General features: G+C 36.3%; 1 protein-coding gene across 1 annotated transcript; it reads right to left on the bottom strand.

The window, feature by feature from the left end:
• Positions 1-2,655: 2,655 nt before the first annotated feature.
• Positions 2,656-70,695, bottom strand: LOC109103625 (homeodomain-interacting protein kinase 3-like). Its single transcript, XM_042774717.1, has 18 exons — positions 70,341-70,695; positions 54,893-56,156; positions 38,370-38,467; positions 37,609-37,627; positions 32,674-32,800; positions 32,058-32,144; positions 28,691-28,875; positions 28,422-28,584; positions 22,962-23,036; positions 15,585-15,702; positions 15,332-15,453; positions 13,853-13,984; positions 13,632-13,684; positions 9,141-9,443; positions 8,000-8,146; positions 7,292-7,521; positions 6,279-6,418; positions 2,656-5,826 (listed from the first exon to the last, which is right to left on the bottom strand). Exons 2-18 carry the CDS (start codon positions 56,152-56,154, stop codon positions 5,350-5,352), a joined length of 3,738 nt encoding a protein of 1,245 aa, XP_042630651.1. The 5' UTR covers positions 56,155-56,156; positions 70,341-70,695; the 3' UTR covers positions 2,656-5,349.
• Between the last annotated feature and the right edge of the window lie 53,509 nt (positions 70,696-124,204).

The following is a 124,204-nucleotide window of genomic DNA, read 5'->3' as shown; positions in this document are numbered from 1 at the left end:
TTTTTGAAAACTAATATTTATGTAATTCTCAAAACTTTTGGCCACGACTGTACACTGTCAAAAGTTTCAAAAGTTATATATATAATATATATATTAAACTTTTGACAATGTATTGTAACAGTTATGAAATTGTTTTATACAAGAGTTAAACAAATGTAGGTAATATTGAGTAACTCTGTGGATGATACTTGTAGCCACCTGCTGTAACAATGTAAACTACATAAAAGGGTCACTGAAAGATCACTACCAGTATTTGATTGATTTGTGTATTATTGTGAATATAGTCACGTTACAAAAGTGTACATAGAAGTTACAATATTAAGTCACATAATTTTTTTGTTTTAATTGTATTTTTTTATTTCCTATAGTGCAATGGGACACTTTGCTTAAATAAATAAAGTTATGCATTGGCTAAAAGAAGATAAAAAAAAAAAAATAATAATTAAACATCTAATGTTATGTACTGCAAAGAAGTTCTACAAAGAGACCTGCCATATTTTGGTTCTAAAAGTAGAAAGGGTTGCAACAATAGATTTTTTGCTCTGTTTTTACTTTATTTTTCTTTTGTATTCAAAGTGAATCTTGACAATAAAACACCATTATTTCATATTCACTCACCAAAAGTCACCTGGAAATTCTGTTTAATGTGACTAAGTAGAGAAGGCTTGGTCACATCTTTATTCACTGAGAACTAGAGATGAAACATCAATTACACTCTGTAAAGACATTATATCCAAAGGGTTACATTTCCCCAGTCCTCATACTGTTAAATATTTCACAGTGCAAGTGCTACATGACAGACTAGTGTAGCATCAAAAAAAGAAAAACCCCAATCAAAAAGCCACAAAAGTCTACAAATATCAAAACCATGAATACCAGTTTAATTTGATCAACTCTTAATTAACCAAGTAATTGAAACAGGAAATCCACATCTTGCAGTGTGAAATAACTTCTTTGACAGATTGTAAAATATGCTAGAAAGAAACTATGGAACTTGTATACACATAAAAAAACAAACAAACAAACAAACACAAAAAAAAAAAAACAGAGAAGTTATTTTCAGGTTGATTGGTAAATAATTTAGATAAAATAATTCAGAAAAAGACCCAGATATTATTTTGCCAATACATTACCTTTATAATAATAAAAATAAAATGCATAAAAACATTGAATGTCATTAAAACTGTGGCAATGTTTATTGAATGCTGTTACTATAAAAGAGTTCAACAGAAATCATCCATATCCTTTTGAATTTGTTTAAATATGAACATACAATAAATATTGAAAGTGTTGAGTACAGTTTTTTTCTATATTGTCATTGGATGTATTCAGGGTAAATGCTGGTGGATGCCATTTCACAGGGATCGAAACATGCACAGGGTGCAATACATTACATTCAAAGATTGAAATTAGAATATCAAAAACAAAACAAAAAAAGTTAAAATTAGCTGGTTAAGATTAACCAGAAATATATTAGTGATTAACAACTCAAATTAAGAACATCTATAATTTTTTTTAATTATTATTATTATTATTGTTTTTTTACGTGCATATAACCATTTCGATCCCTGGAATGGAAAGTTATACTGTTTGTTGTTTCTTATATTTGGTCTGGCCAGTGGGTGAGCTGAATACTTGTCTTTGCAAAGTGAATGTGTCATTACCAATATCATAATAAAGGCACACACAGTGTTGCTTACACTGCTCACAAAAAAAAAAAAAAAAAAAAAACAAAACTAACCAAATAAAAAAAAAAAAAACCTTACCAAACATGATTATAACACATCAGCTGACATCAGTGATAATTTGTTACAAACATGTTCTCAATTTTTAAATGACAAACATTAATAAAATCACAATTCATTTGGACACTAAATTCTTTTAATCACACCACTGTATATCAAAGCATGGCCATGTGGTTACTGCACACTACATTTTAATAAGTGCTCAGTGGTATGTAGTTATGGGGTTGATTATCATATTAACCGAGTGAGAGAGAGAGAGAATTTTTTTTTTTTTGTCATTGATCACTTAACCCCATGTCGTTCCAAACCCGTAAAAGCTCCGTTTGTCTTCGGAACACAATTCAAGACATTTTAGATGAAAACCGGGAGGCCTGTGACTGTCCAATAGACTGCCAAGTAAATAACAGTGTCAAGGTCCATAAAAGGTATGAATGTCATTGTCAGAATACTGCCATCACATGTGCAATTTGGGTTATATGAAGTGACGGGAACACTTTTTGTAAGCGAAGAAAACAAAAATAATGACTTTATTCAACAATTCCCTTGTCAACCATCTCCTCTGTGTCTCTCCATATCACTGTATGCTCTTCTGTATCATCCGCGCCACAAGGATGTGCTGTTTCTACATGTATTTAGTTTTGATTTGAAAGAAAACAGCGCATCCTTGTTACACAGAGAAGACTGTTGACAAGGGAATTATTGAATAAAGTCGTTATTTTAGTTTTCTTCGCTTACAAAAAGTGTTCCCATCGCTTCATATAACCCAGATTGCACGTCTGATGGCAGATGGAGTATTCTGACGACGACTTTCATACCTTTTATGGACCTTGACACTGTTATTTACTTAGCAGTCTATGGGACAGTCACAGGTCTCCCGGTTTTCATCCAAAATATCTTAAATTGTGTTCCGAAGATGAATGGAGCTTTTACGGGTTTGGAATGACATGGCAGTAAGTGAATAATGACAAAATTTTCATTTTGGGGTGGAGTATCCCTTTAACAAAAATACAGATGTTTGTATATCTGAAACACTGCAGAATAACTGTTCATTAGGATAAAGTTAAATCAATCCTGCAAGCTATTACAAGTCAAAAATAGATAAACAGGTAAACATACAAAAATTAAGTTAAATACATCCATTAATATGCAGTGATGAGTCAGAACGGTTATGAAGATACAATACTGATTTAAAAAAAAAAAAAAAAAAAAAAAAAAATTTTAAATGTCCAGTATCAGCAGTACAGTAGTTACAATGACACTCCAAACATTGAAGCAAAATATTTACTCAAAATCAAAATCCACTTCTAGTTTAGGCAATCAGAGAGACCCATACAAATAAACGAATGCAGATATGAACTAGTCTAATCTAATTTCACAGCTATCTGAAGTGGCAATCAATATATAGCAGCTTGTCTATGATACATTCAAGATAGATGATACGACTCAAAAAGCTAAACATAACCTCAGCCATTTTTTAAATACAATCTTTGAAATTTACCCCATGACTATAATTACTACAGTATACGTGAGGTCTATGCAGAAAGAGTAGCTACCTTGCTCAGAGAAATGGCTCTGTTCCAAAGCCTAACGAGCTGCTTTGTTGTCTACTGTCTTCATACTCAGCCAATATAGATCATTTTACATACGTAGTAAGCATAACTCGTAAGCATAATTTATATGACAGAAATACTGGGTAAAACAGTCCATTTTTATTCAAACTGAACTATTTTTAATGGATACGTTTTGGTTCTAAATGAATAATTGCATTTTAATCCGACATCTTGTTTTTTTCTGGGTGAGCTGAATACTTTACACTGCTCACAATTATTATTTTTTCTTTTTTACAGTTCACATTTTTATTATTTTTTTTAATTCCAATGTTAAAGTTGAGGAGAATGATATATATCCATTAAAATGAATCTCAGACAGCTTTTGCATCAGGAGTGTAACTACAATGCCTTGAAATTGCACCTGCTTAGGCAGATCACTAGGTTTGGAACAGAGCCTTCAAATTATAGTCTTTGGTGATGCACAAGCAACTTCATTTGAGAGACAAAAACACACTAACCAAGCCGAACAAACTGAAAACAAAAATGCACACACTATATATATATATATATATATATATATATATATATATATAAAAAATACACGCACAATATATTTATTTCTCCCTGACGGAATGTATAAAATGCAGTTGACAACAACAAGCTTTCAAAATATGATATAATGATAATTAAGAAAAAAAATCAATTCACACATGCATATATGATAATTGCACACCTTAAAAACACACCGTGTCAAGCTTCAGCACTAAATAAACTAGCTCTATTAGATATATACTAATATGTGTCTATACATCAAATACTGCATGGTCTGCTCAGGCTAAGATGAATCCATGACCCTGAATCAAAGACCGATATTTGCATTTGTGTCTTCATCTAGTCGAAGCCATGCCCACCACAGCAAACACAAACACACGCAAACCCAAGGAACTAAAAACACAGACAAAAAAAAACAACAAAAAACTATATAGATTGTATTGCAGTCCAACTAAACAGTACAAATACTGTTAGTTTTGTAGATTTTTCTGAATAGAAATTCATTGTATTCTCTACACATCTAGTGAATTTAAGATAACAAAACAAAATGAACAAATAAGAACAAATCCAACAGCAAGCATTTGCAGCAGCAAAAGCATGCCGTCTTTTGATGAAGTAACGCAAAAAGTAACTCACTACATCTCAAATATACAATGGATCCAAAAATAAGCACTGCGGTTTGTGCAATGCAGTACATTGATGTCTATCTATGCATGAAATAATACACCAGTGTGTAACACACACAAAGAATGCACAGACTGATTTGAATTGCAAGTGCTGCAGTCCAGGACACTTACGCACACAAACACATTGTATATACACACACAGAGAGATAGTAGAACACAAACGACTGCCGATATATAAGGCACTATGGCTGGAGACAACAATGCAGCGAGCCTCTAGACACGTCAAGAGCCCCTATAGGCTCCTCTCTGATCAACATCATGCAACACATGCAGCATGTGACGAACGACTCCTTTAGGAGACTCCATTCCAAACGACACCAAAGACGCAGTGAAAAGTACAAATACTGAAAACAGGACAAGTGGACACATTTTATGTTGTGAACAACATACAGGGCTGCCTTTACACACAAACGTGTGTTGTATACAAGGTAAAGGCAATGTATAAAAATAAGTTGACCATCACATGATTTTGGACACCTTCCGTTGTTGATATTCATTAGAGGAGCACTCAAATCTGAAGATCTGAAAATCTGATAAAGTGATGTATCAAATGTGCAAAAAAAGTTTTTCTTCATCCAATCGCTTGCTTCTCAACCGTGCACTTTCTTTACCTACTTGCTAAAGACTTTTCAAATGTTTCCTCTTTTAAAGCTCATTTTAATTGTACTCAGTCAAGTTTACGTGATTCAGAGAAACTGCTTCCTTTCTCTCTTGTGCCATGGCTTTGGGTGCGGGAACCAGTTGGTTTGTGGTTTCTACAATGAGCCTGGCGTTATGTCCGTGTTGGTGGCCCTCCAGAGGGCTGAGGAGCGAGTCTCAGACGTACGGGTACTGGTTTAGTTTGGTGGGACTGAGGGGGAAGCCTGCGTATGCAGGTGATGCGATGAAGGAGTGTGGGGGGAACAGAGGCTTGAACTGGCCTTGAGGGTGGAGGGTTGGAGAAGGCAAGAGGCGGTTGAGCCCCACAGTGACCTGGTGCACAAGGTGTCCCGCCGGATGAGTGAGGCCATAAGCTGGCTGAAAGACGTGATTCCTTGTGGACCCAGGTGAAGCCAAGAGGTGGGCCACTGGGGCATTTGTCACCAGGGGGCCTGGAGGGGGGTAGGACAGCAAAGTCGGCTGGGTGTGAGGGTGGACGCCCAAGTGCGATTGAGGAGGGTGGGCTGAGTGGGTGGGACTACCGTGAGGCAGCGTGAAGGTGTGGCCATGAACAGTGGGTGGGATGAACGCCTGAGGTCGGCAGTGGCTGTAGTTGCCGTTCCACTCCTGGTGGGATGAGCCATAATGTTGGACCTAGAGCACAAACCAATCAGTTTATTCCAAAACACACAAGTGGCTATCAGTCAATAATGGTTTTTAAATAGCCGAGAACCAAAAAATAGCCCACCATATTTTTGTTTTTTTTATAAATATTGAAATTCTTATTTGTCTAAATAAATGTAAAAATAACAACAACAAAAATAATAATATAAAAAAGGTATTAATTTCGAAATTACATTTAATAATTGTGTCATTTTATTATTTTTCTTTTCACATTGTTTACATTGCTTCTACTTAAATGTGGTGGTAAAATTTGTGGCAAAATTAAAAAAAAAAAAAAAAAAAAAAAAAAAAAAATTATCGCTGATTTGATTCACACCATCTCAGCTTCTTTATTTATTTACTTGTTAATATACTTATTTGCATTAGTAGTGTCTTAATATCTAGCTGTCTATACAACAACTGATCAAATGACATGAACTGACCTGTCCAAAGGGAATCTGTGGTTGAGAGGGCTGCAAGGGTGGGAAAGCCTGTGCTGTCTTCTGCTGGCGATTCACCAGTAACGTCGTGTAGGGTGGCTGTCTGTTGTAACCACTGCGGCCTTTGGGTGGGCATGATGCCTCTATAAGTACAATGGAGGAAAGAGCAGGCAAACTTAGGCAACACCCCTCGGAAGCTTCATAAAATTGTGATAGATTAGTGCATTTCAATTAGCTTGGAGTAAAACTGTCATTTGAAAATAGAAATTGAATTTGAAATGTAACATTCATTTTTAAATAAAAAGGTGCAATTTCAGCTTTGGACATGCAAATTCTCAATCCTGAAAATATGCATCAGTATTTCCCAAACACAGGGAATAAAAAAAAAAAAAAAAAAAAAAAAAAAAAAAGTTACTACTGTGTTAACTGTCACTATTTAAAAACTTGGGACCAATTATTTTTAAAGGGAAAATGTTTTAGCTGTTTACAGAAACAGCTTTTCTATAACCGGTTTGCTTAATATCAAAGCTGTTTTCAATGTATGAAATACTTTTTATTCTTTTTGCAATCCATTAACACAAATCATGCTCCATCTCCAGTTCAAAAAGAACTGACAAACATTGTGATCCAACAAATGTGCTCTGGTCCAAACGTTTCATTGCAAATGTCGACTGCTGTCCGTGATGATTCTTTATGTGTGTGTAGTGGAGGATTTCTGGAGGAGTAGTGAGATTTCAGCAATATCAGTCAAGTTTGACATCCCCTACCTTTATCAATGGTAAATGTCTCATTTTGTCACTTCCACTGTGAGTGTGCTATGGAAATGCTATGGATGCTTTTTCAAACTATAGCTGTTTGTATCCCTTGTGGTCATTTGAGCTTGACATTTTCAGTCAGGCTTTTTCACATTTGCCTTAGTCTTCAAATAATATAATTTTTTTTTTCTTTTCATACAACATGGATTTTAACTGGGATTGTCAGTGAAGTGTTTTGATAGGGTTGGTGAGATTTTTTACCTGTGCGGCCCATCGACTCATTATTCTGAACCCGCATGGGTGGCACCACCATGGTGCGCACGGGCAGTTTGGTAGACTCAGCCTCTGTAGTTCCATTGGTTTTGCAGTTCTGGTTGTTGTTATTAATATAGGTGGCCTCCAGGAAGGGGCTGTAAGCTCGGCTGGAGGACACCGACGCAGGCGAGCCGTCTACCGTATCACATCCGCTTTCACACTCATCATCTGACATGCTGAACAAAGACCAAATAAATCTTACTCAGATGCATATAGCACAAAAAAAAACATGCTCAGTTAAAAAGAGTGCTTGGAATGGAACACTATAATTCCGATTTGATTGGTGTTTATCAAACAACACCAAATACAACAGCACAGAGGAGAGCCGCTTCTGGATCGTTTCTCTGCTATTCACTTTTGCTTAGCAAATACTCTGTTCCTGAGCACCACCAAGTTGTAGTTTTAAGTAAAAGCAGCTGCTCTGGGCATGTGACCAAAAACACAAATCCTTCTGGTTGACCAGTTTTCTTTGCAGTATGATGGAAGAGAGATCGCACCTCCAGAACATCTCTTTAAAACAATTACATTGATGGCATGCAAATGTTTGTGTCTTTTTGAACAGCCATTCATATATCACACCGATATTGGTCATAGTGTGAACAGGCCTTAAGTCCTCAGACTACTAGTAAATAAGTGCATGTGTGAAGGTCAAACCTGTTGGGTCTCTTGCAGGGGGAGGTGCTTGACTGTTCTGAAGCAGATGAACTGGTGCTAAGGGTTGAATCGGGACTGCTCAGGGAACACACACGCTCCATATTCAGTGTGCTCTGACAGGCCTCACACTCCGGACTACCCTTACACCTGAAACACAGTGTGTATACTTTTTAACACTGCCTTTTAGAGGTGTGCAATATTTACTGTGATTTTGTTAATAACAATAATTAGTGTTTAGCTGAGTGTGTTTTTGTGCTGGTACACTGACTGGCTTAGGCCTCTCTTGGACAGCTGACTCCAGAAGCTTTTCATATTCTGTGTGCTGGATAGCTCACAGAAGTGACAGAAATTTACCTTTTAACTTCAAATTGAAATTTTTTTAACTTTAAAGGGCAATACTTCTCACCTTAAATTGGGCATTTTATCATAGATTATACATATCACACTCCCTACTGCCTTTACAAGCTATTTATCACATATACAATGCAACCATCTCAGCAATGATTTATAATGAGAACTAAAGCCCCAGTTTATCAAATTCAGCTCAGGTCTAATATTAGAGTGTGTGCAGTGCATTTTACGGAGGAAAGTTTCCTGAACCTGGTAAGGGGCGTAACATTTCGGTCACACGCTTGAGGTATTCGGCCAATCACAACGCACTGGATAGTTGGCCAATCAGAGCACACTGCGCTTTTCAGAACGATGTGCTTTGTAAAAATCGATGTGTTTCAGAAAGGCGGGTCATAGAGGACCAACAATAATGTACATCATGTGGAAAATAATGTGTTTTTTGAAACTTGATACTGCGTAAACACATTGCATTACACCAAATAATGTTCTTTTTAGCAACGCCATATCACCCCTTTGAAAATCTGTTATCTCTTCTTCACCCTGTCACCTGTAATGCAATTTTTATTTTCTTCCATGGTATGGTGAACGAGATATAACATGGCCAAATATACACCGAAACAATTTTTGTTCCAAAAAATCTTCAAATCAAAAATCCTAAAATCTTACTTCTATCTTTGGTTCCATTAAAGAAAACTTTAAATCTGAGAGCAACATAAGGGTGAATAAATGCTGACAGATTTTTTTTCCCCTTCATTAAAACTTCCAGACAAATATAAGTCAGTAAACTCACTCTAGTGAATGTTTCTGAGTGTCTGGCCCCTCATCTGTTCCACTGCTGATACTGATGACGCTGCCTGCAGGGCTCGGAGAGTCAGCGATCACAATGGTTTGTCTCTGCTCCTGAGAGACAGTTGAGTCCTCGTACTCTGGTTCTGCTTTACAGCACACAGGCTCATCCTCTGGCACAGTCTCAGACTCTGCCTCCACTACACAATCCGCTGCCGCCTCCTCTGTGTTTTTGGCATGGTCTACCACCTTTGGGGACTGGCATGATGAGTTTTGGGAATTGGTGCTGTGCATGAAGTTGTTAATTCTGGAGGGGATGATAATGATTAATTAGATGACCATAGCAAGGCAAGAAAATAATAAAAAAAACAACTTTCCTATAAAATAAACTATTCTAAGCGCATTACTTTAATTAATAAAATTAATTTGAAAAAAAAAAAGTAAACAAATAACTTCATTACCAGAGCAATAAACTGATTTATTGATTATTGTTACTAAAGTGTGTTTTGGGACTGAAATCTCCATAAACATTTACCAAAAGACAAAAGTGATCAACTTTCAAATGCTACTTGCAAAGTTGCTTGTAAAATGATTATGTCAAGGAATACTGGTTTATTTAATGATTGATGTATTTTTAATGAATATTTAGATATTTATTTAACATATTTCTATTTAAAAATGAACAGAATACATTTTCTTTCAAATGTATTCTATAAAAACCAAATCGAGTGTATTGATACTTATATATAGATATATATTATATACATGATGAAAAACTACTCAAAAAATCCATAAAAGTGGCGGTTATTGTATTTTTAAATGCTACGCTATTGAAAAAATAAAATTTTAAAATACTAATTTTATATGGAAAATCATAACTTCGGCAAAAGTACAACGTCCATTTGTTTTTACATGATGGAAAAAACTAAAATTACGGTTATTGTACCTTTTAAATGCTACGTTGAAAAAAAATTGAAATTAGAAAAACTTACACAACTTTGGCCAAATTTGGTGATGCTTCTCGACTTTTCAGCTTGTTAATTAATTTTTGCACTTTTAACATACTTTTAATATAGAAAAAAATCGATTTTAACAAGTTTTCTTTGGCCAAATTTGGTGATGCTTCTCCCGCACTTTCAGTTGAGAACTAGAGCCGTCTTTGGAACAATGCAGAGACTTAATACAAATATTATTTTTTAAAATAGACATTACAGAATCCTGGGAAATCTATCATCATTAAATTATATATTGGGATAATTTTGTCATAACTTTGTGTGCTATATGGGTACGTTATTGGAGAGGACCATGCATGGTCGCTCAATGCATGTATAGGCTACACATGCCTTATACATGTTGACATATTTTGCCCTGTTCACTGATAGTGGCATTCGCATAATGCCGCGTTTAGGCTATACATGGCTCTAGACTCATTCTTCCCACTGGTCGCTCTTTTGCGACCTTTTCAGTTGGTCTCACTAGCACATCAATTGCAGTTTTTTTTGCTACAACATGGCATTAATCAATGCATGCTGATTAACTTTTTCATAGTTTATAGTTATATGGTAACGAGCATTCAACATTCAACCCATTCTTTTTCATCAGTATCATTGTGATTTAAATTTAGTGAATGGGAATTCCTCTTTTGCTGTGTTATAAGCCGGACTTTGGACACTTTCACTTCGAATTCGCGATCTTGTTGTCACGTTTTACAAGAAAAGATAATTGTCTGTTTTGCTTATATACACTTTTCACTTTATAACACTAAAACAAAAGACTGATTCATTGTTGTAAACCTACTTAATTAAAAAGCACAACAACAATAAAACAGTGGGCTATAATGACAAACTAGATAACGTTTATTAACAAAAATGAATAAGATAAGGCATGGCTCCACATGCTATTATATACAGTGAATAATAAATTATAGAATGTTTAGCAAACAGTGAGGAATCAAATAAATAATTTAATTAAAAAAAGAAAATAAAGAAAGCCTCCATGGTGTAACGTGAGGCAAACAGCAAAGATAACAAGCTTTTTGAAAACAAGAAGAAAAGTGAAACTAAACTGGCTGTCGGTGACAGGACATGCATGTGTCAGAAAAATTGAAAAAAATGAGACCATTTTGGTCGCAGTCTATATGCGGATGTTTGCAGCGTGCAGCTGTCACTGGTCCAACAGCACAATGAAACAAAATTTATTCAAATTCTGAATAAATTGGCCAAGAAAGTGCGCTCTGCGCTCCCTATAATAATTATAAAGCTGTCATTCATTTCAGTTTATTGCGATCTCACAAAAATCCTTATAATCAATGAGACTCGACCATACGAGGGGTTTAGAGAGACTGAATCTTAGAACTAATAGTTTAAGAATCGTTGGAAAATGAGGTGGTATTAAATGCATATTTTGAAAAAAGGAAAGGGTTGTTTGACCTTGCATGCATGTAAACCTATTGTAGAAGACTCCCCACAACAATACTAGGAACCTTAGAAATAGCATAATAGGGGCACTTTAAGATCATAAAATATCAAAAGCTAAAAATTTTCATAAAGCAGTTATTGGAGTCATGCCAGTAGTGTGAAAGTGGGCTAACGTCTGTATAGAGACACTAAAAAAGGTAGAAATTAAATTTAGCATTTATATACACATTAAAAAACAAGTTTTATTTCATTTTTACGATTTTTATTTCAATTTTAATGAAAATTCCAAAAGTACACGGACCATACACCTGTAGTTAAATTTATACATCAACTACCATTTTTGCAAGATATACTGGTGCAAAATGAAAATTCAATAAAGAAAATTTGTTTTAAGTGTCTGCCTTTTTAAGATTCTAAATATTCAGTTCAGTATAGAATCATTTAATGCCAAACTTGGAGATTTCAGGCCTCCAGAATAAAAAAATTATCCCAATTTGTATGTTTTTATTGATTTATTTATTTTTTATTTATTTCAAGTTTATTAAACTATAGAAGGTTGAATAAATAAATAATTGCAATTGATAAGTAAATTCTATAGCGTTAAATAAAAAATTGACGAAAAACAAAATGGAATCTAAATTTTAAATATAGTGCCCAAATGGAAAATACATTATTGAATTTTCGGACCATAATCCAACCAACAAATACTCATTCAAAATTAAAATTCAATAAATTAAAAATCAATATCCACATATGCACTATAAATAAAAATTAACTTAACAATCCAAATAATTTAACTATACAAAAAACTAAGTTCAAACTATATTTAAATAAGCAGACACAAACTAGATTTCCATTTGTCTGATTTCAAAAAAATGCCAAAATTTACTTATCAATGTGCTAAATTTTATTTACCATTTTTTACTGTCAACCTAGCGCCCCTCTCGCTCTATAGCTACCATTGTTTTAATAAAACTTTAGAAATATTTTTTATGATCTTAAAACATAACACATAAAAAATCAATAAAAACATACAAAATTGAAAAACCGTATAATGCACTGATTGGATTAAATTGTAAAATGCATAAATGATGAAATGATTTAAAGTGCCCCTATTAAATCTGGAGGCCTTTCTACAATTTGGAAATAAACAATTTAAATGCATTACTTCTATAATGAACTGAAAAAATCAACAATTCTAAAAAAAACCCAATAAATTTACAATTACAAAAAAAAAAAAACAACACTTAAAAAATACAAAAACTTACACATTCTTAAAAAATAGGCGCATTTATTTTATTCAGAATGTTACATGATTTCAAAACTTTGCCAATTAATCTCATAGATAATTGGTATCTTTCAAATTTTTTGATTTTAAGGAGTTTAGATTTGAAGTGGTCGCATTGTGTGCTAGTGCCTGCCCTGCCCTCCAAAGTTCTCCAGGAGTAGATCATCACATGAAGACTTTCTGACTGGTATGGTTCTGGGCATCAGCACGAGCTAACCTGTTTTGCAAGATGATGGAAGACGGCGGATTTGGATTTACACTAAAATCTGCTTCATTAGCCAGCATGTTGGTATTCTGTGGCCAACCAACAACAAAAACACATGAGCGATCCACTATGCAAAAAAAGTGTTATCTTTGCTGTTTACCTAATTTATGGTGAGATTCCCAGACAAGGTCTATTTTAAAAATAATATCTGTATCAAGTCTTTGGTTCCAACAGGCTCTAGAGCTTCTGGTGGTGGTGGGGAAGAAGCATCACGAAGCATCACTGGCCCAAAGCTGTTAAATGGACCATGTTGCCAAGGGAATGTTCATTAAAAGTAAGCAAAAAAATTCATTTCAAAAAATCTGAAAAAGGGCAGCCTTGGTGCGCGAAATTTCAATTTTGGTTTTCAGCATAGCATTTCAATAGTGTTTTTTTCCGTCATGGTTAAAAAACCCAGTTCTCCATACATCAGCAGACTGTCTGGATATATTCATTAATAATTGGTAACTTCAAATTTTGATTTTATGTGGCACTCCCAGTTCTCCATACATCAGCAGACTGTCTGGATATGATCTGGGGACTAACCTGTTTGAAGATGGTTTAAATTGACACCACATGAGGCGATCCCTATGCTGAGGCTGGTGAGCTGACAAGGCCAATGGGCATTCACCAACCCCCAAACCTCTAACAACTCTAGAGAAATACAGAGACAAAAATATAGAAGAAAAAAAAAAAAGAGCGAGTAACAAATTAAAGAAACTCAAAACACAATACACCAAATCGAAAACCAAAGAGACTCATTTCACCAACCCCCAATTCGCTAGTCTCTGTGGACCTGCCACTGTTTCTGAGGCCATAGTTGTTGCTGAAGGCGCCGCAGGGGCCACCTGAGGCCAGGTGGGCACCAGGATCTGCTGGGCACGGTTTGACCACGCTTGCTGAAAAAAAAAAAAAAAAAAAAACACACAGCTGAAAAACAGCTTTAAGGTACTGTATGTAGGATTGACACCGAGTGGTTGAACTAGGTATTGCAGTCCAAATTCAAAATATTGAAGAGGGTTTTTTCACCCGGCCCCTCTTCCTCAGACTTGATGCACACCTAGGTTGCCAGATTGATGACACAAACAGGAACGAGTGCACTTGACGATGACTTAAAGGGATACTCCACCCCAAAATGAAAATTTTGTCATTAATCACTTACCCCCATGTCGTTCCAAACAAGTCAAAGCTCTGTTCGTCTTCGGAACACAAGTTAAGATATTTTGGATGAAAACCTGGAGGCTTGAGAATGTCCCATAGACTGCCAAGTAAATAGCACTGTAAAGGTCCATAAAAGGTATGAAAGTCGTCGTCAGAATACTCCATCTGCCATTAGACGTGCAATCTGGGTTATATGAAGTGACGGGAACACTTTCTGTAAGCGAAGAAAACAAAAATAATGACTTTATTCAATAATTCCTTTGTCACTCCATATCACCGTATGCTTCGTATGCTCTTCTGTATCATCTGTACCACAAGGATGCGCTGTTTCTACATGTATTTAGCTTTGATTTGAAATAAAACAGCGCATCCTTGTGGCGTGGATGACACAAAAGAGCATACACGGCATACTGTGAGACACAGAGGAGATCATTGACAAAGGAATTATTGAATAAAGTCGTTATTTTTGTTTTCTTCGCTTACAAAAAGTGTTCCCGTCACTTCATAGAACCCAAATTTCACGTCTGATGGCAGATGGAGTATTCTGACGACGACTTTCATACCTTTAACGGACCTTGACAATGCTATTTACTTGGCAGTCTATGGGACAGTCTCAAGCCTCCAGGTTTTCATCCAAAATATCTTAAATTGTGTTCTGAAGACGAACGGAGCATTTACGAGTTTGGAACGACACGGGGGTAAGTGATTAATAACAAAATTTTCATTTTGGGGTGGAGTATCCCTTTAAATGAAATACGCTGAGTTTTCCGCCAACTGGCAACCCAGGGTGCCGAAATACAATTGGGTAAACTGGTACTGGGCGGGTTTCACAAACCAAAACAAACACAGACATTCCAGGCCGAAAGGCACATTTTCAAAGGAGAATAACTGACTGTAGCATTGTTTTTCAGATAAAAAATTATGTTAACTTAGCATGTTTCTTAAATATCTGCAAATATATTATGGTATTTTTATGCTTTAGTAGAGTCAAAATCTTACATACAGCACCTTTAACTTAATGTTATGGATAAATAAACAAAAAGGTAACCATGTCTCCACCTTAAAAATCCCTTTTTTTAGTTTACCTGTGTAATGACCGCTGGTCTGATCTGTAGAGGCTGGATGGCAGAAGCTTGTGTCACCAGTGGTACTGTACTTTCCATACGCACAGAGTATCCGGCAGTTTTTTGGGGGTTGGGTGGGAGACCTGTGACATGAGGCAGGTTTATTATCTTTATAATAATACATATCAGTGTTAAGTTAATGTAAAAAAAAAAAAAAAAAAACATTGTAGTTGATCTAACACATGCTTGAATCAGTTAACTGAAGGTAAAGTACCTTGCAAGGTTGGGGGACAGAGAATAAGTGCCTGCTGGAAAGAGTCACCAAACTGAGCACTTCCTGTCTGGAGAGGTATCCCAGCATGGATCAATGAAGGGGCAGATGAGACTAAAGCCTACAGAAGGAAAAGAAAAGAAAAATCAGACCATAAAGTCTAAAAGACAACATTTAAAGTTTAAATGAGCGATATTCAGTTGCACATTCCAGTTCTGCATTTGCATACTATGTAATTACTGTGTAATAACTGTGTAATAACTAGGTACTAACCCTGAAGCGAACCCCAAAACTTACCTTAAACCATGTAGTCACTACACATTTTTAATATATTTTTGAGCAAGTACTGTGAACTGTAGGTGCAAACACTAAAATAAACTGCAACCTTATCATATACTTCGATAGCTTTTATCTTTTGTTCCTTACAATAAAGGTGCAACAAAGGTTATTTGTTAGGACACACATTAAATTGATCTGCATTCAAATGTCCAATAGGGGGAGACAAAACATTAATAGAGAGAACCTCAGTACTGCCCTGATGAAGCTAAATGCCACATGACCTGGGCCGCATAAAGTCCACACTGGGCCCTGGAGCTATGACTTACGGCAAGGCCCCTCCATCACAATAATGATTTTACATACATACATATATATATATATATATACATATATATATATATGTAGACTAAATATATATATATATAGTATCACCTATGAAGTTCACCTTAAAGTTCACCTTTAAGAACTTTAAAGGTGATTTTGTCAATATTTAGATTTTTTTGCACCCTCAGATTCCAGATATTCAAATAACTATCTCGGCCAAATATTGTCCGTTTATTAACAACAAAGAAAAATTTATTTATGAATTAATGGAATAATTAAATATCAAATTTAATAAAAAAAGCAGTCCAAGAGCACAGGGAGACAGGTTGCATCTGAAATCGCAATATATATATCATAAGGGTCAATTTTTCAAAACACATGAAATCTGAATAAATAAACTTTCCATTGATGTACGATTTGTTAGGATAGGACAATATTTGGCCGAGATACAGTTATTTGAATATCTGGAATCTGAGGGTGCAAAAAATCTAAATATTGAAAAAAATCACCTTTAAAGTTCTTAGTAATGCATATTACTAATCAAAAATGAAGTTTTGATATATGTACAGTAGGAATTTTACAAAATATCTTCATGGAACATGATCTTTACTTAATATCCTAATGATTTTTTGGCATAAAATAAAAATCAATAATTTTGACCAAAACAATATATTTTTGGCTATTGCTACAAATATACCCCACCGACTTAAGACTGGTTTTGTGGTCCAGGGTCACACACACACACACACACACTGGTTTTGTGGTCCAGGGTCACACACACACACTGGTTTTGTGGTCCAGGGACTCTCTCAAAGCATTAACTCAATTAAAGCATTTCAAATTAAATATACATTCATTCTTATTTATTTTATAAAAGTGATTCCGTCAAGGACAGTAAGCGATTTTCTTTCTGATGTTTGATTTACATTATTGACACAAATAGCAACAAAAGCTATATTGATGCTACATGATGACAGTATCTTCATTTTTGGGTAAACTATCATTTTAAGATCTCATCATATAATCCAGGATCTCATATAGCCTAACACTACACATGCTGTATCGAACTATTAAGACACAAATAACTGTGTTTACGAGGATACTCGCAAAGATGGGCATTTTGACACATAACAGTGTATTTGAACGTTTAAGCACAAGGAGCAAAAGTTTAGTCAGTTGCTATACGAGCAGGCACGTGCCCCGCGTATCAGGCAGAAACCGTTTTAACGCATGCATTTACCAGAATGAATTCTGCCCCGCAGCTTAATGTCCATGAACAGTATAAACCATTTGTTTTAAAACCTGCTTAGAATGTGTTTAAATGATAAGCTTAGCCTACATCATGACGCGCTGATCTCCCAAACCTTAAATGAATATAGGCTAGTTTGTTCAAACACAAAGACAAAATAAATCCAGTTAACAATCAAACCTAATAACACTGTTTTTAATCTGCTTCATGCGCCAGGTTCACTTGCTGTTCCAACAACTTCCACTCCATCAACAGCTTTAGTAATATAACCTGATAGCTGGGTAATTTACTAAGTCATGTTCTTTCTGTTGTTTGTATTTGAAGTTTTAAATTTTTTTGAACCCCTCTCTCTCAGAATTGCTGACATTTTTACTTATCGAATACTGTTCTTTGTGCGAAGAGAGGTGAATGCAGAGATACTGGCCAGCGATCACCTGATAGATATGTGCACATCGTTCAAAAGCCGAATACAGAATAAATGCATTTGATTGGTAAACCAAATTCAGACTTTATGTTTCAATCTCAAATGGTAATGAATGGAAATTACGGAAAAGCTCAACTAAATAACCGTGCGGTGGGAGGCGTGGTGGCGTTGGCGATCATCGCTCCAGTCATTCTACTCCACACCCAATCAAGCGCCCCCTCCTTCCTCGGGCCCCTGGGCTTCAGCCCAGCCTAGCCCAATGGTTAATATGGCCATGCACATGACCACATAATACGTAAATTAAAATAAATAAAAAGTTTTAGAATTGTGTCAAAAGTTTATTTGCTTGGTTCTTATTATCATGAGAGAATCATACATAATTTCAAATGGCTGCAAGAAGTCACTGATATATAAGGAAGCAACACAAGATTCACACTTCTGAACAAGATAATTTGTTGTTATCAAGCTTTATTATTATTATTATTTTAATTAATGCCTTTTTTATTGCACTTTATACTTAAATATATGTTGTGGAGGTGTATGTTAGCATACACTATGGAGAAAAGTACTGGGACACCTGACTATTATACCAACAGGAAAATGACATAGTATTCTAAATACATAAACATTATTATGGAGTAGGCCCCCCCTTTGAAGCTATAACAGCTTCCACTCTTCTGGAAAGGCTTTCCACAAGATTATGGAGTGCTTTGGTGGGAATTTTTGCCCGTTAATCCGGTAGAGCATTAGTGAGGTCAGGCACTGATTTTGGATGAGAAGGCCTGGCTTGCAAACTCTGCGGCAGTTCAACCCCAAGGCGATGGGGTTGAGCTCAGGGCTCTGTGCGACCCAGTCAAGTTCTTCCACAAGTTCTTATCCAACCATGTTTTTATGGACCTGGTTTGTGTACTGGGACTCAGTCATGCTGGAATAGAAAAGGCCCTTCCCAAAAGTGTTCCCACAAAGTTGGAATCATAGCATTGTCCAAAATGTCTTGGTATGCTAAAGCATTAAGATTTGCCTTCACTTGGAAGTAATGGGTCTAGCTCAACCCCTGAAAAACAGCCTCATACCTTTACAGTTGGCACAATGCAATCAGGCAGCAAAAAACCCACACCAATCCACCAAACCCAGACTCGACCATCATACTGCCAAATAGAGAAGCATGATTCATCACTCCACAGAACACATTTCCATTGCTCCAGAGGTCCAATGGTGGAATGCTTTATACCACTCTATCTGACACTTGGCATTGTACTTGACATTGTGTTGTGAGGCTTGCATGCAGCTGCTCAGCCATGGAAACCCATTCCATGAAGCTCCCGCTGCCTAGTGTTTGCATTGTTATCAATGCCAGAGGAAGTGTGGAACTCTTCAGATATGAAATCAGCAAAGCGGTGGCGACTTTTCTGTATCATGCACCTCAGCACTCAGTGACCCAGCTCTATGACTTTATGTGATCTTCCACTTTGTGACTGAGTTGCGGCTTTTCGGAAATGCTTCCACTTTCCAATAATACCACTGTGGAATATCTAGCAGGGATAAAATTTCACAAACTGACTTGGTGGCATCCTTTACTGAGCTCTTCAGAAGGACCCTTTTTACACAAATGTTTGTAAATGCAGACTGCATGGCTAGGTGTTTGATTTTATACACCTGTGGCAATGGGTCTGATTGAAACACCGAATTTAATAATTCTATCATAACTCTCTGAAAATTTTAGCATGGTAGTGTATATGACAATGTTAAAGTATTTTGGGGTTGCAGAATAGATAAGCTACGCTGCTGCTACTGAATTGCTGCTGAAACACGCTGATAAGGTGCTGTGAGTATTTAAGACATACAGCTAATTGGCTGAGTATTTATCATGAACCAATCAGCTTGTGCCAAGTAGTTTAACGCTGTGAATATCATCAGCCTGCGACATCTAGCGTTTCATGACAGAACTTGGCATATAAGTTATTCCATTCCATTATACTACATCATATATGGTTTTATATACATATTAACATGCTTTTCGATCAAATGTAACACTCACAAGCATCACAGCCATAACTCCAGGGTACTGAATAACACAAACAGTCTGTTAGCAGCATGACCGTGATCAAAATTGTGTAAACGTGACCAAGGAAACTCCTTCAGTAGTTCCACAGTCAGTGCTCTTCTATTCCAGCTAATTGCGAACAGCTGACCGGATTCACTTCTTTTAATACAATTTGCCAGTTCACAAAACTGAATGTTGCAAAAGAGAAGTCAAGGAGGCACACATTATGTTGAAAAAAAAAAAAAAAGGCTGCCATGCTTAAAAGGTCAAAGGCATTAAAACAATCTCTGTGTTATCTCAGGTTAGTTTAGTGTGGGTAGAAAATTTTTCTGCCGTGTCTCTCCTTGGAAACCAAATGCTCTCTCCACGTTGCCATGATGTCAGCAATGTTGCCATGACAACGGCAATGAGGGCTCCAATTTGTGAGATACAAGAAAGACCACAGTGCAGAAGTAAATAAAAACAAATAATAATAATAATAAGTCATTTACATGGACAGCTTAAAGAAATACGGCAACAAATATCATCCTACAAACTGCATCAAAAGCTCATTTCTGACAGGCCGTTTTTAGGAGGAAATATTATATTAAGGCTTATTTTAAATGTAGACCGAGGCAGCGTGTTTTGACAGCCTGTCATCACCTGCACTGAATGGTGCATGTCATGCGGAATGAGTCAACATGACCCTCCACACGTTAACAACATATAAGGCAAGAAGCAGAAGCTACAATAAAAGAACAAAGTGACAGGAGTGCAAGACAGAGCAAAAAAAATAAAATAAGATCACTAAAGGATAGATGATGTAATACTGTATCTGGCGGGCAAATGATGCAGGATATGAAAATTAAAGTGTGTGACAACCATTACAGCAAACATTGCTGGTGATGCATACAGAAAATTCTGATGTTATTCTGATGTTACACCCTGCAAGATCAAACATCATTTTGACAATTAAAATATTGTTGACAATTTCTTCAGTCCTAACTGCAACCAGCTTGTTATACTTGATAATGATACTGCTGAAGCCCACTAACTGTGAAATTAGAAAGACAACTAACTGTGAGAATAGGTAAATAATGCAGTACTTTTATATAAACGGTAACAATATAATCTAATCAGTTACTTGTAATAAGGTAACCCGTTTTATGCATTTGGAAGGCAGCTTTATCCAAAGAAAAGCTAATATTCTTGTAAATAATCCAGCAGCAGCAAACTATCTAGCAGATACTCACAGTAAGATATAAACATATGCGTATAAACATAGTAAGTGGCAGTACTGTGCCTTCATGAAACAGAAAAAGATGCAAGTTTACATGCATCCAAATAATCCATTTATAATGTGACTGATGGCTTAATCAGACTGAAAAGCATTTATGTAAACACCTCAATCGATCCTAATTAAATTTTTGGGTGTTGTAGACCTGAAATAGACCTGAAAAACACACATCTGTACAATAAACACATATTTATAATATAAAAAACATGCTTTGCTTATTCCATCTCACATCTTCTGAACTGGTCAGCTCTTCTGACATGTCAGTTTTCACTTTTTAGATATCATCAAGGGCGAAAATGACAATTATACTCATTACTGACATCGACATTACTAACTGCGCAGACTTTCTCCAGTTCTGAATGCAGCAAAATTAGTGCATGTAAAAACATACTGTGTAGCAATTTACTGTGATACACTCTTGTTTGATTTTCTACAGATACTTGTCGTTAATTCATTTGGGCACAATAATCGAGCAGTGAAAATATGTTTGGTTGATGTTTTAATGCCAGTCCAACTTCCTTTGCTATTTTCATGGTGAATAACAAGCTGAAATAGTACTAAAGACCAATTTTAAATCCCTCTATAAGGCTTTTTAAAGTTTGAAGATAAAAACTCTAAAATGGATTCAACTGTTGATTTAGAGTGTGTTTGTGGAGTATAATCATTTCCTACAGAAACTTAAACCAGCACAATTTAAATAAAATATGTTAAAGAGATACTGGACTCTGGCATGAAGAGCATATCGGTGGATCTTTATTTGATAGTAAGAGCTTGTGATTCTGGAATGTCCTTTTCAGCACTGTGTATATATGATCTGACCCAGGGATTATTTAAAAATAAAGATTTTTACCCACAATAGAGTTTGGTGAAAATCTGACATTGTGACAGCCCTACAGTCAAGGTATTCATTTATTCCTTCGTCCTATCAGTTAAATGCATTCCTGGGAACCAAATCCATGCTCTACAGTTTTTGAGCTACAGGAACATTAAACTTTGAGGCCTTCAATACATGCGTCATGCACTGCTTTGACCTTCACTTAAAAAAGTATTGCAGATAGCATCACAAGCGCTGTTTACAAGGTTGCTGGGGTAACAAGTAAACATGAAGTGTATATAGTAAACAGTGAAAACCGTGAAAGCAAACAAAGTTTGCAAAGACATTTCTGAGCAAAAATAAGAGCTGATTTTCATGTAGAAAAACAAAACAAAAAAATCTTAAGTGTTCACAAGCTTTTTAACAGTATTGTAATGTTCCTGACAGTAATGGGAAAATGCTTTCAATTACCTGAGTTGTGAATGCCGGTCACCGCAGAAGGGCAGGGTAATATATTATGGGAGTAGGCCCCCCCTTTGAAGCTATAACAGCTTCCACTCTTCTGAAAGGCTTCCACACAGATTATGGAGTGCTTTGGTGGCATTGTTTGACCGTTATATCCGGTAGAGCATTAGTGAGGTCAGGCACTGATTTGGATGGAGAAGGCCTGGCTTGCAAACCTCTGCCGACAGTTTCAACCCCCAAGGCGGATAGGGCTTGAGCTCAGGGCTCTGTGCGGCCCAGTCAAGGTTCTTCCACAAGTTTCTTATCCAACCATGTTTTTATGGACCTGTTGTGTGTACTGGGGACTCAGTCCATGCTGGAATAGAAAAGGCCCTTCCCAAAAGTGTTCCCCACAAAGTTGGAATCATAGCATTGTCCCCAAATGTCTTGGTATGCTAAAGCATTAAGATTTGCCTTCACTTGGAAGTAATGGGTCTAGCTCAACCCCTGAAAAACAGCCTCATACCTTTACAGTTGGCACAATGCAATCAGGCAGGTAACGTTCTCCTGGTATCCACCAAACCCAGACTCGACCATCATACTGCCAAATAGAGAAGCATGATTCATCACTCCACAGAACACATTTCCATTGCTCCAGAGGTCCCAATGGTGGAATGGCTTTATACCACTCTATCTGACACTTGGCTTGTACTTGACATTGTTGTTGTGAGGGCTTGCATGCAGCTGCTCAGTCCATGGAAAACGACCATTCCATGAAGCTCCCGCTGCCTAGTGTTTGCAATGTTATCAATGCCAGAGGAAGTGTGGAACTCTTCAGATATGAAATCAGCAAAGCGGTGGCGACTTTTCTGTATCATCAGCACCTCAAAGCACTCATCAGTGACCCGCAGCTTCTATGACTTTATGTGATCTTCCACTTTGTGACTGAGTTTCGGCTTTTCGGAAATGCTTCCACTTTCCAATAATACCACTGTGGAATATCTAGCAGGGATAAAATTTCACAAACTGACTTTGGTGGCATCCTTTACTGACTCTTCAGAACGACCCTTTTTTACACAAATGTTTGTAAATGCAGACTGCATGGCTAGGTGTTTGATTTTATACACCTGTGGCAATGGGTCTGATTGAAACACCGAATTTAATAATTCTATCATAACTCTCTGAAAATTTTAGCATGGTAGTGTATATGACATGTTTAATGTATTTTGGGGTTGCAGAATAGATAAGCTACGCTGCTGCTACTGAATTGCTGCTGAAACACGCTGATAAGGTGCTGTGAGTATTTAAGACATACAGCTAATTGGCTGAGTATTTATCATGAACCAATCAGCTTGTGCCAAGTAGTTTAACGCTGTGAATATCATCAGCCTGCGACATCTAGCGTTTCATGACAGAACTTGGCATACAAGTTATTCCATTCCATTATACTACATCATATATGGTTTATATACATATTAACATGCTTTTCGATCAAATGTAACACTCACAAGCATCACAGCCATAACTCCAGGGTACTGAAATAACACAAACAGTCTGTTAAGCAGCATGACCGTGATCAACAGCTGTGTAAACGTGACCAAGGAAACTCCTTCAGTAGTTCCACAGTCAGTGCTCTTCTATTCCAGCTAATTGCGAACAGCTGACCGGATTCACTTCTTTTAATACAATTTGCCAGTTCACAAAACTGAATGTTGCAAAAGAGAAGTCAAGGAGGCACACATTATGTTGAAAAAAAAAAAAGGCTGCCATGCTTAAAAGGTCAAAGGCATTAAAACAATCTCTGTGTTATCTCAGGTTAGTTTAGTGTGGGTAGAAAATTTTTCTGCCGTGTCTCTCTCTGGAAACCAAATGCTCTCTCCACGTTTGCCATGATGTCAGCAATGTTGCCATGACAACGGCAATGAGGGCTCCAATTTGTGAGATACAAGAAAGACCACAGTGCAGAAGTAAATAAAAACAAATAATAATAATAAGTCATTTACATGGACAGCTTAAAGAAATACGGCAACAAATATCATCCTACAAACTGCATCAAAAGCTCATTTCTGACAGGCCGTTTTTAGGGAGGAAATATTATATTAAGGCTTATTTTAAATGTAGACCGAGGCAGCGGTGTTTTGACAGCCTGTCATCACCTGCACTGAATGGTGCATGTCACGGCGGAATGAGTCAACATGACCCTCCACACGTAACAACATATAGAAGCAGAAGCAAAAACAAAAAAAAAAAAACAAAATGACAGCAATACAAAACAAAAAAAAAAAAAAAAAATAAGATCACTAAAGGATAGATGATGTAATACTGTATCTGGCGGGCAAATGATGCAGGATATGAAAATTAAAGTGTGTGACAACCATTACAGCAAACATTGCTGGTGAGCATACAGAAAATTCTGATGTTATTCTGATTTTGTACTTAGTCAGGCTGTTGTTCCACATGCTTCAAAGCTACCACCATCATTCCAGTCCCGAAGAAGCCATCTCCATCATGCTTCAATGACTACCGTCCTGTTGCACTTACCCCCATCCTCATGAAGTGCTTCGAACGGCTAGTCATGCACCACATCAAGTCTGCCCTCCCCCCCTCCCTGGGACCCATTCCAGTTTGCATATCGGTCCAACCGGATTAGTCGACCGATGATGCCATCTCAACTACCCTCCACTCAGCACTCACACATCTAGAGGAAAAAGACTCATACGTCAGAATGCTGTTCATAGACTTCAGTTCAGCATTCAACACAATCCTCGCATCCCTCAACAGCTCATTCACAAACTGGTCGAGCTGGGGCTCAACACTTCGCTGTGCAAACTGGTCTGTTGGGACTTTCTGACTGGAAGACCACAGGATATTGATTTCAGGACTAAACGCATGTGTGCTGAGCCCCCTCCTCTTCACTCTGCTGACCCACGACTGCACACCGTCACACAACATGTGTGCTGAGCCCCCTCCTCTTCACTCTGCTGACCCACGACTGCACACCGTCACACAAACTCCAACCTCTTCATTAAGTTTGCGGATGACACAACTGTGGTGGGTCTCATTAGCAACAGAGATGAGACAAACTACAGGAGGATGAGGTGAGGCCGCCTGGCCGGCGTGGTGCAGTGACAACAATCTCTCTCTGAACGTGGAGAAGACGAAGGAGATTGTTGTTGACTTCAGGAGAGCGCACACTCAGCATGTTTCTCTGACCATCAACGGTGCGACTGTGGAGAGAGTGAGCGAGCACCAAGTTCCTGGGTGTGCACATCACAGAGGACCTCTCCTGGACGCGACAACACCGCAGCACTGGCCAAGAAATCACAGCAGCGTCTCTACTTCCTCCGCAAACTGAGGAGAGCCAAATCCCAACACCCCAACAACTGTAACCTTCTACAGAGGCACCATCGAGAGCATTCTGACCAGCTGCATCACTGTGTGGTATGGCGCCTGCAAACGCGTCCTGCCGGAAGACTCTGCAACGCATAGTGAGAGCAGCTGAGAAGATCATTGGGGTCTCTTCTCTCCCCTCCCTCCAGGACATTTATGGAACCCGTCTCACTCGAAAGCCCTCTGCATTGCAGGTGATCCCCCTCACCCGTCACACAGCTTCTTCAGTCTGCTGCCATCAGGGAGGAGACCTGCGGAGTCTCCAGGCCAGGACCAGCAGACTGAAGGACAGCTTCATCCATCAGGATGTCAGGAAGCTGAACTCGCTCCCGAACTTAACCCCCCCGTCCCTCTTCTGCCTCAGGCACCACTGAACTATGAAACACCCCCCCCCCCCCCCCCAGGTCCCACATCCCCAGGTCCTTCCACCCCCCCCTCCCTCTAACATACGAATGTCATGCACCAGTCACTTTGTGCAGCAGGGTCTGCTCACTACCTCATTCACCATGGATCTGACATCATTCTACCTCCTCATCAGTCAGTTTAATAAAATAAACTGCTCTGAGCCCTTTGTCACTTTGTCACTTTTAATCAGACTGAATAAGCTATTTTTTTTATGCACTAAAAAAATCTTTTTATCTGCACTGTTTGTTCACTGGTTTGCACTCTATCTGCCATGTGCCTTGCGCTGCTTTTATTTAACCCTTATTTTTATTTTATTTTTTTCTATTATGTCTTTTTTTACATTCCCTTATTGTATAGTTTTATCTTATATTTATATTTGACCTAGATTTTTTTTTGTTAGGCTCTACTGTTAGTGTTATCTGTATGCACCGGGGGTCTGAGAGTAACGCAATTTCGATTCTCTGTATGTATGTACTGTACATGTGGAAGAATTGACAATAAAGCAGACTTGACTTGACTTGACTTTCAAGGCTGTTAAACCCTGCAAGATCAAACATCATTTTGACAATTAAAATATTGTTGACAATTTCTTCAGTCCTAACTGCAACCAGCTTGTTATACTTGATAATGATACTGCTGAAGCCCACTAACTGTGAAATTAGAAAGACAACTAACTGTGAGAATAGGTAAATAATGCAGTACTTTTATATAAACGGTAACAATATAATCTAATCAGTTACTTGTAATAAGGTAACCCATTTATGCATTTGGAAGGCAGCTTTATCCAAAGAAACCTAATATTCTTGAAAATAATCCAACAGCAGCAACTATCTAGCAGATACTCATAGTAAGATATAAACATATGTTTATTAACATAGTAAGTGGCAGTACTGTGCCTTCATGAAACAGAAAAAGATGCAAGTTTACATGCATCCAAATAATCCATTTATAATGTGACTGATGGCTTAATCAGACTGAAAAGCATTTATGTAAACACCTCAATCGATCGTAATTAAATTTTGTTGTAGACCTGAAATAATCCAATCAGCAGGAAAAAATTAAGCATGTTAACACTTATTTTCAGATTCACAGACATCTGTACAATAAACACATTTATAATATAAAAACATGCTTTGCTTATTTCCATCTCACATCTTCTGAACTGGTCAGCTCTTCTGACACGCCAGTTTACTTTTTAGATATCATCAAGGCAAAAATGACAATTATACTCATTACTGACGTCGACATTACTAACTGCGCAGACTTTCTCCAGTTCTGAATGCAGCAAAATTAGTGCATGTATACATACTGTGTAGCAATTACTGTGAAACACTTTTGTTTGATTTCTACAGATACTTGTCGTTAATTCATTTGGGCACAATAATTGTGCAGTGGAAATATGTTTGGTTGATGTTTTAATGCCAGTCCAACTTCCTTTGCTATTTTCATGGTGAATAACAAGCTGAAATAGTACTAAAGACCAATTTAAATCCCTCTATAAGGCTTTTAAAGTTTGAAGATAAAAACTCTAAAATGGATTCAACTGTTGATTTAGAGTGTGTTTGTGGAGTATAATCATTTCCTACAGAAACTTAAACCAGCACAATTTAAATAAAATATGTTAAAGAGATACTGGACTCTGGCATGAAGAGCATATCGGTGGATCTTTATTTGATAGTAAGAGCTTGTGATTCTGGAATGTCCTTTTCAGCACTGTGTATATATGATCTGACCCAGGGATTATTAAAAATAAAGATGTTTACCCACAGTAGAGTTTGGTGAAAATCTGACATTGTGACAGCCCTACATTCAAGGTATTCATTTATTCCTTCGTCATATCAGTTAATGCATTCCTGGGAACCAAATCCATGCTCTACAGTTTGAGCTACAGGAACATTAAACTTTGAGGCCTTCAATACATGCGTCATGCACTGCTTTGGCCTTCACTTAAAAAAGTATTGCAGATAGCATCACAAACGCTGTTTACAAGGTTGCTGGGTAACAAGTAAACAGGAAGTGTATATAGTAAACAGTGAAAACCGTGAAAGCAAACAAAGTTTGCAAAGACATTTCAGAGCAAAAATATGAGCTGATTTTCATGTAGAAAAACAAAACAAAAAATTCTTAAGTGTTCACAAGCTTTTTAACAGTATTGTAATGTTCCTGACAGTAATGGGAATGCTTTCAATACCTGAGTGTGAATGCCGGTCACCTTGCAGAAGGGCAGGGTAATGTTTGGTGCTGCACCAGTGCTCGGGACAGTCCTGACAAACGGAGCCTTGGTCCGACTAAGAGACTCAAAACTGCCTGGTCGTGAGCAGCACACGTCCATAATGTGAAAACACGATTTGACACTATAAAAAGAGAATTCAGAACACAAAACCTCTGTCAAACTGCTTTTCCTCAAAAGTCAGAAGGACTGAATCATAAAAAAGGGTTAAGGAATGAAAAGCCGCTCACTGGTTGCTGTGGGGGAAGTCTAGCAGGTGCTGCATGGTAACAAAAGGATGGCTCAGGGCATCACTCGGGGCGATTCTTTCCTCTGCATCTATGAACAACATCTTCTTCAGCAAACCCACAAACTCTGCTCGATCAACCTTCTCTGCCAACAAATCACAGCCTTCCAGATTCATCACTAGATTCACCTAAAAAAAAAACAGTTAAAACAAACAGTTAGTTAGGTTAGTCATACTGAGGCCTGCATAGTATCTGCATACACAGAAATCATAGCCCATTTCAACAGAATCCTACTGGGTATCATTTAGTAAGTTTCAAAGAAATTAATGGATTTATTTAGCAAGGAGATATTAAAATGTATCAAAACTCACAACGATTTAATATTTCAAATAAATGCTGTTATTCTGTACTTTCTATTCATCGAAGAGTCCTTAAAAATGCATCACGTTTTGCTAATAATAAATGTTTCTTGAGTACCAAATCAGCATATTAGAATGATTTCTGAAGGATCATGTGACACTGAAGATTGGAGAAATGGCAATAATCTACATTTTAAAAAATTTAAATACAAAAGTTATTTTAAATTGTATTATTTCACAATAATCCACACTCATCACCCCACCAAAATAATAAATATATATAAAATATATATATAAATAATATATATATATATATATATATATATATATATATTAAATACAAACATTTGTTTTACTTTTAAATATGTATCCATTCCACGGATCGGCCCTCACATACACCTTAGAACACTTGGGGGGGGGGGGGGGGGGGGGGGAAATAAATAATTCAGACTCAATGTGGACCTACTAAATAAAATAGAGGATTGACACACATTTGCCTAGACATGATTTATTCATGTGTAGCGTGTGGACCAATCAGACAATTATTTGTTATATAACAAATAATCCCTAACACCCCTCACCCCAACCAACAAGCCAACTATTAGGGTCAGACTAAAAAGGCAGAACAGGCCTCTAATTATCATGGCAAGTAATGACAAATCATCTGATAACACTCATTTTATTGCACAAAAGAATGCAGGCAAAGCAACTCCCACTCATTTTCCTCATAGGAAAAGCACATAATGCCCATAGAAATGGGCTATTCCGTATTAATTCATAGACAAACCTTTCTATGACTTTCCTTTCATGCATATCCCCAGGTCAATGTGTATATTACTGTCCTTGTATACAGTATTGTCTTTTGTATTGTATACTGTTTTATGCATGCTTATGATAGAATTCTTCGTTAATATAACCTTGCCTATACCATGTTTGGTCTCTATGAATTCGTATTTTGATTATCTAAATGAGAGGGTATATGTTGATACCTATGCAACATATTAGTGTTCTAAGAATCTTTTTTTGCATCAACACCCAATCCAGTTAATAAAACTTTTGTGCAGAAATTACATTAGTTTCTGATTCTCTCACTGCTTGTAAATACATGTCCCTTTAACGATTCCTGATCTTGTTACATGCTCTAATTTATTAGCACTGAAAGAAAGTTATTTTCTGTGGCCACGAAAATAAAATTTCTAAGAGTTGATATAATATTCAACCAATAGATTAGTTGATTGTAATATTAATCTATTAAACTAATTTGCTACATGTTACACTTTAAGTTACACAGCACAAAATTAGTTTTCTATTTCAGGTCCTTCTCAAAAAAATTAGCATATTGTGATAAAAGTTCATTATTTTCCATAATGTAATGATAAAAATTAAACTTTCATATATTTTTAGATTCATTGCACACCAACTGAAATATTACAGGTCTTTTATTGTTTTAATACTGATGATTTTTGGCATACAGCTCATGAAAACCCAAAATTCCTATCTCTAAAAATTAGCATATCATGAAAAGGTTCTCTAAACGAGCTATTAACCTAATCATCTGAATCAACTAATTAACTCTAAACACCTGCAAAAGATTCCTGAGGCTTTTAAAACTCCCAGCCTAGTTCATTACTCAAAAACCGCAATCATGGGTAAGACTGCCAACCTGACTGCTGTCCAGAAGGCCATCATTGACACCCTCAAGCGAGAGGGTAAGACACAGAAAGAAATTTCTGAACGAATAGGCTGTTTCCCAGAGTGCTGTATCAAGGCACCTCAGTGGGAAGTCTGTGGGAAGGAAAAAGTGTGGCAAAAAAACGGCTGCACAACGAGAAGAGGTGACTGGACCCTGAGGAAGATTTGTGGAGAAGGACCGATTCCAGACCTGGGGGACCTGCGGAAGCAGGTGGACTGATTCTGGAGTAGAAACATCCAGAGCCACCGTGCACAGGCGTGTGCAGGAAATGGGCTACAGAGAAGCAGCACTGGACTGTTGCTCAGTGGTCCAAAGTACTTTTTTTCGGATGAAAGCAAATTTTGCATGTCATTCGGAAATCAAGGTGCCAGAGTCTGGAGGAAAGACTGGGGAGAAGGAAATGCTAAAATGCCTGAAGTCCAGTGTCAAGTACCCACAGTCAGTGATGGTCTGGGGTGGTCCATGTCAGCTGCCTGGTGTTGGTTCACTGTGTTTTATCAAGGGCAGGGTCAATGCAGCTAGCCTATCAGGAGATTTTGGAGCACTTCATGCTTCCATCTGCTGAAAAGCTTTATGGAGATGAAGATTTCGTTTTTTGCAGCACGACCTGGCACCTGCTCACAGTGCCAAAAACCACTGGTAAATGGTTTACTGACCATGGTATTACTGTGCTCAATTGGCCTGCCAACTCTCCTGACCTCAACCCCATAGAGAATCTGTGGGATATTGTGAAGAGAAAGTTGAGAGACGCAAGACCCAACACTCTTAAGGCCGCTATCGAAGCATCCTGGGCCTCCATAACACCTCAGCAGTGCCACAGGCTGATTGCCTCCATGCCACGCCGCATTGAAGCAGTAATTTCTGCAAAAGGATTCCCGACCAAGTATTGAGTGCATAAACTGAACATAATTATTTGAAGGTTACTTTTTTTGTATTAAAAACACTTTTCTTTTTATTGGTCGGATGAAATATGCTAATTTTTTTGAGATAGGAATTTTGGGTTTTCATGAGCTGTATGCCAAAAATCATCAGTATTAAAACAATAAAAGACCTGAATATTTCAGTTGGTGTGGCAATGAATCTAAAATATATGAAAGTTTAATTTTTATTTGCTACATGTTACACTTTAAGTTACACAGCACAAAATTAGTTGTCTATTTGCATTTGTTATATACATTTCCCTTTTAAACTAATTTGCTACATGTTACACTTTAAGTTACACAGCACAAAATTAGTTTTCTATTTGCATTTGTAAGGTAACTCCATTTGCAGAGATTTTCCACTTTCTAACTTGTGTTCTTGATCCAAAGATACGCACATGCGCTATGTCATCCAAACAGCTGAAGATGTACTTTCTGGCTTCCTTTGATTTAAGCCCCGTCTCTGTCTCGTGCTCTTCTGTGGACTGAAAAATACACAAAATGTAAAGCTATTAAACTCAATTTCGATGTAATGCATATTTTATTATTGTGCACAATACATTATTTGTCTTTTTAATTAAAATGTAACAATGGATTCATTTCAGGAAGAAATGTCCAGCTCATATCCCACAACAAATATAAAAATTACACTACAATTTTTACACATTAAAGTAAAATGTCATGAAAACATTTTTTAAATGCATACAATATTTCGAAAAAATTCAAATACATCAACAGAATACATTTATCATTAGTGAAGATGATACGTGTGATCTGATGATATGAACTTCCACTGCTGTTTCCAGCTCTGAAACAAATTTTCTTTTCTGATGAAATAATCAAGGCTGTAGGTGGATAAAAAAATAATATCAACTAATAATGTAATTGTGATACGTGTGATCTGATGATATGAGTGATCTGTATGTGTGTGTGTGTGTGTCACAGATTTTGATCTCACTCTAAACATCCAACACACACACGTGTGTGTGTGTGTGTCACAGATTTTGATCTCACTTTAAGTCTCCAGGCCGCATACGGCGAGTCCGACTCCCGGCAAAAGAAGCGAGATGTCTTCGTCGCCACATTTAACAGATGCTCTCCTGGCAGACCCTGCGTCTGAGAAATGTAGCGAATCTGAGGAGAGACAGATGGGAAAGAGTGAAACAGAGCTTGGTGAACTCGATCATTGTTAATGTTTTAACACCGTCCAATGTAAATGGATACGTCAACAAAAGACTGTCAGGTGCCTGGAAACAGCATGTGTTCTCAATAGCACATTAAGAACGCAGCACGTGTTCTGAACGACACGCAGAAACGGGCGATTTATGGAGTCATGCTTGTGTGAAACCCACAGGAGGTGGCGTGTGGCCATTTTGTGTGCGTTCTTACGTCAACAGCACTATGGTGTGCATGAAAGATCTATTAGATGCTCAGTGTCACATGGGGACAGCAGAGGTGCAAGACCTGCAGTGGCACATCTTAAAATCAGATCACATGACCCTTTGACCTCTCAACCCAGACTGGGCCAGAATATTTGTGATAGCCTGATAAGAGAGAGAGAGAAAGAAGAAAAAAAAAATCCTTACCTTTTTGTTCTAAACAGCCTATCAAGCAGGAAAGCTTCAGAGAAAGATCAACTGATCCAAAGAAACTCAACACAAAGTCGAGAACATTTGCACCATATCAGCTTAACATTTTTAATGTTTTAGGAAAATATTTTTGAAAATATACTTTATTCATATAATTTCCTATATTCACATAAGTTATACTAAAAAATTGTTGGAATGTTGTTTTTTTATTTTGATCTGTTTGATTTCGCCAACTGCCCATTTTTCCAACAGTATTCCGATACCTTGGGTTGCCAAGTGGCAGAAAACACAGCGTATTGCAGCCATGGAAGCTAGCAAATGAACTTGGTCAGAGATTGCAGACTCTCCCTGATCTAAAAAGCTTCCGCATCTATCTAAATAGCGCTGTGACAAGAAGCATATTAAAACGTAGATAAATCAACAAATCAAATTACAGTTTAAGGCTTGTCGCCCTCCATTGTCAATTACACTCATTCCTGTTACATGTGCTCAATTTGGCAACCCGCATGACTGTCAAGTCTGGACGGGGGCAGGAGAAAACACTCTCTCCAGTATTTAGAACTTCAAATGCAGTATCCATTACAACCGCAAGCTGTCAATATTATGTACTGCATCTTTAAAGGGGTGTGAAGAATGGAAGGTTTTTTTCATAGATATGGATAGACATCAAAAAGCTGAAAATCCCCTCTGCAACAGATTATGTATGATTTGTAAAGTCAAAGGTTTGAGATTGAGTAGTGAAAGTTTTTCAGTAAAAAAAAATAATAAAAAAAAATCACTTAAATTTCAGTCTGTTGCTCACATGCATATTAGTATGGACTAATTTAAATATGCTTTGATCTATACTTTGATCTTTTGGCACTTAAGAGCCTGTGGCCACTATACGTGTTTGTTGTAACCAAAACCTTAAAAAAATAATAATAATAATAATAATAACACTGGATAGCCTGGTCATCAGGTTTCATCATTTCTGTCTGTCTTTATATCTGTATCTCTATATGTATTGTATTTGTGGGAAAACTGAACAGGGCAGAGGTAAAAACAATAAAAGCTGTAACTTTTAACTTCCTAGTAACAAATAAAATCTTAAACTTACTACCACAATAAAACTTATAAGAAGAAAGAACCAATAAACTCTGTTATTTATTGCCATTCAAATATTGTACAACTTAATTCATTAAAAGCTGTTATCAGCCAACTGGCCAGTGAGTCAGTTTTATTTTTACTCACATTTGGCACTTGTTGAGTGTTACTTCTGGACCCTGCATGTGTGTTTTAGCCTCTAAGAGTAACAGCTTTATTTTCAAACAGGGCTGTGTCACTTTAGTACTTTAAGAATATGCCTATATGTCCAAACCACACATTTTCTTCTACATTCAAGAGTCCTAATAGCCACTTGCTGTAACATTGTGGCAGTGTCCAACGCAGGTTCCACAATGCTGGTGAGATGAGGCCCTGCGATTGGTACCATAAGGGGGTGTTCACTTCTTCTATAAATAATTTTTGCTGTGTGAGATTGAATTGAACACCCCCGTGAAGAAGGTGTGTGGATTAGAAGTGCAATACCACAAGCCATTTTAGTCCCTAGACTAGAATCATATATCAATCAATCAATAGTGCCTCAGTTCAAGCGGCACGTGAACCCATCCTATCTTTCTAATACTACTAAAGTACGAAATAAACATTAATTGACACCAAAAGGTATATTATAAGATACAGTACATCTTCCCGAAATGCCTCATGTAATCAGTCATTCAGGGTTTTAAACTGCAGATAACATTTTAAGCTTATAAACAATGCCACTAAACAATACATTACATACACCCCAATACATTTTCCTCAAAATAACCATTAGGCATCCATTAGCTCATTAGTAAGCTAGAAAAAATAGCTATAAAGAAGAGCATTTTGCTAAATATATGCACTATATTGTATATTCATAGTTTTAATTAACCTGTTGTCTACATGATAAGAAAGAATGCAAGGAGCTAAAGATAAAATTTAACACCTCCTGTATAATAACATGTCACTAACAAAGAAAAACAGACTGGATGAATGCAAGACTTATGACAACATTTATAAGATGCATTGAGGAGGAGCCCAAACTTCACTCAATGGCCAAGTGATGCTGTCATTTACACAGATTATGTGTAATAAATAATTATTTGCCACTGTATATAGTTCTCAAGTTGGAAAAGATGTGTAGTTCCCACTTTAAGTGAAACGTAGTTCCCAGGACATCTACAAGATGGATTAAAAAGCTTATGCTGTAAAAGGAGGGGAGACATAAACATATGACAGTGTGACTGAAATTTTAAGGTGTTTAAAAAAAGAAAGAAAGAAAGAAAGAAAGAAAGAAAGAAAGAAAGAAAACAAAAAAGAAAGAAAGAAAAGAAAGAAAGAAAGAAAGAAAAAGAAGAAAGAAAGAAAAAGAAAAGAAAGAAAGAAAGAAAGAAAGAAAGAAAGAAAGAAAGAAAGAAAGAGAAAAAGAAAGAAAGAAAGAAAGAAAGAAAACATTTATTCTGTAACTTATTTTTGTTTCTTATAGGAGCTTTTGTCTGGAGCCCTGATGTTGAGTCCTTTTGTTCCATTATGAATCGCTTTCCAACATACTTCAGAAAAACCTGATTTCACAAATACATTTCTGAAGATCTGCCACCCCTGAAGGTAGGATTTTGGGGTAGGGTTAGGAGTGGCCCTACGTGGTGATGTTTTAATTACAAATTTTACATGAAAAAAAAAAAAAAAAAAAAAAAAAAAAAATATATATATATATATATATATATATATATATATATATATATATATATATATATATATATATATATATATATATATATATATATATATATATATAATAAAAAAAAAAGGCAACGCTTATGATGTTTACGAATTCTCACGAAATTAGGTTGCTAAAACAAATTAAAACTACGACAATGATAATAAAACAAAATAAAATAAAAACTCGCTTGAATAGTCAAAAGTTTTTTGAGACTTTCTAAAGATGTGCTTTAAATGTACTCTGCTTTTGGTTACAGTCAATTAAAATGTTGGTTATTTAAAATATCTGCTAGATAAACTCATGCCTCAATTGGATTTTATTATATAATTATATTATATTTAAATCATTTAATTATTTAAACTAATTAAAACAGTATTTATTCATTTTTGGGAAAAAAAAATCCAATAAAATGTTGAACATTTGGAACGTATTTCGTTCAATAAAGAAAACACAAAAAACGCCAAAGAAACACGTGTTCCATCGTCTAGTCTGAAGATCAGGGAAAAAAGTCATCCAAATGGATCTTGAGACATTGAGCAGTGGAATCTAACATCAGGAATGGGTACATTCTGATCCACTTTCCCTGGGGAAAAAAAGGCTCTTTCTTAGCAGATGGGCAAATTCTGACTTTTCTTCTCACAGGTGTTGTTGAGTTAAAGCTAGTGTGCTGTGATAGTGGAGATGAATTATTTCCAGCAGACCAAGTTCTCATGGGCTTAAGGGCGGGACACACCAAGCCGATGGTCGGCCTTTGGCCAATGTCGGGCCGATGGTGAGCGACGGTCGGGCTAGTTTGTTTGGTGTGTTCCACTCGTCGGGCTCACATCGGTGGCTGTTTGCATGATTCAACATGTTGAATCGACGTCGGCGGCCATCGGCAAGAGTGAGAGCTCTGATTGGATGGTTAGTTTAGCGAACGAGTCATTGGCCAAGAATTGAAGCAAAAGTGATGAAAACAAGCACGTAAATGAAGGCAGAAAAGACAGAAGGCTGTTTAAATGTGACATGATCTTTCCCAATCATTCTAATACGCGAGTGTTTTCATAACAACATGAGCTGCTTAAAATGATTAAAGTTATCAAGGTTACTGATATTCAAAATGGTTAGCAAACGCGGCTTTGTTTACATTTCGTATATCTGCGTTTATCTCGTATATATCTTTGTTTCGGTTTCTCCTTTTGAATGACGAATATATACTATTAATAGCTGCTTATATAGACGGTTAATTCTTCTCAGGCATGCGCAGAACGCACCTGTTAGTTTACCATCAGCTGTAGTCTGTGCAGTGTGTTCGAGCGCAGCTTTTTGGTCCAACACTGCCAAGGTGAGAACACCATCGGCTTTCGTCGCCGCTAGTTCTTTGAAGTCGGCTTGGGTTGTCCCGGCCTTTAGAGGTCTTGCTGGCACAATACAGGGTTATATATGAGCAATAAGAGGCATGTAGCTTTTAGACTGACAGTTCATGACACCCGCTGGCATCTTGAGATACATAACCTCCCCCCAGCTGTGTTAACAGCCTGGCCAAAAGGAAGAGGAAAACCCATCAAACCCCCTGCTACTGCTGCCAACTGCTATGTCAAGTCAATGGCTCCTGGGGCTCTGCTTTCCATCCCTTCCCAGAAACAGTGTTCTAATCTGGGCTTGTTCCTGCGCATCTATCACACATGCAGACACACAGATACTTGGTAATGCCCCCTCCTCTCAGTTTCACCCCCGAGGCATTCAGGGGCCCAGCAGCAGGCAGAGTATAGCCCGAAAACTAGAAAACGCTCAGATCATAAACCATGCGTACTCAGACAGACGCAGCAGCATGAGAGCGCACAACAAACACCCACACGCTGACACTTGTACACCAACACAACCGCTAAGAAGTGGCCGTGAAAATTCTTCTTGGGATTGTTTGGGCCTGACAGCACATACCACGGCCCTGTGCTAAACAGATTACGTCAAGAGGAGGAGAAATATGGAGAACTCGCGATCCAGAAGAGACATTTAGAGTGTGTGTGTGTGTGTGAGTGAGCTAGAGAGAGAGAGAGAGAGAGAGAGAGAGAGAGAGAGAAATTTGAAACACAGAAAGAGATATGGATAGGAATGGGTAAATCTCACAAAACCATTTCTAGGTCACATTTTAACCCAAAAAGCTTGTATTTTTACTAAACATATTGAATTACTTAATGAATGCATGAATCAATGCATGCATGCATATATATTCATATCATCATATCATAAATATGAGTCAGGTTCTGGTTCTGGGCAGGTTCCATAAGATTCGAAGGTGGGTGCAGGAGGAAAGCAGCGTTTTAGCCAGCATTCTTTGCCTCTCTCTCCATCCTCTTCACTCAGAGGCCAGCCCAAGAAGAGCTCAGCAATCACACATCCCAGCGACCACATGTCTATGGCTTCACAAAAAGGCAGGCCAAGAATGATCTCCGGAGCCCTGTTATGACAGAAACACCAATATAAGAAGCAGGGTCAGCATTAGAAAACAAAACCTCAAAACTGACCCTCAAATTTCACACTCAGACTAAAAACTCTGAGAACTATAGTGCTGTACTGAATGTACTTCTGGCACTGAACTCCTTATTTGATTCTATTCTTTTGATTGAACTTCTAAATCTGAATATTTTTGGCCATTGCAGATTATCACAAAAAAAAAGTAAAATGTTTTTTGTTTTGTTTTTTGTTGCAGTGGCCGGATTTAAAACCACTAGCCTTAATTATTGGAGAAATTCAGCATCCATCACCAAAGAGAAATCTGTCATTTTCACCAGATGATCTAGTTATGATATTTTGATAAAAAATAAATAAATAAACATGCAGATTATTCGTTCACAATAAGATCAACAGTATGCATTGGTTACACACATGCATTTAGAGAATATAGGCCAATTTATAAAACCAAACTGACTTGGAACTTTACTGTACAGCACTGAGCAGGGGGAAAAATGTGCACAGGACTGCCTGGAAAAGGTGACTCACATGGACAATTTAATTTCAGAGAGAGTGGCACACAGCCCAGAAATTAAGAACATTTTTTTTCCCATTTGTTTAGTGCAAACCTATAAAACTGATACAATGAGTAACAGAGGCAGTGGATATCTGTGTCTGTGTGCAGGGTGGCCAACCGGCACCAACTCTCTAACTCTGTGACATCAGCAGAACGGGAGATACACTACTACAAGAAGCACAACATATATTTTAGTAAAAACCAGTGCATAAAAAAAAAGATATATAATAATAATAATTATTATTATAATAATAATTAAATTAACAGATCAGTCTGATCAAATAATTCAAAATAAAGTTATATATTTTTAGCCAGCCCTAAAGCCCTAGGGGTCTACAATATAAAGGAAAAATATGTAAGTGATAATGCACATCCAGCCAGTTATCTCAGGGCTGGCATCACCCTGCACGTGTTTATTCTGCAATAACAACCGGCTGTACAGTATCCCTCTTTTTACATGACTACTTGCCACATAAGTAAATAATAAGACACAAAATATCAATATGAAAAACCATACCTGATTAATATCTTAAATCCATTACAATTTACAAAACAATCGTTCTGGCTACAAGACAAACTTCAAGTATTGCTGCGGGTCTACTATTAATACGGAAATCCTCTGGTTTCATTTTACAGTAAATACAGTCAATAACTGAGGTGCAAGATGATAGAAGTTGCATTTGAATGAAACTAGAGTGTGATATGAGAGATGTGAAAACAAATACCCAGATGAGTGGTATGTTATTCGGTGTTGTAATCGGGGGATAACGTTCCTAGGAATGTCGGGATTGACCAATCAGAATCAAGCTTTTTTTAGAGAGCTGTGTAATAATAAATATAATTAAAACTAGTATTTAAATTAAAGATTAATCTTCAACTCAATGGATCAAACTTTGCAGAGCTTAACAGGTACAAACAAAACATAAAACTTCATATTTAAAAACACCTTTTCAAAGGCCCAGGCAAAGAATTGGTTTTACGTGGGTTACCAGGTGAGTGAGCTCTACTTCAAGTGTAGCCATGGTGACACAGGAAGCCTTGTGACTGCTTAGCAACAAATCACCACAGTGAGCTCATTGAATGGCATTAAGGTCTCTCCATGTGAGACCCTGATGCTGCTCCAGTCAGTGTTCATCTGAGTAAGTCTGTCTGACAGATTATTGTCACTCAGACTACACAAGCACAAACACACTTTTATTATAATATAAGGAATATTGTGTAAATCACAATAATGTTAAAAGTATTACACCAACAAAGTATTAACATGATGTAAATAAAAGATTGTTATTGACCTCTTCAGTGATTACAAAGGGAACACTTTTTCCTGGCTTTGTTTAAAACCCAATCACAATTTGAATAACAGTTTTATTTCTCATGCTACTAGCTACACAGTGCAGCGGGACTGAATTGGAAAAGGTGATGACTGACAGCGAGAACCATGGCAATGGGCGGGACAATAGTAAGCATAGTTAACTTAAAAGTTGTTTCAAACCTGTATGAGTTTTTTCCTGTTGAGCACAAAAGACATTCTAATGAATGCTGGTAACCAAACAGTTAGCTATTGACTTACAATCAATCTTCAAAATATCTAAAAAAAAAAAAAAAACTCTCCTTCAAAACATAAGAAACAAAAATCCTACAAAACAGAAACAAGTGGAAGGGGAGTACATGATGATGGAATTGACATGAAAAGTCTTTGCATGAAAATACAACTACTTGTTGGACATTTTTTGGCTACTTTTAAACTGTCTTTGCATGAAAATACAACTACTTGTTATGTGTAGTGTGCACCATTTCTCAAAAGAAGTTATGAACAAATTTACTAATTTAAACTGAATTTGTAGGTATCTCTTTAAAAAGCTGAGACTTTGTTTTATATTAAAAGTGCCAAAAGCACAAAGCTTATTGCAATTATTGGGTGGATGGCGCAACATAAATAATGCATGCATTCAAAGATGTGAAATATTATTTCCAAGCACACTGTCCCTGCGAGTATATGACACATGGAATGATTTCAGCTAATAATCCCACATATTTCAAATCAGTTGGCAGGCCACCAGAATTTATCTCGGTGCTCCGGGCCATTTGCATGCGCAATATAGGCTATACTCTTAAAATATTATAAAAAAAGTGAAGTGAAGTAAAGTGACATACAGACAAGTATGGTGACCCATACTCAGAATTTGTGCTCTGCATTTAACCCATCCAAAGTGCACACACAGCAGTGAACACACACACACACCGTGAACACACACCCGGAGCAGTGGGCAGCCATTTTTGCTGCAGCGCCCGGGGAGCAGTTGAGGGTTCAGTGCCTTACTCAAGGGCACCTCAGACGTGGTATTGCCGGCCCGAGACTAGAACCCACAACCTTAGGGTTAGGAGTCTAACCACTAGGCCATGACCCCCCCCCCCCCTTTTTTTTTACTTTAATCTTTTAAATGCTATGACTTAATTCTCATAATTTTGACTTTATTCTCAAAATATTTCAACTTTTTTCTTATAATTTTGATTTTATTATTATATTGCTACAACCTTATTCTCAAAATTTTTTACTTTATTTTTGTATTGCTACAACCTTATTCTCGTAATTTTAACTTTTTTTTGCAAAATATTACGACTTTAATGTCCTAATCTATAATTTTTTAACATGCCACTAAAATACTGTTGTAGCGGAGCATATTAGTGCAATTAGAAAATTCTAACTGCGCACATACTATGTTGATGATGAAACTATGTATACCCTTGCATACACTTAAAAATCAAAGTATACTTTGGGCTTAACCTTAATTGAAAAGTGTTATTTGTGAGGTGTGCATGGGTGACAGTCATTTATGAGGTTCCATTTTCGATTTGGATGCTGCCTAGAAAGGTTGATGCCTAAGTAGACAGGGGAAACAAATGTTGGAGGTCCATTTAGGGCCTGGTGCATTAATGTGGGACATGCATAATATTCAGTTTAAAAAACTCTGCATTAAGCCTCCTCCTACAAGCTCCCTTAAATCAGATGAAGGAGTTCAGAGAGCTTCCTGATGTCTCCATGCATAAAGCAGCCCATTCTCAAGCAGCCGCTGGGTGATGATCCACTGCAGTTCTCGTATATATTATCTCCCTCATAAGCATATGAGAGCCAATCCATTAACGGCATCTCCGTCCATATATCTGATCTGTCTATGAGCGGCACTGAATAATCACGGCAATGAAAATATCTGCCCAGAGTGACTGCATACTGTAATGAAAACTGGAGGGTGGGTTGTTCCTCTGTGTAGATCAGTGGTTCCCAACCTTTTGTCTATGCAGGTCCCCATGCTTACATTTAAGAAGCCTTGGGTTTTTAAATTTGTAGATTCAGACAACATGAAGAGTTATCAGAAATCAAGAACCAGCTCGACACAGTGTTTGTACAGATCATAAGAATGAAATTCAAGCACTTTCACAGAACTTACAAGTAGTGTTAGTCTGTGTTTTTTAAGGGTTGTGAAGCTATTAATAATAAACTATAATAGTATAAATTAACTTGACAAAAAAAAAAAAAAAAAAAATCATTATTGGTCACACATTGCATTTTAAATTAACACAACTGACCCAACTAACTAATCAGGGTCCAAGGTATCAGCCAAAAAGTCATGGTAACAAATTATAAAATTAAACATGATATGCTTTATCATTTGAAAATTAAAAAAAAAAAAAAAAAAAAAAAAACAATCAACTGGTTATAATATAAGGTAATACACGCATCTGCCATATCATATCTATAAAACACTTTTGGGTCTGTTCCCAAAATATTTGAGTCTGAAATTCATTTAGTAATATAGTAATTTAGTCTGAAGTCTGGTTAAAATATTATATATATATAAAATAATAATAATAATCAGACTCAAACGACGCCTACGGTTGTGACTTTAGTGTACTTTTATTATTGAACATTTATTATCAAACATATTTATTCAATATAAACACAGAATAAACCACATGACTAACATTGTTCCTTCGGAACAAAGTTATATATCTTTGGAAAAACATGAGGGTGAAGAAATTACAGAATTTTCATTTGCATGAACTTATGCTTCATAAGTGAACAGCAAGTTAAACCCGGTTTAATAGCCTTCCCGTTACGCAGTCATTGGTTTGTTTGGTGAATTACAGGTCTCACTCCACTGCTGTTATTACGGTCCTCACTCACAATTGTGGATTAAGTGTGCAATCTGTGAAAGCAAATACCTATGTGTTACTTTAGCGTGTTCCCTGATAAGTAGCTGGGTGGCATGAACCTTGTGTAGGTCTGTAAACTTCAAGGAAATGTTCATGATCATGCTAATGTTAAGTTTTCTCTTGGTAAAAAAATAAATAAATAAATAAAAAATTTGCAATGTAACAAAGGATGACAGTGTCAAACAACCACAGAAGCCCTGTTGAACGTAGGATCTTAAATTAACAACTACATAACACCTAAACACTATCACAGAGCAAGGCTACCTTTCCACAAAGCTCAAGCTTTTGAAAGCAATAAAGGTTGTGATACTATATTTAGAGGAGAAAGGAATGGAGTGCTAATAGGAAATATCACCTGGAGGCTTATTACCTGAGGATACTAAAGAACATTAGATTTGATACCAAACTGCAGGATGGTTATGTATAAAAACCCCAAAAAATAAACCCAAAAACCATTATAATAGTAAGACAGACAAAACAATTCCTTGAAAGGCTGAAGATGTTTTGATGCAATCACACACACAAATGCATATGAAACCTATTGCTTGATAATACAGTCTCACAGATAGGTTGGAACTAGAACTATTGGAACTATTCTGCAGAGACCGAAGGAAATTCCCAGCTAATCTGAAAAGCCACTTTCAAGGTTTCTAGTGCAAGTGTACAGAAAGGACATTCCTAAACAAGACATCCTCAAGATAGTATCTTTTATGTTTCCAGAAAGCATGCAGAGATCTTCATATATCAAGATTAAGAAAACCAAACAAAGGCACTATCAAATCTAAAAACACCTGTAGATGAAGCGAAATCAAACCAAAGCCTACTGCATCTAAGCAGATACAGGCAAAACAGTACTCTTGTAGTAGACAAGGGCTTCAATATTTGAGCGAAGGTAAGTGACAAACACACCCTTCATGTCTCCGGCATGGCCTTCTGTCAGCAAACAGCTGAACATAGCACATAGTCCAACATGAACTCTATAAGAAAACTGAGGAAAACTTTTTAGAGCATGTGAACAGACAGAAATCCCCTTCATCACAGGACTGTAATCTGAGGATCCTTCCTTAAGATTGAACATTTTACAGAAATATTTACTTTCTGTAATCCATTGTTTTTTTAAATACCACACGAGATTGGAATATAAGGGACCTCAAATTTTATAAAACCTAAAATCAAGTAATTCACCAACTCTTTATTTCCTTATTCTAGTGTACAGCTACGATGATGGAGGAAGATAAGCCGGAAATTTCTGAGTCACATCATAGTTCTCTTTTGAGACCACTTCTGGGAAGTGCAACTAAACAAAGACCAATAAAGAATCTGATTCCAGAGTGAGGGAAGTGCATTCTTAACTCTGTGACCTTGTGGGAGGGATATCCATAAAGTCCTAAGTTCTGGTTTATTTACAGTATGTTTAATTAAAGGGCACTTGAAGCATTTAACAATATCAATCCACAAGGACAAATTTATGCCTTCTAACAGTGTTAATGTGAAACAAAACGTTTTAGTTCTGAAACAAACAAAAATGTTAGGTTAGGTATACTTTATTGTCCCAATGGGAAATTTGTTTTAGGCTCACGAATAAAAAAAAAAAAAAAAAAACAAAATATAATAATAATAATAATAATAATAATAATAATAATATAATATTTTTAGGCTCACGAATATATATATATATATATGTTAGGTTAGGTATACTTTATTGTCCCAATGGGAAATTTGTTTTAGGCTCACGAATACAACCACTGCATTGACAAAAAATATAAAACCAACACATAACATAATAACAGAGAAGAAAAATACACAATTTAAAAAAAAAAAAAAAAAAAAAAAAAAACCTTACACAAATATTAAACTTAGAATAATAATTTCTACTTGATATTATTTAATAACTTAACAGCTGAAGGAATGAATTGAGTTCTTGAAACGGTTTAGTCTACAGCTAGGCATTCGTAATCTTCTCCCCGATGGCAACAATTCAAACTCAGAATACAGGGTATGTGTTGTATCACACAGAATCTTATTTGCCTCCCTCAGTATAGATCTTTCATATAGGGTCTGGAGTAGGGCTGTGCGATTAATCGAAATCGTAATAAAATCAGCATTTGAGCGTGCGCGATTTCTAAATCGCTTTATAGCACGATTTTCTGCGGTCCCGACCTCCCGCAGTATGCTATCCGATCCAATCAGAATGCAACGCACCTAAGTGGAGCGCGAGAACAGAACAGACTGGGCATATGCCCAGGTTCACACACTCTGTCTGTGATGCGTATTTTTTCCGAGCCCATGTTAATGGATCAGAACGTTCACATTGCACGTGGTAAAAGATGAACAGAAAAGGTTAGAAATCGAAAGGTGCGAAAAGAATGAATATCTAGCGCATTAGCATAGAGAGAGTTGTGAGTGATTGAGTGAGTGAGAGGAGACATGTTTTAAGTGCGCGCATTCTCTCCGGACGAGAGCAGCTTGTATCTGAGCACGCGTGTCTGGTTTTGTGACAAAACAAAGGAAATCTGCGTGCGAGCGGACAGATTCGCGCTCGCGCATTATTTTAATGTGCTTTCACGTTACAATAACGCGCTCTCGCTGCTGCTTCTGCACCGCATACACATACTGTATGCACTGCAGACGGAGCACGTGTGAACCTTGGGCAATAAATATATTTCAGCACCTGAGGCACCGCTACAACGAGCTCTATGACCAATGCATGGCAAAAAAAAAAAAAAAAAGCCCTGGACACTGGATTTATTTTATTTTATTTCTTTTTTTGCCATATGTCTAGACATTTTGTTTGACATCTTTACTTAGTGATTATTTTGACTTATGTCTGTTCTAGAGGCATGTTACAACTGTTTGATAAAGCTCTCATTGGTTTTCTTTTGGAAATATGTTTCAAATTCATACTGAATGCATTTATGACTGTAAAGCATGTCTGTGTGTCTCAAAATCGTGATTAAAATCGAAATCGCAAAATTGATCAAAAAATCGTGATAGGTTTTTTTTGTCCATATCGCACAGCCCTAGTCTGGAGATAAAAAGGTTCTGTTCTGCCCATGATCTTCATGGCCGTTTTAATAAGACGTCCAAGCCTAGATTTCAGATGTACTGATAAATTACCATACCAAAGATGTATTCCGTATATGATCACATTCTCCAATACAGCCTGGTAAAACATCATCATAATCTTACTACTGACACCGTAAAGTCTGAGCCTTCTCAAAAAATACATTCACTGTTGTAGCCGAGTGCACAAAGTATCTATATGAACCTGCCATGTTAGAGAACAATCAATGTAAACACCAAGATATTTATATGAGGACACTTGTGTGACAGGAACATCATGAATATATATATATATATATATAGTGGAAATCCAGCAAGAGCAGCAGAATGTATAGCAGACTACGTTCACCAACAACTACAGTGCTCTCCAGAGGCTCCAGTATTCATTTTAGGTGATTTTAATCAGTGCAAGCTTGAACTGTTTTTACCTGGTTTTAAGTGCTATGGTAACATTAAAAAGGCTTATGAGGCCAGAGCGAAACCACCGCTGGCTAACTCCGACCACAACACTATCCATCTAATTCCTACATACAGGACTATGCTCAAGCGCAGTAAACCATGTATGAGGGAAGTAACTGTATGGTCGGACGACGCCACAGAGAGACTTAAAGGTTGTTTACTCTGTACAGATTGGAATGTTTTTATGATCCGGACATTGACACAACTACTGAGACAATAACGGATTATATTAATTTTTGTGTGGACAATGTACTTCCTAAAAAGAATGTTATTATATATCCAAAAAACAAACCCTATATAACTAAAGAAATTAAGAATTGCATTAACAGGAAAAAGGCTGCGTTTAAAAAACATGATCTTGCTGGGTTGAAAATAATACAAAAAGAGCTTAATCATCAGTTAAAAGAAGCAAGGGGGCGACAGAAAGACCTTATTGAGCGTCAGTTTTCCACTTCAAATTTGAAAAAAAGGTGGAACACAATGAAGGCCTGTTACTAATATGGAATCAAATAGACCATTTATTAGTATGAGTGATGATTTACAGAAAGCTAATGAACTTAATAAATTTTACCTGTGGTTTCAAACTCACGATTTTTCTGATAAATGCAGATCTGTTATTGGTTCTCTGACAGATATTATGGGCAGCAGATTACAGGTAGACAGTTCTAAGGTGCAACTGCTATTTCATCAGTTATGCACAAGGAAATCTAAGGGACCTGATGGGATCTCCGCCCAGCTTTTGAAAACCTGTGCTGCAGAACTTACTCCAGTGTGGTGTACACTCTTTCAGCGTTCATTGGACTCACATATAGTTCCTGCGCTCTGGAAAAAGCTGTGATCATTCCTATTCCGAAAAAGCCACACCCGTCCGAGAATAATGATTTTAGACCTGTAGCATTGACATCAATAATAATGAAATGTTTTGAGAAGTACATTGTGTCCATATTGAAAAGTGAAGTAATATCTAAACTAGATCTGTGGCAGTTTGCATACAGACAGGGCAGGAGTATGGATGATGCAGTAGGAAGGATCACCCATCTAGTATCTAAACATCTGGACCACTCAAAGGCATACGCACGCCTACTTTTTATTATTTTTAGTTCAGCTTTTAATACTTTGCAACCCTATTTATTATTGGAGAAATTAAAAGAGATGGATGTAAATCCTTTTATTATTAAATGGTATTTTTCTTTTCTAACGAATAGAACACAACAGGTTAAGGTTAACAAGAAGATTTCCAACCCTCAGGATATTAGTACAGGAGCCCCGCAAGGGTGTGTCAGCTCCCCAGTTCTCTTCACACTGTACACAAACAGTTGTGTGAGGAATAATAGTAACAACTATATTGTGAAATTTAGTGATGATACTGCGATTCTGAGCTTATTATATAAAGATCAAGACATTTCGTCTTACTGCTCTGAGATTAATCAGTTCATAGAGTGGTGTGATGCCAACCACCTGATTGTAAATGTGAAGAAAACTGAAGAGATGATATTTGATCCAAAGTCAAACGGAAACCATAGCCCTATATATATATATATATATATATATATATATATAATCTATGTAACTCTGTCAGATTACCTCATGTCTCATTCACCGCGTTTTTAAAGCTCAAAGTAGAAGGTGCCGGCTGTCGCCATCTTGGCAGCACGTCACTGCGCGTCACTCCCGGATCATCGAAAACGGGCAAAAAAGGTGGGAGCTGGTTGCTGGTCCACCTGTCCACCTGTCACTCAAATGGCCACACACTTAATTATGCAGAACTTTAAGGCTTAATATAATTTAAACGGATGAGTTACAAAAAAAAATACAAAATTTACCCCCCTCACAGTTGTCATGAAGGGCAAAATTAGCTATATAGACCAAAATTATTTTTTGTACGAGGCTGTAAACGTGTTTTTTTCTGCTGTAAAGTTGGGCATTTTAAAGGAGTCATATGATGCTGCTAAAAAGAACATTATTTGGTGTATTTGGTGTAATGAAATGTGTTTATGCCGTTTAAGGTAAAAAAATAAAAAATCTTTTCCACATATTGTACATTATTGTTTCTCCTCTATGCCCCACCTTCTGAAACGCGTCGATTTTCACGAGGCTCATCTCTCGGAAAAGCAAGGTGTGCTGTGATTGGCCAGCTATCCAGCACATTGTGATTGGCCAAATGCCTCAAACGTGAGACGGAAATGTTAGGCCTCTTAACATATTATGATGCCTTGTCCGGCCGGAGCGTCGAGACATAAACATAAAACCCATTATAAATGTGATATAAACATGATTTCTAGTCGTGTTTTCTTTTGGAAGGCAAAAACAAAGTAGTTTTGCTTTCTCAATGAAACAACGTCACACACCGCGACCTTGAGTGAGCTGAGGCTGGAGGCCTAGAGTGAGCCGCGGTCTAGAGTGAGCCCCAGCCGGCTTGAGTGAACAGAGGCAGGCGGCTTAAGAGAGGTGCGGCAGGCAGATTCTACGAAGGAGCGTACTTTGGTCTTCCAGCAACCACATGTGACGACCCCGGGCTGGACGCCGCCTCGTCCACGGTGAAAGCCAATTCAGCGATCCACAGTGCAAAGTTGATGTATTTCCACTATAATATATACCCCTATAAAATATTGTGATATGAATTTTAGCTCAAATTGCCCACCCCTAAATTATATTTAGACCACTTAACTTAGTGATTGCTATCAAGATGTGAAGAAACTTTCAACCAGCATAACAAAACATGTTTTTGAACCAAATCACCTACCCTGCCATTAATCAGAATCTCAATTTGCTTAGTGTAGTTATTAAATCACAAAAACTGGGTGTCTACAGATATGAACAAGTTAAATTTAAGAGTTTTTAAAACCTTTTTAATACCACCTGATATGAAATTTAAGACCAAAGCTATTATGGAAATCACACATTATTTTACGTACGTATAATGTAATATTTAATTTGTTAAATGACAGCAATTTGTTAAATTGTAATATGGACCGAGACACTAACACGATTGAAAAGAGGTTTTGATTCCACTTTGAAAATTATGGTACAAGTCAATGCAAAGACATTTTACTTTTTTCAGTCTTCTCACTGAAATGGGTTTGGATATCTTAAGGTTGCTTTCAAATCTTTCTACTGTCCTTGGTGAGAGCTGATCCTTGATACCACATCTCAAACAGGCCTTGACAACACTAAGAATCCTTGATGCACTAGATACACTACACTAGATTTGACAAGTTTGATTTTTTTTTCTCTCTCTCCCTTTTTTCCCCCCAATGTGACTTACACATGCACAATGCTACAACACTCATCATTTGTTGCACCTGATCAGGTATTAAGATGTATATAAAAACGAGGAGAGCAAATGATGTCAAGAGAAATGAAACCCTCTTTAAAAAATATAAATTAGTAGTGAATGAAGTATATAAAAAGACAATTTACTTTGTTCCTCGTATGGGGACACAATTTAATTGCCCTTGTTTGCCATATTGCCATTGCCAGCAGATAAATGATTGATCATTTAATTTGATTGTTTGTTATTTTCATAGAATTCTGGATGCATTTTAACAAAAGGTGTGGGGCTAAATTTCTGGGATTGCTGGAACACACCCTCTTTTTAAACTTCTGTCTATATATTCCTGCTTCTAAAAGCAACAAAACAGCTGACACTGGAAGACAGTGACCTTGACTGAGCGCTAAATTGATCTCTTGTATTTTGCTCTGCCTTTTTTCACTTTGACTGCCAGCACACTTCACCATCTATAGAAGTCAAACTGAGTTGGCTTTCCTCCCATCAGCTAATTTTAGGCAGCGGTCTCCAGCACACAGCCCCCACTGTGAGTTTAAGAGAACTCTCCCTAGAGAAGCAAAAATGGGGGTGAGCATGGATCACTTTCACGTGACATGGGCAGGTTTTGGTTTAAAGGTTACAGACAGGTGGAGAAAAAGTGTTAAACAAGTGTTTTCACATGTCTGGTCTATATTAAAAAATATTTATATTTAAACAGCAAGTGGTTCTTATTCATGCAGTTTTTAACATGAAAATTTGTAATATTTTTTTTTTTTTTTTAAATACTTTTTTAAACGCACATATACCAAAAAGCTCAGAAAGCTTCAAACATCTGTCAATCATAAACTTTCCTTAACATTACTGTATATCTAATATCTGGCCTAGTCTGATACCAATAAAAGTATAGTACCTTTAACACCATTTAATAGATTTCACAAATGTCAATTCCATGGAAAAGTCATAACGCCAAAGAAATCTGAACCAACTGTACAAATAACACCTACAAAAAGTAAACATGACTTATCACACAAACGTGTGAGAGCTTAATCATCTGAGATGGACATGATTTCCAGTAGTATGGGGGTGTTTACACTTTCTTAGAGACATGGTTGAAAATAAGATCCCAAAGATGACAACGCACAGAAAGACAGCAGAATGTGAGTGTATCACCAGCTACATTTCAATTAGTCATGCTGCTGTTAACTCATGTCAAATCAACCAAATTTCAGAAACCCCAGCTAAAATGTTGGATTTTGTTCATTTTTTATTTAATTTAATTTAATTCTGTGTACCCATACACATGAACTAGACAAAATGGCTAGCAATATGGTCACTATCTTCTCTTATACATTAGAAGCTGTTGCTGCCCTCAAATTAAAAAAAAGATTTGAGAAAAAATTTACTGTACCATGGTACAACAGTAATATCCATTCTCTCAAAAAAGAAACCCATGATCTTGAGCGCAAATGGAGAAAAACTCACTTAGAAGTTTTTAGAATTGCATGGAAAAACAGTATGTCCAGCTAGGCTCTAAAAGCTATCAGACTTTTCTTTTGAAAGTAGAAAATAACCAAAACAATCCAAGGTTTTAATTTAGCACAGTGGCAAGATTAACAAATAATCAGACATCACCCCAACTGAATATTCACTCACAGTTTAGTAGTAACGACTTACTGAATTTCTTCACTGCTAAAATAGATAGCACTAACCAAATGTAGAATCTAGAGTGTCTTGTAATTCAGCTTCATTAATCACACCTAAAAAAAAATTGCAGCGCTTTACAATAGGACAGGAAGAGCTAAATAAATGTATCACTGCATCTAAACCAACAACACGTTTATTAGATCCTGTAACTACTAAATTACTGAAAGCGTTGTTACTTGTGACAGAAGAACTGCTTCTCAATATTATTTAAAGAGGTCCTATTATGCTCTTTTACAAGGTCTTGATTTTGTTTTGGGGGTATACTAGGACAGGCTCTCTCATACTAGGTTGTTCGAAAAACACATTATTTTTCACATACTTTACATTGTTACAGTACCTCTCTCTCCAGTCTGGCATGAACGGCTCGAATAGTTCCTGTATCAAATGAAGGCCCACCTTCTGAAATACAAAATGTGCTGTGATTGGTTAGCTGGGCCAGTGTGTGTTGTGATTGGCAGCACCTGGTCGGAAAAAAAATGTCATGTCCCTTACCGCCACCTGCTGCAAGCTTCAGTGTAAATACTGCATCAAATAAATTTAAGCGTGATTTAAACCTGGAAGATTGTAACCACTCTAAGTTTGGCTGTCTTGGGAAAACTAGCTGTCTCCGACATTGTGATAACACTGGTTATATAAAAAAAAAATAATAATATAATAATTTTCACAAATGACTTGCTTCTTGATCAGACTGCATCTCATTACTAGATTTGCTTCATCTTGGAGCTGCGTTCAATGCTATAGATCATGAAATACTCATAGATTGATTACAAAACTATATGGGTATTCAAGGGCAGGCTTTAAGATGGTTTAGATCCTACCTGTCCAAATGTTACCACTTTGTTTATTTAAGCAGGGAATAATCTCAATTAACACCAGAAAAGGATGGAGTGCCACAAGGATCTGTCTTAGGCCCTCTGCTATTTTCTGCTAATGAAACTCAAATATATATTCAAACAAGACCCGATGAACTTCTAAATTATCTAAGCTAACAGAGTGTGTTGAAAATGTAAAAGATTGGATGACCAATAATTTTCTACTATTAAATTTTTGTATAAGACTTGAATATTACTTACGTATTGGACCAAAAAAAACAGTACACTCTCTTAGATTATAATTTGCATCTAGACAGATGCACTATTACTACCTCTACAGTCAAAAACTTAGGTGTTATATTAGATTAACTTTTCTTTTGAAAATCATATTTCACGCGTTACAAAAACAGCACTCTTCTATCTTAGAAACATCGCTAAGCTACAAAACGTTACCCGTTTCTGATGCAGAAAAGCTAGTTCATGCATTCATGACCTCTATACAAGACTATTGTAATGTACTGCTAGGTGGTTGTCCTGCATCTTCAATAAGTGCAATAAGTCAAGTAGTCCAAAATGAAGCTGCTAGCATCCTCACCAGGTCAAGAAAATCATATTACCCCAATTTTACAATCTCTACACTGTCTACCTATTAAGTTTCGTATCAGTTACAAAATATTACTACTTACTTATAGGGTAGTACCTAGTACTTTTTGGTAGTACCTAGGGCAGCTAAGTCTACAATAGGAGGTAGAGCTTTTTCGCATTTGGCTCCCAAACTCTGGAATAGCCTTCCTGATAACGTTCGGGGTTCAGACACACTCTCTCTGTTTAAATCTAGATTAAAGACACATCTCTTTGGCCAAGCATTCAAATAATGCATCCCAAAATCTTGTACTGCAGTTATATCTGATCAAATGCACATTATTATTCCTTAACTTGGGTTGAACAAATCATTTTTGCTTGGTTGGAACAGCAGCTACACTAATTATGTCTCTATTTGTTTCTCTGTTTCTTCTGAATTACACAAGCTTCAGTCTGGATCCAGCCCTTACAAAGACCTGAGATGACCGAACACCAGAGAAGAGATGACGCAAACCCCTCAGAGGACCTCAGATGATGCCAACCCTGAAACAACATACAGAACTACCAAATTTTGCAACAAGTTTGATTGCAACATATAATCATTGCTTATAGTGTTAATAGTGTTCATCGTCTTTTTGATTACATCATTAACTGAATTTTTCCGTAAATTTCTGCCATATGTACATCAATTTGACACAGTCACCACTGACAAGCTACTACTAAATATATTGTAGAAACTTAATTTCCCGTAAAGCTGCTTTGCAACGATTTGTATAAACCTGAATTATACAAAAATAAAAAATATCAAACATCCAACATTTACACAAAACATAAAACAAATTTATGAAATAAAGTAAAATAAACAAAGAAACAAATATGGAACACCAACAGTAAACCAAAGTTTATCCAAATTAGTAAAAGCAAAAGTGAATTTTTAAAGTACAGTTAATTTTTTTGTCTACGTTTTTACTCTTGGCAATCTATCAAGTTGAAATTCACGGCACTTCCTTTGACATATATTCAGTAAACAAAATGGAGCATTATAATACAATACTTAAAAAAATAATAATAAATACATTTATATTATATTAAATATATATACATAATTAAAAATATCAAACATTAAAAAATCAAAATATATATATATATTTATATATATTAAGCCAACATTTCAACATTCAAATTAAGGCCGACACAATATTTAAAAAGGTTACCTGCATTCAAAATGTATTTCATTATATACACAACAGTTTTCTAAAAACTCATCCATTTCCAGTTGTTTTTGGCCTACTGTACAAAAATCACTTCCTTTCCCATGGCAATGTGACAAAAATGGTTTAGCCCATGCCTGTTGCATTGTGGGGTCAAATAGTTCTACAGGGTCAGTGTGGCTTTAGAACACAAGGGAAATTGTTTTACATCAGTGGTGTTTCCTTACTGGTAATTCCAAAAGGATTTTAGTTGTATAACATTCACAGAAAGCATAAGATTTTAGAATGTTTTCAGTGATCTATTAGTGAGAAGGAATCGGATGCTTAAGAGTAATTTTTTGCACAAAATACTGATCAACAACAAAACAAAACAACTCTGCTGAACTCAAGAGTGCATCTATTCAACGTCAACATTCAGTACAGCAACCAAAACATAAGTAAGTGCAATTAACCAGCTACTGTGAGATCATTCTTGAGATCAATTCTGAAAGGTATCAAAACCAATTTCAGCTAACAACTAATTCGGTCTTTTGTTTGTACATACCTGTAGTACCGCGACTGGAGGTACGTCGAGCAGACGGCTTTGGAGACGTGACTGGCTGAGCCAAAATCTATGACTTTCACCCGGTAGGGCTGCCGTACAGGGTCCACCAGCATGATGTTCTCAGGCTTCAAGTCCGCGTGGATCAGTCCCATTGCCTTCAACTTTTTTAGCGCGGTAGCCACCTGCTGAAGAATGGGACGGATCACCTTCAGAGGAAGCGGGCTGAATTTGTTTTGCTTGAGGAAATCGTACAGGTTCTGCTCCAGCATCTCAAACACAAGACAGGTGTGGCTGCGGTGCTGGAAACACTCAAAAGCTCGCACTAGATTATGCTCTTCCGCATTCTCGCTGCTGAGGCGTGCCAGGATGCCTACTTCAATTTGGCCCTGTCGTGCATATGATGGATGGTTCTTCAGGATTTTCACTGCCACAATCTCACTGGTGCCTCGTTTCCAGCATTTCACTACCTGTCCGAAAGTACCACGGCCGAGGAAGTCTAATACCTCGTAGGTGTTCTTCAAAGAGCAAAGCAACTCATGCTGCACCAACTGGTAGTCTCCATCCCCGTTTCCGGCATTTCCACCTTGCTTTGCAGGCCCTCCACCAACTGCTGCTGGCACCGCAACTGGTGGGTTTCCCACATTTGATTGCAACATTGCAGGTAACACTGACAGATCCTCTACAATCTGCATGGCACTTCCCAAGATCTCCAGCTCCCCACTCTTACGTTTCAGCCCGCATCTGTGGGAGCTGTCTTGCAAGTTAAAACCTCCACAGTCTTCCTGGTCACCCTCGTCCTCTCCTCCACCACCTTCGTCACCTTCACACAGTCCTCCACCTCCTCCTTCTTGACTGTCACTTCCCTCTCCCCTACCCCTTCCAGCTGCCCCTGTAGCTCCACTGCTGCAACCCCTTCCTTTCTCCTGGTGCTCCGACTCCTTTTCCTGAGACGAGATGACCCCTTTTTGTGGCTGTGCCGATATGGTGGTATGCTGACGTCGCACACCGCGCACAGCAGCCGTCTGCAATGGAAATTCCTGCCGGGGGTGTCTGCCACTCACAGAATCTCGTGTCTTAAACGAAGCGGTGAGTTTCGATGGGTAAGCAATGCCAAGGGTTCTATCATTCAAGCAAGTCTGTGGGAAGGCCCTCTCATGGTAAACACAGTTACTGGGCTCAACTTTGAGTTTCTTCACACTACAAAAGGCACTTGTATGAGTTTGGAAAACATGTGGTGGGTAGACCAAGACTTGTGAGGCCATACCTGTGAACACAAGAAAACCAGATACAGATCATGTTCCACTTTCAACCAATACATTTACAAATTGAAGAATTTGAACATTTTCAAAGAAACATGGACATTATAAGACTGGCCAGCCTATGTCTTCCAAAATTCCTGAAAATTTGACATGCCTGTTCTCTATTCAATACTTACTTACAAAATGACTAATGTACATAGAGGTGTTTTCTAAGTTTGGTGTGAGACATCACAAGTGTCCACTAACTGTAAGTATAAACAACTTAAGAGGGACCTTGATCCTGCTGTGTGCAGTGGCTTGCATAATCAGGCTGACATCTTACTTGACCTTTGCCCCTATGCTACAGCAGCAAACAGCAAGCTGCCTTGAGCAGCCAATGACAAGCCAAGATAATAAAACACTGCAGCAGAAGGTTTAGTTCCTCCCCCCAATACCCACCAACCCTCCTTCCATAAATGCCGTAAAGGGAAACAACTAACTGCTCACAGGTTTAAATGACCTTTTCATTTCGGTTTCCATGAACCGGGGTCTCTAGGCAACGGCTGTTTCAAAATGAGCATTACTGTGTGGGAGAAAAAAGACACACCAAAGGCACAGTATCATCTGTGCATAGCTTCTCTATTCTCAATATATATCCAATTGAGGAAGGACACTGAGTTACATGAGTTTTTGAGTCACAAGTTATGGTACTACTGTAACTCAATTATTTACACTAAATTTTGCTCTAGGGACAAATCCACTTTGGACATGTACACCAGAACAAAAAAAAACAAACATGTTATGAATAGGGAACAAGATAGGAGTGTACTTTCTGCAACAGGTCAACACATGACCACAATTCTGAAAAGGCGCTGACAATTTCACATTAATATGGCTGACATCCTGTGCAAACGTTTTGACTTGTCCAACTCAAATTAAGGGCTGAAGCACACTTAAAAATCTCAGAAGCAACTTTTCTACAAAGTAAAAACAGCCAACTGAGGTGTAGTGAGTGAAGTGAGAAAGGGTATGATGTGAGGAATCACAACATAAGAAAAGACAGGCCAGTCCAAGCAGAGAAATTAAAAACGAATAAATATTATCCAAAACAAATCTTGCTGCCAACAAGAAGAATTTCACAGATGATCACTGGATAGTTGCATAAAGACAGCCATCAAAGACAGAATCAGTTTATAAACTTTTGTAGAGTAAAACAGACAGTTATAAATATGATGATTGTCAAATAAGAAATAGCCTGAAATTGTAATAGAGTTAGTGTGTGAATTAATGTTGAAATGTTTGTGTTCATATGGTAGTGAAGAGCACATGTTCAGTGTTGAGATGAGTGATTATGATTATATCTCAACACTGAACATGTGCTCTTCACTTCCATATGAACACAAACATTTCAACATTAATTCACACACTAACTCTGTCAAATAAGAAATAGCCTGAAATTGTAATAATCATCATATTTATAACTGTCTGTTTTATACTCTACAAAAGTTTATAAACTGATTCTGTCTGTCTTAATGCAACTATCCTTGTATAATTACTCACTGAATCAGTTGGCTGGTTAAGCTTTACTCGAATCATAAAACTAGGGTATTTTTAAGGAAGAAAACTGCATTTCATCACCAAAAAAGAAAAGGGGAAAAACAACAAAAAGTACCATGGAAATGCCAAGGTTTTTTGTTTTTTTGTCACGAAAAGTTAACACTGCAGGACTTGTGGGATTCCTACTCTTAGTGAACATTTCTGCTAAACAGGATGCAAATAAGTAGCTTTGCGTTCCTCATTAAAATAACCTGTTTTAGTCATCTACATTAAATAAATTAAATGAATTTAAGTTCAACCCTCTTTAAACTGCAACCTAAAGTATTTCATTGGTTTGTGACAAACCTCCTGAAACATATTTGAATTACCTAGACAAGAAAAACAAACCAAAACTTCCCTGTCACAAGCTAAAAGGTGAAAAGTAGTGAATGAAAAGCAACACTTCCAAAGTGCTAATGGCATTGAAAAGTACATATCCCAATCAAACCAGCTATCAATCAACTACAATGATCTATCTTAGTCTTATGCTCTGTAAAGCACAGTGGTCAACTCCAGGTGTGGTTATTTGTGCTATATAAATAAATGAAATAAAATTAAATGATATGAAACTAATAGTAACCAATAACCCCATCCTGAACCCCAAATTAAGCACAAACCCCACAATGCAGCTGACTTCATTGGTCATCTCAATCATGTAGATATATACTAAGTATAGCTTTAGCTGAACATTCTGATAGATAGCATTATCTCTTGATAATGATAATGATTTCTTATCCATCCATGAGATTACTTAATTCTAGTCTATGAGTCTATGAAGTCTGAACTTTTCTTGACAGGTGACTGTGTGATTAAGTTGACTGATAAAATTGGCTATAGTCAGCCAGGGTTTGGTCTTTACTGGTCTCAGAGAGGAACATGTGAACACCTGTAAAGTCAAGGTCTAATTATGGTGGTGACAGCATATAACATCTCATTTGCTGATGGCCTTTCAACATGTTCAATTGTAAGGGGGAAAAAATCTTGTTCCTCCTTGAAAGAAAAAAAACAACAAGGGAAAAGGGAAGAGGAAGTTACGGTAAACAAAGTTTTCAAGGAAAATGCAAATGCATATTTACAAAAGTCCACAGTCTAATTAAACAAAATTCTTTGGAAAAAACAAAACAAAAAACAAGTCAAACAGCAATGTATTTAGCATGGCTGGGTGACATAGACCAAAAACTATTTAAGCCTCAATTTAGTTTTTGACAAAGAATAATGCATTAAAACAAGCATTATGATTTTGATGTCAGTTCACTTTATAAATCAACAATAAAAAAGCACTGATAAATAAACCACTGGCTCTACACCCCTTTCTAGTGTCTAGTGTGTTCACTAAAATACCACAATTTTCCAAGATGCCAGGATTTAAACACTTACCACTTTGAAACTTTGGAAATTTGTGGGAAAACCCAATGAATCATCTGATTTCAAGACCAAAGAAAAATATATGGTACTACTTAGTTGGGTTGGAACAGCTCGACCAGAGCAGATTAATTCATAAATGAACTTTTATGATTTTGTCCTTTTTAATGATTAAGTCAGAAAGAATCAGATAGTGAGTTCATAAAATATTGGATTATTAAAATGGATTAAAAAATCAGTGTAACACCATGTCCTTACTAAAAGTACCTTCTGTGACAACCAATTTGTCTGTCAAATAGGTCTGTTGTTCTAGCTCGTTAATTGAATTAAATATTTGAAGGGGGGTGGGGGGCTGGGGGGACGTGATTAAAATATTTGAACGAAAGCACCCTCCCCACCCAAGACTTGTATGTCATCTTACATTTCATACAGTTCACTGTAGACAAACATGATGCAGGGCAATAACTCTAATATAATAATGTAGCCTATTTAAAAAACAGTTATATGGTCTTAAAATGTAAGATATTGGGGTAAAAAAAATTGTTGTATTAGTTTTTGTCTCGTATTTATAAATGTGATTTTATACAACAGTTCAGTAAATTAAGAAGTTAATATTGTGTTATATTTTAGATGGGCTACAATATTGTTGGTTTTTGCTCAGTTTTGCCAAGAAAATATTACCTATAAAGCCACAGCAGAGTTGTGCATCTCTAAGCAACACAGTGGTAATTTGTTTCTGAATTAATGCATTTTGAACAAATTGTGTGAACGAATGATTCAATGGCCCATTCATAAAGATGAATTTACTTTTTACTTCATTCCATTTACTTCATTCCTCAACCAGCAGTTTAAACAAATCACATGAATGAATGAATGAATTAATGGCTTACTCATTAAGACATTTACTGCCACCTACTGGCAGTTTCAGTTTCTTATTTAGAGTATATATTTTTAAAAATAAATAAATAATAAAGTAATAGTTCACTCAAAAATAAAAAATAAAATCTGTCATCATTTACTCACCCTCATGTTGTCTCAAACCTGTATCTCTTTCTTTTATGGAAAATAAAATAATTAAAATGTTGGTAAGGAAAAGAAGAAAAAAAAAAGTTGGTAACCAAACTGTTTTGTTTGCCAATAACATTTATTGTATGGACAAAAAAAATACTGAGATGTTTCTCAAATTATTTTCATATATATTATGTTAGTTTATGTTAGGCCGTGTATGGGTGGGCTGTCTCTGTAAGTGCACTGCATTTTGGCACTCTGCAACAAAAAGGAATGTGTCTACATAATCAATGATGTCACATTTGTGTGAAATGCATCATACTGTTTACGTTCATCCCCAATCCCCTGCCAGTTTCCCAAAAAACAAGAGCAGAAAAGGGATAGTTCACCCAAAAATCAAAATTATGTCATTTAACTCACTAGAGTGTGAAACTGAGAAAAATGACTTTGTTTTTTTTTTTTTTACTTGTCCAGCCAAATTAATTATAGGTAGGACACTGGGAATTTAACAATTAGATGTATTAGTAATGAAAATTATCTACATTAAAAAAAAAGTGAGCTCAAACTTGATTTTTACCCCTATTTTGAAGTTAATGTAGTCACACCAAGGCAAAAGGCAGTAACTTCCACATTATCAATATTTGGTTGCTGATCACCAATTAAAAAAATTGTATATAAACACCTGTATATAATCTAGGGATCATGGGCTCTTATAGGCTGCTGCATTTAGAAATGTGACCGTATTAATTTTTATTGTTTTTTTTTTTTTTTTACCTTAACATGCAGACTAAAAATTAAATATGTGAGTGGATACCGTGGATACCAATTTATTTGCTATGCTCATTAACATAAAAAAAAATGCTAGACATAGCATAATTGCTTTTAGATTGACTTGTATTAAATAGCCTAAACTAAAAGAATGACTTGTGGATTGATGTGAACGCCGGCAAGCAGGAATAATGCTCGGAATGCTTGTGGATTAAACTTCTCCGTTGACGTTCATCGCCATGGATTGATTTTATCAGGTTACAAGAAAAGGTGGGATATGGATTTAATTGTGAACTGTTAGTAGGCTACTGATTTTATGATTGATGATGCTAACACTGGCATTCGAGTCCACACGCATCCAACTAAGTGACAGGCTGGTGAATAATCTGCATTACAAAAATAATTAAAAATAAAAATAAAAAAAATCATAAATTCACGATTACGTATTGCTGCCAAGGTATCTAGTCTTTACAGTGTTTTGTTATATAGAGCTGTTTGGTAGATTGTGATCTATCTAATTTGTTTGTCTACAGCGTAATTAAAATGCGGCAGACTTTAATGGACAGTAAAAAAAAAAAAGGCAGAACACCGTATAACTCCAAACCGGCATCGTAACTTAATTTTGACGCGCAGTTAAACAAAGGCATAATGTCGTAACTCAATTTAAGCATTCCAAACAAAGTGAAAGAGCGGTCACTGGTGTTATATGGTGTTCTGCCTTGGTTTCTCCAGGGCTTTTCGAAGATATTGTTAAGATGAACCCACTCTTTTCTCAGAAAAACAACGAAATTGACTCAAGATACTTATGCACATGATAAAGGATGTCTTGAATGTCTCAAAAATATCAATAACTCATTTTCGAAAAAAAATGATGTTAGTCTTTTTGCCTTTGCACAGCATTTATTTTATAAAAACTAAAAAAAAAAAAAAAATTATTTATATATACCTAATATTGCACTGTTACTTGTGATAAAAAAAATGGTGTTATGGACATGGTCACCTGTGAGCAAATTCTGTTTTCAATCCCAAATAGTGACTGTGAACACAGCCATCATGGACATTTGTATTACCGATAGATGCATTTTAATTCTTGCCACTCTATTTTTTTATGTTGGAAATTTTTTATTTGTAATCTAAGTATTTTATGAGAAATGGTTTGAATGAATGAAACCTTGAAAGATAAATGGCAATAGATTAATACATAAAAAACAAATAAATCTAATATCAAAATAATAACCAGAAAAACATATAAGGGAACATAAATAATTGTTAGATTATTCGAAGAACCTGAAAAACATAAACAACAGATTAATCGATTATCAAAATAATTATTAGCAGCACCACTAATAGACAATATTTGTCATGGAATAAACTTTTTAAATAGAGTTCACAGTTTGAATGTTTTCATGTCAAATAATTTATAATAATAATAATACTAATAATAATAATAATAAATTTTTTTATTTGTAATGCACTTTACATTTGATTTATCCATTGTCGCTTACAATCATTTTACAATATTTGTCATGGAATAAACTTTTTAAATAGAGTTCACAGTTTGAATGTTTTCATGTCAAATAATTTATTTTTCAAAATCTGAAGAGTTTTATCCATTGTCGCTTACAATCATTTTAGCTATTAAAGTAATGCACATTGACATGTAAAGAAAAAATGACCCTTTTTAAAAAAAGAAAAAAAAGAGAGAAAATCAGGAGTTTTAATGTCAATCTAAAATATTTTTAGTACACAAATATTAACAAATATGAAGGAAGGAATTTTATTTCACTATTTACAGGGTATCTGCAGAATTTTTTGAAAATAAATTTAAGGCAACTTATGACCCATTTTAAGAGCTGCTCAAGTAAAATGAACATCATATGAGTGGTGTTGGGACAATGTCTATGGTAACATACAGTATTGAGCCATAAAATTACATGATTTACAGTTCAGATACAGGTTTTCACAAAAACAAAAATTTAATACAACAGCATTAGACCATTTTTATGAAAAGGGATAAATCAAGCATATAAATAATTACGTAAATTTTTTTAAAATCTATAAATATTATTGTCTTAATTGTTTTAACTATTAGAAGGCACATTAACTTCTTTCTCATTTACAGCTCTATGTATTTGCTTTGCATAAACATGAGTTGCTATTTGCATTGATCTGACCACAAACAGCAAGCAAGTCTTGTTAGAAATGCAAATTCATTCTCTGCCACGAGGTGGCACTTTAGGAGCGCTGAAATATATCGGTTTCCCCAGTAACGGCTGTACACAAAGCAGCTCATGCTCATAAACGCTGCTTTATCAGGAATTATAGGTAAAATGAAATAAAAATGCCAACAACATGGTTCTGAGGACAGTTGGTTCCCTTCAGATACATTAAAATAAACAAAAATAAAATAAATAAAATTAAAAAAATAAATAAAAATAAAAAAAAAAAATTTATAAAAATTAAAATAAAAATATAAAGAAAATTAAAAATAAAAATAAAATCTGCGCAGCATTTTCACTTGAAACGTGCAGCACTCATATCTATTCAATGACATCATTGCCTTTTGAAGTTTAATCCAGCCATATCGCGACTCTAGTCTTTCCGTCCCTAACTGTTTGTTTCACGCTCATCATTTTGCACACGGGATGCGCATAAGCGCTCTGTGCCATTCTGTTAGCAGCATGCAATGTTGTACTAACTTTTATATGTAGACTCGGAGGGCTGGGATAAGCGCTCTGTGCCATTCTGTTTTGTTTCACGCTCATCATTTTGCACACGGGATGCGCATAAGCGCTCTGTGCCATTCTGTTTTGGTGCCTTTAGTATAATAATGCTTTTCTGTGCAATCAGAGATTATTAATAGTCTTTCTTATTCTGTCCTATCTATCATATGTTGCTGCCTTTATTACTGTGCTATACATTTAAAAGAAACGTCTTTTATATTTCTATTTAAATGTACTTACTTGTTTTTCATGAATGTGTTTTACAATACAAACAGCAATGTGTAACATTTAACCAGATTTTAGACTTAAGTATTTGTATGAAAAACAGTAGTCTAAATACATTTAATATAAATGCACAAAATACCATAGCTTAATCACAAAAATAATTATATTCCATTACTCCTTTAATACATTTAATACATGTCTACATTAATAATATAATAAAATTTGATATGAATATATCACATATCTATCACCATACCATGGTGCAGTTAATGTTAATACAGTAAACCCACGGTAAATGATGGCGATTTGTAGATTGAAAAGATTTCTGACAGAATCGTTGCACGCATCTGGCTTTAAAACTAGTTTAAAATCATAAGATCACACAGCACTGTTTAGTGGTCGCGTGACCTTGACACATCTGCTGTAGTAAGCTCGCGCTGCGCTGCCGTTTGAACTTTGAGTAATTTCAAAGACCCATTCCAAGCACTTGCTAAACAAAGTAAATGGCTACAATTTAAATTTTAATTTAAACTTTAACTTGGTTAAAGAATACAGAATTTTCTATCAGAGCTGAGAGTGTGCCGAAAAACTTCGCACTTATAGAAACCAGGCCTTAAACTGAATCAGTACTGACAAGAGAGGTACCAGAATAGGTTCAATGGCCTGACAAACACAGGAGTCTCTGAAAAGACTGCGGATCATGTTCACGAGACAGCTGCACTGTGACATGTGAGCATGTTTACGTCATGTAAATGAGGCTACCCATAAAGCGCCTGACAATTAAGACGAAATGTGATGAATCTGTTAACCAAGACAGAAACAAACCAGACTGGTTGCATATTTACAGCAAAGTCTATAAGTGAGTATATGCAGTGTTGGGCAAGTTACTCTGAAAATGTAATAAAATTACTGATTACTCCTTTTAAAAGTAATCACGTTACTGTTCAGATTACTTTATTTCCAAAGTAATTAGTAATTTGTTACATTACTTTTTTTCTCCATGAAATTTATGAAATCGCACCATACATGCTCCCGATAAATATTTGTTATTAAAGCATCAAGTTCACAGAACAGTGTTATTTTTAACTAAAGCAAGCGGCTGCTGCGTGCATGGTTTGGTTTGGCAGACTGCCAGCAAAGAGCACTGCATTTACAATCTCTAAGACATCTCAGTTCATCGCAATCTCACAAATCTCTGTTATAACACAATAAATATATGCATAATGAATCTTTCATTCAAAAAAAAGATTTAAATTCGTGTGATATAATGAGCGGATTCGTGAGCACGCAAATTTCAGCACTGCATTGCTCAATGCTGCAAACACCTGTTATAGCCTAAATAGAAACTCTGAATACACTTGCACCGGTTATTTGTTTTTAGATTGTATTAGTTCATGTTGCTTTTGTGCAATAGATGAATATCTATTTATTTGTTTTTAGATATTTTATGTTCAGATATTTCTATTTTGAGTCCAGTGATTAATTTTAGTCTCCCGCATCCCGCACACACAAAAGTGTCTGTCCGCTCGCAGCAGCATCCTGTCTCGCACGTTGCATCGGGTCTCACGGGTGAAGGTCTCTAATCCACTGGCACTTGACTCGACAGTGCATGTGCTACATCCTTTTTCCAATCTCTAGATTATAAAACACTGCATTCTCTCAGAAATATAACGAGGCAGTAACGTATAGAGACCTCAGCTTGTAACTATATTCCAATTACTATTTTGAAAATTATAATGCGTTAGATTACTCCGTCACAAAAAAAAGTAATCAAATTACAGTAACGCGTTACTAAGTAATGCGTTACTGCCAACACTGGTGATACGATGCTGTCAAAGCAAGACAAAAGCACGGTAAAAACATTACCCCTAATATCCTTATTAGCATGCATATTACTAGCATATTGGCTGTTTATAAGCATCTATAAAGCACATATTTCTGTGTAAGCATATTCTATTCTGAAACTTAACTACCTCATTAACCATTAATAAGCAGCAAATTAGTATTTTATTGAGGCAAAAGTCATAGTTAATAGGTAGTTAATAGTGAGAATTGGTCCCCAAACTAAAGTATGACTAAAGGCTGGTTCACACGGCAGGATAATTAGGCCGATTTTAGCCCCGATTCACCCCTTCCGACAATCTTAGGATGCTCCGATTATCGTAAAATAATCTGATCAAATATTCCTGCGTGTGTGGTGTGTTAAGACTGCTCTCCTCTGCTCGGAAGGACGTCGGGACCGCTCCGATCTCAAATCGGGGATATCCAATATGTTGGATTTATTTGGCCCGATTTCTTCTCGTGTGTGGTGTCCCCCGAGGACAAACGATCACGCAGCCTGTGGACTGTGGCGTGTAGCCAATCAGAAAGCGAGGTGACGAGGCGGGGGAGGAAGTACCGGGAAACAAAAATCAAAACAGCCGGCGGCATGGTGCACCAGAAAGTCCGGTAACGTTACTTATTGTGTGGTTGACGGACTGTTTATCAGTTTGGACCAGTGCAGCGCGAACCGATCGTGATCATGCGACGCTGCTACTACACAGCGCTAATGAGATCCAGTAAAGAAAGCATTTGAATTCGCCACAGAGAGTAATAAAACATCGCTGCGAGATCTAGAGAGAAACATTCACATTTCTCCGTTATTCACGGATCAAACAGCGTGTGGAAACCAGGAATGAATGAACTAAACTTATCCAGTGTCTACAGATCAGCAACATTCGTCCGCCATGATTGTTTACTCTGAAGTCACGTTTGATCTCGAGGGATTTTGTGAGATTTCCCGTCTGACATGGGAATGCCCGGGAGTCAAATCGGTTTGTGTGTGATGTGTTGATTTTGCCGTGTGGCTGCACACCACACACTGTACGACCAAAACTGTTAGACCCGTGATTTTTTATCGCCGTGTGTGGGGTCTCTCAGGTTTGGAAAATCGGCCGACAATTTTAAAATCGTTCCGTGTGTACCAGGCCTAAATGTATATATCTCAGGACATGTAACTTCATAATTTCAAGAGATCGTTCACCCAAAAAGAAAAATGACATCATTTATTCTCACTCATGTTGTTCCAAACGTGTATGACTTACTTTCCTCTGTGAAATAAAAAAGGTTTTATTTTTCTTCATTTTAGGTGAACTATCATTCTAAGTTTTTCTGTTTTTTTTTCTTCTTTTCATTCTTAAATTACCTTTTACTCCACTAATTTTAAATGGTCCTCCAAATATTCATTTTATAATTTTCCAGGAGGAAAAACCTACATCCGATTGGTTTATAGCATGCCTATACTCTACATGCTTCATGATTTGTTGTACTGATGTCTGTACTGTAGTATACATTGTTTAACATAAAGTTCAATATTTGAGTCAGGGGTCTGTTCAAATCCTAAGCCCAAAGTAGTGCAACAATAATGGAGATACTTGACAAACACCAATAATAAAGCAACTCAAGAAACAGAAAGCTTTCAGGGACAGGGCTTAAAGTAAAATATAGTCCTGTTGAATACAATAAAAGATGTTGGAATTTGGAGAAGAAAAAAAAAGACTGAATATGAAAAATATTGGCCCTACAATGAAAGTCGATGGGGTTCAATGTTGTTATTGACCCCACTAAAATTCACTGTATGGGCAAAATCAGTTCTTCAAGATACCAAGTAAAGCAGATTTGGAATGACATGAGGGTAAGTAAATGATTTTTGTGTAAAGTATTCCTTTTATAAATAACAAAAGTAACCGACTCTGTTAACACCATGTTTGTGTTACTTTATAGTAGGAGGGGCTGGATCTCATATCAGGGGTCAAAAAGCAAGGCAATAAGTGATCTGAACTGAATGCATGCACAAGAACACAATGCCATAAAGCAAGAGAAATATTAAAAACTAGTTCAGATAGGCATGTTTTTCTATACTTCATATCAGAAACAATACAGTACTATAGACAAACAACAACAATAAGGGCATTCCTGATTAACCCACTAAAATGTAAATTCCATGGAGTCATAGCACATACTGTAGCCAGGTCTATTTTGGTTGCAATCCTCACCACAGTGAGCAACACAGGCCGGAGTGGGCCGTTTGTGTGGACATGTCTCTGTGCAGCAGAACTCAAATGGCAGACAGGCTACCGTGTGACTCCTCTACTGAACTTCCCCCGCCACTAAATGAGCTCATTCTTCAGAAAAAGCAAAGTCCTGCTGGTGAAACCAGCCTTACTCACCATACAACAAAGAACAAAAAACACTCTGTCTGTCTCTGGGGTCACCTTAAAATGAAAACTAGAAGATTCCAAAAACTCACATATTTCAACCCTAAAGTAAAAACTGTCATCATTTATTCATCATCATGCCATTTCAATGCCAATATTACTTTCACTCTTCTGTGGAACACATAAAATGATTTGTGAAGAATATCCTGGCCATGTGAATGAGGACTGAGGCTGTCTAGCTCCATAAACAAAGTTATTATTCACTGACAAGTGGGCTGTTAAACAGATAGTTCACACTAAAATTAAAATTCTGTCATCATTTACTCACCATCATGTCATTTCCAACCTGTATAACTTTTTTTTTTTTTTGTGGAACACAAAACTATATTTTTAGAAACTATTTTCTTTGTCCATACAGTGGAATTCAACTTTTTGGTTAACAGCCTTCTTCAAAATGTCTCCTTTTGTGTTTCACAGAAGTAAGTTTATAATAATATTTTAGGGTGAAACATCCCTTTTCTTTAACTTTTCGAGTCAGTTTGTTCAACTTGAGAACAGTTTGGGAATCCAGAGCACTGGATATACAGGTTCATTGAAAAAATCTGACTTCCAAATCTAATGTTCTGACTTCTCTGATTAACCCAAAATAATAGCTATTACAAATGTCTAATTAATAGGCCTATAGTACAATATAGTGAAGTTGTACTGACTACTATTAATAATTTTAACATCCCCAGGTCTTCACTTCAAATATAAAAAAAAATAAAAAAAGCATTTATTTTCGACGAAAATGAAGATTAAAATCAAAAATTTTTTTTCTCCCTTTTCAAATTTCAAATCTTATTAGAAAAGCATTTATTTTCGACGAAAATGAAGATTATAATCAAAAAGTTGAACATAAAGTATCGGGTAGGATTAGGACAGGTGTAGGGAGGGCTTTATTGTCCCAATAAGGTGGCATCCATTTATTAATTTGAATTAAAATTTTAATTTACGCTCAATAAGTTAATATTGCATAGTGTTTTACAATGTACTACAACACCGAGGTGCAGATAATTGCCACTATTTGCAATAAGTAGTAAAATTTTAACAGTCTAAATAGAATCTATAGCTATTTGCACTTAGTGTAAATAGCATATCACTAAAATATGCTGCTATTTGCACCTAGTGTAAATAGCATATATCGCTAAGAAAACATGTTATTTTCATTAAGTGTAAATAGCATCTAACTGCTATTTACTCTTAGTGCAAACAGCCGCTGCCAAATAAAGGCCTGGTCATTCTTCAAATATGCAATGTCCGTGTAGTAATTTGGGTTTGACATGAATTACATAAGCTTCCTCATTTTGTGATGAACTATTCCTTTAACTACTGTCAAAAAAAATGTTATTTTATTTCAAGACAAACAGCCCTCACTTTAATCAGATATTGAAAAATTATCTGGCAAAGCACTATGGGTAATGTTAACACCCCACATTATTATTATTTTTTTTTTCTCATGCATAATAAACAAGTCTATTTTTATTTAACACTTAACCTAGCAGATGCATGCTGCCTCTAAACAACCTCAATTATCACTTTTAAAAAAAAGTATCCCAATGCACTCTGTTGAGGACTAGGCTTTTCCTTGCGAACTCAATTATATTCTCTCATTACATACTTTCATTTATTCACTTATTTTTCCCTTCGTATGAATACATTTATATCCTAAGAAAGACACTTAGTCAACACCCTTAAGTGCTAATTTCAGTATTTACCTTATTCTAAACTCCGTGCAGACTTGTTTGGATTGATCTGGTCAAAATCAAATCAATACCTGGGTTACTAAAGGTTTCTTGGTTTTAAAACTGCTGGAACAGTAACACGCTACAGTAACTTTCATTACATAACAGCAATGGTGAACTCAATTATTAATGCATTACCACAGATGCAACTAAATGCACAATTTGACTAGCAAAATGACTAGCAACTGTTTATACACATACGCACTTCTATCTATTTGTGCTTCTGTCTATTTTACTGGTTACATACCAATGTTAGGCTGTATCTCAACTGATTGTGTGCCAAATCCGAGTAAATTGTCTACCTAAACATGAGTTACGAATGATACCCATACATCAAATCGAATAAAAAAAACGTTCGCTTTATCACAGATAATAAATCGCACTTTGCAACGCGTCTGTGATGCCCAAAATAAGTCTATGTAGGAAGCTCACTAGGATTGTGACAGAGCCGATGTGATCATCAGTTTTGGTTTGACTGTTCCATAAACAACCCGAGATAGTTAATGATCAACAATAAAACTAAAACGCTGCGATTAAAAAAGTCTCACCTTTCACACGGACTAACAGTAGATATAATCCAGGTCTTCTCCGATCATTTTACACATTTCAACTGAACTCACAGCATGTAGATGTGTGTATCTCATACTGCTGCCATCTTGTCCTGAGTCCACAGCACCATCACCCACATTTTACACCTCAAATAGCTCAACAATACACGCGACCCACGACACAGAACCGAGTCCGGGGCATTGCAGTGGAGCTGGAGCTCTGCTTTTGGTGGTATGGGCGGTGGAGCCCATGTTGTGTGCGCGGAAGAGCAGCACTGACAGTCGATATCATGTCCCTGTTCAACTCACTCACTCTCAGCTGCGCGAGGAATGTTTGCTGCTTATGAGACTGCGTCAGGCCGAACTAATCGAGCGAGGAGAAACTCAAAACACTCGATGCCGAGATGAGTGACTGCAACCCTTAAGAAAACAGTAACTATAGTTTCCGCAATACACAATACAATAGTTAGCTGCTCATGTAAAATATGTTTTTGAAACACCGTGATGCTTTTAGAATGTTTTTCGACATTCCTTTTATTTATACCCTTGTGAAAAAGTGTGCTTTACTGTATTGAATGTGCACTTGCAGCGTAGTCTACTTCAAATCATAAAAACATATATATATATATTTTGATAAAGATATATATATATAAGTGTACTATATATATATATATAGATAGATAAGACCAGTTAAGTGCACTTAACTGATAAAGTGTACTTGCAGATAATATAAAATCAAAGACCAGTTAAGTGCACTTAACTTAACTTAACTTAAAAAGTGCATGTTGTAATAATGTTAAATCAAACATTTTTTTTAAAAAAAAAGCATTGTTTTAATAATCTTTTGTCATGCTTTAAAGTACACTTATTTTTGATGTGTTGACATAATAAACTAAAGCATGTAAAGACTTGTGTTATTTGTTACATTTTAAAGTTAATATATTTTTATTGTAGCCAACTAAATTGCAACAGCATCATTACATATGTGTAATTGTAAATATATTTAAATACATGACATACAAGTTTCTATAGAAATTACAATAAAGTACATCTTAGTGTAACATCCTTGTCAGTATATTTGGCAGTACACTTTACCCATATTTCAAAGACAGAAGAATTATGAAAATGCATACAGATGTACTTAGTCCTACTTAAGTGGATTAAAAAGCACTATTAAGTTCAACCTACAGTATTGCATTTAACATAATAAAGTGTACTTCTTATTCAAAGACGTATTTATGAGAAGTATTTTCTGAAATATTTGTGATGGGTAATGTCAAGTTTCCGCAAATAGAAGTTTAGAAAATGTCTTTATGTTTATGAATGTATGTAAAACTGACATCTTAAAGACTTAAAGTCTATCAGATGTTTGTACACATCAGATGCTTTCCAGATAAAGCAGTCTTTAACGGACACCTCACATTTTAGTTGCAACACATTTCAGTTAAATTGTCTCTTTGAAGCTTTTTGAATTCAGATATTAAACTAATTCTTTATCTTATACTATGTTGAACTATGACATAAAAGGAAGCAGTGAATTCTGCAGTCTATAAGAGAATAAAAAAAATAAATAAAAAAAACTGCAACCTACCTTAGGCCATGCCGAATTAACCTCATGCTTTCCAGCTGTCTGCCTGAGTGCTTGTGTTTGTCATCTCAAAATGTCAGCCGCCCACTCCAGAGAATCTGTTTGTCTGATTGATAATGACCTAAGAGTGCAAACTAAACTGGATTATACTGGATAGTGTTTTAATGCTTTCACTAAAGATTCTATTTGGTGTAAACCTGTTGCTGACACAATAGTTGTAAGTTTAAAGCAGCTGTTAAGATACAGAATAACGAAAACCTCTTATCTAGTCTACGTTCCAGTGAGGTACTTCAGTTTGCTTTTAGTATCAGTTTGATGACATCAGCAGCTTCTTGTTTCTGTATGTGTATAAGAACACATCTCAAGACATTTGACCAGCTGGCTACCGGGTAATCTTTTTTTATTTTATTTTATTTTTTCTAGTGCCGGCTCTTTTCTGGTAACAGGATGTTACTTGGTGGTCTCTGAATCACTCAGTGGAAAAGGTGCAATGCTAACACATTCATTAAAAAGAACTGTTTATAGCATCATGATTAACAATCAATGTTTATAGCATCACAATTAGCAGTCATGTTTTATCTTTTGAAAAAGAATTACACTATAACATACTTAAAAAAGAGAATTTATCCTTTAACAACACTGATACTGTCATTTTATGTCACAGTGCTTACAAGGCAGCACTGTCTTGCTGTTCCTACATTCTGGTTGTGGTTTGTTCTAACCCCTACTGAACTTCTGCGACTAACAAAACAAACAATCGCAGGATTCTCATAGTACACCATTTAGCTTCATGCTGTTAACCTGGTTTCCTACGGCATCTGTTTACCCTGAATGTGGTGAGGCAGAGGTCTATCCAGCTGCTTTGACAACAGGTGTGACCGAGAGGCTTCACCATGCAGTATCCTGCTGGCTTGTCAGTCAATCTGGCAGTTTTGCAAATGGTAGAGGCATTTGTGAGAGGCATTTGCAAGTGAAAAAGCACATTAACACATGTGCAAGAGTGCTGTTCTCAATATCAGCACTGCTGTGAGTTGGCCGTGGCCTGTGGGTAGGAGATCTTGTCTATCTGGAGCATGGAGAACTTGTGTAACATGGCCAAATAATTTGAGGATATTTTAAGAATTGGAAGGAAACTTTGTTAAGAGAGTACTCTGGGATCTTTTGGTACAGTCTGACATGCGCAGCATTTTATTGCACGATCTGCTGCCCTCTGCTGTTTTAAAAAAACCAAAATAAAAAAAAATTAAAAAAAAACTGAAAAATGCTGTTTGGGTAAAGCCATGTCAAGGCTATTTGCAAGTTTGTTTGTTTATTTATTTTTATTATTATTAATGGGTAAAGAAATTAGATTTAATGGGAAATTTGACAGGAAATACTATTGGATGTTTACACATCACTGGTGATGGAGACGGAGAAAGCAGAAATGATGGTAGCCTATTGAGAATGACAAACTAAAATAAAAACAAAAGTTTGTAAATTGCACCCACATGCCAAAAACTATATATAGATAGATATATACACCAGATTTAATTAATGTTGATGCATAGTATATTTGGACAACTATATAATGTATTATTGTCTACACATAGTGTAAAAATTAAAACTTACATAAACCAAGGATTGATGAAGTTATGTTTCTTTCACAGGCTATGTCATAACCTCACGTCATTGATGAGCGTCTATCTATCTATCTACTATTTCTTTCTATATCTATCTATCTATCTATCTATCTATCTATCTATCTATCTATCTATCTATCTATCTATCTATCTATCTATCTATCTATGCAATTACTTTGACTACAATAAAATTTCTATAGAAAGGTGTAGGTCATACTAATATATGTACAATTACACATATGTAACGATGCAGTTGCAATTACTTTGACTACAATAAAATTATAGAAAAATGTTTGATTTAACATTATTACAACATGCACTTTTTAAATGTGTACTTAAATGTGTTAAGAAACATTGTACTCTCTTTAAGTGCACTTAATTTTACATTAAATTCAAATACAATTAAACTAAAACAAAAATAAATATAATATTAATATATATATATAGAACTACTTTATATAGAAAGTAACTATATAGTTTCTATGTATTTGTATGAAAAACAGTAGTCTAAATACATTTAATATAAATGCACAAAATACCATAGCTTAATCACAAAAATAATTATATTCCATTACTCCTTTAATACATTTAATACATGTCTACACTAATATAAGAAATGTGATTTATTCATATCAAATTTTATTCTATCACCATAACATGGTGCAATTAATGTTACTACAGTAAATCCATGGTAAATAATGGCGATTTGTAGATTTGTAAACAATGATAAAATTAATGTTACATTCTATATAGAAACTACTGTATATAGTTACATTTGATGCACAACAGGCATACAGTAGGCTACCAAACATAATACACAGATCAATGTAACATTAGCAGATGGCAAAATAAATTACAACGTAGTTACAGTATAAATTGCTGTTCTTTAAACAGAAAAGGATTCTGAGGTTGTTTTAAGTTTGATGATGTTACTCACGGTGTCCACTCCGGGTGGTATATTGGTTCCTAACACTGCCAGCTGATTAGCGCAGTCCAGCAGAACAGCACACACTCTGAGCACATCTACAGACATCGTATTGCTTATTCTAAGAATATAACAAGTAACGGTTTCCTTTCTATCAACCTAAACCAACAGACAAATCAACCGTGAAGAAAAAAGACACTTGCTGCCGTAGTTAGGTGTCTGTTGTCATGATCTGTGCACTTTTTTTTCTATTTTTACACCAGATTTAATTAATGTTAATACACAGTATATTTGGTCTACTATATAATGTATTATTGTCTACACATAGTATAAAAATTAAAAACCCATAAGCCAAGGATTGATGAAGTTATGTTTCTTTAACAGGTTACATCATTACCTCACGTCATTGATGAGCGCTTTTTTATTTTCTTTATTTTATTTTAATTTTAATTTACGTTAGGCTGTATGTAATTTATACAGAAGACGTCATTTGTTAATTGTGATTTAAATGCTATCTTCGTGTTTTTAATTATGTTGTTGTTGTCGTTATCTTGTTTTATTTTATTTTATTTTATATTTCTATATGATTTCATATACAAAATGTTATGCCCATATAGCAAAAATACTCATTTTCTTGCCAAAGTATAATTTAAACATATGCTAAATAATAGAAAATCTCCAATAAATACATTTTGAAATTTAAAATTTTGTTTCAACCTTCATATACCACATATTTTAAAATGTATTTCATAGACAATAAAAATTCCAATCTTACAGTACAGTACCTTGAATTTATGGTAAATGCAAATAGGCCTATAGATGAAATAGCCTGCTAGAGATTAAAACTATTGTAACTTCATATATGTATACATATACATTATATATATATATATATGCCTGTTGTGATGTTTATTCCTTTTGGGAAAATAAAACTAATGTTCACATAATATATTTGTGTATACTTTACATATAATATATATATATATTAGGGCTGTCAAATGATTAATCACGATTAATCACATCCAAAATAAAAGTTTTGTTTACATAATAATATGTGTGTATACTGTGTATATTTATTATGTATATGTAAATACACACACATGCATGTATATATTTAAGAAGAATATGTTATGTTTATATATTAAATATATTTATATATAATATAAAATATAAGAATATAAATATATAAATGTATACACATGTAAATATTTTCTAAATATATAATTTATGTGTGTGTGAATTTATATATACATAATAAATATACCCTGTACACATACATATATTATGTAAACAAAACTTTTATTTTGGATGTGATTAATCGTGATTAATCATTTGACAGTTTGGGTGGATTGCACTAATATATATATATATATATGCCTGTTGTGATGTTTATTCCTTTTGGGTGGATTGCACTAAGGGGCAAAATTAAGCAACGTTTAGAGCTAATCAAGGCTTTGTTGAGCTAGGTTTTATCTTAAATTCTAACCTAGTATTGAATCCTTAGTTTTGTTTGGATTAGTCATTCTATTTAAACAGCAACAATGTTAATACTCCATTTTCTTTTTGAATTACTGTTACCAGAATTTCTCAGCTACATAGAAAAAATGTCCTTAAAAATATAAATAATTAACCTCACAAATACAATATCCATAAATTAACCATCCCATTAGCCATCCTAGTGGGGGGTGGGGTCTTTTTTTTTTCTTTTTTCTTAAAGTGGACCTTTTTGCATTCGCCCTCATTTTGTATTTAAATATGAGGTTCAAATACTTCATTTTGGTGACTTTTTATACACTAGTTTATGCTGGATTAGTTTGTCTGCTGGTATCTTAACGAGCATGATTTGTGAAGCACTGAAAATATTTGCTACAGTGCTGTCATATCAAGATCATGTACCACCTTCTTCAATCCAAACACACACACAGTTCACAAGTTTAAATACCACACTAAAAACAGAATGTATTTAAAATACAATTTCAACTCCTTTCATCATCATCTCGTCTCTCTGTCAATGCCTCTTCACTTGTTGCTGGATTTGTCTTGACATGTATTTATAAAAATAAAAAAACAAAAAAAGATTGCTGTTTACTGTATTAGACTAACTGAGACTTTTCCCAGTCCTTGCATTCTGTTGCCTTCTCACTGGTCTGATTGCTTCTATTGTTCTCCTCATTTGTAAGTCGCTTCTGCTAAATGATTAAATGTAAATGTAAATGTAATCAAACAAATGAAAAATAGAGAATCACTATCTGCTCTTAATTAAGTAACTTATAGCTTTAATAGGTTCATCTGGTAGGAATGAGTAGTAGAGTTGAGTGTTGTCAGCATAGCAGTGATAGGAAAAGCCATGTTTCAGAATATCAGATCATAATGATGACATTTAGATGGAGAAGAGAAGTGTTCCAAGCACTGAGCCCTGAGGAACCCCAGTAGCAAGAAGTTGTTTAAGAAACCATACCCCTCCAAGACACCATGAAGGACCTACCTGGGAGGAATGCAGCTCCTGAGATGCCCATCTTCATGAGGGTGGACAGGAGGATCCGGGGGTTAACCATCTGAAGTCGATTAACGCGTATACGCGTTAAGAAGCATTTTCTCCTGATAACCCCGAAAAGAACTTAAATTACACTTTCAGTTTTGATCGTACAGATAAGAGCAATACATCAATCGAATCTGTAAAGGGTCTACTTTTTTTTGTATACAGACATAATAACAACAAAACTTTGTGCACTTTTTGTAAAATAAAGATAACAAACAAGGAGTGCTGTCTGCAGCCTTTGTCTACACCAATCCACATTAACGGCTGCTTTTGAATCAATAACCAATCAGCAAGATGAGTACTGAGGATTTGCAGGCTGCTCTTGCTAGTCTCAGGGCTTTAGTAACCAAGAGCAAGGCAGTTGAGTGGCTGCTTTTGAAGCCAGATTGGTTGCTGACAAGGAGGTTGTTCTGTGCAAGAAAGTTTGTTGAACACAACTCACTCAAGTGTCTTTGCAATAAATGGAAGAAGGGATTTCTTTGTAGATTTCTAAAAGTGCAGGATTTAGAGAGGTTTCTTAAGCAGTGGGGTTATCCAAGCCAGCTTAAATGCTGTTGGAAATGTACCAGTTTGAAGAGAGTTGTTGTAAAGTGAATTAGTGCATGTATAACTGAAGAAGAAATGGTCTGAAGGAGGTGAGTGGGGATACGATCAAGTGGACAGGTAGTAGGATGATTGGAAAGGATAATTTTGGAAATGTCTGCCTCCGACAGTGGAGAGAAGGAGGAGAGAGAGTTTGTATTTGTAGTTATGATATGTTTGTCAGTTTGTGGTGTGGATAATTGGCCACTGATGGATGTTGTTTTATTTATGAAGAATATTGCAAAGTCATTAGCTGAAAGAGTTGATGAAGGAGGGGGTGGAGGAGGACAGAGAAGACAAGAGAAGAGAAGGTTTTAAAAACTGTGCGTGAATCAGAACAATTGTTAATTTTGTTGTGGTAGCATGTCATTTCAGCAGTGTAGACATTTGCAGAAGGAAGAGAGGAGTGATTTATACAAACTACGGTCAGTATTTTTTTTTTATTTTTTTTATGCCCCTTCCTCTCTGCAGCCCTGAGCCTAGAGCGATGTTCACAGAGAACATCGGACAGCCAGGGGGCAGAAGGGGTGGTGCATGCCGTTTGTGTAAAGATGTTTGTTAGTCTGGTTGTTTGATGAGAGAGAGATGAAGTGTAGTTGCAATAAACACTTTAACTAAAGCAGCAAAGGACAATTCTTCTGTTGCACAGAACTAAAGGAGACATGTTAACAGCACCTTTTGATCTTTGCTTGACCATTCAGCGGAAAGGGGCATTACATTACTGCACGCATGTGGAAATTGAACATTCAAGCTGTTTTTCCTTTTGCTACCCCTGAATGTAAAACTGAGAAATCAAGTCAAATTCTTTTTTTTTTTTTTTTTTTTTTTTTTTTTTTTTTTTTTTTTTTTTGAAAAAACAATAAACGAAAATGGTGCTGTTTTCTCATGTTTCTGTTTTCAATATTAAATCAAAAAGCAAATGAACACAATGTTCACGGACAGGCTGATTTTAGGCTCAGTACCTGAAACCAGTCATGGTGGAGCATATTTTTTTTTCCCAGAAGGAGGATAAAGCATACAATACAATGTTGTGTAGACAGATTTCCTCAAGAGGTCCCAAATCAGTCAGCTTTGACCTGCAGAGTGTCCTTGCTCATGATGAAGTTCTCCAAATTTATGTCACCATTAAACACACCATGGTGACAATATGTTTGAGCTACCTGTAGGCCTGTCACAAACTTTTTGTTGTGCGATATATTGACCCAAAAATAATTGCGATAAGCGATATTGTCATTTTAAAGACCATTTTATGCCAATGAATATATAATCATAATGTAATAGCATAATAATGCAAGAAGGCCTACACACTTCCAAATGACAACAAACTTTTAAGTTTCAATAAAATTTAAAAAGCAATTAATTAATAGATAAGATCTCTTAAGTTGCAAAGACTAAAGTCTCATTTCAAGTTTTCCTTTCTCTTTGGAGTGTTACAAGCTGTTTGTGAATAGATAAGATCTCTTAAGTTGCAAAGACTAAAGTCTCAAACCCACAAAGATATTCTTTATAAAAGTTAAGACTCGTCCACACCCTCCTAAAACGCCTCGTTTAAACATGCCCCCACGTATCTACGCCACTGTGTGGGAAGATTTGCATAACATCACCCAAATGTTCATGCAAAGAAACAAGATGTAACTCTCTCACTGTTATATTGTTGCTGCAGCCACCATGTCGTGGAGACGCTGTGTGTTTGTTGTGAAAGTGAAACTACATTGTTTGGCCTTCCAAAAAGGGATATAACTAGAAATCAGTGGTTAAGTTGTATTTACAACACTGTTCCAGAACAGTTCAACCCAAATCAAGCCCAGTGTTAGTTCAGTCAGGCCAAGTAGGCATAGTGCTGCGACCAGCTGACGCGGTCAACTGTCAAAACGCTCCAATCACTACCATTCTCACATTAGACACGGGACATATATACGTGGCATTACTGCTCGGTAAGTATGCTCAAACTGCTTGCATCAGCAGCGGCCCCAGATTATTGTTGCTTCAATTTCACAGCACGTTAAACATCACACTCTGGACAAACTGTGCAATCAGTAGAAAGAGTAAAGACTCTAGCTTCGATATTTGACCACTTAATAAAACATTGTTAATAAAACATTGTTGCAGTAACAGTAATTTAGAAATTTATGTCAGGAGTGCAAAATAATAAATCCGTATTATGTCAGGAGTGCAAAATAATAAATACGTATTATGTCAAATTTAAAATAGAAATTCACCACGCATTCATATTGTCACATCAGCAGCGTTTTATTTGTGTTTACACAGATTCATTGAACAGCGTCAATAATTGGATTATAGTCCAAAGATGCATGTACATGGAGATATATAGATATATTTACTCATGTTTACTTCATATTTCTTCTGACAGAATCATAATTTCTATTCATTTTCCACTGATTTACACGATCTGATGATAATTAGCCGCTCCAGTGCTGTCTCTGTGTGTGAACTCCTCCGTGTTTGTGCTGTGACTCAGACAAACTCTGATTCGTCCTTTGTCAATCTTTTGTCTCATAACAAGACAACGTCTCATCGTGTCACATGCTTCCTTTACGCTTCCACGTTAATATCTGACCACAACAACACAGATAAACCTCTGTACCACGAAATATCCAAATAATAATCACACAGTCATGATAGTATATGGTTTGTATGTGATTTTCTTGAGATTTGGGGCATTTTTTATAACAATAATTATTATGTATATCTGTAATGCTAATTTGTGCAGTGATATAAAAAGCTATAAATAGCATAATGTAACAACAGTAAATGACCAAATTCCACATGTGATCGCAAAAGGAAGTTATTACAAACACTCGTTGGTGCTTTAAAGTGAGTTTTGAGTTAAAGTGTATTAATAATTTAAGAAATTGTTTTATGTTGCTTGATGCTATTGTTAGCGCTAATGCAGCTACATAACAGGTGCGGTTCTTCTTTATAATGCATTTTGTCATAATAATTCACACCCTTCACAAGGAGGGTAAGCCACAAAGATTCGTTGCCAAAGAAGCTGGCTGTTCACAGACTGCTGTATCCAAGCATGTTAACACAAAGTTGAGTGGAAGGAAAAAGTGTGGAAGAAAAAGATGCACAACCAACCGCTGAGGCTGGGGTCAAGGCATCAAGAGCCACCACACACCGACGTGTCAAGGAATTTGGCTACAGTTGTCATATTCCTCTTGTTAAGCCACTCCTGAGGCGTCTTACCTGGGCTAAGGATAAGAAGAACTGGACTGTTACCCAGTGGTCCAAAGTCCTCTTTTCAGATGAGAGCAAGTTTTGTATTTCATTTGGAAACCAAGGTCCTAGAGTCTGGAGGAAGGGTGGAGAAGCTCATAGCCCAAGTTGCTTGAAGCCCAGTGTTAAGTTTCCACAGTCTGTGATTTGGGGTGCAATGTCATCTGCTGGTGTTGGTCCATTGAGTTTTTTGAAAATCAAAGTCACTGCACCTGTTTACCAAGAAATTTTGGAGCACTTCATGCTTCCTTCTGCTGACCAGCTTTTTGAAGATGCTGATTTCATTTTCCAGCAGGATTTGGCACCTGCCCACACTGCCAAAGGCACCAAAAGTTGGTTAAATGACCATGGTGTTGGTGTGCTTGACTGGCCAGCAAACTCACCAGACCTGAACCCCATAGAGAATCTATGGGGTTGCGGTTGTGGCATTTCGTGCATTGCTGACTGGCACAAGGGGAGTTCTCAATATTTTCTCCAAGCTCTGGGTACTACATTGTGGTTCTCATCTTCTGCATCCGCAAAGGCTGAAGGCAGGTACAAATCTGATACCTTCTCCCTGAGGAACTTATGCACACAGAGTGCAGCTAGTGTTAGTTTTGCCACTTTGCCATTGCTTTCTCCAGAGCAGTGTTGGAAAGGAAAACACAGAGCGTATTGGCCAAAATTCCAAATGGGTTTTCAACTGTACGTCTTGCCCTTGACAGCCTGTAGTTAAATATTTGCTGTCCGTGGTCCAGATTTCGCAAGGAGAATGGCTTCATCACGTCGTTTCGAAAAGGGAATGCTTCATCTCCAACAAATACATAAAGCATTATGTTACTGCCTGGTAGTGGCTCTGGAGGGGGGACATTCAACAGACCTCTGTCCATGGCAGCTCGGACGTCTGACTGACCAAATATTTCTCCACCTGAAAGTCTTCCTTTTAAACCAACATTAGCATAGATGAATTTGTAGTTGGCATCAGCTGTTGCCATGAGCATAACAGAAAATCTTGACTTATAATTATGGTAGGTGCTTCCAGAGTTTGCAGGTGGCTGGATGTAGATGTGCATGCCATCTATGGCACCCAAGCAATTAGGAAACTGCCACTTGTTTTCAAATCCTGCTGCCACTAGTTTCCACGCTGCCACTGTTGTAGGTGTCTTGAAAAAAAAAAAGAAACAAATAATTAAAACATGTTCTCTGCATTCTTACGGGTCATGTGATATTTTTAAATAAAATGTATAATTTTTTTCTGAAGTCCACTTACAGTATAACGCTATTAAAGACTTCAACTGTCATTATTTAGAAACATGTACAATGTATACTATCAGCCATAATCTCCATGAACATGCATCAGAGCAAGGTTGGTCAGTTGTTTTTGAAGGTGAAGAGAATCTATATCTACAATTAATTTTTTGTTGGCTGCATTAATAGTCAAGTCAAGTCACCTTTATTTATATAGCGCTTTAAACAAAACAAGTTGTGTCAAAGCAACATTAATTAGGAAAACAGTGTGTCAATTATGCAAAATCACAGTTAAAGGCAGTTCATCATTGAATTCAGTGATGTCATCATGCAGCTCAGTTCAGTTTAAATAGTATCTGTGCAATCATTTGCAATCAAGTCAACGATATAGCTGTAAATGAAGTGTCCCCAACTAAGCAAGCCAGAGGCGACAGCGGCAAGGACCCAAAACTCCATCGGTGATAGAATGGAGAAAAAGCCTTGGGAGAAACCAGGCTCAGTCAACCCAGTTTTCCTCTGGCCAGATGAAACCAGCAGTTCAATTCCAGGCTGCAGCAAAGTCAGATTGTGCAGAGGACTCAACTGGTTCTTGTGGTCTTGTCCCGGTGGTCATCTGAGACAAGGTCTTTACAGGGGATCTGTATCTGGGGCTCATCTAGTTGTCCTGGTCTCCGCCTGTCTGTCTCCCGAACAGTGTTAGGTAGGTTATTCCAGAGTTTAGGCGCACAATAGGAAGAGGATCTGCCACCCGCAGTTGACTGATATTCTAGGTATTACCAAATTGCCAGAGTTTTGAGAACACAGCGGACGTGGAGGACTATAATGTAACACGTGCTTGTTCAAATACTTAGGTGCTAAACCATTCAGGGCTTTATAAGTAATAAGCAAGATTTTTAAATCTATAGGATGTTTAAATTGGGAGCCAGTGCAGTGTTGAGAGAACCGGGCTAATATGGTCATACTTCCTGGTTCTAGTAAGAACTCTAGCTGCTGCATTTTGGACTAGCTGGAGCTTGTTTATTAAGCATGCAGAACAACCACCCAATAAAGCATTACAATAATCAAACCCTGAGGTCATAAACGCATGGATTAACATTTCTGCATTTGACATTGAGACCATAGGTCGTAATTTAGATATACTTTTGAGATGGAAAAATGCAGTTTTACAAATGCTAGAAACGTGGCTTTCTAAGAAAGATTGCTATCAAATAGCACACCTAGGTTCCTAACTGATGACAAAGAATTGACATAGCAGCCATCAAGTCTTAGACAGCGTTCTAGGTTATTACATGCAGAGTTTTTAGGTCCTATAATTATCACCTCTGTTTTTTCAGAATTTAGCAGTAAGAAATTACTCGTCATCCAGTTTTTTTAAATCGACAAAGCATTCCGTTAGTTTTTCAAATTTGTATATTTCACCGGGCCGCAAAGATATATAGAGCTGAGTATCATCAGCATAACAGTGAAAGCTAACACCGTGTTTCCTGATGATATCTCCCAAGGGTAACATGTAAAGTGTGAAGAGTAATGTCCTGAGCCTTGACATACTCCATACTGCACTTGTGATCGATATGATACCTCTTCATTCACTGCTACGAATTGATGGCGGTCATATAAGTATGATTTAAACCATGCTAATGCACTTCCATTAATGCCAACAAAGTTTTCTAGTCTATGCAAAAGAATGTTGTGGTTCAATAGTGTCGAACACAGCACTAAGATCCAATAGCACTAATAAAGAGATACAACCATGATCAGATGATAAGAGCAGGTCATTTGTAACTCTAAGGAGAGCAATCTCAGTACTATGATACGGTCTAAATCCTGACTGGAAATCCTCACAGATACCATTTTTCTCTAAGAAGGAATATAATTGTGAGGATACTACCTTTTCTAGTATCTTGGACAGAAAAGGGAGATTCGAGATCGGTCTGTAATTAACTAAAAAACCTGATTCCAAAGAAGTTGGGACACTGTACAAATTGTAAATAAAAACAGAATGCAATGATGTGGAAGTTTCAAATTTCAATATTTTATTCAGAATACAACATAGATGACATATCAAATGTTTAAACTGAGAAAAATGTCCTTGTCCTCTTTAGTCCGGATGACATGGCGTCCCAGTTTTCCATAAAGAACTTCAAATTTTGATTCGTCTGACCACAGAACAGTTTTCCACTTTGTCACAGTCCATTTTAAATGAGCCTTGGCCCAGAGAAAATGCCTGCGCTTCTGGATCATGTTTAGATATGGCTTCTTTTTTGACCTATAGAGTTTTAGTCGGCAACGGCGAATGGCACGGTGGATTGTGTTCACCAACAATGTTTTCTGGAAGTATTCCTGATCCCATGTTGTGATTTCCATTACAGTAGCATTCCTGTATGTGATGCAGTGCCGTCTAAGGTCCCGAAGATCACGGGCATCCAGTATGGTTTTCCGGCCTTGACCCTTACGCACAGAGATTGTTCCAGATTCTCTTATTCTTTGGATGATATTATGCACTGTAGATGATGATAACTTCAAACTATTTGCAATTTCTCTCTGAGAAACTCCTTTATGATATTGCTCCACTATTTTTCGCCGCAGCATTGGGGGAATTGGTGATCCTCTGCCCATCTTGACTTCTGAGAGACACTGCCACTCTGAGAGGCTCTTTTTATACCCAATCATATTGCCAGTTGAAGTTGCAAATTGGTCCTCCAGCTGTTCCTTATATGTACATTTAACTTTTCCGGCTTCTTATTGCTACCTGTCCCAACTTTTTTGGAATGTGTAGCTCCCATGAAATCAAAAATGAGCCAATATTTGGCATAACATTTCAAAATGTCTCACTTTCAACATTTGATATGTTATCTATATTCTATTGTGAATAAAATATAAGTTTATGAGATTTGCAAATTATTCCATTCCTTTTTTTACTCACAATTTGTACAGTGTCCCAACTTTTTTGGAATCGGGTTTGTAGTTCTTTGGGGTCTAGTTGTGGTTTTTAAATGAAATAACAGCCAGTTTGAAGGTTTAAGGGACATATCCTAATGACAATGATGAATTAATAATAGCCAGAAGAGGATCTATGACTTCTGGAAGCACCTCTTTTAGGAGCTTAGATGGAATAGGGTCTAACATACATGTTGTTAGTTTAGATGATTTAACAAGTTTATACAATTCTTTCTCTCCTATAGTAGAGAATGAGTGGAACTGTTCCTCAGGGGATCTATAGTGCACTGTCTGATGTGATACTGGAGCTGACGGCTGCATGGTTACAATTTTATCTCTAAAAGTATCGATCTTAGAAGTAAAGTAGTTCATAAAGTCATTACTACTGTGCTGTTGGGAAATGTCAACACTTGTTGATGCTTTATTTTTCATTAATTAAGCCACTGTATTGAATAAATACCTGGGGTTATGTTTGTTTTCTTCTAAAAGAGACGAAAAGTAATTAGATCTAGCAGTTTTTAATGCTTTTCTGTAGGATAGATTACTTTCCCACCAAGCAATACGTAATACCTCTAGTTTCGTTTTCCTCCAGCTGCGCTCCATTTTCCGGGCTGCTCTCTTTAGGGTGAGAAAGTGCTCATTATACCACAGTGTCAGACTGTTTTCCTTAATCTTCCTTAAGCATAGAGGAGCAACTGTATTTAAAATGCTAGAAAAGAGAGAGTCCATAGTTTCTGTTACATCATCAAGTTGTTCTGAGGTTTTGAATATGCTAAGGAATTGGGATACATCAGGAAGATTATTTACAAAGCAGTCTTTTGTGGTAGAAGTGATGGTTCTACCAAACTTTTACAGAATTTACAGTTTAAGCTTTATGAAGTATGCACAAAACTAAATAATGATCTGAGATATGATCGCTTGGCTGCATAATTTCAACACCATCAACATCAATTCCATGTGACAGTATTAAATCTAGAGTATAATTTTGACAATGAGAAGGTCCTGAGACGTGTTGTCTAACCCCAATATAGTTCAAAATGTCTATAAATGCTGATCCCAATGCATCTTTTCCATTATCAACATGGATATTAAAATCACCAACAATTAAAACTGCAGCCAGCACTAATTCGGATATAAAATCAGCAAATTATCTAATAAAATCTATATTGTGCCCTGGTGGCCTGTATACAGTAGCCAGTACAAACATCACAGGGGATTTATCATTAACACTTGTTTCTCTGTATAATGTTATATGAAGCACCATTACTTCAAACGAGTTATACTTAAAGCCCAAGCTCTGAGAAATACTGAAACCATTGTTATAAATTGAAGCAACACCTCCCCCTTTACCTTTTGGACATGGCTCATGTTTATAACAGTAATCTTGGGGGGTAGACTCATTTAAAATAATGTAATCATCAGGTTTTAGCCAGGTTTCTGTCAAACAGAGCACATCTGGATTATGATCAGTGATCATATTATTTACAAAAAGTGCTTTCGTAGAAAGGGACCTGATATTCAATAAGCCAAGCTTTATCATTTCTTTATCCATATTGCATCTGTTTTTTTTTATTTTTTGAACCTCAATTAAATTGTTACTCTTAAATTGGTTTGGGCATTTTTTGTAAAACCTCAGTGAACTATACTGATGAACCTCTTTTTTAAAAACAATATATAAAGAATTTTCGAAAGTCTCTATGTGCTGAGAATTAACTGACTTCTGTGATGTGAGGCGGCTAGCAGACAGTCGGTTTAGCCAGTCTGTCTGCTTCCTGACCTGGGCCCCAGTTAGTCAAGTACAAACTCTAAGACTATGTGCCATATTTCTAGAGAGAAGAGCGCCACCATTCCAGGAGGGATAAAGACTATCTCTTTTCAACAGGTCAGGTCTGCCTCAAATAGGCTCGTTTTCTCTGAGAGCTGCTGTTTTTTTAATACCACCTTGATCAAATCGCCTCTTTACAGCTGCTCTGACCAAGTCCACAGCTTCATAAAACTCTCGTCTCCATAATGAGTGTTGTGCAACTTGTGCTTCTGCCTCTGGCTCTGCTGTGTGTCGATAACGTGTTGGGGTTTTTGTCATTCTGTTTTCATCTGGCATTTAAAGTCCTGCTGAGGATACAGGTTTTTTATCATGTTATCCACCACTGCATCATCCCGAAGGGCCTCCATGCGTCTTTCATTCAGTTCAGCACACTTAAGGGTGCCCAGTGCACTGGCTTTGGTATGCTGCAAACTTCTGGCCACAGACTCGCATGCCTCGAATATTGCTTCACAACAAAGGAGGCCATAATAGGTTTTTGCTTCCATTGCTTGCTTGTGCAAGCCTCTGATCTTAGCTCTGATATCTCCTCTCACACTCCTGTCCTCCTTAAGTTGCTCCACTGTTTTGATGATTTCTCTGTAGCCACTACACACATTTGATAGCTGTTGTTCATATGCACCATCTTGTTGGACATATGGCCAGTAAGTTAACTACATCATCGCAGCCAAACAAGGACTGATTAAAAGCCTAAAAGATTAAAAGATTACTTTTTTCCAAGTAACTAGTAAAGTAACGAATTACTTTTTAATTTACAAAAAAATAACGCCAGTTACTTTGTTTTCCCATTTATTAACTGACAAGTTTCCTGTCCCCATTATTGGGAGAAATCGAAAGTACAGAGGCGTTCATGGCCGCATTAAGAGCTCACTGGGCCCCGGGGCTATGAGTTACTGCAGGACCCCCCACCACTTTAGGTCATCAACTATAGAGAGAGAGAAAAAACCCCCGCATTTTTCTAAAACACTGCTGAAGTTGTTTTACATAAATACAATCTAGAATCATTCAGAATAACAGTTGCCAATTCCTTTACAATATACAATTAAGAAAATAGCTTACCTTAAAGGGTTAGTTCACTGAAAAATGAAAATTCTGTCATTAATGACTCACCCTAATATCGTTCTAAACCCGTAAGACCTCCTTTCATCTTCAGAACACAGTTTAAGATATTTTAGATTTAGTCCAAGAGCTTTCTGACCCTCTATTGAAAATGTATGTACGGGATACTGTCCATGTCCAGAAAGGTAATAAAAACATCATCAAAGTAGTCCATGTGACATCAGAGGGTCAGTTAGAATTTGTTGAAGCATCGAAAATACATTTTGGTACAAAAATAACAAAAATTACGACGTTATTCAGCATTGTCTTCTCTTCCGGGTCTGTTGTGAGTGCATTCACAACACTGCAGTGACGCCGCTGATGTACGCTGACGGACCAAAATGTATTTTCGATGTTTCAACAAATTCTAACTGACCCTCTGATGTCACATGGACTACTCTGATGATGTTTTTATTACCTTTCTGGACATGGACAGTATACCGTACATACATTTTTAATGGAGGGTGAGAAAGCTCTCGGACTAAATCTAAAATATCTTAAACTTTGTTCTAAAGATGAACGAGTCTTATGGGTTTGGAACGACATGAGTGTGAGTCATTAATGACATAATTTTCATTTTTCGGTGAACTTACCCTTTAAAATCTTTTTTTCCTGTTTTTGCGGAAAGAGAAGTCCTTGATAATGTCACTGAAGTCAAAACCGTCTCAAGTTCACCATTGTCTCAAAACGAGCATTTACAAAATTAATTCTCTCCCGCTGCTTACTGTGCCTGAGCAGTTTTAAATAATTTGTATCTAAACCACAATGCTTAAAAGCGCGTTTAAATTATAAACTTACATCATGATGGCACAGCACAATTGATATATTATCACCAGCCGTTTAGGTGAATATGGAGTTTGATCAAACACAAAAAGCAATATCATACATCCATCAAGTTAATAATCAAACTTACCGAAAATTGGTGAGGTCGATGATGACGCTGTGTCTTTATCTGCTCCAACATGTGCCCGGCCCACTTGCTGTTCCACAACTTCTCTATGATCATCAGCTTTAGTAAAATAACCCGATAGCTTTGGGATTAAATATAAGTTAAATATAGAATAAATGCATTTGATTGGTATATCAAATTAAAACGTGACGTTCAATTCACCATGCCCTGCTGCCCACAGGGGTTTGACTGACAGGCGACCTGACCAATCATAACGCCGAATACGCAATTTTGTCCGACAACAAAGCAGTCAGTAGATAACATTGGTGGACTTGAACTTGATAAACGGTATTGTTTAAATTACTTAAATGACAATATTTGAAAGTTGAGACTTTGCTTCATATCAACAGTAAGCTGCTCTGAGCTCTCTCACAATATCCAAAACACGCAAGACTTTTCTAACGGTCACTATAATATTAATGATAATGATTCCATGATAATGCATGGAATATATAATATTAATGATAATGATTCCATGATAATGCATGGAATATATTTTCATCAAAATGATTTAAAACAGTGAAATGCAAACTCATAATATGACGCAAACCTGCAATAATGAAATATGTTAAATAACACTAATGTATCTAATCCCATTTTATTAACTAATGTCTTTGCTGAAAAATTACTTTAGATATACTTACAATTGTGATTCAGTGTTTTTTATTTATTTATTAATTTTTTTTTTAAATAAGAGTGCTGAACCTTCTTCTCCTGTGTTCCTGTGCAACTTCGGTATCCATTGCCGTTGTTGTTTATGGACTGTACAGACGTGAATGTACTTTTCCATAAGCCTGAGGTTTATTCATTACACTTTTTGGTGTGAAAGGGCTATTACATTTGCTATAAATAGAAATTCTTGTATTAAAACATTCAAGCCCTGCTCATATTTAAAAAGTAATGTATCTAATGCCAAAAGTAATGCATTAGTTTTAAAAAGTAACTTTCTCCAACACTGGCTCCTTATCTGGCACCCCCAGCACCCCCTTTTTTTTTAGCTCCAAGCCAGGGGGTTCTGCAGCACCTCCAGCACCCCTTCTTCCCACGGTAATGAAGGAAGAACACGTACAGGACAACTCATTAGGCCAAAATATGGGACGGTTGGCAACCCTACCCCTAGTGTTTACCCCATGTGACTACATAAAACAAATTGTACTTTTGAAGTGTAAAATTGTGATCAATGAAAAAACATCAGTGCATACTGCTTAATTTAGGCCTGAGCTCGATTTTTTTTTTTTGTCTGGCTTAAAATTTTTATTTTACCTCAGGCTCTCTTTGGAGGATTGAAAGCCCATATTGTCCTCTTATTAATTTTTTTTTTAAATAAGAGTGCTGAACCTTCTTCTCCTGTATCCCTGTCCAACCTATGAAACCACTCACATCCTAGACTATAGCAACTTCGGTATCCATTGCCGTTGTTGTTTATGGTCAGTCTATAGCTGTGGCTTCTCGATGACAGTACGCACATCCTAGACGTTACGCGATGATTGGTCAGGAAGCAACGTAGTCTGGCATGTTTGGTACCCATGACACAAAAAGATTTTATCCAGTCAAAATCGCATTAATCATTGAAATTAAGCAAATGTTACATGTCCAAATCAGGTAAGGCAACGGCTCGGTATAATGACTTGCTGAGGTCATTTATCAAATTTCTAAAACTTCTGTCCTCGACTATGGAGAACGGCTGGTCATCAAGTGCCATGAATTCCATAATTTTCCCATAATTGCTTTGGTCTTTTCACTGCTCAGATCAATAAAAGATAGCAGAGGCTGATAGCAGAGCTTTGGCTTGGACTCGCAGTGCTAGCTTTAGCGCTTTCCCCTTTTCAAACTGGGCATATTCAGCTGAGTGATGGTGTTTTAAGTGTCTTACTAGGTTTGTTGTTCCGAACGTTTTTGTGAATAAAAGATCAAAAGGATTAACAATGCAGATTAATTTTCACAGCTTCCATTGATAACATTTACCAAGGGTGCCAATATTTTTGGCCATGACTGTAGCCTGCGCAGAGACTGTAAAATTGAGGTAATCTGATCATATTTTCTTGACCTGGTAAGGACTCTAGCTGCTGCTTTTTGGACTACCTGTAGCTTGTTTATTGAAGATGCAGGACAACCACCTAGCAGTGCATTACAATAGTCCAGTCTAGAGGTCACTGAATGCATGAACCAGCTTTTCTGCATCAGAAACAGGTAACATGTTTCATAGCTTGTCAATGTTTCTAAGATGGAAGAATGCTGTTTTTGTAACATGGGAAATATGATTTTCAAAAGACAAGTTGCTGTGTATTATAACACCCAGATTTTTGACTGTAGAGGAAGTAACAGTACATCCGTCTAGTTGCAAATTGTAATCCAAGAGATTCTGTGTACTGCTTTTTGGTCCAATAAGTAATATCTCTGTCTTATCCAAATTCAATAGGAGAAAATTATTGGTCAGCCAGTCTTTTACATTTTTAATACACTCTGTTAGCTTAGATAATTTAGAAGTTTCATTTGGTGTTGTTGAGATATATAGATATATAGTAGTATCATCAGCATAACAATGGAAACTAATTCCGTATTTTCTAATAATATTATCAAGGGGTAACATGTATATTGAAAATAGCAGAGGACCTAGGACAGATCGTTGTGTCACTCCATACTTTACTGGTGATATTTGAGATGACTCCCCATTTAAATTAACTAATTGGTAGTGATTGGACAGGTAGGATCTAAACCATCTTAAAGCCTGCCCTTGAATACCTGTATAGCTTTGCAATCAATCTATGAGCATGTCATGAGCTATAGCGTCGAAGGCAGGACTGAGAACAAGTAAAACCAGCAATGAGATGCAGCCTTGGTCTGACGCAAGAAGCGAGTAATTTGTAATTTTAACAAGTGCAGATTCTATGCTATGATGCAGCCTGAAATTCTTAATAGAGATTTATTTTTTTTGCAAGAAGGAGCACAATTGAGCAGACACAACATTTTCTAAAATTTTAGACATAAATGGAAGATTTGAAATGGGTCTGTAATCTGCCAGTTCTTTAGGATCTAGTTGTCGTTTCTTAAGAGGCTCTATAACCACCAGCTTGAATGGTTTTGGGATGTGACATAAAGATAACAATGAGTTAATAATATTGAGAAGCGGTTCTTCTGCTACAGGTGATTTAGTGGGTATAGGATCTAAATGGCATGTTGTTGGTTTAAATGCAGTGATAAGTTTATTTAGCTCATCCTGTCCTATATTTGTAAAGCACTGCAGTTTTTATTTGGATGTGATGAATGAAGCTGAAGTACTAGATGCTGTAGAATCTAAATTTGTTATTGCATTTCTGATGTCATCTATTTTATCAGTGAAGAAATTCATAAAGTCATTACTATTAAACTGTGAGGGAATATTTAGACTGGGTGGCATCTGGTTATTTGTTAATCTAGCCACTGTGCTAAATAAAAACCTTGGATTGTTTTGGTTATTTTATATAAGTTTGTGGATATACTTGGCCCTGGCAGTTTTTAGAGCCTGTCTATAGCTGGACATACTCTTTTTCCACGCAATTCTAAAATCTTCCAAGTTAGTTTTTCTCCATTTGTGCTCAAGATTACGAGTTTCTTTCTTGAGAGAATAGGTATTACTGTTGTACCATGGCACAGTACGTTTTTCTCTAACCTTTTTTTTCAATTTGATGGGGGCAACAGCTTCTAATATATAAGAGAAGATAGTGCCCATGTTGTTAGTCATTTTATCTAGTTTATATATGTTTATGGGTACACTGAGCAGATGAGATAAATCAGGCAGGTTATTTGTGAATCTGTCTTTGGTGGCTGAAACAACAGTTCTGCCCAGACGATAACGCAGAGCCATATAGGTATTATCAGTAATATGCAGCATGCACAGCAGGAAATGGTCAGTAACATCATCACTTTGAGGTATGATATCTATATCAGTAAGATCAATTCCATGTGATATAATTAAATCTAGCGTATGATTAAAACGATGAATGGTCCCAGTGATGTTTTGCTTAACTCCAAAAGAGTTTATTAGGTCAGTAAACGCAAGTCCTAATGCATCCTTTGTATTATCAACGTGAATGTTAAAATCTCAGACAATTAGTGCTTTATCAACATTTACCAATAGGTCTGAGAGGAAATGTGCAAATTCTTTTATGAAATCTGTATATGGCCCTAGCAGTCTATACACAGTAGCCAGAGCAAGAGATAGGATTTTGCATATCTGACACTATAACATTAAGCAGAAGTATTTCGAATGAGTTAAACCTATATCCTGTTTTCTGAGTAACATTGAAAATATCACTATATTGTTGCAACACCGCCGCTACGACCAGTCTCACGGGGCTCATGCTTATAACAGTAGCTTGGTGGAGTAGACTCATTTAGACCAATATAATCATTTGGTTCGAGCCTGGCATTAGTCAAGCAGAGTACATGTGATCATTTCATTTACAATAACTGCTTTGGGTGCAAGTGATCTAATGTTTAGGAGCCCAAACTTTAAAAAATGTTTTTTTTTTTTTTTCATTTATTTAGCATTTTTCTGGTTTAATCACGATCAGATTTTTTTCTAGAGCCTGCATTATTTTTATATTTTGGCCTCACTATTCGGGGAACAGACACAGTCTTTATAGATTGCACAGAACAATTGCTTATATCATTAAACCGGGTAGAACAAAAGCCATCATAGCAGTTATTTGAGAATTGGCTTACTAGTCACCTTTATTTATTTATATAGCGCTTTAAACAAAAAAGATTGCGTCAAAGCAACTGAACAACATTAATTAGGAAAACAGTGTGTCAATAATGCAAAATGACAGTTAAAGGCAGTTCATCATTGAATTCAGTGATGTCATCATGCAGCTCAGTTCAGTTTAAATAGTATCTGTGCAATAATTTGCAATCAAGTCAACAATATCGCTTTAAATGAAGTGTCCCCAACTAAGCAAGCCAGAGGCAACCAGCGGCAAGGAACCAAAACTCCATCGGTGACAGAATGGAGAAAAAACCTTGGGAGAAACCAGGTTCAGTCGGGGGGCCAGTTCTCCTCTGACCAGACGAAACCAGCAGTTCATTTCCAGGCTGCAGCAAAGTTAGATTGTGCAGAAGAATCATCTGTTTCCTGTGGTCTTGTCCCGGTGGTCGTCTAAGACAAGGTCTTTACAGGGGATCTGTCTCTGGGGCTCTAGTCCTGGTCTCCGCTGTCTTTCAGGGCTGTAGAGGTCCTCTCTAGGTGCTGATCCACCATCTGGGCTGGATGCATACTGGATCCGGGTGACTGCAGTGACCCTCTGATCTGCATACCGACTGGATCTGGTGGCTACGGTGACCTCGGAATAAGAGAGAAACAGTCTAATATGAGCGTAGATGCCATTCTTCTTAGTCATATGAAGCGTAGCATCCTGGAGATGTTGTCCGACAGGAGTTCCGCTTCGACTCTGCTGGGGTGCAGGCCATCTGCTAGGACACATGCATTCTATATCACTCTCTTTATTTAGCAGCAAAGGATCGAACTGCATCTGAAAACAGCTGAACTGATGGCTGGGAGTTTGTCTGATTTCAGAGGAAAATTACACCAATCCCTAAAGCAACTTGGCATTCACGAGAGGCTATTTACTCCTAACAATCTGACAAAAGTTCAGAAAGACAGGTGAGTACACATTTCTCTAGTATAGTGTTGCTACACTATATGTAATTAACAGGTTTGGCTATTGATTTTCATTTAATGTTATATTGGATACATTCTATTCATGGCTCTTTTGTTTGAGCTCATATTTTATTTTATTTATTGATTTCAGCATGTTTCATAAACCATTTCAATATAATCTATGATCCAACTGATAAAGGCAGTTATTGTCAGATTTGATAAGTGGGCTAATTTGTCGACATGCAGGAGAAGAACACTTTTCTGAGACTCTTTTCAGCAGAAGAGCAGCGAAAGAAGAAAGCCTAAATTCTGACATGATAAGCAGGTCTTAACATGAAGTAACAAATTATTCACCCCAATATATCACATGATTATAATATACAACCTAAAAAAGTGAACATTCACCACATTGTACATAAACTGTAGGGAAGAAGAGGGTCATCTCAGGATTACAGCACTGCAAAAAGAGTTACTTGACCTTCACAATTAAAAAACAGAGCAGTGTGAGGTAATCACCTATTCTTTTACATGCAAACTTTTTTATGCAAACTTTTTTATTTTCATTTATGTAATATTCCCACACTCTTGATTTTACCATGCATAATAGTTGTGTCTATACAATGTCATGATGCAAAGTATTTTAATCATTAACAAAAGTTGATACAAACTGCATTGTCTTTACAGTACCTACAAACTTTGGTTAAACATTTTAGGCAAATATGCATGTGACTTGCAGTCTGGCTGAAAAGACCGTTTTCTTCTCAAAGGCGTGAAGAGTTGGTGGCCTACCTGAGAGACCAGGTGCAGGGCATAAGGGTGCAGTCAAACCGACAAGGGAAATTTGTGAATAGCTGAGCTGAACATCTGGTCTGCCAGGGAATGAAACTCAGTCACAAAGAGAAGGAACTAGAAGGGGTCACCTAAATTATTGCGAGATCATCCAAAATATTCTAAATATCTTTAAATATCTCAATCTTAAAAATATTGTAAATATTGTACAAGCACATTGACCTGATACCTGGAATTCCAGGATATATTTTTTGTTCTGTATTTAGCCGTGCTTGAAGTGGAAAAAAAAGTGCAGGTACTCACCCCTCTGCGATACCAAACAGCACCACAGGGAGATGCCAAAGACCACTAAAGCTCCTGCCTTGACCTGACTGTGAACGGATCAATTCAGAATCACAATTACACTAGACAGTAGACACATCAGCATATTTTTTCTATTTTAATGCATAATTATACAAATTCAGAGGCAGACGTCTCCAAAATCCTTTCCAGTTGTCATACTACTTGATCCTATTACATCTCATCTCCTTCAAGCCAGTTCTCCTTCAGTTTCACCTGCACTCACTCACATCAACACATCCCTTCACACTGGTGCATTTAAACAGGCTCGGATAACCCCACTTAAGAAACCCGCTCTTAACCCAGCACATTTAGAAAACTACAGACCAGTATCCCTTCTTCCATTCATTGCAAAAACACTTGAACAAGTCTCTGCCTTTCTTTTCAGTCTTGCTTCAGAAGTGGACATTAAACCAAGACTGCCCTGCTTTCAGTTGATGAAGTCCTAAGACTGGCAGTAGTGTCTTCCAAATCTTCAATACTTATCTTGCTGGATCTGTCTGGCTTTGCTGTTTTTGCTGCCTGAAAATTTACCAACAAGCTTCTCTGGGATTCAGTCTTTTGGCACATTTAATATACTTAAGATTCTTATTATTTGTAATGACTTTGGGGGGTTGGGGTAGCTGCTTCTAGCCAGTATCTCCACTCTTCCAATGTAGCTTTGACTGATAACAGTTCTTTATTTGTGAACTGTTCATCATAATCTCTCTTGACAGGAGACAAACCGCCACCAACCACTCTTAAGAAATCTATTTGAAAGAAGAGATTGAATATGCTGGGTCAGATGGTTGTTTATCATTTTTTTTGTTTGTTTGTTTGTTTGTTTTAGATTTAAATGCATGAGAAATATTTTTGTTTACTTTTGAATAAAATACATTATTGATACTCCAATACCTTTTCATTGCTAGAATTAATGTTATTGTTTTGCTGACCTTAACTAGTTTTGTTGAAAGAAACAAACAAAAAACTCATGCATAGCATGATAACATAGGCTAGACAAAGAGTAGGCAAAACCTAGAAGGTTTTTTTTTTTTTTTTTTTTTTTACAATATGCAAAACATTACTAAACATTATGCTAGTTTATAAACGCTACTTTAACTTAAACATATATTACTTTCCCCATCACAAGTCTGCCTCTACACTGAGCACAAAGAAGCTAAAATAGAAGGTTTATCAAATAAAGTACTTTAATGGTTTTATAAAATGTTACATTAGTATGATTTCCTAATTTATATGTTACATAATTACATTTACATAAGCACATCAGAATGGATACAATCAGAATGGATAAAATTAGTAAGAACAAACAATTAGAAAACAAGAAAGATCCAAGTTGTTTTCCAGTGATATTGGCATTATGATGTGATGTCATTTCATTTTTATAGCATTTTCAGTTGAGCTTTTCTCAATTGTTATTGTTAAAACAAATTTAATGACTGAAAAATTGCTTCTGATATACCCTACACAACAACAAATGTTTTTATATGCAATCTCCTCAAACTTTCAGTATCATGAAAATTGAATACACAAGCCTATAAAGCATGTAGGGAAAATGGTGATACTTGGTTTAAAATGCTGTAAAATGTTTTAAACTTGTATGCTTAATATTCAAACGGTGCTATAAGTTGCAGCTGTTGGTCTGTCTGTGTATACAGTAAAGGTTTTTCTTTCGTTCTTTCACTCTTTTTTTTAATCTTTGACTTAATTTACAGCTGAGAAATAAGTATTGTGGTAATACAATATTCGCCTGGTTATCACCAAAGCACTCTCCCTCTATCTCCATTAGACCATTATGCTGCTTCAGCAGCCTGTCCAAAATCAGTTTCATAATGTATCTTCGAACGCAGATGCTGCCTTAGAAGTCATGGGATCATTCTGTGAATGAGTTACAATATGTAAATGTTTGTAGACCTCAATACATTGCTAGCAATCACCAATGTAATACAACTGTAATACCAAATGCTGTGTCTACTGTTCGCACTTTTGTCACTAGGTGGCGCACAAACACCATATTACATCACAGATTTCAAATACATTGCTTAATATCCACACTGCTTCTATAAAATACAATAGACTCTAAAATAAATTGTAAAGAAAAATGCAATTTTGTTATATGTAATACATATTTTTAATACTACACATAATATTATACATAATTAATATTAAAATAAATATTACATTAAAATAAATAAAAAAATATTACATTAAATAAATATCACACAAAATATTATAGTGAGACAAAAGAGGAAATTGAGAACTGTTCACCGTAGTTGTTGTGACGTGTTTGATTTAGAGTCACATTGCAAACCTAAATTTCATCTCTCTCTTGTCTCACAACAGCATTATTATCACTCAGATTGTTGTTGCCATTCAGTACTCGGTCTTCTTCAACAAAGCAAAACTGTTAATTAGGTCCATTAAGTCAGGCATATGCCAGGGTCCTGTAATGGGAACATGTGACCTGTGTTGTGATCAGCGATCCGGTGTTCCCTGACCGCAGGAAACAAAAACAATCTGTCCCTCTTCTATTTTATCTCTCCACACCCCCACCACCACCCCATCTGCAAGAAAGCACAGATATCACTGTAAAATATGACACGATGATAGCTTTCTTATTTAAAGGAATGTTCATTATGTTGATTACAGAACATAAATGTACTTTTTTCCCCCCATGGAGTCTGTATTTTTGCTAAAGTAGGCCTACTGAAATTATTAGGAAAAAAAAAAAAATTATATATATATATATATATATAATTATTTACACTGTAATATATATATAGTATAACTTTAAAACTGTAATTGTCTCAGTTTCTCAGTTTCACTAATAGTTTCATCCTCTTGTTAAGTGTGACCTCTAATCACCAAACCAAAATCCATATGCACAAGAAAACAATAAACAATTCTAATATGCACTCACGGTGCTCTGTGATACCAAAAAAATCATGATCGTAACCTTTATATTCATACTGAAATCTCAAATGGCCAGACTGTGATTCACCTTTTATCGAGTTTTAAAATATTGGTGTCAGAATTAAGATGGCAGAGTACAGAGACTGTTGCGTACAATGTGAGTTTAGAAAGGCTTAGCTTAAATGTGTAATATGAACGAACAGTGCCCAGAAATAGATAGTGTTCTTAACTGAAACTAGTTGAAGCCTGGACCGAGAAACAGTAGGCTATTCCATATATAATTACTTAACAAGCGGATTACCAAACCAAATCTTTGAATCAATGATGGGTTTGGGGTTTGACCTGCTTTTTGCCACACTCACACAAGACTTAGAGTTTGCCAATATCTCCTTTACTGCATGTACAGTTCACAATTTGTTTTGAAAAATTACAATTACAATTATTTTCCAATAGTAAATACTATATATATATATATATATATATATATATATATATATATATATATATACATCTTCCAAAGACTGTATATGTTCCTATACACATAAGACTTACTACAGGTGTGATTTTTGTCAATATCCTACTTACTATGTACAGTACACAAATGTTTTAAATTGTGTACTGTACACATATGAAGGGATACCTGTAGTAAGTCACTCTTGTATCCAGTAAAGTACTAAAACCTTTGGGAAAAAAAAAAAAAAAAACTATTGGTAAATTACTGTAATTTTTCATTAAATTTCTGTGTACTGTACATACAGTAAGGAGATATTGGCAAACTCTCACTTATAGTAAGTCAGTCTTGTAACTAGGAAAATACTACAACCTTCAGAACGTAAAAAGAAATATTGGTAAATTACTGTAATTTTATCCATAAAATATTTGTGTACTGTATATACATTAAGAGCGATATTGGCAAAATCGTACTTGTAGTAAGACAGTCTGCTCACTAGGAACATACTACAACCTTTTGAACATGAAAAACTCTTGGTGATTAATTGTAGGATTTTTTTCTAAAAATATTTGTGTACTGTACATACAGTAAGGGAGATATTGGCAAAATTGGCCCTTTAGTAAGTCAGTCTTGTAATTAGAAACATATTACAGACTTTAGAACGTGAAAAAAATTATATGGTAAATTACAGTATTTTTTTATTTATTTTTTCCTAAACATCTTTGTGTACTGTACATACAGTAAAAAGGTACTGGCAAAATCTCACCTGGAAGTAAGTCTTGTTGCTACTCAAAACGTGTATGACTTTCTTATATGGAACACAAAAGAAGACACTGGACCCCATTGACCTGCACTGTATGGTTGGAAGGTAGGTATGTCTTGTTTTGTAAACTATAACTAGGATACTCTTCCTGGAAGATCCAGGAACATCTTTGGTGTCTCCTAGCTGCAAATATTGATGAGGAGTTATAATGTTTTAAAAGCTATAACACACAACAGATGTTAAATTCAGTCATATGCCAGTACAGAAAGTAAAGCTCCATATAATGTCGCTCATTCTGAGAGATTTCGTTCCATGGTGTGTTCATAAGGGTGTTTTGAGCAGAACCTCAGTTCCGTGCGCTAATCAATAAAAGTGTCAGACCCAAACACAAACACAAGGTCAGTGGGAACCTAAACAAGGCCTTCAGCAGAATATATCTGCACCTCTTGCCATCCGTCCCTCTTGGTGACAGATTCTCAGGTCACGCTCTCCTGGTCTGGACTCCTAATTTACGAGCCGCTGTCACCAGCTCTCCTTCTTGCTGTTCTATTCATTTATTTTTGATGAAACTGACCCCAGACAGTGAACATGTGTATGCGATCTTCACTCATCAAGTGCACTTGTCCAATGCACTCATAAAATGTAAAGAACACAGACTAAGGTAGACATTGGAAGTGAAATAATTGTGCTTAATTTATCGTGTAAATGATACCAATGGCAAAAAAAAAAGAAAACTATCAGCATGATTCTGCAAGTGATATTGTCATTGGATAAACAATTATGTGGAAAAGAATGACATGAGCTGGAATCGAACTCACATTGTCCACATGAGAATCACAGCTTTCACACCACTATTGAAAAAACCGTTTCATCCTACTACAGACTCAAGATGTCAAAGCAATGTTGAAGTATTGCTGATCATTTACTGTCCCTATTAAGGTGACACTAAGCTGTAATGATAAGGGCACTATGAGCTTGTTGACATAGGGCTCACGCTTCATGCCTGTTATCTCAAGGCCTGGTGAACATAACCTGGAAATGTTACTATGATAAGCACTAAATGAAGCAAGCTTATTAAGCGTGAAGGAGGCCCTGAGAGCCCATAATGGTTAATACACGTATTTGTATTGTTTAAGGATCATTTGCTTAATAACACAGTCCGGCCACTTGTATGCAGAGATTTCGTATCAGTCCCGTACTGAGCACACCAGCTGTTGCACAGTGTGTGTGTTTAGCTCTAAAGTGGCGTGCCTTAAGGTGTGCCAGTAAAAATTCTTGCTGTTGTTGGCTCCAGTCACAACATCAATGTTTTAATTTGTTTTAATGTGAGGATTCTTATTAAATGACTATTGTGGCACTTTTATGTTCTGCCATATACTCCATACTTAACTTGTGTTTTAAAATATGAAAATTACCCAGTTTAGAAGTATAAAACTTCTAAACTAAAAAAAAAAAAAAAAAAAATCATGATTTATGTATCATATTTAAATCAAGTAACTGATTTTAGGAAAAAACAAAATATGCAATGTAAATGAAGTTTATAGATAAGTGTACATTCTTTGTATTTGAATACTTCTAAGAACCTTCTAATTTATTTATACATTTATAATATTGCTTTATAGATTTCCTACACATTTCTGGTAGAATATATACAGTTCTTTTTAAGGTAATGGTCAAGGGATTTGAACTTTAAAATAATTACCAATAATAATAATAATAATAATAATAATAATAAATATTGATTTTTAAATTGTTTGGCATAATCTTTTATTATTATTTCTTTAAAAAAATATGAATATACGAAATTCTTGTTTAAATAAAACTTCACTGCTTCAAATTTACAGAAACACAGAAACGAAAAAAGTAAAAACTATAAAGCAAAATGTAAAACAGAAAATGTGTATCTCACATGCATTCAAAGACTAAAGTTTTTTTTTTCTAAAAATATGAAATACAGGAGACAGCACAATTTGCTATTCATTTAATTTTATTTATTTAGTAAAAACAATTTAAATATCAAATGGTCTAATTTGAGATTTAAGGTTTAAACATAGTGCTTAACCTTAAGTTTGTCTTTGACAAAAAAGCTGTTTATATTACTTTGTTTGAAAAATGTCTCTCCTTGTCCAGTAACATAGCTGTTGTTCTTTGCTTAAGGCAAAGAAAGCCTGTGGATAGAAGAGCGTTGTTCTGAATTGATTCTTTCCTTTTCTGAAACACAATACAAACAGAAACGGTATATAAATGTTTGCTTTGACAAATTGATGGTCATATAATAATCTACATTCTATTTAATCACTGGGTAATCACTGATGACAGATTCAGAATATTTGCTGTGTATAGTTTCTTTATGGAAGTAACTGCTTTAATCAGATTGATATCAAACATGCACAGTTAAAACATGACATTTACAACATCAGGCCATAAAGCAGCTAAGACTGATCAATACATGGGGATGATTTACTGATGTACACTACTGCATCAGGGCCACGAGGAGAGCAAACACTTACAATGCAGCTCACTTTGTGTGCATGCTTTAAATCAAACAATGAAGCTAACAAATGTTTAAACCTCTAATTACATTTTAACATTATGTGTATTTTAGCCCTGAGTTATAAAACCTTTTTTTCCTGAGAAAGCTTGGTAGTGTGGTGCTAACACTGAACTGCAGTTGCAAAATAAATATGTTTGCACTTCCTGCAGCTGCGAAAGGCTTAGTTGCAGGGTCTGCAAGGAAACTGAAAATTTTGAACTGTAGCCACATTTATGTAACTGTGTTATTTTGTTTCAGGTGACTTCCATGCTAACATTTTCACAGGTGAACAAGCAGTTATAACAACAGCTCATGACCATCATCACAAACTGTATCTATCCAGTCATTCAGCTGAGCCCATTTGGCAAAGAAGAAGAAGTAAAACCACCTCAGCAGTGGTGACTTAACATAAGTCACTGTGGCAGTGGCAGCTGCCAGGACCACAAATGTTGCATCAGCATACCCATCAGCAGTGACTATGTAGTCAGAGAACAAACCATGTTATTATAACAGACTGAAATACCACACAGTCAAAAGCTATAATAGGTCTATAACACAAAATTTTCAGATAGACACTAAAATCCAGCAGCAATAACCCAATTTGCTGGAACTTTGCAACAGTTTGCACTCACAGAAAGTGCAATGCCAGCAAGGAAATATCTAGGTTGTAAAACCTAGACAAAGGGTTCGCTATTGACCAGCCTGTGGCCAGGCAGAAGTCTTGGATAGACACACTGTTTGCCCATGCCCAGGAGGAAGCCATCCTTCTTGTGGAATGGGCTTTCACTCCAATAGGGTGCTGCGGGCCTCGATAATCATAAGCCACATAGACATCCACAATCCAATGCGAACACCAGCAAGCTTTTAGTGTGACAATCAAAACAGCCAAAGAGCTGTTCAGGAAGCCAATACTGGCTAGCAGGCTTGTTCACATCAAGGACGATAACTATAAAGATAACAATAAATATATAGTTCTAAAAATCATTCTCATAGAATAGCAGAGTCCACACCACAGCTATAACGATAAAGGCACAGAGAAACAATAACATTAGAATAACAACAAGAATGATTTTTTTTTTTTTTTTCGGCTGATGAACAGTAAAAATATTGACAGCCAATCAGAATCAATCCTGTTATAATGAGCTTAAGGACTTAACCCGGCAGAGGAGCATGCGATTGGAATAAACAGACTCTATCATCCGCTGGTGTGGATGCTAATATAGTTATCTTTATAGTTATTGTTCTTGGTGTGAACGGGCCTCTAGTCTTAGGTCCTCCTGCGCAGGTTTGTGCAATGGGCAAAATCATCCCTCCAGTGACCCCAATCAGCTCCGACTGCCTCAGCATCTTCCCACTTGATGTTAATATTCTGCAGATCTTTCTTGAATGTTTGGCACCATGTCTTTTTCGATCTTCCATGTGCTCTCTTCCTTGCAGCTGGTATCCAATATATTGCAGTCTTTGGATGGCGATTACTGGTCATACATAACACATTTCCAGCAAGTGGTAGCTGGTGTTCTGTGATGATGTCTTGCAATTTTTTACGAGCCTGATCAGCAAAGGATCTCCTCATTTGTGATATAGTCACGATATATGTCCTTGAGAATTTTACGAAGACAGCACTGCTGGAACACATTGAGCCTGTGAGAGATCATCGCAGTGATCTTCCATGTCTTGCTGGCATATATTGCGGTTGGGATGATAACTTGTTGAGGTTAGCTTGAGGTTGACCGCTGCTGATGACCAGATTGGGCGCATTTTCTAGAAGATTCCAGAGGCTTTGCCAATTCTGTTGATTCTGTTAATTGCAGAGCATGAACAGGGCATAGCAAACGAGTTCTGACTATATAATATGGAGAAAAATTTGGGGACATAGCCTTTTCTGGGATTTATTGTGACAGTCATAAGGCATAAATTTCAGACAGGAAGCACTGACTGAAAGCATTTGTATGTCACTCACCTGTTTGACTGAAGCCAGTATAAGTAGTAGTGCTGTCTTAAGAGAGAGTGCTTGTGGCATGACTGACTGCAAGGGCTCAAATGGTGATGCTGAGAGCCTGGGACGTCACAAGAGGGGCACTCACAGAGCAGCACTTGCAACATCACATCTTCACAAGAGAATTTGCTCTTTTAGGAAGCCCCTTTCTCTTCTTGCTGGAAGGCAGGTGAGGTGAAAAACACTGCAAAGTCATCCACTGCTAAGCTGTCTTCACTGGCGGTGGATCTACTGTGGGCTTCTTGTTCAAGAGTCGACGACTGAAAAAGATTCTGGAGAAATGGCATTCAACTTCACTTAATATCAGTTGCCCAAATGCCATAGGCCAATGTATGACACTGGCGTTAGTCAGGGCTTCATTTTTTTCAGAGAAAGGTGTTTCCCTCATACTGATGCAGTGTTGAGTAAAAAGGAAAAAAAAAAGAAATAAATTGATAGGTAGTTTGAAAGCTGACTACCCAGGGTAAAATTTCCATAGAAAATGTTACATGCATTTCAGAATTTCTTAGTATTTGGTTTAGTGCTCCTTTTACTTTAATGACAGCAGTACTGAGCATGAAGCACAAAATCTGACCTTTTGTAGTTTTTCCATGTAGTACATATGATAAATGTCATAAATGCTTATACATTTGATTAGTGACCTTTAGGATCTTACATAGGCCTATTTATATCATTATTTTTATTGCTTTTTTCAAAAAAGCTTTTCAAGGTAGTGCAGTTTGTTGTTAGAATTAAATTTAAATTGTATTTATTTTAAGAACAGTGATCTCTATGCTGTACCACATAGATAATGTGTTTCTCACTATCCTCCCTCACACACACGCACACACGACACACAAAACACACACCCACAACACACACACACACACACACACACACACACACACAACACACACACACAAACACACACACACACGCACACACGCACACACACTCACTCACAAATGAATACAGCCTGCAGGTTGATCTTCCTATAGAAGGTCAGAGGTAAAGGTCTCAAAGGGTTCAGAGCATGAGCCTATCTCAATGTTTAACCGGAACTCAGCTGTGAGGGTCAGTAAGTTTAATATGGATTTCATACACTAACATTTTAATTTTTCAGAAATACTGAATTATTAACTTCTGCTAATAAACATTTATTTTTGTGATCCCTAAAATCAGTGGCTCCAGTTTTGCCTCAGGACCCAGATTTATTTATTTATTTTTAAACATAATACCAACATTTTATAAATAAGCAAAAAACTGCAGAAACATTTTTACCAGCCAAACATGGAAGACATTGTGCTGTTAGTATTAGTTATATTGTTTTTTTTTTTTTTTTTAGATTGAACACATAAAAAGAGCACCTTTTAAATAAACAGGCTTTTTAAAATTTTATTTTGGTATGTTAATTATGCATGATCATATGAATAACTTTCTGACACAATGAGCTGTTCATGGGGTTCAAAATAACTTTTTGAGTTGCACTATTTTATCTTTTTAAAATGTATATATATTGCACTGAAAATCTGTGAAATACACCCTCTGATTTGTAAAAATGATGCAACAGGACTGAAAGATTTACAACCACCCAGATCTACAGCAGATCTCTGATGTACTCCACTTTTCTGTCATGTAATGGGGCATCAGTTATCAGGACCACAGTTTTCAGCACAGATAAAGGGCTGCAAAGGCTTGACCACACTAACATCCACCCCCTCTGTCCACTCCATGCTTTGTCTAAGTAACGAGTGGAATCCTCTCCCATTCTTGACAATGGCTGGAAAAGAAGTGTATTGTTTTATTTATCCAGCTCAGGGTCAAAAAATGATGAATGCTTAAAAATCCCACCATGTTACTCATCGAGGAGACAATTACATAATCTTCGCAAATGACCAGAATTCCTTTAGATTAGTATAATTAAGAAGTCGGTTGTGTGTTACTGCTTTATGATGTATTAACTGAACATGAATGAGCTTTAGCATAAATTCTGAAAATACTACAAGTGTCCTGAATAGCTAGATAGTGATGTCATTAATGATCAATCAATGGCCAAAAATAGTGGGATCAAAACAATAAAGTGTGAGAATAAAAAAAAATAGTATATGGAGTGAATAAATAAAATAGAAATACACAGTAGTTTGTCCTTTGTCCTCATTTTTACTTTCTACATCATATTTCAGGAAGTGACTTGTATGTATGTATGTATACATGTATTTATTTATTTACACACACTATTGCTTGTAATTAAGTGCCTGAGCTTGATCAGAGCACTTTTCTGAAAATCTGATATACACAATTACAGAAATAGCCTTTTTTTTCTTTAAGTACAGTACAACAGCTGTAATTTAAGTAATTCACTTTTTCAGAATTATTAAAAGGTTTAAAAGGTACTGCATAACAATTAGTCACAGTGCATTTATGGCTGAGGTAATTTGCTTGTGTGTGTGTGAAGGCCTACACTCTCCTTATTTTATCTTAGTCACACCACAGAATTGCAAAGGCACATTGATCCCATCCTTATGTCAATGAAACCGCAGAGTGATAAAACCGTGTGTGTGTGTGTGTGTGTGTGTGTGTGTGTGTGTGTGTGTGTGTGTGTGTGTGTGTGTGTGTCGCTGAATGAACGGTGACCAAAACAAGGCCTGATCAATCAAAGGCAGGGCTAATTGATTGGTGGGCTCTCACCATTATGCTGAAAGAGTGAAGCAGAGAAACAGAGCCAATATGCAGGAGATTGTGGCGACAGGAACAATCACACAGCTCTAGTCTACGATCCCAGGTAAGAGTGCTGGATATTTTTTTCTTCTTCTGTGTTTGATGTAGAAGCCTGAAAAAAATAATATGCACACTAAAACCAAAATGACTCCCGTCTACACGTGAATCAGCCATGATTTGCAGATGCGACATGCTGTCTTGTGTGTGTGTGCATCTGAGATAAACATACTGTGATGTTGGATGAGAGGGGAGGAGCCAAATGTGCAGCTTATGAGGAAAGTGTGTGAGCAGATCAATTAATGTCGTGTGTGTGTGTATTCACTATTCTTTCTGCAGTTCATACTGTAGCACAATGATGTTGTATTCTTAAATACTGCAGTTTTATGTACTAAATTGAGAACACAGTATTTTAGGGTATATATAAAAAAAAAATCAGTATGTACCCTCATATGGCATTTAGATTTCAACACATTTACAAATTGGTTTGGGTTCTGCATTTTCTTTCAAATTTTGTTTATTTTTTTATTTTATTTTTTTATTTTTTTATGAAATTAGAGGTATTTAAAAAAATACGTGCAACATTTTGTTCAGTGAAATACATTGTTTACAGTTAAAAATTCAGCACTCAAGTATATTATTATTATTATTAGAAATTATTATTATTAGAAATAATAATAAAATAAAAATATAGTTCAAGATATAAGAATGTTCAATGGTGTGTCAATCTTTTATATTCCTTTATGATGACATAATGACTGCACTATTAAAACACAATTACAGCATAATTACATTTTACAAAATGAACAAGGAGTACAAACAAAGGACGGTATGTCTAGATCAATAACAAACACTCTAAACTAATTCACAATACACACAGAGCTGAAAAAGAACAGTTTCAACAAATCTATGCTGTATATGACAACAGAACAACAACAACAACAATACCATAATAATAATAATAATAATAATAATAATAATAATAATAATAATAATAATAATAATAATAAATGATATTCAGTGATTTATCCAGAAACTGAGAGAGTAAAATACCAAAAAAGGTGTGTGGATTTATGTGGTTTTTAAGTCACTAAATTATTTTCTTTTTAAAAGAATAGTATTTGTAGGCTAAATGTTTAAATTATTCAAAATAAAAAGAAGAAAAAAAGATGCAGAAAAATTTTATATAGTAGAAATTACTAAATAACTACAGTATGCATAATAACTTTATCACACACAAACAGACAAATGTAATGAATAAAAAATACAATAATAACAAACAATTTATTATTATTATTATTATTATTATTATTATTATTAAAAATCACTGAACAAGAGGTGCTTCAAATATAAAGAATTCTAAGAGAAAGGGAATAACCAATTTTACTGTTCTAAAATTGCTACTAACATTTTTTAAACTAAATATATTAAATATTAATTTTAACTATTATAAATATAAATTTTTAAATATGTAGAACTATTATATTTCAAATAATTTGTAACTAAATTGGTTGTATGTTACAAAATCTTGGTAATACACCAGAAATTGTTTAAAAGAGTAGTATGCGTATTTGTGTGAGTGTGTGTGTGTGTCTGCGACAATGACCTCCACCACCCCACAACCCTCTGTGTGTGTGTGTGTGTGTGTGTGTGTGTGTGTGTGTGTGTGTGTGTGTGTGTGTGTGTGTGTGAGTGAAAGGGGTGCCTCTCTTCAGAATAAATCACACACACAATGGACGAGTGCTGGGATTTCACACTCAGCACCTTCCTCCGTGTGTCCTATTCTCCTCACACGTGTCAGGGAAGAATAAGGAGCCCCTTCACGCAGTGTGACAAATCTCTTCTCCTCACACATCCTTTTGTGTAAAGTTTCAGAGCATCTGACACATGCGCGGCTCCGCTAATTTGCCTGGTCTGGCACGTGTGTGGGGGAGCGTTGCTATCTAATTTTCGTATAATAATAAGTGATACACTTGTTTAGAAGAAAGTTGGAGCAAAATCTTTTGTACTACGTGCTTTTCTGTCAGATCATCTGGATTGTCTGCCAGGATGCCGTTTGAAAAGGCTTATTGTTTGAATGCTTGCAGTTCACTCCACAAGGGCTCTTGCTGTAAATACGGCAATTTGACTCCAGCAAGTGGAAAGTAGCTTTGACAGCAGCTAAATAGGACTGCACCACAAAAAGAAATCAATACTGGACTCCTGTTCATGGCAGCCTGCTTCTCTCCCCTCCCCTGATTTATACAAGAAAACCTTTGGGCTTTCCATTGGAAAGAACACAGGCGCTCATATTTGTTTGAAGAAAGATTCAGACGTTTTTAAAAAATGAGTTCTCGGAAATCTTCTGCCTAAATTTCTCTTCAGGAAAACAACCTAAACTGCACTGAAGGGTTTTGCAGTGAAAGGGTGTATGTATGAATACATACAATTTTCAAAATTGTGTGTGTCTCATTATTGATCTCACCCACCAGCACCTCAAAAAACTGAGTAAATGCATTTTGTCCCTTACATTAGTCCAGGCTTTCTCTTCCCAACAGCCAGACATGAGATGCAAAAAGCTAAAAACACACTTAAGAAGTGTTATTAAAAAAAAAAAAAAAAAATCACCCTTTCCTGCAGATTATTTGTGCATGAAATTTACAATTAGAACCAAATAACAAAATAAATTCTGGAAGAAAGAAAAAAAAATGCAGGGACAGATTAATATTTTACTTATCAACTAACCTGATGTTCTTTCAAATTTTGAGATATTATTCAATTATTATTCAATTCTAATAGTCATGAATAATCATTATTATTCAATATATATATTCATGATAATCATATATATATATATATATAAATATATATATATATATATATATATATATATATATATATATATATATATTGCTGCATTCTGAGTAGTTTTGAGATATTGAGCTTCAAAGTTTTTGGATTCCATTTGACTGTGTAGATATAACCTCATTGTTTTTTTTTTTTTTTTTTTTTTTTTTAAATAAAAAGTCCCAAAATATACACAACATTAAAAAATCTATCACATAATGTAATAAGCTGTCACAGAATAAGAATATGTGAATAACTAATTTTTGACAAAATTGTCAGATAGAACGTTAAAATTCCAAGGGGGTGAAATTATTGATCCTAAACATAGGAGCCTGATTAAATTGCTACATTTTGAAAAAACAAACAAACAAACAAACAAACAAACAAACAAACAAACAAACAAACAAACAAACAAAAAAACATTGAGACAGCACTTACAGGCTTTTGCATCTGAATGTTTCATAAAGGTTATATATATATTTTAACCATGCATCTTAAACATTCATATTTTTTCTCACATTTATTAGTTTAGAAATCTATCATTTATGCCTAAACTATGTAAATACATTTTGTGCAGTTACTTATTGTGTAAATTTACTTGAAATTGTAAACATATAGAATATAGGTTAATTGAAAAAAATCTATTACATTTGAAACAAATCGAGAAATAAATAAAACAATTTTAACAATTTAAAATCCATAAAATGTGTGGCATTCATTTTTTAATAATCATTTAATTTTATGATTATTATTGTTGTTGTTATTATTTTACATTGTGTTTTTATATATCAAAATAATTGAGAATCTGCTTATTCATGTGATAGTGGTTTTGTCAAGATGATCAGAAATTTCTAATTTCTTGCCCTAAAATATTTGTTTGTTTATTTATTTATTTATTAGTTAGTTCTATTTAGTTTTATTCTAGTTAGTTTCATTTGCCCGTATTTTCCTCTGTTTCTCACAATCTATTTAAAATTATTTAAACTACATTGTAATAAATCTTTTCAAGTACAATACATGCAGCATATGATCTAATATTTAATGAGAGACTACATGGATCAAAAAAAAGAAAAAAAGAAAAAGAACAGAAAAAATCACATTGCAGTGCAGGAACATCAAATGAATTAGTTATGGCAATATATATATATATATATATATATATATATATATATATATATATATATATATATATATATATATATATATATATATATATATTATTTATTATATATTTATGAATTGTGACCAGTTCTCAGAGATGTGTTTTTGTTAGACATTCATATAATCTTAATACTGATAACATAATAATAATAATAATAATAATAATAATAATAATAACATTTTTTTTTTTTTTAAATCAATAAAAAGGTTATATGTCAACTACTGTCAATGTATCCCTGTCATATAATATCTTGGAACAAAATGACCAGGACCACACAATTCAAATGAAATAAATAAACATTTTTGTGTCGAAATGGGAAAAGGATTAGTTTTAGACAATGAGGTTTTGTAGATGAAGAAAGATAAGCTGAACAATGATACAAAGGTTGCGAGTTATTAAATGAAGAGAGAGATGCAGGAGTGGAACAGTATTGATTTTGAGCTGTTCCCTGTGGCTTTGCAATGGCTATCAGGCCAGGGGGATGGTGTACACACACACACACACACACACACACACACTGTAAGAGGGTTAAAAGTGAGAGGATAATGACCCTACTGGTTAAACTGTCACTTATACTATAGTTTTGTCTTGCACACTGCACTAATAACTAAGAAATATAGAAAGACTCAAGGTTACAGTGTTTCTGTGACGCCTGTCTTTGACGACACACAAACACACCAACAACATCACATTTGTGCTATTAAGATCTATATATTTAAAATGAATTGTTTCTATTTTCCAGTGTAATACTAGAGAAAGATACAATTCTTGTGTATATTCATGTGTTGTAATGTTTAGAAAGCTGAATATAGTGAATTTTGTGCAGATTTTTTGTGTGTACTGTAATACACAATTGTGCACTCATTGTGTAATTACACAATAATTACTATATATTTATATTAGAAGCATTTAAAATATTTAATACATCATAAGGTATCGAAACATCAACACATACACACACACACACACACAGAGAGAGAGAGAGAGAGAGAGAGAGAGATAACAAAATGGGCTGATTTATTTAATACTATTAATTGAATGATGATTAAAAATGTTATCAAAAATAATATAATCTCAGGGGAAACTACTTAACTATATAAAATGTATTTTTTAATTATACAGTTTTGTAAAATATAATTTTGCTGCATGTAAATTTAAAAAAGGAGTTTTACCCTCTTAGTGTAATTCATATTTATGTTTTTACCATAATAAATCATAATTTTATCCTGTTCATTATTTTAGAGAAGAACATTTAAATCCAAAATTATGCCATATTTCAAGAAAAGGTGATATGGATGTATACATTTTCTGGGTAATATATGTAGCCTACACACTATAGTATTTAACATTTTACATTGGTGGCTTGGGTTTTGATTTGAGACAATAAAACAATACAGCCATTCTAATTCCATAGTTGCCCATATGTTGAATCAAGCACACATCGATGTTGCATTAGCTTTGCAATTACCTTCATAAAGCTTGTTTGACAAAAGGTCTTTATATTTCTATTTACAGTACAAGATTGTTCCAGCTGTATGTCTTTATGAAACCAGATGCTGGATGAGCGAAGCTTCAGTTGTCTTTGTTTTTAAGTAGGGTGTTTTTTTATTTTATTTTTATTTTATTTATTTTTTGAGGGGGAAGGGGGAAATCGTTCTGTCCATCTGTTCCCCCAGATATGGCACTAAAGCAGTGACCATGCTGATCATCCTTACTGACAAAGGTCAGGATGACCCTTGACCTTATGGCCGCTATATGAGTGCAGTGGACATCTGGGCATAGCCATCACTAATACACATGTACAATATGGTCTGCCACGTGCTGAGGATATTTGTTCCTTTTTTTTTTTGCAAGATAAAGAGTCTCATTTGAAAAAGTAGTGTCATGTTTTTATGAGCAATATGTCCTTGGCAGGGTAATGGACTGTAACTGTAGACGTGATTCTTATTCTATTAGCCATTACACCAATTTTAATTGCGGCGCTAATGATTTGATACATGCAACATATTGTATATTGCACTGTTTTACCATTACATTTTCATCTGTCTATAACAGTAGTAATATAATATGATTTAAAAGCCATTTATAAAATCATTAGTATCTTTTCCCCCCCCTAATTATTTATTCACATTTGTATTTTTAATTATGGATAAAAGAGCAAACTTACAGAAATTTAGCATTCATCAAAATACATTAGTTACTGCAGTTATTGTTCCTACTGTAAAACAAATAACAAATTGCTATGTTACTAAGAAATCTCCTTCAAACAAGTATTTATTAATGTATTTAATAATAGAACAATGTTGTATAATGCCAGGTATAATAACTGGGAGTTTTATTTGGAGTTTAACATTTACCTCTAACTGGAACTATAACATTTTAGCTGAAATCAGCAAATGTCATGGTGTGATCTGATGATAAATGTAGAATACTACAGAATTCTTCTTCTTTTTTTTTAACAAAACTGGAGAGATCGAGTATGACTGCTGGAGCCAGAATGTATTATCATTATTTCTGGGTTACAGCCAGCATGTTAGCATTAGCATAGCTGGGTTACAGCCAGTTTATTAGCATTAGCATAGTTGGATCAGAGCCAGGGAGTTAGCATTAGACTTTGCAGAGTTGGACGGGTATTTATAAGGAAGAGCTGATGATAAATGGAGTTTTCAAAGAGGAGTCTGAGGGGTGCTGACATGCTAGCTGAGCTGCTTTAGTGTGTGTTTGCGTGTGTTTTTGAGGGCTAGCTGGGCGACAGGCTGGCTCGCTCCTTTACAATCACTGATTAATGAACAAATCTGCAAGATAGAGAGAAACATAGACAAAAGCAGATACAGCACCGATGATCATGATACCTTCCAAACATCAGCACTAGATGGAGCTGATGGAGTTCCTTGATTATATTTGATACCAAAAACAATATATTTACTACAGATAAATTAAACTATAAGCATACTATGGTATACTTATATTTTTGAAGACATTAGATTAATGTTAAGAATTCTATGTGTGCACTGTGGAATTTCCTAATGCAGTTTGGATGGAAGGTACAGTAGGTCAAGGATCATGGCCTCAGGGGGTCGAATGGCCCCTGACCAGCAGATTGTTAATTTGCTTGAAGGGTGCCACTCATAAAAGAGCTAAACTTCATTATCTTTTCATCTTTACTTCTTCAGTATTTTTCAGATTACGTTATGTGTTTTTGCAGAAAGAGCCGTATCAGTCTTGTGTTGGGAACAGAACTGTAACGAACAGAAAGAATGCTCTAGAACTTTGCTTAATAGCCTGGCAAGGTTTTCTCAATCATTTTTCAAGTTAAAATGTTATGCGTTATCTGGTCTTTAATAATGTTCTCAAAATAACAAATACAAAAGAGTTATATATTGCTTATGGAACATTTTATTTTTAAAACATTTTAGTTGGACATTTATCTAACTTTATTTATTTATGTTTTTAGATGTAACATTCCCATAATGTTTACCGAATTCTAGAATGGAATGCTCCCTTAACCTTCGCACATTTAAAACGTTCATAAATAATGTTTTCGGAAATTAATGGGAATGATAGTAAAATGTTCTTAGAACATATTTTGTTAGCTGGGAACTTGACAGACAGCTCTGTAGCCCCTCTGCAGTACACACGTCTTAAATGTGATTTTTCATGTGTGGTTTTGGTAACTCACAGTGATGGCCAGTGGAAAAATTGCAATTTCAATCAAGGGGGACCTCCACCGGAACACGATTTCAACTGGAACATAATCGCAATAAGAGCTCTGATTTATTCATGCATGCAAACAGTATTCAAGCCACTGATGTGAGCTGATGTATGAACAGGATAATTAGAAAATCAGCTTTAAAAAATAACTCTGTGCACATTGCTTGCATTTTAGAACAGAGCCATAGAACAGTAGCTGCAACTAAACAGCATGCAGCAAACTAAATATTTCAGTACAAAAATAAATAAATAAATAAATAAATAAATAAATAAATAAATAAAATCATTAGACTGTGATGTTTTACTTTTTAACATTTCTGATAAGGTGATTACACCAGATGGTAAAGATTAGGAAACACCCTAATTTATATAATAACTGAGTCAAAAACATTTGCTCTATGAGCTTCTCACAGTATTTAAACCTGTTCCTTAATTGAAGACAAATCAAAAGTAGCACTTCATTCTAATTATTATCCCGGTGCTGAATTTTTGGAGGGCTTCTAGTGTAAAATAGGCTTGTGTTTTCCTTGTCAAATGGCATTTACCAATGAGCATAAAACAAAAATTACTAGAACTTCCCAGGAAGAATCCAGATCGTATACTTCCAGGCTGTATGCAGCAGCCGAGCTACTGCCTTTGAAATGAAAGGGACTGCTAACAGAGCTTTCCCTGAGTATTTCAGAAACCCTTGGATTATACATAGTGATTTAGCCAGGTCTCAGAAACTGCTTTCACACAGGTGTGTAGTTATTTGCAAGTCTCTTTCCTTTATTCTTCCAGTCTATCTCTCATCTTATTAATACAGTGTTGAGACTGTGGGACAGAAGCTGCTGGCTTATAGCCAGAGGCTTTGCTCTAAGCACCTAGTTTCATCAACAGTAATGAAGCTCGGTGTTGAATAATGAAGTACATGTCTCTCTTTTATAAAACCATATCTGCAATTAAAAACAGTGCTGTCCATATCTGGCTCATTTTGTCCACTCCTGTGACCAGCTGCATTGTAAAGAATGCTTATAGTCATTTTAAAGTCTGTCTTGCATTGTCTGTTTCCGGTTGATGACAAGTAGCTCCTTCTCAAGCGAAGATATAACCAGCTACTGTTTCCTTTTTATAATAAAGCGGGCAAGGACAGGGAGGGACCCTTCATTTCAAATCATCACTTAAATCTGGTGGCCTTGACAAATGCGTTACACAATGATCTCATGTCAGGCCTCGTTTAAGCATATGTGAGCCATGTTTTGTTTGGGTTTTTTATGAAAAGCCTTTGAAGATAAATGTCCTTTACAGCAGTGCATAAAAATGAGTGTTCCCTTCAAACCTGTGGGGTTCAGCATCAGATTTTTCACTATTCCAGCTGTCCGTGAACCATAACCTCGTACTCAAAGGAGCGACCGCAGTACCATGAAGCAGACAGGCCTGAAGTGTGTGGTGGAGCAGTTGTTCCTGGAATCCAAGGACAGAGTGAGACTGAAAGGATAAAATCTAAGAAAAAAGAAAGAAATAACAAGAAGATTCCTTAATGGACACACTCAGTTGAGGGTCAAAAAGAGCTCATTCAAAGTTCTGAAAGCAGCATTAGTGGATTTTTGTTCATTATAACATGTTGTATGCTGTTAAAAGCTGTTGGACATGTGGAATTCTTTCTTTCATTTGCACTGGATCATAGATAAATGGTACAGTAGCTGTACTGCATGAGCATCTTTGTAGTTCTAAATATATCTTTGGGTTATATTTTTTTCTCCATTTCAGAGCTTCAGATCTGGTTCTCTGGTGAATTATACCTTTTGACAGGTGTGGGATGATGGTGAAGTATACTGTAATGGTTTCCTCTACTGATTTTGTTTATTTTGCAGCAGTAACAACGTTTTATGTACCACTGTTTGGCTAATACTGAAAACTGCATGTGCCTTGTTGTGTGTGTGTGTGCGTGTGTGTGTTTTCTTTTTTCTTATAGGGGTAAGCTTAATGTTTGTGTTAGTCAATACCAATTTTAATTAGCTTTAACTGCAAGCTGCAAGCCTTTGTGATAGCTAAGTTTGTGTTGCAGTGGTAGATGGCTTGAATAAAATGAGAACTAAACCACTCAGCATGAAGAACACATCATCAAGTCATCTGCTGCTGGGCTGATGCTATTCAAGATTTCAGAGCCTTCATGCAATGTTTATTATTTCTCTGTCAAATGATTAATAAATATTTTGTTGTGATATTCTTCTGGGAATGGCATATTCTTAATATTCAAAGTCTATTGACTAGCATACCACCTGCATATGGTCTCAATGAAATAATTTAAAGAAATGCAAAGAAAAGTTAATTGCAGACAAAGCTGAACCCAGCAGAAAACTGTCATTCGTGAAGTTCTGGTTCCCTGTGTCTTGCGTGTTTGTTAAATTTAATATTTACCTTCAGCCGATTATGCTTTCAGATAAATATAAAAGTGTAAAATTATACTTTTAATTTTACTTAACACATTTGACCATGTTTAAATCAATCAGAATCCGAATCATCTCCTGAAAAATCAAATCAAGAAAACAACAACAACAACAACAACAACAACAAAAAGCTATAATAATAAAAAAAGGACACAAGCAAATCTGTCAATGTGCAAATTTACCTCACTCTATTTTAGCAGCATATTCAAATAAATCTAAAATAAGGAAAGTTATAATAAATGTTACACAGAAAATCTAGCTTAAATCTAGAGGTCCTTGACAGTAGGTGGGGTGTACTTGGGTCAGTAAATATTAAATGTGATTTTAATGTGTTTCCGTAAGAAACATTCAAATCAACAATCAGGATGCATCACTTTAGAATTGTCAGTGTTCGGATGTTTATGTCCAGCATGTTAAAGAGGGATTAGTGCTGTTCTCTTGCCTGTTTTAACACGGGATCCTTTAATGCAGGGCAAATGAGATTTAGGGTGTATTTTTAAACTAAATTACATTGTAGAGACGCCACCTCTGTCTCTCTGACCGAGGGACCGGGATACTGTTCCACTTGCCCGCCAGAAGTAATTACATATGCACAGAGAAAGACAGAGAGACATTTGCCGCCTAAGTGATAAACCTTTGTGCTGCAAGCAAAATGTTAAAAATGGCTATGCAGAGACCTGACACAGCAATCTGTGAATGCTATGAATAACAATTCGACTTGCCAAATGTGTGTAGTAATGATGAGCCAGAGTATTCTCTTTGTTATTCTCTCATACCTATCCGTGCTTGCGTCTGTGAATCTTTAATGAAGCTCAGGGTGAGTCCTGCTGGAGATGAGCTCTTTTATGTCTCTGGGTTCTGATTTGACTTGCCCCAGTAGATTTGTCCATCCAAAAAGTCCTGTTCACCCCATCAATCAGGCTTTGAACATTAAAGAGTGTGTGTGTGTTTTATTATGCATCCTGGTCAAGTTTCAGTGAGTCAGAAACACAAGAGTGCAGAGAGTGCAAATTCGGCAGATGAAAGAGAATAAACCAGCTGATTTACCTGAAGTCCATCACAACCAACTGCAAACAACAGCAGATTAAATGTGGGGTGAAAGACCATTTTTTGCTTTACTGTTCTGCCACCGAACAAAGGCATGTGTGTGGTGATTCATTTCCAGTCATCCTAGTCTGTGAGTAATTAACAACACATCTTATACAGTAGCAATGCTTCTTACTTTATCTGTGTTGCATGGGCTACTTTGAAAATGTAGCTTCCATTAATACTCTGTGTCTATATCGTAGCCATGTTTATCCTCTTGAAAAGCAACGAGAATTTGCATGTCAGCTTTAAAAATGAACAGATGAATTCACACAAATTGCAGCTGATCAAACTAAAACTAAATAATATACCTGATCTAACCCATTAGACATAGGCAGCAGTACATAACTAAATATTTCACTAAGAAAACCTCAAGTAATTATGAAAGAGAGTTTACATAATGCAGCTTATGAAAGAGAGAGTTTACATAACAGGCAGGAGTGTAGCATAACAAATGTGTGTGTGTGTGTGTGTGTGTGTGTGTGTGTGTGTGTTTATATATATGTTTTTTTTTCAAATTAGCTTCCCCAACAATGTACTGCAATATTGTTTTTAGGTTGATGAAATAGCCATTGATTGAAATTGATTAACTGAATTGATTGAAAATCGTATTTGACATGAAAATTCTCAGCTGTTAATAAACTACACATTTCCATCATCATCATTTCATCATGTCCTCTGTCCATATGGATTGTACTACTGACATCTCTTTTCTTCTTTTAGTCAGTCATGCTTATTAGGAGTGTAATTATATATAAACATACATACACACACGCCCGTCCCTGTCAGTGTATGGCTTGAGGATCCGTTTGTTGAGGCCTCTACCATGCCTTTAGACAGCATGCTGTGTGCAGGGGTGAACACTAGGGGGCAAGCTGAAGACATCGGACTGGCTCTTTCTTGCTCACCTACATCCAAACTCTCAAACAGGAGAGCATTTAAGGAAGATTCATGGAAGCTTTGGCAGTTGGGAAGTTCTGTACTTCCCCTTATCATTTTATCCCCAGTTTTGTTCTGCTCAGCCTTTTGTTTGCATGTATGATTTTATCTTAAAAGTTAATGTGTAATTTTCTTCCTAGTTTAACATGATTTGCCTGAAAAACATAAACATGGACACGGAGGAATTTACGTTTGCTCTGTTTCTTCCCAACTTGCCTGACATACCAACACTGGATTAACCAGTAGTGTGACTTTGTGGTGGGACTATCTATTCATCCAGCCAATGAGAGGTGTTTTCGGAAACCTGTTTGAAAACAGTACTTTTTTTGCAATTACCTTTGATGACACACAAATTACACATGCTACTTTACAGCAGAAACTCACAGTAAATTGATAAGTTGTACTTTTGTACATTTTTGCTTTTATACATGGCAATTAAAATATTATGACTATATGACTATATATACTATATGTTAGGACAATATATAAGGCACAAATTTTAAAATGTTCATGACATCTAACCTAAGATTAATATTTGGTCTCTATGGGTCTCTCAGAATGATAGCTGGTGAACAGGAGTTTTGCATCATAGCTGTTACTATAAATTTTTACTTTGCTAGAATGATGTATTGTCCAATCAACAATCAATACAACTATTTATTTTATAATCTAGTATATTCTAACACAAGGAAGACATTTGTGTGTGAGTGTGTGTGTGTGTGTGTGTGTGTGTGATTGTGTGTGTGATGTCAGTATAAAATTTCCTTTGATCTGTAAAGTGACTATAGGTGGAATAAAGCAACATTCTCTCTCTTCATCAAGCTGGAAGAGAAGCAAGATTAACTGAACTTCCGCTGGGCCCTTTGTGAGGACAGAAGCTTCAGCATTGTCCGGTTGCGGGATGAAGCGATAGGGGGATGAAAGGGAGCAGGCCTGCAGTGGACGAGAGGGGCCTAATGAAGGGAGATTAGGAAACAGTGATTTGGCTCTCTGGCGGACGCCAGCTATTATGTTCTATTGTGCTGGAGCAGCACGAGCCAAAAGCTCTCAGAGAGAAGGAGAACATGAACTGCTTGTGGTGCAGTGTTAAGGGGCGGCCATCCCCCTCCCACAACACCCCCAAGCTCGTGCCCCACCAGCCTGTTCGCTATTCAACAGTTGCCATTTGACTCTGACAAGATTTACATCGGAGCAGCTGCCACTAACCCCATTGTGTCCAGGCACGGGCTGGGGCGAGTAGGCGCTGTGGCTGGTGGTGGGTTTGTGAGGGAGGGCTGTGGGCTATGAGTGTCTGAATGTGGGTCAGTGTGGCTGCAGGTGTCAGGAGTGTGTCGGCTCTTTGTATCTGTGTTAACTGTGTCTGACAGTGGACCACATGGTGGCTTACAACGGTTGACTAGAGAATCACTTTATGAGTGCTACATGTGTGTGTGTGTATATATATATATATATATATATATATTATATATATATATATCTATATATATATTATATATATTTTAAATATATACTTTTAAAACTGATGTCTACTTTCTGTGCCACGTTAGCCTCACAAAATGGTGTAAGGCCCAAGGAAGGTATCCAGTGCTGGCTGAAGGTTTCTTGTATGTTTGGTCTTTTCAGAATGCAAAGTTATTTAATTTTAAGTTAAATTCTAATCTGACTCCATTTTATCATCTAATCTGACTCCATTTTAATATGACCTCGAATTTAGATTGTCATATGAATTGGTTGCTTGACAATTTCTAATTATTATTATTCTGACATTTGATTATTCTATTTATTCTTTAATATTATTGTACTCATTCATTCGGGTGCTCATGTCGCTCAAAAATATCGATTTGGCCTTAGCATATTTTACAGTCAAATTCTTTTCATTCTTGGATATTAGACAGAGGTAATTGGCTAATACTTTAGATGGCCGCTCCTATACTTGCACATTCTAAAAGTACTTTTAATTAGTCCCCATATATTTGTACACACTTGAATAAAGCAACATCATTCTAGTCAGAGGACATGACCACTACTATAGGTATAAGCCGACTAGCATTACTTTCCCTGATAGTAGATTTGGTATGGTCATGCCATGGTTTCCCATGTACATTTAGCTAGAGTAATATTACAATAAACAGAGGTTAGGCTCACCCTATTTAGGCTGGTTGAACAACATCCAGGCCTCAATGAAATTCCCAATAAGCCGGATATTAAGTAGGTGTTGGTTGAACAACATCCAGTTGACCTAAATGGAAATTCCTATCAAGCCCTTACAATCTAAGTACACTTGAACTAACTAACCTGCCATTTTGTTCCAAACACTAAATACAGAGAGTGTGGACACACTCCATACTATGGGCTCATCTGGCTACAAAAGGGCCGACCATTTTGTTGCAATCCTTTAAACTTTTTCAGTGGTGAGTTTAAAATATTTCTAGCGGTCCCCCCCAGAGTGAGTTTTTTTAAGACCCTTATTTTAGAACTTCCCCTTACTGTTTTCCATGGCGACGCGTCAGGCTGTCACGTGCCACCACGCGACAATAAACACTGTATGACAGATGGATCGCTTTTATTTCCGTTTTTCCTTTTTTAATTTCAAATATTCACAAACTTGCATACCATGTCGATATTCCGATTCATAAATATGTGTAAATAAGTGTGTTTGGTCGTTTAAAAGCCTTTCTAAATGATCTTGACCGTGATCTGTAATGTGAGACGGGCGCCGCCATGTTTGTTCGCGCTGCAGTTCAGAGAGTCCTGTCAGTCGGATTTACAGCCATTAATTCATCAGTTTCTCCCGAAATACAGGTAATAAGTGGCCGTGAACTGGGTGAAGAATAGAGTGATCTTTAGTTACTTACACTATGTGTATCTGATATGAATAAAAAACACTCTGCAAATTAAATTTGAATGGACTTCCATAGATGCGTGTATTTTTCAAACTCTAAATGTATTGTTTTACTAGTATTTATGTGTATTTAAATGTCTGAAACCTAAAATATGACTTATGTGGTTAAGAACATCTAGGTGATACTATGACAAAAGCAGTGCACGTTTGTCTCTGGCTCAGCGCCAGCCAACGCGCGAAAACGCATTTTGAATTTGGCAGTTATGCGACGTCACCGAAACATTCTAAATCCCATATGTGGGAACCATACGCCCAGGAACACGCAAAAAACAATCCCACATACCGGGCCGCTCAGCACAAAAAAGCAAAATAAAACACCAAGATAAAACATCCCCCAAATGTACAAACAATTGGAATTTGCATTAAGCCAGGTCCCAGACCTGGGTGGTTTACACCTCAATGGGAACAGAAGGTAATTTACATGGAAGACCCTGGGAAAGGGCACTCCCATTACAGTAAGCAAAATATCTCTTAACTCTTAGGATCTGTATTATCTTTTAGTCTACTTTTGTAAGATTGAGACCATTGTACCACTCGCCCTGAGACTATTCAAATGATACCAAACATTACTGTAAATATTACTTGCATTCATGTAGAACATTATAGTATTGACCATTCTGAGTGAACCAAGTGGAGGGAGGATGGGTGAAGATGCATGTTTATGTTTGTATTGTCTACTTCTCACGAAGATGCCCGTGTATGTTTGCATTGTCTGTTTCTCGGGAGATCAAAGTATCTGAGGTTCTTTCATCCTTACAACGGACTGCAGTGGGGAGACTGCAAAAAGTGTACATTTAAGGGTACAACAAATATATGAAGGGGCGACAGAAGAGATGGAGGATTAATTAAAAGTGTTCAGGCTACTTATGACCCCACTGAGCTTCCGTCCTCAAGAAATTGTCCCGTGTCTGGGTTTAGGGTGAACCAGCATTCAGCATCTGCTCATCTCCTCAGCTGAGACACTACTGACACTATGTTCCCTTTTCTGTGGTGGTTGTTGATTGTCCCTAACAGCCTGCAGCTGAGGTTCCCTGTTAGAGGGGAAAAGGTGGACACCTGTGTTGGAGCTATCCTTGATCCTGACCCTTCTTACTAGGTGGCCCAGCCCTTGTTGCTTCCTCTGATGGAGTTCTCCATGGTGCTAAAGGTGTTCAATCTGCTTTGTGGAGGATCATACCTCTTTCTGGCCACCACAGTATATCATTTAAAATGAGAAAAAAGGGTTGCTTTAAAAAAAAAAAAAGAAAGTTGTTTCTGGTTCCCTTTCACAGTCTCTCCCGTTGCATTGCTTGAGACTCATGGGGAAACTCCTGTTTACTCTTATACTGAAGCCTGATTTTTTCACGTTTCTGTAACTGCATGAACCACTGGCAGTGGTGCCAAAAGGGAAGGAGCTGACCGCTATATAAGTTCGCTCTGAGCACCATTTCGCCAGCATTTTCTCCTTCAGTGACGACTATCATCTCCAAGCTGAGTTTGCAAGCAAGAAGCTGAAGAGGAATAAGCTCAGTCTGCTGCTTGCCACCGGAGAAGGATCCCCCGGAAGAAGCCAGAAGCCATAGCAAATTTTCAGCAACATTGTTACAACTATCACGCTGTGAGTGTGGCTTCTCTGCACAATGTAGATAGGAATGGTGAGTGTGTCTGTGCCCACGTAGAGGCTGCACTCACCGGTACAAAATGCTCTCACTATGAGAGCATGAGTCTCGCCCTTCTCCGCTCAAGGATTGTCTTCTTTAATGAAAGTGATCCTCCCCACTCTGCTTTCCTGTTTCCACTCTCCCCTAGTAGGAAGAAACAATGGAGCAAGGGGGTTCAAACACTGGGCTTGAGTGAACTCACATGGGCGACGCTCGTGCATTCTTCACTCTTCCCCCAAGTGGTACATCCTGAACTCACCAGGATGTGGTGCACCCCCTACTCTGTGTACCGTATGCTAATCCTTCTACTTCTATTGCTCTTACAACTGTTGAGGCTCTGAAGAATTAGGAAGAGGTGGTCACTGTACATCTGTGCCCTCCACAGGCCCTGGGGCTGAAAGCCCATGGAAGTGCACCTATCTAAGACCTGCAGGACTAGCTCAGCCCTTGCAAACAGGGTTTATTCAGTGGCTGGTCAGGCTGGCTCAGTGCTCCACACAATGGGGGTGCTTAAAGTATTTCAGGTCAAA

This window comes from Cyprinus carpio, chromosome A18 (genome assembly GCF_018340385.1).
Source record: "Cyprinus carpio isolate SPL01 chromosome A18, ASM1834038v1, whole genome shotgun sequence".
In the NCBI taxonomy this organism is placed as follows: domain Eukaryota; kingdom Metazoa; phylum Chordata; class Actinopteri; order Cypriniformes; family Cyprinidae; genus Cyprinus; species Cyprinus carpio.
The sequence above is the reverse complement of the archived record's forward strand: the minus strand, read 5'-3'. Positions and strand labels throughout refer to the sequence as shown.

Coding starts and splice junctions, on each gene's coding strand:
- LOC109103625 (XM_042774717.1), bottom strand. CDS start 56,154: ATGGCCTCACAAGTCTTGGTCTACCCACCACATGTTTTCCAAACTCAT. Junction 38,468..54,892: donor CTCCAGTCGCGGTACTACAG/GTATGTACAAAC, acceptor CTGTCATAACAG/GGCTCCGGAGATCATTCTTG. Junction 7,522..7,999: donor CCCTGCAAGAGACCCAACAG/GTTTGACCTTCA, acceptor GTCTTTGTTCAG/CATGTCAGATGATGAGTGTG.